This window comes from Oncorhynchus masou, chromosome 13 (genome assembly GCF_036934945.1).
Source record: "Oncorhynchus masou masou isolate Uvic2021 chromosome 13, UVic_Omas_1.1, whole genome shotgun sequence".
Lineage (NCBI taxonomy): Eukaryota > Metazoa > Chordata > Actinopteri > Salmoniformes > Salmonidae > Oncorhynchus > Oncorhynchus masou.
In genome coordinates, this window is record NC_088224.1 from 11149952 (window position 1) to 11270457 (window position 120506).

Sequence of the window (120506 nt, forward strand, 5' to 3'; positions counted from 1 at the left end):
GACTTTTTTACTCAAATACCACATTTACATACGTTTTCAGACTCTTTACTCAGTACTTTTTTGAATAACTTTTTTGCAGCGATTACAGCCTTGAGTCGTCTTCTTGGGTATGACACTACAAGCTTGGCACACGTGTATTTGGGGAGTTTCTCCCATTCTTCTCTGCAGATCCTCTCAAGCTCTATCCGGTTGGATGGTGAGCGTCGCTGGGCTTCTATTTTCAGGTCTCTCCAGAGATGTTCGATCGGGTTCAAGTCCAGGCTCTGGTTGAGCCACTCAAGGACATTCAGAAATGTCCCGAAGCCACTCCTGCGTTGTCTTAGCAGTGTGCTTAGGATCGTTGTCCTGGTGGAAGGTGAACCTTCCCCCAGTCTGAGGTCCTGAGCGCTCTGGAGAATGTTTTAATCAAGGATCTCTCTGTACTTTGCTCCGTTCATCTTTCCCTCAATCCTGACTAATCTCCCAGTCCCTGCCACTGAAAAACATCCGCACAGCATGATGCTGCCACCACCATGCTTCACCGTAGGGATGGTGCCAGGTTTCCTCCAGACGTGATGTTTGGCATTCAGGCCAAAGAGTTGAATCTTGGTTTCATCAGACCAGAGAATCTTGTTTCTCATGGTCTGAGAGTCCTTTTGGTGACTTTTGGCAAACTCCAAGCAGGCTGTCATGTGCCTTTTACTGAAGAGTGGTCTCCGTCTGGCCCCTCTATCATAAAGGCCTGATTGGTGGAGTGCTGCAGAGACGGTTGTCCTTCTGGAAGGACACCTTCCTGACCAAGGCCCTTCTCCCCCAATTGCTCAGTTTGGCTGGGCAGCCAGCTCTAGGAAGAGTCTTGGTTGTTCCAAACTTCTTCTATTTAAGAATGATGGAGGACCGTTAATGCTGCAGACATTTTTTATTTTTTATACCCTTCCCTAGATCAATTAATTGATGTGTAGATCACAATCCTGTCTCGGAGCTCTACGGACAATTCCTTTGACCTCATGGCTTGGTTTTTGCTCGGACATGCACTGTCATATGTGGGACCTTATATAGATAAAGTCGGTGCCTTTTCAAATCATGTCCAATCAATTGAATTTACCACAGGTGAACTCCAATCAAGTTATAGAAACATCTCAAGGATGATCAATGGGAACAGAATGCACCTGAGCTCAATTTCGAGTCTCATAGCAGGGTCTGAATACTTATGTAAATAAGTTATTTCTGTTTTATATTTTTAATACATTTGCAAAAATTTCAAAAAACCTGTTTTCAGTTTGTCATTATCGGGTATTTTGTGTAGATTGATGAGGAACATTTAAAAAAAAAAAATAGAATAAGGGTGTAATGTAACAAAATGTGGAAAGGGGGAAGGGGTCTGAATAGTTTACAAATGCCCTGTATGTGCAGATATGTGCACCACGTCATCGCTTTCTCTCTCTGCCCTGCTGTGGGTGCATCATGTGCATCTTGCTAGCTGTCACTCATATGGCAATGGGTTGAAGCTCATTGGTTGAACTTAAATTGCTAGGGGGCTGGTCCAAGTGTGGGAAAAGTTTGGGAAAATGGCACAGCACATCTTCCATAAGCAGGAGGTTTTAAAAGTTCCGGAGCATGTCTTCAACTGTTCTCTATGTACTTTTCTAAGGTACAAATGGAGAGTATGGGCTTTTCCATAGCGCCTTACAGTTTCCATAATGCCAAGGCTTTAGCAAGTAACTTATTTTGTGATAGAAATCCAAAACAATGGGTGTAAATATAGAGCCTGTTATGGAGTTTGAGGAAAATTACATTCCAGACTAAATAAAGATTCAATCAGCCTTCTGGGACAGTTTGCCTTTGTCCTCTGCTACAAAGCCTTTGTGTTGGTCTGCCTGAACCTTCACTGGATTCCAGGGAGTGGGCACTGGATTCCAGGGAGTGGGCACTGGATTCCAGGGAGTGGGCACTGGATTCCAGGGAGTGGGCACTGGATTCCAGGGAGCACTGGATTCCAGGGAGTGGGCACTGGATTCCAGGGAGTGGGCACTGGATTCCAGGGAGTGGGCACTGGATACCAGGGAGTGGGCACTGGATTCCAGGGAGTGGGCACTGGATTCCAGGGAGTGGGCACTGGATTCCAGGGAGTGGGCACTGGATTCCAGGGAGTGGGCACTGGATTCCAGGGAGTGGGCACTGGATTCCAGGGAGTGGGCACTGGATACCACCCTGGCCTGGCATCACATTGGCACCGCCACCCTGGCATGACCCTTGTAAAAATGATCCAATCTGTTCACACCGGGGGTTAAGTAAGGAAAGTATTCATGTGTAATGTACGCAGTAATCCAAAGGCTGTTCTCATTGGAAGACAACACACCTCAAAGAACCCTTACAAAGTGTTTATTTTGGCCCACCTTTACAAACAGTATTCTGACCCAATAGGGTTATTATTACAGTACATACTGGATTGGTCTAGAGTTGTAATATTACCGGTTACAATACAGCAAACAGAGGAAAGAAAGTGATAAAATAATACAAAGAAATATAATTGACTGTTTGATACTTTTTGATATAGCTGCAATAAAATACAGCTGTTATTAAGACACTATTTAGCTCAGACTGTGTGTGCATCATTAATGCCATATTTCAGCAGAGCTCAGGTCAGCTGCATTAATATGTAAGCTCCTTTAGGATACGAATAGTTAATGTATTCCTACAAGTGCTCTAGCGACTCCTGTGGCGGGCCGGGCGCATTGCACGTTGACACAGTCCCCAGGTGTACGGTGTTTCCTCCGACACATTGGTGCGGCTCGCTTCTGCGTTGTGGGCACTGTGTCAAGAAGCAGTGCGGCTTGGTTAGGTTGTGTTTCGGAGGACGCACGGCTCTCGACCTTCGTCTCTCTCAAGTCCGTAAGGGAGTTGCAGCGTTGAGACAAAACTGTAACTACCACTTGGATACCAAGAAATTGGGAAGAAAAAGGGGTAAAAAATATTTTGGGTAAAAAATAAGTGTTTACATTATAAATATATTTCAATGTGCTTTTTATGTTTGAAAATCAGTCTAACAACATAGACATACATGCAACACTGAAAAAAATGTGTATTATATATTTTAAGATATATACAGTATAGGTCAAAAGTTTGGACACACCCTACTCATTCAAGGGTTTTTCTTTATTTGTACTATTTTCTACATTGTAGAATAATAGTGAAGACATCAAAACTATGAAATAACACATATGGAATCATGTAGAAACCAAAAAAGTGTTAAACAAATCAAAATATATTTTATATTTGAGATTCTTCAAAGTATCCACCCTTTGCCTTGATGACAACTTTACACACTCTTGTCATTCTCTCAACCAGCTTCATGAGGTAGTCACCTGGAATGCATTTCAATTAACATGTGTGCCTTGCTAAAAGTTGTGGAATTTCTATTCTTCTTAATGCGTTTCAGCCAATCAGTTGTGCTGTGACAAGGTATGGGTGATATACAGAAAATAGCTGTCTCGCCCTGACCTTAGAGATCCTTTTTATGTCTCTATTTTGGTTTGGTCAGGGCGTGAGTTGGGGTGGGCATTCTGTTTTGTGTTCTATGTTTTCTTTTTCTGTGTGTTTGGCCGGGTGTGGGTCTCAATCAGAGGCAGCTGTCTATCGTTGTCTCTGATTGAGAACCATACTTCGGTAGCCTTTTTCCACCTGTGTTTTGTGGGTAGTTATTTTCTGTTTTGTGTGTCTGCACCAGACAGAACTGTTTCTTTTGTGCCGCGTTGTTATGTTTTGTTCTAGTGTTCAGTTTGATTAAAAATCATCAACGCGTACCACGCTGCACCTTGGTCCTCTCCTTCAAACAGCCGTTACAATAGCCCTACTTGGCAAAAGACCAAGTCCATATTATCGCAAGAACAGCTCAAATAAGCAAAGAGAAACAACAGTCTATCATTACTTTCAGACGTGGTCATTCAAACTTGGAAAATGTCAAGATATTTGAAAGTTTCATGTGCAGTCGCAAAAACCATCAAGGGCTATGATGAAACTGGCTCTCATGAGGACCGCTACAGGAAAGGAAGACCCAGAGTTAACTCTGCTCTATAGGATAAGTTCATTAGAGTTACCTGCCTCATAAATTGTAGCCCAATAAATGCTTCACGGAGTTCAAGTAATAGACACATCTCAAAATCAACTGTTCAGAGGAGACTGCGTGAATCAGGCCTTCATGGTCGAATTGCTGCAAAGAAATCACTGCTAAAGGACACCATTAACAAGAAAAGACGTGATTGGGCCAAGAAACACGAGCAATGGATATTAGACTGGTGGAAACCTGTCCTTTGGTCTGATGAGTCCAAATTTGAGATTTTTGTTTCCAACCGCCGTGTCTTTGTGAGACGCAGAGTAGCTGACCGGATGATCTCTGCATGTGTGGTTCCCACAGTGAAGCATGTAGGAGGAGGTGAGATGGTGCTTTGCTGGTGACCCTGTGTGTGATTTATTTAGAATTCAAGGCACACTTAACCAGCATGGCTACCACAGCATTCTGCAGCGATAGCATCCTGCATTATACTACGTTCTTTTGTTCCATTGACTACGTTGGAAGAGGATTTATGCCATTCCTGTTTTTATTAAAGAACTCTGTTTTCTGTTAAAACCGCGTTTGGGTCTTCACTCAAGTTCATAACAGAAGAATCAGACCAGAATGGACCCAGCGGCTCCGGACCCTTTTCACTCCGCCGTCGAGATCCAGGGAGCGTGCTAGGCAGACACGAGGAGGAATTGTCTGCTGCTCAACATGCCGTTGAGACCCTGGCCGTCCAAGTCTCCGACCTCACAAGACAGGTTCACCAACTCCACCTCGATCCACCGCCCACTTCCAGGGTTTCCGAGTCTCCGGAGCCCAGGATCAACAACCCGCCGTGTTACTCTGGGAGCCCACTGAGTGCCGCTCATTCCTCACTCAGTGTGATGTGGTGTTCTCTCTCCAGCCCAGCACCTACTCCAGGAGCGCAGCCCGCATCGCCTACGTCATTTCTCTCCTTACCGGACGGGCGCGTGAGTGGGGCACGGCAGTCTGGGAGGCGAGGCTGAGTGTATTAACCAGTATCAGGACTTTAAGGAGGAGATGATACGGGTTTTTGACCGTTCTGTTTTTTGGCGAGGAGGCTTCCAGGGCCCTGTCTTCCCTATGTCAGGGGAATAGATCCATAACGGATTATTCTATTGAGTTTCGCACTCTCGCTGCCTCTAGTGACTGGAACGAGCCGGCTTTGCTCGCTCGTTTTCTGGAGGGTCTCCACGTCGAGGTTAAGGATGAGATCCTCTCCCGGGAGGTTCCTTCCAGTCTGGACTCCTTAATAGCTCTCGCTATTCGCATAGAGCGACGGATTGATCTTGTCGCGAGCTCGTGGAAGGAGCTCACGTTCTCCGTTGCTTCCCCTCTCCACATCACTGCCACCTGCCGCATCACTGCCACCCTCCTCCGCCGGCTCGGATGCTGAGCCTATGCAGCTGGGGGTATTCGCATCTCGGCCAAGGAGAGGAACGGAGAATCACCAATCGCCTCTGTCTCTACTGCGGCTCCGCTGGTCATTTTGTCACCTCATGTCCAGTAAAAGCCAGAGCTCATCAGTAAGAGGAGGGCTACTGGTAGCGCAACTTCTCAGGCCTCTCCTTCTGGATCACGCACTACCTTTCCGGTCCATCTCCGCTGGCCCGGTTCATCTGCTTCCTGCAGTGCCTTGATAGACTCTGGGGCGGAGGGCTGTTTTATGGACGAGACCTGGGCTCGGGAACATGACATTCCTCTCAGACAGTTAGGGAGCCCAGGGCCTTGTTCGCTTTAGATGGTAGTTCTCTCCCCAAGATTCAGCGTGAGACGCTGCCTTTAACCCTCACTGTCTCTGGTAATCATAGCGAAACCATTTCTTTTTTAATTTTTCGTTCACCTTTTACACCTGTTGTTTTGGGTCATCCCTGGCTAGTGCGCCATAACCCTTCTATTAATTGGTCTAGTAATACTATCCTATCCTGGAATGTTTCTTGTCATGTGACCTGTTTAATGTCTGCTATCCCTCCTGTTTCCTCTGTCTCTTCTTCACAGGAGGAGCCTGGCGATTTGACAGGGGTGCCGGAGGAGTATCACGATCTGCGCACGGTGTTCAGTCGTTCCAAGGCCACTTCTCTCCTCCACACCGGTCGTATGACTGTAGTATTGATCTCCTTCCGGGAACTACTCCCCCGGGGTAGATTATACTCTCTGTCGGCTCCCGAACGTAAGGCTCTCGAGGATTATTTGTCGGTTTCGCTCGACGCGGTACCATAGTCTCCTCCTCCTCCTCTCCCGCCGGAGCGGGGTTTTGTTCAGAAGAAGGACGGGTCCCTGCGCCCATGCGTGGATTATCGAGGCTGAATGACATAACAGTTAAGAATCGTTATCCGCTTCCTCTTATGTCTTCAGCCTTCGAGATCCTGCAGGGAGCCAGGTTTTCACCAAATTGGACCTTCGTAACGCCTACCATCTCGTGCGCATCAGGGAGGGGACGAGTGGAAGACGGCGTTTAACACTCCGTTAGGGCACTTTGAATACCGGGTTCTTCCTTTCGGCCTCGTTAACGCTCCAGCTGTCTTTCAGGCACTAGTTAACGACGTCCTGAGAGACATGCTGAACATTTTTGTTTTCGTTTACATGGACGATATCCTGATTTTTTCACCGTCTCTCTCGATTCATGTTCAGCACGTGCGGCGCGTCCTCCAGCGCCTTTTGGAGAACTGTCTTTATGTGAAGGCTGAGAAGTGCACTTTTCATGCCGCCTCTGTCCCTTTTCTCGGTTCCGTTATTTCCGCTGAGGGCATTAAGATGGATCCCGCTAAGGTCCAGGCTGTCATTGATTGGCCCGTTCCTAAGTCACGCGTCGAGCTGCAGCGCTTTCTGGGCTTCGCTAATTTCTACCGTCGTTTCATCCGTAATTTCGGTCAGGTGGCAGCTCCTCTCACAGCCCTTACTTCTGTTAAGACGTGCTTTAAGTGGTCAGTTTCCGCCCAGGGAGCTTTTGATCTTCTTAAGAATCGTTTTACATCCGCACCTATTCTTGTTACACCTGACATCTCTAGACAGTTTGTTGTTGAGGTTGACGCGTCAGAGGTGGGCGTGGGAGCCATTCTTTCTCAGCGCTCTCTCTCTGACGGCAAGGTCCATCCTTGCGCGTTTTCTCTCATCGCTTATCGCCGTCAGAACGTAACTATGATGTTGGTAATCGCGAACTGCTCGCCATCCGCTTAGCCCCTAGGCGAATGGCGACAGTGGTTGGAGAGGCGACCGTTCCTTTTGTCGTTTGGACTGACCATAGGAACCTTGAGTACATCCGTTCAGCCAAGCGACTTAATGCGCGTCAGGCTCGTTGGGCTCTGTTTTTCGCTCGTTTCGAGTTTGTTATTTCTTATCGTCCGGGCTCAAAAAACACCAAACCTGATGCTTTATCTCGTCTCTTCAGTTCTTCTGAGGTCTCCACCGACCCGATGGGATTCTCCCTGAGGGGCGTGTTGTCGGGTTGACTGTCTGGGGAATTGAGAGGCAGGTAAAGCAAGCACTCGCTCACACTCCGTCGCCGCGAGCTTGTCCTAGGAACCTTCTGTTCGTTCCCGTTCCTACTCGTCCGGCCGTTCTTCAGTGGGCCCACTCTGCCAAGTTAGCCGGCCACCCCGGCGTTCGGGGTACGCTTCGCTTCCATTCGCCAGCGTTTCTGGTGGCCCACTCGGGAACGTGACGCGCGTCGATTTGTCGCCGCTTGTTCGGTCTGCGCGCAGACTAAATCTGGGAACTCTCCTCCTCCTGCCGGCCGTCTCAGACCGCTTCCCATTCCCTCTCGACCGTGGTCTCACATCGCTTTAGATTTTATCACCGGACTGCCTTCATCAGCAGGGAAGACAGTTATTCTTACGGTTGTCGATAGATTCTCTAAGGCGGCTCATTTCATTCCTCTCGATAAGCTCCCTTCTGCTAAGGAGACGGCTCAGATCATTATCGAGAATGTTTTCCCGGTTCATGGCCTTCCGTCTGGCGTCGTTTCCGACAGAGGTCCGCAGTTCACGTCTCAATTTTGGAGGGAGTTTTGCCGTTTGATTGGGGCTTCCGTCAGTCTCTCGTCCGGCTTTCATCCCCAGTCTAACGGTCAAGCCGAACGGGCCAATCAGACTGTTGGTCGCATTTTACGCAGTCTTTCTTTTCGTAACCCTGCGTCTTGGTCAGAACAGCAACCCTGGGCAGAGTACGCCCACAACTCGCTTCCCTCGTCTGCTACCGGTCTATCCCCTTTTCAGTGTAGCCTCGGGTACCAGCCTCCGCTGTTCTCATCTCAGCTCGCCGAGTCCTGCGTCCCCTCCGCTCAGGTTTTGTCCAGCGTTGCGGCGCACCTGGAAGGGGTCAGGTCGGCACTTTGCCGTAATAGGGCGCAGACTGTGAGGGCCGCTAATAAGCGTAGGACCAAGAGTCCTAGATATTGTTGCGGTCAGAGAGTATGGCTCTCCACTCAGAACCTTCCCCTTAAGACAGCTTCTCGCAAGTTGGCCCCGCGGTTCATTGGTCCGTTCCGTATTTCCCAGGTCATTAATCCTGTCGCTGTCGACTTCTTCTCCCCGCTATCTTCGTCGCGTTCACCCGGTCTTCCATGTCTCCTGTGTTAAGCCCGTTCTTCGCGCCCCGCTCGTCCCTCCCCCCATCCTTGTCGAGGCGCACCCATCTACAGGGTTCGTAAGATTTTGGACATGCGCCCTCGGGGCCGTGGTCATCAGTACCTAGTGGATTGGGAGGGGTACGGTCCTGAGGAGAGGAGTTGGGTTCCCTCTCGGGACGTGCTGGACCGTTCGCTGATCGATGATTTCCTCCGTTGCCGCCAGGTTTCCTCCTCGAGTGCGCCAGGAGCGCTCGGTGAGTGGGGGTACTGTCATGTCTTGTTATGTCTGTTCCTGTCCTTTCTCTTCATTCTCTCTCTCTGCTGGTCTTTTTAGGTTACCTTCTCTGTCTCTCATCCCTCAGCTGTTCTACATTTCCCCCTAACTAGCTCATTCTCTCTTTCCCCACCTGTTCTCTCTTCCCCCTCTGATTAGGTCTCTATTTCTTTCTCTGTTCCTGCTACTTTCAGTGTCTGATTCTTGTTTGTGTTTTTTGATGCCAGAAGCAAGCTGTCGTCTCGTTTGCTTCCACCTTGTCCTGTCCTGTCGGAGTCTGCATGGCAGGTGCATCCTGCATTATACTACGTTCTTTTGTTCCATTAACTACGTTGGAAGAGGATTTATGCCATTCCTGTTTTTTATTAAAGAACTCTGTTTTCTGTTAAAACCGCGTTTGGGTCTTCACTCAAGTTCATAACACCATCCCATCTGATTTGAGCTTAGTGGATAATCATTTGTTTTTCAACAGGACAATGACCCAAAACACACCTCCAGGCTGTGTAATGGCTATTTGACCAAGAAGGAGAGTGATGGAGTGCTGCATCAGATGACCTGGCCTCCACAATCACTCGACCTCAACCAATTGAGATGGTTTAGGATGAGTTGGACCGGAGAGTGAAGGAAAAGCAGCCAACAAGTGCTCAGCATATGTGGGAACTTCAAGACTGTTGGAAAATGGCACCCCAAATGGCACCCTATTTCCTCCTGTACTCCCTGTTCACCCACGACTGCGTGGCCACGCACGCCTCCAACTCAATCATCAAGTTTGCGGACGACACAACAGTGGTAGGCTTGATTACCAACAACGACGAGACGGCCTACAGGGAGGAGGTGAGGGCCCTCGGAGTGTGGTGTCAGGAAAATAACCTCACACTCAACGTCAACAAAACAGAGGAGATGATTGTGGACTTCAGGAAACAGCAGAGGAACACCCCCTATCCACATCGATGGAACAGTAGTGGAGAGAGTAGCAAGTTTTAAGTTCTCGGCATACATCACAGACAAACTGAATTGGTCCACTCACACAGACAGCATCGTGAAGAAGGCGCAGCAGCGCCTCTTCAACCTCAGGAGGCTGAAGAAATTCGGCTTGTCACCAAAAGCACTCACAAACTTCTACAGAGGCACAATCGATAGCATCCTGGCGGGCTGTATCACCGCCTGGTACGGCAACAGCTCCGCCCTCAACCGTAAGGCTCTCCAGAGGATAGTGAGGTCTGCACAACGCATCATCGGGGGCAAACTACCTGCCCTCCAGGACACCTACACCACCCGATGTTACAGGAAGGCCATAAAGATCATCAAGGACATCTACCACCCGAGCCACTGCCTGTTCACCCCGCTATCATCCAGAAGGCGAGGTCAGTACAGGTGCATCAAAGCTGGGACTGAGAGACTGAAAAACAGCTTCTATCTCAAGGCCATCAGACTGTTAAACAGCCACCACTAACATTGAGTGGCTGCTGCCTACTGACACTGCCTCAACTCCAGCCACTTTAATATTGGGAATTGATGGGAAATGTTGTAAATATATCACTAGCCACTTTAAACAATGCTACCTTATATAATGTTACTTACCCTACATTATTCATCTCATATGCATACGTATATACTGTACTCTATATCATCGACTGCATCCTTATGTAATACATGTATCACTAGCCACTTTAACTATGCCACTTTGTTTACATACTCATCTCACATGTATATACTGTACTCGATACCATCTACTGTATCTTGCCTATGCTGCTCTGTATCATCACTCATTCATATATCCTTATGTACATATTCTTTATCCCCTTACACTGTGTATAAGACAGTAGTTTAGGAATTGTTAGTTAGATTACTTGTTGGTTATTACTGCATTGTCGGAACTAGAAGCACAAGCATTTCGCTACACTCGCATTAACATCTGCTAACCATGTGTATGTGACAAATAAAATGTGATTTGATTTGAAAAGCATTCCTCATGAAGCTGGTTGAGAGAATGCCAAGAGTGTGCAATGCTGTCATCAAGGAAAAGGGTGGCAACTTTGAAGAATCTCAAATATTAAATATTTTGATTTGTTTATTCCATCTCTGTGTTATTTCATAGTTTTGATGTCTTCACTATTATTCTACAATGTATAAAATAGTATAAAAATAAGGAAAAACCCTTGAATGAGTAGGTCGACAAAAGTTTGACTGGTACTGTATATATTTAGGGTGATGTAGTATTAAATATAGGTTGATGTTTAGAGGCTCTCTTAAATGTACGATAGGTGGTCATGTCACCGCTGTGTGTTACAAACGGGATATAGCTATAACTGTACATTTGTGATTGGTCAAGCACAGTTGAAGGACAGAGAAAGTGATTCTCATTGGTCTTCTTGGTCGTTGTTGCAGTCTCCACAAAGGATCTGGTCCCGGTCAGGAAGAAGCGGACCCAACCAGAGAGACAGAGCAGTGGGAGCACTTGAAGCAGGGCTGGTGCCACTGCCGATCCTGGAAAGAAATGTACTTCCCCTCGCCAAACCCTGGAGGAATAAAACACGTAGCATGTATAGTAGCATACGAGTCGTCCCAAATGGCACCCTATTTCCAATATAGTGCACTACTTTTGACCAGCGTCCTTTGGGCCCTGGTCAAAAGTAGTGCACTACAAAGGAATAGGATGCCATGTGGGATGTAGCCTATGTCTACCACCTGGATTGACAGGTGTGCAGTAAGAAATGATTTTCTGAACATTAAGGCATGTGGGTAATTCTATGGTTGGCTGTAATATCAGCATTGAACATCCACCAGTTCTCTGTGTTCAGTTGAAACACTGGCATTCTAAACAGCCACAGGCTCTACCAGTATATTTCCAGTATGTCTGTGCTCTGGCATGCAGGGCGTCTGGGCTGGGCTGGTACTTAGTGCCACAGTGTAAGTGCAGTATGTAGGAATAGGGTGCCATTTGAGTGTTTCAAATCAACCCATATTATCTAGTGAAATGGAAAGACATGACCTGTGATGGGCGAGTTACAGGAGGCACACTTCTGTGCGTAGAGGCTGCTGAAGCACTTGACGCAGTAGGGCGTGTCTCCCTGGGAGGTGAAGGGCTGGCCCGCCAGTGGGCTCTTACAGCCGTTACACACCAAACACTCCTTGTGCCACGTCTCATCTTTGTAGCTGACGCCTCCTGTCGCCAGCACCTATGCAGGATACATACCCATCAACCTTACTGACTTGATCTGACAAAGTGGTTTCACAAGAAACCGATCTACTACCGTGAGAACGTCAATAACAGTGACAGGAGAGGATAATGTTGATTCGAGGAGACCCTGGTTCACCTTTTGCAGAGGCTGCATCGCGGGGTGAACCTGCCCTCGTAGCAGGGTACACAGTAGTAGTCGTCTTTGTCGGGGATGAAGGACTGGCCACCGATGGGCTTCTCACAGCCATGGCACACAAAGCAGTCCTCGTGCCACGCAGAGCCCCCATACTCCAACTTCTTTGAGCCTGCCAGAGGGGAGAAGGAGAGAGAGGAGAGACTGAGACAGAGATTGAGACTGAGACAGAGACTGAGACGGACAGAGATTGAGACAGAGACTGAGACGGACAGAGATTGAGACAGAGACTGAGATTGAGACTGAGACAGAGACTGAGACGGACAGAGATTGAGACTGAGACAGAGATTGAGACAGATATTGAGACAGAGACTGAGACAGAGACAGAGACTGAGATTGAGACAGATATTGAGAGAGATAGAGACAGATATTGAGACAGAGACAGAGACAGAGACTGAGACTGAGATTGAGATTGAGATTGAGACTGAGATCGAGACAGAGACATTTATTGAGACTGAGACAGAGACAGACAGATTGAGACTGAGATTGAGACTGAGATTGAGGCTGAGATTGAGACTGAGATTGAGACAGAGACATTTATTGAGACAGAGACAGACTGAGATTGAGACAGACATAGATTGAGACTGAGATTGAGAGATAGATTGAGACTGAGATTGAGACAGATTGAGACTGAGACAGACAGATTGAGACTGAGACAGAGATTGAGACAGAGATTGAGACATAGATTGAGACTGAGACAGAGACAGACTGAGACAGAGACAGACTGAGATTGAGATAGACATAGATTGAGACTGAGATTGAGACAGACAGAGACTGAGACAGAGATTGAGACAGACAGAAATTGAGACTGAGATTGAGACACAGACAGAGACAGACTAAGACAGAGACAGACTGAGATTGAGACAGACATAGATTGAGACTGCGATTGAGACAGACAGAGACTGAGACAGACAGACAGAGACTGAGACAGAGATTGAGACACAGACAGAGACAGACTAAAACAGAGACAGACTAAGACAGAGACAGACTGAGATTGAGACAGACATAGATTGAGACTGAGATTGAGACAGACAGAGATTGAGACTGAGATTGAGACTGAGACAGACAGACAGACTGAGACTGAGACAGAGATTGAGACAGACAGAGATTGAGACTGAGATTGAGACATAGATTGAGACACAGACAGGTTTGGTATAATTCACTCTGTCTGCAAGAGTCATCACCTGTGAAGTCATGGCAACTACCGGTTTGTGTGCCATGTCAGCCAATTGAGTTCTGGGTTAGAATGTCAAACCTCAGTATGCGTAATGTCCTAGTTCTGACACCTACTGCTACAGCTGGTTGTGATTGAGGACCTTACTACTGATAAATGTGTTTGTTTTTTATGACTGTGGTTTTCTTTCTGCTTGCATTTTGGATTTATATTATGACGTGTATATTTTGTATTTTTTTGTTGAAATTCAGGGCTCATATACTTTGTTCTAAATATGACTATCTGACAAAATCAAGGTTAAATAAAGGTAATATTTGCTGTAACACCACCCAGTCTAACCTGCTGTAACACCATCCAGTCTGACTTGCTATAACACCATCCAGTCTGACTTGCTATAACACCATCCAGTCTGACTTGCTATAACACCATCCAGTCTAACCTGCTGTAACACCATCCAGTCTGACTTGCTATAACACCATCCAGTCTGACTTGCTATAACACCACCCAGTCTAACCTGCTGTAACACCATCCAGTCTGACTTGCTATAACACCATCCAGTCTGACTTGCTGTAACACCACCCAGTCTAACCTGCTGTAACACCATCCAGTCTGACTTGCTATAACACCATCCAGTCTGACCTGCTATAACACCATACAGTCTGACCTGCTAAAACACCATCCAGTCTGACTTGCTGTAACACCACCCAGTCTAACCTGCTGTAACACCATCCAGTCTGACTTGCTATAACACCATCCAGTCTGACTTGCTATAACACCATCCAGTCTGACTTGCTGTAACACCACCCAGTCTAACCTGCTGTAACACCATCCAGTCTGACTTGCTATAACACCATCCAGTCTGACCTGCTGTAACACCATCCAGTCTGACCTGCTATAACACCATCCAGTCTGACTTGCTGTAACACCATCCAGTCTGACTTGCTATAACACCATCCAGTCTGACCTGCTATAACACCATCCAGTCTGACCTGCTATAACACCATCCAGTCTGACCTGCCGTAACACCATCCAGTCTGACTTGCCGTAACACCATCCAGTCTGACTTGCTATAACACCATCCAGTCTGACTTGCTATAACACCATACAGTCTGACCTGCTATAACACCATCCAGTCTGACCTGCTATAACACCATCCAGTCTGACTTGCTATAACACCATCCAGTCTGACCTGCTATAACACCATCCAGTCTGACCTGCTGTAACACCATCCAGTCTGACCTGCTGTAACACCATCCAGTCTAACCTGCTATAACACCATCCAGTCTGACCTGCTGTAACACCATCCAGTCTGACCTGCTATAACACCATCCAGTCTGGCCTGCTATAACACCATCCAGTCTGACCTGCTATAACACCATCCAGTCTGGCCTGCTATAACACCATCCAGTCTGACCTGCTATAACACCATCCAGTCTGGCCTGCTATAACACCATCCAGTCGACCTGCTATAACACCATCCAGTCTGACCTGCTATAACACCATCCAGTCTGACTTGCTATAACACCATCCAGTCTGACTTGCTATAACACCATCCAGTCTGACCTGCTATAACACCATCCAGTCTGACCTGCTATAACACCATCCAGACTGACCTGCTATAACACCATCCAGTCTGACCTGCTATAACACCATCCAGTCTGACCTGCTATAACACCATCCAGTCTGACTTGCTATAGCACCATCCAGTCTGACCTGTATATAACACCATCCAGTCTGACCTGCTATAACACCATCCAGTCTGACCTGCTATAACACCATCCAGTCTGACCTGCTATAACACCATCCAGTCTGACCTGCTGTAACACTATCCAGTCTGACCTGCTGTAACACCATCCAGTCTGACCTGCTATAACACCATCCAGTCTGACCTGCTATAACACCATCCAGTCTGACCTGCTATAACACCATCCAGTCTGACCTGCTATAACACCATCCAGTCTGACCTGCTATAACACCATCCAGTCTGACCTGCTATAACACCATCCAGTCTGACCTGCTATAACACCATCCAGTCTGACCTGCTATAACACCATCCAGTCTGACCTGCTATAACACCATCCAGTCTGACCTGCTATAACACCATCCAGTCTGACCTGCTATAACACCATCCAGTCTGACCTGCTATAACACCATCCAGTCTGACCTGCTATAACACCATCCAGTCTGACCTGCTATAACACCATCCAGTCTAACCTGCTGTAACACCATCCAGTCTGACCTGCTATAACACCATCCAGTCTGACCTGCTATAACACCATCCAGTCTGACCTGCTATAACACCATCCAGTCTGACCTGCTATAACACCATCCAGTCTGACCTGCTATAACACCATCCAGTCTGACCTGCTATAACACCATCCAGTCTGACCTGCTATAACACCATCCAGTCTGACCTGCTATAACACCATCCAGTCTGACCTGCTATAACACCATCCAGTCTGACCTGCTATAACACCATCCAGTCTGACCTGCTATAACACCATCCAGTCTGACCTGCTATAACACCATCCAGTCTAACCTGCTGTAACACCATCCAGTCTGACCTGCTATAACACCATCCAGTCTGACCTGCTATAACACCATCCAGTCTGACCTGCTATAACACCATCCAGTCTGACCTGCTATAACACCATCCAGTCTAACCTGCTGTAACACCATCCAGTCTGACCTGCTATAACACCATCCAGTCTGACCTGCTATAACACCATCCAGTCTGACCTGCTATAACACCATCCAGTCTGACCTGCTATAACACCATCCAAACATCCAGTGATATTATTTATACTTTATTCAAACTTCTGACTTTAAGTGTCCCCCACAAATAAACACTTCCTCCAAGTAGGTAATAAAAGTAGCCAAAATAAATAGCGAGCCATGCCTATGAAAATGAACATCACATCTCTTAATTATTGCCTTTTGTTTTACGAGCTTTGGGAACTGAAATGTGCGCGTGGGGAGGTCGGCCAGTGCAAATCGCAATTGGCTGCTTTTTTAAGGGGGGCGAGGAGGCAGTGTAGTGTTCAACTGCGGTAGACCATAGAAACAAGCCAAAACGACTACTCAGTGCTCAGTTGTACAGAAACGGTGGAGAAATAACCCCCAACCTGCCCTGTCCAGATTGAATCCCGTGTCATTTCCAGCCCTGCCCTGTCCAGCCCCTGCTGTTGGTGTAACACTGCCATGCCGTCACAAAGACCGTTGGGCCAGAAGTCAACAGAGAGGTACTTTCGGTCAAATGAGGAGACAATCACAATCACATCTAAGCTGTGTCACACCCAGCTCAACCACAAAAATACATTAGACTGCGTCCCAAATGGCACCCTATTCCCTACGTAGGGCACCACTTCAGACCAGGCCCATACGGCTATGCCTTCTGCGACTGCTTGTGAAAACTCTATGTCTTTACTTGCGTGACATTGACTGAGAGAGAGAGCTGCTTCGTCAAAAGTCATGACAGTGGTTAAACGCCTGTCAGTGATAGGTGTGAGAACAGTAGTTGAGTAATTGAGGCCAAAGCAGGCAATTTTTTATGCCACGGCAACTATGATGGATAGGTAACCAGGTCAGCGCAGTATAGCTCGGCTCAGCTCAGTAGGACGAAAGGGTGTTGTCTTGTATCCCCGCACGTTTTTGGGAGTTTCGATGTTTCTGCTACTCAAGGGAAGCAGTAGCAGGTGTGGGTACCTGGCATGACGGTCTTGTCGCAGGCCACACACTTGGACGAGAACTCATTGTGGTAGCAGTCGTTGCACAGCAGCGCCTCCTCCTGGCTGGTGAAGGGCTCGTCCGCCAGCGAGCGGTCACAGCGGTCACAACGGAAACAGTGTTCGTGGTAGTGCCTGTCCTCGTAGAACAGCTCCTGGAGAGGGAAAGGGAGAAAGGTCAGTACTGGTATTAACTGATGGGAAACTCAGCAGTAACATTTTGGCAGTTAAATGCAACAACACAACACATTATTTATAAAAAGCAAACTATTAATTTGTTTTCTTTAACACTATAAACAAATACTATAATTTGTTTACAAGCATGATAGCTGTACTTTGAGTTTATGGTTGATGCAGCTTGTTGGCCATTAGCCAATAAGCATTTCTCAATGAGTTCTAAGCATGTGAATGCATCCAACTGGTATTTGTGACTTTACAACTGGTAATTAACACCTTCCTACTTGATCATGAACACAGCATTATAATCCGTAAAATTGGGATTGAAAGACCATTCACACCAATTGTGGCTGATGGGCAGAGATATCGGAGGTTGGGCTCATTCTAATAGTTGGAATGAAATGATTTGAAAGGTATCAAACACATGGTAACCATTTTCATGTGGTCCATACCTTTCCAGATCTGTTAACAAGGAGCTAGATTAGATCTGATAACCAGGAGCTAGATTAGATCTGTTAACCAGGAGCTAGATTAGATCTGTTAACAAGGAGCTAGATTAGATCTGTTAACAAGGAGCTAGATTAGATCTGTTAACAAGGAGCTAGATTAGATCTGTTAACCAGGAGCTAGATTAGATCTGTTAACAAGGAGCTAGATTAGATCTGTTAACCAGGAGCTAGATCAGATCTGTTAACAAGGAGCTAGATTAGATCTGTTAACCAGGAGCTAGATTAGATCTGTTAACCAGGAGCTAGATCAGATCTGTTAACAAGGAGCTAGATTAGATCTGTTAACCAGGAGCTAGATTAGATCTGTTAACAAGGAGCTAGATTAGATCTGTTAACCAGGAGCTAGATCAGATCTGTTAACCAGGAGCTAGATCAGATCTGTTAACAAGGAGCTAGATTAACAAGAAACTAGATTAGATCTGATAACCAGGAGCTAGATTAGATCTGTTAACCAGGAGCTAGATTAGATCTGTTAACAAGGAGCTAGATTAGATCTGTTAACAAGGAGCTAGATTAGATCTGTTAACAAGGAGCTAGATTAGATCTGTTAACAAGGAGCTAGATTAGATCTGTTAACCAGGAGCTAGATCAGATCTGTTAACAAGGAGCTAGATTAGATCTGTTAACCAGGAGCTAGATTAGATCTGTTAACCAGGAGCTAGATCAGATCTGTTAACAAGGAGCTAGATTAGATCTGTTAACCAGGAGCTAGATTAGATCTGTTAACAAGGAGCTAGATTAGATCTGTTAACCAGGAGCTAGATCAGATCTGTTAACCAGGAGCTAGATCAGATCTGTTAACAAGGAGCTAGATTAACAAGAAACTAGATTAGATCTGATAACCAGGAGCTAGATTAGATCTGTTAACCAGGAGCTAGATTAGATCTGTTAACAAGGAGCTAGATTAGATCTGTTAACAAGGAGCTAGATTAGATCTGTTAACCAGGAGCTAGATCAGATCTGTTAACAAGGAGCTAGATTAGATCTGTTAACCAGGAGCTAGATCAGATCTGTTAACAAGGAGCTAGATTAGATCTGTTAACCAGGAGCTAGATTAGATCTGTTAACCAGGAGCTAGATCAGATCTGTTAACAAGGAGCTAGATTAGATCTGTTAACCAGGAGCTAGATCAGATCTGTTAACAAGGAGCTAGATTAGATCTGTTAACCAGGAGCTAGATCAGATCTGTTAACCAGGAGCTAGATCAGATCTGTTAACAAGGAGCTAGATTAGATCTGTTAACAAGGAGCTAGATTAGATCTGTTAACCAGGAGCTAGATCAGATCTGTTAACCAGGAGCTAGATCAGATCTGTTAACAAGGATTTGCTAGATTAGATCTGTTAACAAGGAGCTAGATTAGATCTGTTAACAAGGAGCTAGATTAGATCTGTTAACCAGGAGCTAGATCAGATCTGTTAACCAGGAGCTAGATTAGATCTGTTAACAAGGAGCTAGATTAGATCTGTTAACAAGGAGCTAGATCAGATCTGTTAACCAGGAGCTAGATTAGATCTGTTAACAAGGAGCTAGATTAGATCTGTTAACAAGGAGCTAGATTAGATCTGTTAACAAGGAGCTAGATTAGATCTGTTAACCAGGAGCTAGATTAGATCTGTTAACAAGGAGCTAGATTAGATCTGTTAACAAGGAGCTAGATCAGATCTGTTAACAAGGAGCTAGATTAACAAGAAGCTAGTTTAGATCTGATAACAAGGAGGTTTTAAGTAAATATTGAAACACCACCACTTTTGTTCCAGGTCAACCGTAGTGCAAGCGAACACTGTTAACACACATTGCATGATTAATGTCTCACATTATGTTCTGGGTGAAAACTATATATATAATCTATTAAATCTGACACACGCGTAGGTTTTACAGAACCACTACAGGGAATGGGACTGAGAAGGATGAGTGCTGTGAGTTGTGTGTGGAGGAGGATGAGGGCCAAAGCTAACAGAACCTTGATTTACTGCGAGCCCCTCCAAAGGGAGTCTATAACTCAGGGGTCACCCGTGCCCGTGGCGCCTAAGGGTGTTCCCTCCAGCCTTATGTTTTCATTTGACTCTAACTAAAAGGCCTTAATGTCTGGCTGGAGGAACTCAAAGGGGATTTGCAGACGTCTGGGTATTCGACAAAGAGCAGGAAAGTTATGTTTCCAAAACTCCATCTGCTCTTTGGAATCTTTAGAATCTTTGGAATCTTTATAATCTTTGGAATCTTTATAATCTTTAGAATCCACAAAAGATAACCACGAGGACAAGGACAAACACACACACACAAGTGAAAACCTCAGAAGAGACCGCACATACAGAAGTGTAGACAGACAACAGAAAACACCCACTAGCCACAAGTATACACACACACACACACACCCCCACACACACCCTTGTATATGCTTACCCGTGCGTTGTGTGCAATGAGCTCCTTGCATTCCTGACATGTGTTGGCATACAGGCGGTCATAGCAGGGGATGCAGTGGGAAACGTCCTCCACCTGAATGTATTTGCGTCCGTACAGGGACTCCTTGCACTCACCACAGTCAAAACGGTCACTCATGTTGTCTTATTTCTGATTCACCTCCTGAAGTCAAACATCACAACCACAGTGAAGGGTGTTAGCTGAGAGAAGGAGGAGAGGAGGACAGCGCTGTGAGCATGTGAGGGCGGAGGGAGTAAAGGAGAGGGGGCGATAGAGAGAGCAAGGGAGAGAGAGAGAGGGACAGAGGGGAAAGAGAGAGGGACGGAGGAGTGACATGTTGACCAGACCGAACATGCATGTTGATTTTGTCCCCCCACACCAGACGCGATCAGAACAAGTAGGTTGAAATATCAAAACAAACTATGAACCAATTATATTAATTTGAGGACAGGTCGATAAGCAAACATTTATGGCAATTTAGCTAGCTAGCTGAAATGCACAATATCCTATACTCCGGAAATGAATCCACAGGTAAATGGTAAACTGAGTTTTAGGAGATGGGAGTTAGAGAGAGAAAGAGAGAGAGAGAAAGAGGGCAAAGAAAGAGAAAGAGGGCAAATAGAGAAGTGAGAAGGAGAGAAAGAGGGAGAAAGATAGAGAGAGAGAGAGAGGAGAGAAAGAGAGAGAGAGAGAGAGAGAGAGGAAGGGCCAGGGCAGGAGAAAAGAGAGAGAGAGAGAGAGAGAGAGAGCGAGGGAGAAAAAGAAGGAGAGAGAGAGAGAGAGGAAGAGAGAGAGAGGGGAGAGAGAGAAAGAAGGAGAGGGAGGGGCCAGGAGAGAGAGAGAGAGAGAGAGAGAGAGAGAGAGGGGCCAGGAGAGAGAGAGAGAGAAGAGAGAGAGGGAGAGAGAGGCAAGGAGAGAAAGAGAGTGAGAAGGAGAGAGAAGGAAGGAGCGAGAGGCAAGGAGAAAGGAGAGAGGGGCCAGGAGAAGAGAGAGAGAGAGAGAGAGGGGCCAGGAGAGAGAGAGAGAGAGAGAGAGAGAGAGAGAGGGAAGGAGAGAGGCAAGGAGAGAAAGAGAGAGAGAGGGAAGGAGAGAGAGGAAGGAGCAGAGGCAAGGGAAAAGAGAGAGAGAGAAAGGGGAGAAAGAGAGAGGAGAGAAGGAAGGAGAGAGGAGAGAGAGAGAGAGACAGGAGAGAAGGAAGGAGAGAGAGAAAGAAGGAGAGAGGGGCCAGGAGAGAGAAGAGAGAGAGGAGAGGGCCAGGAGAGAGAGGGAAAATTAGAGAGGAGGAGAGAGGGGGGAGGAGAGAGAGAGAAAGAGAGGGAGAGCGAGAGAGGGAAGGAGGAGGGAAGGAAGGAGAGAGAGGAGAGCCAGCAGATACAGGGGAAAGAAAGAAGGAGAGAGCCAGCAGATACAGGGAAAATTATTGAGAATGAGTTAGAGAGGGGAGAGCGAGAGAGGGAAGGAGAGAGGAGAGAGATACAGGGGAAATGAGAATGAGTTAGAGAGGAGGAGAGAGAGAATAGAGAGAGAGAGAGAAAGAGAAATAGAGAGAGAGAGAAAGAGAGAGAGAAAGAGAGAGACAGCAGATACAGGGGAAATGAAGGCCTATTAACTTTTATTGCTCTCTGATTAGAGATGAAGATAGAGAATAGGTTTTAATGGGATTGAACTCTCACACACAATCTAGTAATGTTTGTTTTGTTATCAATAAGAAACCCATTTGGATCTGTGATTAACAGGAACCCTGAGAACATGAAAACAAATGATGCGGAGAGAGAGAGAGAGGGAGGGATATGCGTCAACAGCAACCTTGGGAAAATCCTCTGCATTTTCATTAACAGCATGACTCGTACATTTCCTCAGTGAAAACAATGTACTGAGCAAATGTCAAATTGGCTTTTTGCCAAATTACCGTACGACAGACCACGTATTCACCATGCCACTCTAAATGACAAACATACAAACCAAAACAAAGGCAAAATGGCACAAAGGCCTGCTATACAAATTGACGGAAAGTGGTGTTGGGGGAATAACATAACACATTATAAAATCCATGTACACAAACAACAAGTGTGTGGTTAAAATTGGCGAAAAACACACACATTTCTTTCCACAGGACCATGGGATGAGACAGGGAAGCAGCTTAAGCCCCACGCTCTTCAACATATATATATATAAACGAATTGGCGCGGGCACCAGAACAGTCTGCAGTATCCGGCCTCACCCTACTAGAATCCTCACCCTACTAGAATCCTCACCCTACTAGAATCCTCACCCTACTAGAATCCTCACCCTACTAGAATCCTCATCCTACTAGAATCCTCACCCTACTAGAACCCTCACCCTACTAGAATCCTCACCCTACTAGAATCCTCACCCTACTAGAATCCTCACCCTACTAGAATCCTCATCCTACTAGAATCCTCACCCTACTAGAATCCTCACCCTACTAGAATCCTCACCCTACTAGAATCCTCACCCTACTAGAATCCTCAACCTACTAGAATCCTCACCCTACTAGAATCCTCAACCTACTAGAATCTGATGTCAAATGTCTACTGTTTTCTGATGATCTGGTGCGTCTGTCACCAACCAAGGAGAGAATACAGCAGCACCTAGATATTCTGCACAGATTCTGTCAGACCTGAGTCCTGACAGACCTGGTCCCTGACAGACCTGAGTCCTGACAGATCTGGTCCCTGACAGACCTGGTCCCTGACAGACCTGGTCCCTGACAGACCTGGGCCCTGACAGACCTGGGCCCTGACAGTAAGTCTCAGTCAGACAAAAACAATTGTGTTCCAAAAAAGGTCCAGTTGCCAGGACCACAAATACAAATTCCATCTAGACACAATTGGCGTGGGCACTAGAGCACACAAAAAAACTATACATACCTCGGCCTAAACATCAGCACCACAGGTAACTTCCACTAAGCTTTGAACGATCTGAGAGACAAGGCAAGAAGGGCCTTTATGCCATCCAAAGAAACATAGAATTTGACATACCAACGAGGATCTGGCTAAATGGAATTATTTCACTATGGCCTATTTGTTGCCTACTCTTCTACATTTCCACTGTACACCGATTTCTTTATTGTGTTATTTGACTGTACGTTTGTTTATGTGTAATTCTGTTCTTGTCACACTTTTTGTCGCTTTATCTTGGCCAGGTCGCAGTTGTAAATGAGAACTTGTTCTCAACTGGCCTACCTGCTTAAATAAAGGTGAAATATATATATATATATTTTAATACTTGAATCAGTTATAGAACCCATTGCACTTTATGGTTGTGAGGTTTGGGGTCCGCTCACCATCCAAGTTTTTTTATTTTATGGGACAAACATCAAATTAAGACTCTGCATGCAGAGGTTTGCTAAAATATCCTCAGTGTACAACGTAAAACACCAAAATAATGCATGCAGAGCAGAATTAGCCGATACCCGCTAATGATCAAAATACAGAAAAGAGCCGTTAAATTATATAACCACCAAAAATAAAGTAAGTTCTATACCTTCCTTAACAAAGTCATCAGCTATAGAGAAATAAAAAGACCCCCAAAAGCAAGCAGGTCCAGGGGCTCTGTTCACAAACACAAACACACCCTACAGAGCCCCAGGACAGCAGCACAATTAGACACAATTAGACCCAACCAAACAAAAAGATAATTACTTGACACATTGGAAAGAATTAACAAAAAATAGAGAAAACTAGAATGCTATTTGATCCACAGAGAGTACACAGTGGCAGAATGGCAGGACTTCCACAGAAGTCGGTCCCTCTCCTTGTTCGGGCGACGTTCGGCGGTCGACGTCACCGGCCTTCTAGCCACCGCTGATCGACTTTTCATTTTCCATTTGTTTTGTCTTTGTCTTACACACCTGGTTTCACTCACCCAATTACCTGTTTAGTATTTAACCCTATGTTCCCCATGTTTGGTTGTGAGTGAATGTTTGTTGTATTTGTGGTCTGTATTGTGGGCTTGGATTTATCTTGTATTTTGATGACTTTGAGTAAAGTTACCTTTATTCACTCATCTCTGCTCTCCTGTGCCTGACTCCTCTGCACCAGCTGCACATAGACCCTTACACAGAATACCTGACCACTGTGACTGACCCAAACTTAAGGAAAGCTTTGACTATGTACAGACTCAGTGAGCATAGCCTTGCTATTGAGAAAGGCCGCCGAAGGCAGACCTGGCTCTCAAGAGAAGACAGGCTATGTGCTCACTGCCCACAAAATGAGGTGGAAACTGAAACGGAGAAGAGGTTGGATCTGTAGCTTTTCCTATGGAACAGGAAGTGCAGATAGGGTCCATTAGGATCCATATTGGCAACATTAGAAATGTCACCATATTCCCTTTAAAGTAGTTCACCGCAGGAATTACACGACTGCCAGAAGGTCTCAAGAGTTTAGGTATCACCGGCTCAAGGAAACAATGTCAGGAACATGGCATTGACAGAGACTAAAGGCAGACACAAATGTTTCTCTTGGAAGCCGTTTCGTTTATAATATTTTCCCTCTTTTCGGGGCAAAGAATACCCTTGAACTGCTTTCAGAATGTCAAAATAGTGTTGAGCGAGGAGGAGGAGGAGGAGGAGGAGGACGAGGAGGACGAGGAGGCGGAGGAGGAGGAGGAGGCGGAGGACGAGGAGGAGGAGGAGGAGGAGGAGGAGGAGGAGGAGGGAGGAGGAGGAGGACGGAGGAGGAGGGAGGAGGAGGAGAGGGAGGCGAAGGAGGAGGAGGAGGCGGGAGGAGGAGGAGGAGGCGGAGGAGGAGGAGGAGGCGGAGGAGGAGGCGGAGGAGGAGGGTTGTGGGGGTCCAGCGATGTGCAGCTGAGAAACAGACGGTGGGGGTGAAGTGACGGCCCTGGGGTGAAGGGTTCAGCAGCCCCTGCCGATCAGACAGCACTGACGTCACAGCCTTACAGGCTCCATGTCAAAGTGGCGACTGGACCCAGGAACAGGCTGCGTTCCAAATGGAAACCCTATTTCCTATAGTGCCGCCCATTTTGAACCAGGGCCCATAGGACTGTGGTCACAAAGTAGTGCACTATGTAGGGAATAGGGTGTAATTTGAGATGCAGAACCTGGTGCTCCTAATGAAGCCGACTTCTTTTCTCGGATATGCATTCGCACACAGGGGGGTGTCTCGATATGGAACTGAGTGTGTGTGTGTGTGTGTGGGGGGGGGGGGGTCAACCATTGCCCATGAAAGGAATCCCATCCAACAGTTGATGTGTTGTTTTCCAGGTACTGATGTAAATGTACTGGACGCCACAAGCTATTTGCATCTGGTCCATGAAGTAGTCATCTCAGCAGTGAGAGGGATTTATGTGCCCTTCAAATGAAAAGTCACAGACTTTATTTAACATTCTGAGCCCCTGTTAAAACACCATGACAAGCAAACAAGAAAGAAGAGCTGGTGAAAGAACAACTCCTGTTTTATCCACCTTATTTGTCTATTTTGTTTATTATCAAGCAACTGAAACTTGGTTGAGTAGCCCTTTACAAAAATGTCATAGCAGCAGAGCATTTTGGAAAATAGGAAAATTCAGTCATATCATTTCCCATGAGCAAGACTGCATCAGCCTGAAGAGGGTTGAGGCTTCGCAAGTTCAAAGACAAAATGGACGGAGCACGAAACAGACACAACTCCGTCACACTTTCATGTCTGTTTCATGTCTGTTTATTGTCAGAGCAGTGGAAATCAGCTTGACTTCCCAGCTCATGTCTCTCAGGTTTATATTCTGGTCCATACATCCCATGACATCTGTAAATACATCCTTTGTACTCCAGCTGTTGTGTCACCGAGCACAGACATTATGACATTCCTTTCTACGAAAGTCATACCAAAAAAAAAAGAAAAGAAAAAGAATATGTCCGAAATACAAAACCACGGCCTTTCTGTTGGATGATCTAACTCTATTGAGTCTACCCTCCCACAGACAATAGCTTTGTTTAATTCAGTTTCAGCTCATTTAAACAATGTCCAGACTCTTCTGGTATAGTAATAACTACTGTACTCCAAAGAGTGTCCTGTAGGGGAGATGACTGACCCTGAATGAGCCACGTCGGTAGTTCATCATAATTATGACTGGCGGTTGAAATACACATAGACATGACCTGGGTATAGAAACAGTCTAGAGAGGAACGCCCTCAAAGATATATGGAGAATAATAAAAGGAATTGACTGAACAACACACACACACACACACACACACACACACACACACACACTAAATATGTTGGCTGGCATCATTGTTTCAGCCACAGATGGGTTGAACACATCCTTCTACACTGTGTCTTTCTTCCAACCAACCGTGTCTTTCTTCCAACCACATAAATGTATCTGTGTCTCCGCGTCAGCTCCCAGTGAGACGTTAAGTCAAACAAAGGCCATCAGTGGGAGACATGTTTTCTCTCCTAGCACACTGCTGTTATAACTCTGCATTTCACACTGGCCAGGAGGACACATGGGTATTATTCAGTGATATATTGGTTGCGCTGGCTGGTAAAAGATTAACGGAGTCATTGACTCTGAAGGCTTTGTACTGTGAGCCAGACAGCAAAACTCTCTCTCTTCGTCTTCCACATAGTCCAACGACAGACCAGGCCGCCTCTCCCCGTCTCACATGGCGTGACAGACCAGGCCGCCTCTCGCTGTCTCACACATGGCCCAGCAGCAGACCTCAGGCCGCCTCTCCCTGTCTCACACATGGCCCAGCGACAGACCAGGGCCGCCTCTCGCTGTCTCACACATGGCCTAGCGACAGACCAGGCCTATCTGAACTTGTTTTCTTTCTAATCTGACATTTTATTCGAGTGCAGAGCCAGTTGGAAGTGTGTGAGGCTTGAGTTAGTTCGGGAGGTTCTCTCTCTGCCATGAGTTTGTTCTGCGGGGTTCTCTCTGCCTTGAGTTAGTTCGGGAGGTTCTCTCTGCCATGAGTTAGTTCTGCGGGGGGCTCTCTCTGCCATGAGTTAGTTCTGCGGGGGCTCTCTGCCATGAGTTAGTTCAGCAGGTTCTCTCTGCCATGAGTTAGTTCTGCAGGGACATCTCTCTACCATGAGTTAGTTCTGCAGGGTTCTCTCTCTGCATGAGTTAGTTCTGCAGGGGCTCTCTCTGCCATGAGTTAGTTCTGCTGGGGGCTCTCACTGCCATGAGTTAGTTCTGCAGATTCTCTCTGCCATGAGTTAGTTCTGCAGGGGCTCTCTCTGCCTGTAGAGTTAGTTCGGCAGGTTCTCTCTCTGCCATGAGTTAGTTCTGCAGGGTTCTCTCTCTGGCCATGAGTTAGTTCTGCAGGGTTCTCTCTCTGCCATGAGTTAGTTCTGCAGGGGGCTCTCTCTGCCATGAGTTAGTTCTGCTGGGGGCTCTCTCTGCCTTGAGTTAGTTCTGCAGATTCTTTCTCTGCCATGAGTTAGTTCTGCAGGGGCTGTCTCTGCCATGAGTTAGTTCTGTAGGGGCCTCTCTCTGCCATGAGTTAGTTCAGGTTCTCTCTCTGCCATGAGTTAGTTCCGGCAGGTTCTCTCTCTGCCATGAGTTAGTTCTGCAGGGCTCTCTCTGCCATGAGTTAGTTCTGTGGGGGCTCTCTCTGCCATGAGTTAGTTCTGCAGGGGATCTCTCTACCATGAGTTAGTTCTGCAGGGGCTCTCTCTGCCATGAGTTAGTTCTGCTGGGGGCTCTCTCTGCCATGAGTTAGTTCTGCAGGGGTCTGTCTCTGCCATGAGTTAGTTCTGTGGGGGGCTCTCTCTGCCATGAGTTAGTTCTGCAGGGGGAGCTCTCTCTGCCATGAGTTAGTTTGGCAGGTTCTCTCTCTGCCATGAGTTAGTTCTGCGGGGGGCTGTCTCTGCCATGAGTTAGTTCTGTGGGGGGCTCTCTCTGCCATGAGTTAGTTTGGCAGGTTCTCTCTCTGCCATGAGTTAGTTCTGCGGGGGGCTCTCTCTGCCATGAGTTAGTTCTGCAGGGTTCTCTCTCTGCCATGAGTTAGTTCTGCAGATTCTCTCTCTGCCATGAGTTAGTTCTGCAGGGGCTCTCTCTGCCATGAGTTAGTTCTGCAGGGGCTCTCTCTGCCATGGAGTTAGTTCTGCAGGGGCTCTCTCTGCCATGAGTTAGTTCTGCAGGGGCTCTCTCTGCCATGGAGTTAGTTCTGCAGGGTTCTCTGCCATGAGTTAGTTCTGCGGGGCTCTCTCTGCCATGAGTTAGTTCTGCAGGGTTCTCTCTCTGCCATGAGTTAGTTCTGCAGGGGCTCTCTCTGCCATGAGTTAGTTCTGTGGGGGCTCTCTCTGCCTTGAGTTAGTTCTGCGGGGGCTATCTCTGCCATGAGTTAGTTCTGTGGGGGCTCTCTCTGCCATGAGTTAGTTCTGCAGGGGGATGACTCTCTCTGCCATGAGTTAGTTCAGCAGGTTCTGACTGCTCTGCCATCCCAGTTAAAGCTGCTCCCTCACTCTCCTTTATCCCAGAACAAAGAGATGACTGCTCCCTCTCCTTTATCCCAGTATAAAGAGGTGACTGCTCCCCTCTCCTTTATCCCAGTATAAAGAGATGACTGCTCCCTCTCCTTTTTATCCCAGAACAAAGAGATGACTGCTCCCTCCCTTTATCCCAGTATAAAGAGATGACTGCTCCCCCTCTCTCTTTATCCCAGTATAAAAGATGACTGGTATAAAGACTGCTCCTCTCTCTCCTTTATCCCAGAACAAAGAGATGACTGCTCCCCTCTCCTTTATCCCAGTATAAAGAGATGACTGCTCCCCTCTCCTTTATCCCAGTATAAAGAGATGACTGCTCCTCTCTCCTTTATCCCAGAACAAAGAGATGACTGCTCCCCTCTCCTTTATCCCAGTATAAAGAGGTGACTGCTCCTCTCTCCTTTATCCCGTATAAAAGAGGTGACTGCTCCTCTCTCTCCTTTATCCCAGTATAAAGAGGTGACTGCTCCTCTCTCTCCTTTATCCCAGAATAAAGAGATGACTGTCCTCTCTCTCCTTTATCCCAGTATAAAGAGGTGACTGCTCCTCTCTCCTTTATCCCAGTATAAAGAGGTGACTGTCTCTCTCTCCTTTACCCCAGTAACAAGGGAGATGACTGCTCCATCTCTCCTTTATCCCAGAACAAGGGTGACTGCTCCCCTCTCCCTTAAAGAGGTGACTGCTCCATCCCAGTATAAAGAGGTGACTGCTCCTCTCTCTCCTTTATCCCAGTATAAAGTGACTGGTGACTGCTCCTCTCTCTCCTTTATCCCAGTATAAAGAGGTGACTGCTCCCCTCTCTCCTTTATCCCAGATAAAGAGATGACTGCTCCCCCTCTCTCCTTTATCCCAGTACAAAGAGATGACTGCTCCCTCTCTCCTTTATCCCAGTATAAAGAGGTGACTGCTCCTCTCTCCTTTATCCCAGTATAAAGAGGTGACTGCTCCTCTCTCCTTTACCCCAGTATAAAGAGGTGACTGCTCCCATCTCCTTTATCCCAGTATAAAGAGGTATTCTCCCCTCTCTCCTTTATCCCAGTATAAAGAGATGACTCCCTCTCTCTCCTTTATCCCAGTATAAAGAGATGACTGCTCCTCTCTCTCCTTTATCCCAGTATAAAGAGATGACTGCACCCCCTCTCCTTTATCCCAATATAAAGAGGTGACTGCTCCCCTCTCTCCTTTATCCCAGTATAAATGGATCCCTCTCCTGAAACCCCATAACAAAGTGACTGCTCCTCTCTCTCCTTTATCCCAGTATAAAGGATGACTGCACCCCTCTCCTTTATCCCAGTATAAAGAGGTGACTGCTCCCTCTTTCCTTTATCCCAGTATAAGAGGTGACTGCTCCCCTCTCTCCTTTATCCCAGTATAAAAGATGACTCTCCTCTCTCTCCTTTATCCCAGTATAAAAAGTGACTGCTCCCCTCTTTCCTTTATCCCAGTATAAAGAGGTGGCTTTGCTCCTCTCTCTCCTTTATCCCAGTATAAAGAGATGACTGCTCCTCTCACTCCTTTATCCCAGTATAAAGAGATGACTGCTCCCTCTCTCCTTTATCCCAGTATAAAGAGATGACTACTCCTCTCACTCCTTTATCCCAGTATAAAGAGATGACTAACCCTCTCTCCTTTATCCCAGTATAAAGGAATGACTCTCCCTCTCTCCTTTATCCCAGTATAAAGAGATGACTGCTCCTCTCTCTCCTTTATCCCAGTATAAAGAGATGACTGCTCCCTCTCTCTCCTTTATCCCAGTATAAAGAGATGACTGCTCCCTCTCCTTTATCCCAGTATAAAGAGATGACTGCTCCCCTCTCCTTTATCCTTTATCCCCCTCTCTCCCCTTTATCAGTATAAAGAGATGACTGCTCCTCTCTCCTTTATCCCAGTATAAAGAGATGACTGCTTCTCTCTCTCCTTTATCCCAGTATAAAGATGACTGCTCCCCTCTCCTTTATCCCAGTATAAAGAGATGACTGCTCCCCTCTCTCCTTTATCCCAGGTATAAAGAGATGACTGCACCTCTCTCTCCTTTATCCCAGTACAAAGAGATGACTGCTCCTCTCTTTTATCCTGGTACCTACCCCCAATGTGAAGTGGCTGATTTCTGACGGATCACAAAGCGCTGTTTGCTGCCTGCGCGCAACAAACCAAAATGAACACTACTGGCATTCGCATTTGTTGTCTTTGTGGGGAAAGCTCTCATCAAATCGATATGCGATTTCTGTCTGTTTCAACATTCCCAAACGGGATGTTTTGAGACACTGAGTTCTTGAATGTCAACCAAGCCCAACATTCCTAGACCAACATCCTTCTGAGGTCACTTCAAGCAATGTGTTGAAAAAAGACTGCATTGCACTGGGAAACACACACTGGGCGATGATGATGAGGATGATGATGATGATGAGGATGATGAGGATGAGGATGATGAGGATGATGAGGATGATGAGGAGGATGATGATGATGATGATGATGGGGATAATGAGGAGGATGATGATGATGAGGATGATGATGATGGATGAGGAGGATGAGGATGATGAGGATGAGGATGTTGATGAGGATGAGGATGATGATGAGGAGGATGATGATGATGATGATGAGAATGATGATGAGGATGATGAGGATGATGAGGAGGATGATGATGATGATGATGAGGATGATGATGATGAGGATGATGAGGATGATGATGATGAGGATGATGAGGAGGATGAGGATGATGATGATGAGGATGATGATGAGGATGAGGAGGAGGATGATGATGAGGATGATGATGTTGATGAGGATGATGATGATGAGGATGATGATGAGGATGATGAGGATGATGATGATGAGGATGATGATGAGGATGATGATGAGGATGATGAGGATGATGAGGAGGATGATGATGATGATGGATGATGATGATGAGGATGATGAGGATGATGATGAGGATGATGAGGATGATGATGATGAGGATGATGAGGATGATGATGAGGATGATGAGGATGATGATGAGGATGAGGATGATGAGGATGATGATGATGAGGATGATGATGATGATGATGAGATGATGAGGATGATGATGATGAGGATGATGAGGATGATGATGAGGAGGATGAGGAGGATGATGATGAGGATGATGATGTTGATGAGGATGATGATGATGAGGATGATGATGAGGATGATGATGGTGATGAGGATGATGATGATGAGGATGATGAGGATGATGATGAGGATGATGATGAGGATGATGATGAGGATGATGAGGATGATGAGGATGATGATGAGGATGATGATGAGGAGGATGATGATGAGGATGATGATGTTGATGAGGATGATGATGATGAGGATGATGATGAGGATGATGAGGATGATGAGGATGAGGATGATGATGATGAGGATGATGATGAGGATGATGATGATGTTGATGAGGATGATGATGAGGATGATGAGGATGATGATGTTGATGATGATGATGAGGATGATGATGAGGATGATGAGGATGATGAGGATGAGGATGATGATGATGAGGATGATGATGAGGATGATGATGATGTTGATGAGGATGATGAGGATGATGATGAGGATGATGAGGATGATGATGTTGATGATGATGATGAGGATGATGATGATGATGAGGAGGATGAGGATGATGATGAGGATGATGAGGATGATGAGGATGATGATGAGGATGATGATGATGAGGAGGATGATGATGAGGATGATGAGGATGATGATGATGATGATGATGGCGTAGCAAATGAAGACAGGTGAAGACATCTTCATTCTTATCTGAATTTACTTACAAGCACGGACTGATTAATGTCTCCACCTGCTCGTAGGGTAGTAATCAAAATATCCCTTGCTGACATTAAAACAGAATCCCTGAGTCTGTAATCTTTCACCTGCCCATTGAGGAACATTAAAAGCTAAATGAATGAGAGGCTACGTGCTTGGCTGTGTTTAGCTCGGGCTTCCAGCTGACCGTTTTTACCCTGCAGAGAACAATGCAACTGCAACTGAAAACACTCCTAGAACCACGTCCCTCCGACACCACCTCTGGGGCATACCAAAACAAAGGGCAACAAATAGAGATATCACGGTGCCAAGGCCTTCTTTGCGCTGAAAGCCTGAGCATGATCTGGTGCTGAAGTCGGTCTAGTCAAGCTAACAAAAAAGAAAAATCGGAAGAAAAATCTATTGAAATTAGGAATATAGCATGTATAAATCTACTGTCTAAATCTATACTGTATAAATCTATACTGTATACATCTATACTCTATACATCTATACTGTATAAATCTACTGTCTAAATCTATACTGTATAAATATATACTGTATACATCTATACTTTATACATCTATACTGTATAAATCTATACTGTCTAAATCTATACTGTATAAATCTACACTATATAAATCTACTGTCTAAATCTATACTGTATAAATCTATACTGTATACATCTATACTTTATACACCTATACTGTATACATCTATACTGTATAAATCTATACTATATAAATCTACTGTCTAAATCTATACTGTATAAATCTATACTGTATACATCTATACTTTATACACCTATACTGTATACATCTATACTGTATAAATCTATACTATATAAATCTACTGTCTAAATATATACTATATAAAGCTACTGTCTAAATCTATACTGTATAAATATATACTATATAAATCTACTGTCTAAATCTATACTGTATAAATATATACGATATAAATCTACTGTCTAAATCTATACTGTATAAATCTACACTATATAAATCTACTGTCTAAATCTATACTGTATAAATCTATACTGTATACATCTATACTTTATAAACCTATACTGTATACATCTATACTGTATAAATCTATACTATATAAATCTACTGTCTAAATATATACTATATAAAGCTACTGTCTAAATCTATACTGTATAAATATATACTATATAAATCTACTGTCTAAATCTATACTGTATAAATATATACGATATAAATCTACTGTCTAAATCTATACTGTATAAATCTACACTATATAAATCTACTGTCTAAATCTATACTGTATAAATATATACTATATAAATCTACTGTCTAAATATATACTGTATAAATCTGCACTATATAAATCTACTGTCTAAATCTATACTGTATAAATCTATACTGTATACATCTATACTTTATACACCTATACTGTATACATCTATACTGTCTAAATCTATACTGTATAAATCTATACTGTATACATCTATACTTTATACACCTATACTGTATACCTCTATACTGTATAAATCTATACTATATAAATCTACTGTCTAAATCTATACTGTATAAATCTACACTATATAAATCTACTGTCTAAATCTATACTGTATAAATCTATACTGTATACATCTATACTTTATACACCTATACTGTATAAATCTATACTGCATAAATCTATACTGTATAAATCTACTGTATAAATCTATACTGTATACATCTATACTGTATAAATCTATACTGTATAAATCTACTGTCTAAATCTATACTGTATAAATCTATACTGTATACATCTATACTTTATACATCTATACCGTATACATCTATACTGTATAAATCTATACTATATAAATCTACTGTCTAAATCTATACTGTATAAATCTACACTATATAAATCTACTGTCTAAATCTATACTGTATAAATCTATACTGTATACATCTATACTTTATACACCTATACTGTATAAATCTATACTGCATACATCTATACTGTATAAATCTACTGTATAAATCTATACTGTATACATCTATACTGTATAAATCTATACTGTATAAATCTACTGTCTAAATCTATACTGTATAAATCTATACTGTATACATCTATACTTTATACACCTATACTGTATAAATCTATACTGCATACATCTATACTGTATAAATCTACTGTATAAATCTATACTGTATACCTCTATACTGTATAAATCTATACTGTATACATCTATACTGTATAAATCTACTGTCTAAATCTATACTATATAAATCTACTGTCTAAATCTATACTGTATAAATCTATACTGTATACATCTATACTTTCTACCTATACTGTATACATCTATACTGTATAAATCTATACTGTATACATCTATACTGTATAAATCTACTGTATAAAGCTATACTGTATACATCTATACTGTATAAATCTACTGTATACATCTATACTGTGTACATCTATACCGTATAAATCAATACTTTATACATCTATACTGTATAAGTCTATACTTTATACATCTATACTGTATACATCTACTGTATACATCTATACTTTATACATCTATACTGTATAAATCAATACTTTATACATCTATACTGTATAAATCTTGTATATTCTTCATGTAGTCATAAATAGTCATGGAATCTCTGGAATCCTCTTCTCGAGAAATGTTACTTGTGGCAACAGGCTGTTTCATTTAGATTATTTTTTCTGTGGAAATTTGACCAAAGAAGAAATAAACAAAAGTTGTCTTGATCTGCACAATCAGCAGTCAGTCATATTCCAAAACAAATATGCTTGTAAAATGTAAACACATTTTCCAAACAGATAGCTGCTGGTAGCCAGTGGAGCATCCATCCATCCAACCCCAGACCCCGTGTGTTAATGTTCTCAACTGTGTTTATTTTCCCAGAGCCCTAGGCACCCCTATGGCCTGTTGCCTCTGTTTCATGGCTGATTGATTTGAGATTTTTTTTGTGTAACATCTCCATGTGTAAGCAGTTTAGGATTGTTGAGACAAATGTCTGTCAACACAACCCAGAAACTCAACAAGCTTTGAGGGAGGGAGTATGAGGAACTATAAGATGGAGTGGAGGACAAATCAATATATAAGAGAGAGACTGGGGAGAGAGAGACTGGGGAGAGAAACGAGAGTGAGAGAGAGAAACGGGGGAGAGAGAGAAAGAGAGACTGGGGAGAGAGAGAGAAAGAGAAACGGGGGAGAGAGAGAGAAACGGGGGAGAGAGAGAGAAAAGAAACTGGGGGAGAGAGAGAGAAAGAGAAACGGGGGAGAGAGAGAGAAACGGGGGAGAGAGAGAGAAAGAGAAACAGGGGAGAGAGAGAGAAAGAGAGACTGGGGAGAGAGAGAGAAAGAGAAACAGGGAGAGAGAGAAAACGGGGGAGAGAGAGAGAAAGAGAAACTGGGGAGAGAGAGAAAAGAGAACGGGGGAGAGAGAGAGAAACGGGGAGAGAGAGAAAAGAGAAACAGGGAGAGAAAGAGAGACTGGGGAGAGAGAGAGAAAGAGAAACAGGGAGAGAGAGAGAAAACGGGGGAGAGAGAGAGAAAGAGAAACTGGGGAGAGAGAGAGAAACAGGGGAGAGAGAAAGAGAAACAGGGAGAGAGAGAGAAACGGGGGAGAGAGAGAAAGAGAAATTGGGGAGAGAGAGAGAAAGAGAGACTGGGGGAGAGAGAGAAAGAGAAACAGGGGAGAGAGAGAGAAAACGGGGGAGAGAGAGAGAGAAAGAGAAATTGGGGAGAGAGAGAGAAAGAGAGACTGGGGAGAGAGAGAGAAAGAGAAACTGGGGAGAGTGAGAGAGAGAAACGGGGAGAGAGAGAGAAGAGAGACTGGGGAGAGAGAGAAAGAGAGACTGGGGAGAGAGAAGAAGAGACTGGGGAGAGAGAGAGAAAGAGAGACTGGGGAGAGAGAGAAAAGAGAAACTGGAGAGAGTGAGAGAGAGAAACGGGGAGAGAGAGAGAAAGAGAGACTGGGGAGAGAGAGAGAAGAGACTGGGGAGAGAGAAAGAGAGACTGGGGAGAGAGAGAAAAGAGAGACTGGGGAGAGAGAGAGAGAAACGGGGGAGAGAGAGAAAGAGAGACTGGGGAGAGAGAGAGAAAGAGAGACTGGGGAGAGAGAGAAAGAGAGACTGGGGAGAGAGAGAGAAAGAGGGATCTGGGGAGAGAGAGAGAAAGAGAAACTGGGGAGAGTGAGAGAGAGAGAAACGGGGGAGAGAGAGAAGAGAGACTGGGGAGAGAGAGAGAAAAGAGAGACTGGGGAGAGAAGAGAGAGACTGGGGAGAGAGAGAGAAAGAGAAACTGGGGAGAGAGAGAGAGAAACGGGGGAGAGAGAGAAAAGAGAGACTGGGGAGAGAGAGAGAAACTGGGGAGAGAGAAACTGGGGAGAGAGAGAGAAAGAGAAACTGGGGAGAGAGAGAGAAAGAGAAACTGGGGAGAGAGAGAGAAAGAGAAACTGGGGAGAGAGAGAGAAACTGGGGAGAGAGAGAGAAAGAGAAACAGGGGAGAGAGAGAGAAAGAGAGACTGGGGAGAGAGAGAGAAAGAGAAACTGGGGAGAGTGAGAGAGAGAAACGGGGGAGAGAGAGAGAAAGAGAGACTGGGGAGAGAGAGAGAAAGAGAAACTGGGGAGAGTGAGAGAGAGAAACGGGGGAGAGAGAGAGAAAGAGAGACTGGGGAGAGAGAGAAAGAGAGACTGGGGAGAGAGAGAGAAAGAGAAACTTGGGAGAGAGAGAGAAAGAGAAACTGGGGAGAGAGAGAGAAAGAGAAACTGGGGAGAGAGAGAGAGAGAAAGAGAGACTGGGGAGAGAGAGAAAAGAGAGACTGGGGAGAGAGAGAGAAAGAGAAACTGGGGAGAGAGAGAGAGAGAAAGAGAAACTGGGGAGAGAGAGAGAAAGAGACTGGGGAGAGAGAGAGAAACGGGGAGAGAGAGAGAAACGGGGGAGAGAGAGAGAAACGGGGAGAGAGAAAAAGAGAAACTGGGGAGAGAGAGAGAAAACGGGAGAGAGAGAGAGAAATGGGGAGAGAGAGAGAAACGGGGAGAGAGAGAGAAAGAGAAACTGGGGAGAGAGAGAGAAGAACGGGGGAGAGAGAGAAAGAGAGACTGGGGAGAGAGAGAAAAGAGAAACAGGGAGAGAGAGAAACGGGGGAGAGAGAGAGAAAGAGAAACTGGGGAGAGAGAGAGAAAGAGAGACTGGGGAGAGAGAGAGAAAACGGGAGAGAGAGAGAGAAACGGGAGAGAGAGAAAGAGAAACTGGGGAGAGAGAAGAGAGAAACTGGGGAGAGAGAGAGAAAGAGAGACTGGGGAGAGAGAGAGAAACGGGGGAGAGAGAGAAAGAGAGACTGGGGAGAGAGAGAGAAAGAGAAACGGGGGAGAGAGAGAGAGAAACGGGGGAGAGAGAGAGAGAAACGGGGGAGAGAGAGAGAAACTGGGGAGAGAGAGAAAGAGAAACTGGGGAGAGAGAGAGAAACGGGGGAGAGAGAGAGAAACGGGGGAGAGAGAGAGAAAGAGAAACTCGGGAGAGAGAGAGAAAGAGAGACTGGGGAGAGAGAGAGAAACGGGGGAGAGAGAGAGAAACGGGGGAGAGAGAGAGAAAGAGAAACTGGGGAGAGAGAGAGAAAGAGAAACGGGGGAGAGAGAGAGAGAAACGGGGGAGAGAGAGAGAGAAACTGGGGAGAGAGAGAGAAAGAGGGGAGAGACACATGATGCACAGTTTCACTCATGACACAGAAAGGACACCCCTGTCTGACTCCCGAGTCGTTCCGTGCCAACCAGCTGTTAGGGGCTTCATGTAGAACCCTCCACTGGAGGTCCCCATAGATGTTAGTCCTGTTTGTTGTGCCAGTACTTGCAGGGTTTTCCACCCTTCCTCCCCCACAGCCTCAGGTTGCCCAGCCTTAGTAAACCCACTGCTGCCATTAGTCGCTTCTGCAGTGACTGAAACGATCTCAAAGGGATGGCTGGATTGTGGAAGATAGGCTCCTCCCACACTCACAGCCCCTTCTCATTTGGGCCTTAATAGCTGCTAGGGCCTCAGCACCGCAGAGTAGAAATCAGAGAGACCTGCTGTACTCAGCCTCTCCAGCTTCATGAGGAACAGCTGCCGGTCCAACCCTAATCCGCCAGCTCTCCTGCAGGTTCCTTCCAGCCAACATCAGTATGGTACAGCAGTCTCGACAAGTCCAACATGTCCCTGACTAAGAACAAGTTGTCAGTGATTGAGCATCCCAGTACACAATATGTCTGGTCCTTGTGCACTATAGAGTCCAGACGGGACTTCAGTTAGCGAGGACCTTGGCAAATATCTTGTAGTCAGCACAGAGCAATGACACAGGCCTGCAGTTCTTAAGTTAGAGCCGCCGGACGGCAGCTCATTGGCAACTCTCTTACCCCGACGCACTCACGCAACACGCAAAATAGCATATGCATTATATTCTTGATAACATACCTTTTTAAATGCATCATGACCTTAGTTCAACTATCAAACTCCATGAGAACCCAAAATATAATCTTGTTTTTCTCCGATGTTTGTAAAGATAGTAAATGCAAACAAACACTGTATAGCCTCATAACATGGTTAAACTATACATTTTATATTATGAATAATAATGATAATAATAATGATGATGTCATCCCCACAGTGATACCGCCCAAACAGATCCACAGATGATGCAATATCTATTGCACTCCACACCGCCCTTTCCCACCTGGACAAGAGGAACACCTACGTGAGAATGCTATTCATTGACTACAGCTCAGCGTTCAACACCATAGTATCCTCAAAGCTCATCACTAAGCTAAGGATCCTGGGACTAAACAGCTCCCTCTGCAACTGGATCCTGGACTTCCTGACGGGCTGCGCCCAGGTGGTGAGGGTAGGTAGCAACACATCTGCCACGCTGATCCTCAACACTGGAGCCCCTCAGGGGTGCATGCTCCCCTCCTGTATATCCTGTTCACCCACGACTGCACGGCCAGGCACGACTCCAACACCGTCATTAAGTTTGCAGACGACACAACAGTGGTAGGCCTGATCACCTACAACGACGAGACAGCCTATAGGGAGGAGGTCAGAGAGGCCGGGTGGTGCCAGAATAACAACCTATCCCTCAACGTAACCAAGACTAAGGAGATGATTGTGGACTACTGGAAAAGGAGGACCGAGCACGCCCTCATTCTCATCGACGGGGCTGTAGTGGAGCAGGTTGAGAGCTTCAAGTTCCTTGGTGTCCACATCAACAACAAACTAGAATGGTCCAAACACCAAGATAGTCGTGAAAAGGGCACGACAAAGCCTATTCCCCCTCAGGAAACTAAAAAGATTTGGCATGGGTGGTCAGATCCTCAAAAGGTTCTACAGCTGCAAGATCGTGAGCATCCTGACAGGTTGCATCACTGCCTGGTTAGGCAATTGCTCGGCCTCCGACCGCAAAGCACTACAGAGGATAGTGCTTACGGCACAGTACATCACTGGGGCTGAGCTGCCTGTCATCCAGGACCTCTCCACCAGGCGGTGTCAGAGGAAGGCCCTAAAAATTGTCAAAGACCCCAGCCACCCCAGTCATAGACTGTTTCTACTACCGCATGGCAAGCGGTACCGGAGTGCCAAGTCTAGGACAAAAAGGCTTCTCAACAGTTTTTACCCCCAAGCCATAAGACTCCTGAACAGGTAATCAAATGGCTACCCGGACTATTTGCATTGTGTGCCCCCCCAACCTCTCTTTTACGCAGCTGCTACTCTCTGTTTATCATATATGCATAGTCACTTTAACTATACATTCATGTACATACTACCTCAATTGGCCCGACCAACCAGTGCTCCCGCACATTGGCTAACCGAGCTATCTGCATTGTGTCCCGCCACCCACCACCAGCCAACCCCTCTTTTACGCTACTGCTACTCTCTGTTTATCATATATGCAGTCACTTTAACCATATCTACATGTATATACTACCTCAATCAGCCTGACGAACCGGTGCCTGTATATAGCCTCTCTACTGTTATAGCCTCACTACTGTATATAGCCTCACTACTGTTATAGCCTCTCTACTGTTATAGCCTCTCTACTGTTATAGCCTCACTACTGTTATAGCCTCTCTACTGTTATAGCCTCACTACTGTTATAGCCTCTCTACTGTTATAGCCTCTCTACTGTATATAGCCTCACTACTGTATATAGCCTCACTACTGTATATAGCCTCACTACTGTATATATCCTCACTACTGTTATAGCCTCACTACTGTATACAGCCTCGCTACTGTTATAGCCTCTCTACTGTTATAGCCTCTCTACTGTATATAGCCTCACTACTGTATATAGCCTCACTACTGTATATAGCCTCACTACTGTATATATCCTCACTACTGTTATAGCCTCACTACTGTATACAGCCTCGCTACTGTTATAGCCTCTCTACTGTTATAGCCTCTCTACTGTATATAGCCTCTACTATATATTGTTCACCTAATACCTTTTTTGCACTGTTGGTTAGAACCTGTCAGTAAGCATTTCACTGTAAGGTCTACACCTGTTGTATTCAGCATTTCACTGTAAGGTCTACTACACCTGTTGTATTCAGCATTTCACTGTAAGGTCTACACCTGTTGTATTCAGCATTTCACTGTAAGGTCTACACCTGTTGTATTCAGCATTTCACTGTAAGGTCTACACCTGTTGTATTCAGCATTTCACTGTAAGGTCTACACCTGTTGTATTCAGCATTTCACTGTAAGGTCTACACCTGTTGTATTCAGCATTTCACTGTAAGGTCAACACCTGTTGTATTCGGCGCACATGACAAATAAACTTTGTTTTGATTTGATTTTCATAGTGTGTTGTACTGGTCTTACAAACTTTCCCAGATCGCAAAAAAAGCTTAAAGATGAATCTTTTTCCTTTTAGTCTCATTCAAGAACCTTGACAGTTCTCTCACCGTGCACTTTGACCCCTCTGCCTGACTGGCTGTCAGCTCAGGACCCATTGAGGAGGAGTCTGAAAAGAAAGTCTCCTCATCGTCCTCTTCCTCACCTTCCTCCTCATCTTCACCTCCCATCCTGACCACCTGCCCTTTCTCTCTAGTCGGGGCTTCCTCCCCAGCACCAGGAAAAGGTTCCTTAGTGCCGTCGAGCACACCAGCTGCTCCTCTCCCACCTTCTTTCTTCTCCACCTTTTTCCTCATCTGCTTGACACCCTCCTCCAACACCCCTAGTCGCTTACCCATCCCCACTATACTCTCCTCATCCACTAGCATTACCTGACTAGGCCCAGCCTCATCTACAACACCATCCATAGCATGACTAGACCCAGCCTCATCTACACCACTATCCATGACATGACTAGACCCAGCCTCATCTACACCACCATACATAACATGACTAGACCCAGCCTCATCTACACCACCATCCATAACATGACTAGACCCAGCCTCACCTACACCACCATCCATAACATGACTAGACCTAGCCTCATCTACACCACCATCCATAACATGACTAGACCCAGCCTCATCTACACCACCATCCATAACATGACTAGACCCAGCCTCATCTACACCACCATCCATAACATGACTAGACCCAGCCTCACCTACACCACCATCCATAACATGACTAGACCCAGCCTCATCTACACCACCATCCATATCCTGACTAGACCCAGCCTCATCTACACCACCATCCATAACATGACTAGACCCAGCTTCATCTACAGCACCATCTCTACCCTGACTAGACCCAGCCTCATCTACACCACCATCCATAACATGACTAGACCCAGCCTCATCTACACCACCATCTATAACCTGACTAGACCCAGCCTCATCTACACCACCATCTCTACCCTGACTAGACCCAGCCTCATCTACACCACCATCCATAACATGACTAGACCCAGCCTCATCTACACCACTAGCCAGGCAAGGAGTTGACACTATATAACTAGCCAGGCAAGGAGTTGACACTATATAACTAGCCAGGCAAGGAGTTGACACTATATAACTAGCCAGGCAAGGAGTTGACACTATATAACTAGCCAGGCAAGGAGTTGACACTATATAACTAGCCAGGCAAGGAGTTGACACTATATAACTAGCCAGGCAAGGAGTTGACACTATATAACTAGCCAGGCAAGGAGTTGACACGATATAACTAGCCAGGCAAGGAGTTGACACTATATAACTAGCCAGGCAAGGAGTTGACACTATATAACTAGCCAGGCAAGGAGTTGACACTATATAACTAGCCAGGCAAGGAGTTGACACTATATAACTAGCCAGGCAAGGAGTTGACACTATATAACTAGCCAGGCAAGGAGTTGACACTATATAACTAGCCAGGCAATGAGTTGACACTATATAACTAGCCAGGCAAGGAGTTGACACTATATAACTAGCCAGGCAAGGAGTTGACACTATATAACTAGCCAGGCAAGGAGTTGACACTATATAACTAGCCAGGCAAGGAGTTGACACTATATAACTAGCCAGGCAAGGAGTTGACACTATATAACTAGCCAGGCAAGGAGTTGACACTATATAACTAGCCAGGCAAGGAGTTGACACTATATAACTAGCCAGGCAAGGAGTTGACACTATATAACTAGCCAGGCAAGGAGGAAATGGAAACAGAAGTGACAGTATAATGATAGTGAATGATTCACAACCTGTCGGTCAATGGCCCCTGCTCATGGCCTGAGCCAGTATCAACCTTTATCCCAATTGGCACCCTATTCCTTATATAGTGCACTACTTCCCCATAGGGCTTCTGTCAAAAGTAGTGCACTATATGGGGAATAGAGTGCCATTTGAGATGTAAACACTCTTAGAAAAAAAAGGTGCTATCTAGAACCTAAAAGGGTTCTTTGGGTGTACCCATAGGAGAACCATTTGAAGAACCATTATTGGTTCCAGGGGGAAAAAAGGGTTCTACCTGGAACACAAAAGGGTTCTCCCTAGAACTAAAAAGGGTTCTACCTGGAACACAAAAGGGTTCTCCCTAGAACTAAAAAGGGTTCTACCTGGAACACAAAAGGGTTCTCCCTAGAACTAAAAAGGGTTCTACCTGGAACACAAAAGGGTTCTACCTGGAACACAAAAGGGTTCTCCCTGGAACTAAAAAGAGTTCTCCTATGGGGTCAGACATTTTTCTAAGAGGGTACCCTCTCAGGCAGTTTCTGGGAAAGACTCCATCTCTCGAAGTCCTGCCAACCGTCTGGCACAGCTTCAATGATTGTACACAAAACCAACCTTCCCCAATGAGAAGAATGTCAGGGGAGCGCCACTGTGGTCAGAATGGGGCAGAATCATGTGGCTGCAATGTTAGGATTCAAAAAAGCTAACAAAATGCATTTTCTACCATCACCCCTCTGTTCTAAAAATGGCAAATTCCTCTTTTTCCTACAAATAATGAGTGAGTTCTTTCTGTCTGCCGCCACCTTTCTGCTGGTTACTCACAGGGAAAGAATCCTCACAAAAAGACAACTGTTTAAATTATCAAACCAATATATGTACAGTTGGACCAAAGTGGATCGAATGAAGGCGAGGATATTGGTTAGGTAAGATGGATACATAGGCATCCTATACAGAACTGCTTTAACGGTGATGCTGATAAGGCCGGCAAATCACACAAAAGTAAAACAGTAGAAAACAAAAGCTATTGTATTCTTCCTATTAGACAATGACTCCCCTATACTAGTCAGGACACGGTCAATCAAGCTCTTAGTTTGAACGATCCAGTAAATTAGGGTTCCCCAACTGGTGGCCTGTGGATCGAATCAAGTTGATGATCTCTGTCCTACAATCTATCCAGTTTAGAGCCCTAGGAATATGTGCAACAGGACAAGGACTCCCCTATTGTCAGGTTGTGCGCTACTGGTGTAGAAGTCAGGTGCAGGAGAGCAGAGAGTTGTGCGCTACTGGTATACAAGTCAGGTGCAGGAGAGCAGAGAGTTGTGATCTACTGGTATAGAAGTCAGGTGCAGGAGAGCAGAGAGTTGTGATCTACTGGTATAGAAGTCAGGTGCAGGAGAGCAGAGAGTTGTGATCAGGCAGACACTTCATTTGGCAGAAGCAACAACAGACGGACGCAACTGTGTCAAACAAACCTCCAGCCAAATGGCAAAATAAAAAGCGCAACACCAGTCACAATGATGAAAATGTTTAACAATTAAACATACTTGGGGTTAAACACGGTACCCGGGTAAAAACCAGCCTGGCGCGTCACACAAAAAACGTAACAAAACAATTCCACACAAAGACATGGGGGGGGGGGGGGGCAGAGGGAATATATATGTAGTGTGATTAGGGAATGTACACCAGGTGTGCGGGGAAACAAGACAAAACAAATGGAACAATGAAAAGTGGATCGGTGATGGCTAGAAGACCGGTGACGCCGAACGCCGTCTGATCAAGGAGAGGAGCCGACTTCAGCGTAAGTCGTGACACCTATACTAGTCAGGACACTGTCTATACAGGAAATAAAGTTTAAAGAGAGATAAAGAGGACATTTAACCATTTGTTGGCTGAGAGAGAAAAAATAAATGGAGAGAGAGAGGTTTGTGACCTGTTGCCACAAGAAAAGGGCAACCAGTGAATAACTAACACTTGTAAATACAATCCATATTTATTTTCTCTTTTGTACTTGAACTATTTGCACATCGTTACAACACCGTATATAGACATAATGTGACACTTGAAATGTCTTTATTATTTTTTAACTTTGTGAGTGTAATGTTTACTGTTAATTTTCTATTGCTTATTTCACTTTTGTTTATTATCTATTCCACTTGCTTTGGCAAGTGAAATAGGTTTCCCATGCCAATAAAGCTCTTCGAATTGAATTGAGAGAGCATGACGACTAAATAGAGAGAGAGAGAGGGGGAGAGAGAGAGAGAGAGAGAGGAGAGAGATAGAGAAAGAGAGAGACAGAGAAAAAGAGAGAGAGAGAGGCTATGAGAGAAATAAGTCACGTGTTCTGCCTGTGTCTTGTGTAAAAGAACACCCAATAAAATGTTTCTCCTTAAAGAGCGCTGCATCTGCTTCGTTTTCAACCCGCATTCATATCACTGGTTTGGTATCACACCAACACTACTCTCTGCGGGGTCAACGGTGGGGACATTTTTCGTTTGTAAATGATACAGATTTTCAACCTAAATTCCGCTTCCACTTGACAACGGAGCTCAGGAGTCTTTTTCCTCCTTAGTTACTGACTCACAGTCAGACAGGTGTCTCGTTACAGCTGTGATAGATAGGCTATCTTTGTGTGTCCAGATTTCTTGACCTACAAAAAGCCACGCGAATATCTGTTATCTTGATAAAAACACACAGGTTACCTTTCCCAATTTATGAAAGTAGTTAACATATACCAAATATGTTATCTGATAAATATCAACGGATGAACAGTGAATCGATTCGCATGACTGACACTGCATTATCTAGGTGCTTTCTATGCCTGAAAGTTGACATTTAGTCTAGTAAAATTAAAACAAAATAAGGCAATTCACGTTTTAAATCGAATACTGATAATATCGAGTCCTATAAGTGTGTTATTATTCGTTATTAACACGTTCACAAATGTCAAATATCTTACCACCAGCTCTTTGCGTGTCAGGGAACTTTGCGAAATGTAGTCCCTTGGTTTCAGTCACCAATCTGTGGCTTGCAGTTGTTCTCCGCAGCTGAATTGACTCCAAATGATGGCCAGTCAAGATCACACTCCTCCGAAGAAGTTGCGCACCCTCTACTTCAACTACTATGAAAGGCATAATGAGCCTGCTACCTCCCCGTGCGCAGCAGCATCAATCAAAGCCGTAAAATCCCGCCCCAAAAATGTCCCTCCTCGCTCTACTGCTGAAGCATAGGTAACAGGAAACTCATCACTATGAGACAGTAAGTCATCATTATGAGACAGTAAGTCATTATTATGAGACAGTAAGTCATTATTGAGACAGTAAGTCATCATTATGAGACAGTAAGTCATCATTATGAGACAGTAAGTCATTATTGAGACAGTAAGTCATCATTATGAGACAGTAAGTCATCATTATGAGACAGTAAGTCATTATTATGAGACAGTAAGTCATCATTATGAGACAGTAAATCATCATTATGAGACAGTAAGTCATCATTATGAAACAGTAAGTCATCATTATGACACAGTAAATCATCATTATGAGACAGTAAGTCATCATTATGAAACAGTAAGTCATTATTATGAGATACAGATTGATTCTTGAAGAATGTAACTTGGAAATGCCTCATGAGCAACAGTCTTACCCCAAAAGTTAGATTGTTTGGGGGGTGGCGGTCAACGGGCTTCCATAAGTAAATGCAAATGGCACAGACAAACAAAACTTTACTGAGCTTTTCGTTAACTTGAAACGTGTTTCTTTAGCCAACATGTCAATGTTGTCACTGTAGAAGCTGCTTTTGACTTGAATGTGAAAAAGTCAAACACGAACAGAACTCCATAGGCTCCTGTATAGGCTACTTCTGGATCACAGACCACTCATGTCTTCGTCCCTGCTTTATGTTAGCCTGAGTGAATGAGTGCCAGTCTTTACTATCGTGTCAACTCCCAATTGACATGCCATGTTTTGCTTGACCATGACCAATGGAGTTGCCAAGAGCACAAACAGATCTGGGACCAGGCTGTATGTCGCACTAATATTGATTGATATGAAGCTGATTGGGTAAAAACTGAAGCAGTGAACTACCATAAGGCTTTACTTTCTATGATGTCGCTCTTGCTGGTGATTCTCTGATCCACCTCTACACAGACAACACCATTCTGTATACTTCCTTCTTTGGACACTGTGTTAACTGACCTCCAGACGAGCTTCAATGCCATACAACTCTCCTTCCGTGGCCTCCAACTGCTCTTAAACGCAAATAAAACTAAATGTATGCTTTTCAACCGATCATTGCCCGCACCTGCTCGCCCGTCCAGCATCACTACTCTGGACAGCTCTGACTTAGAATACATGGATAACTACAAATACCTAGGTGTCTGGCTAGACTGTAAACTCTCCTTCCAGACTCACATTAAGCATCTCCAATCAAAAATGAAATCTAGAATCGGCTTCCTATTTTGCAACAAAGCTTCCTTCACTCATGCTGCCAAACATACCCTCGTAAAACTGACCATCCTACCGATCCTTGACTTCGGTGATGTCATCTATAAAATAGCCTCCAACACTCTACTCAGCAAACTGGATGTAGTCTATCACAGTGCCATCCGTTTTGCCACCAAAGCCCCATACACTACTCACCACTGCGACCTTTACGCTCTCGTTGGCTGGCCCTCACTTCATACTCGTCGCCAAACCCACTGGCTACAGGTTATCTACAAGTCTCTGCTAGGTAAAGTCCCACCCTATCTCAGCTCGCTGGTCACCATAGCAGCACCCACTCGTAGCACACACTCCAGCAGGAATATCTCACTGGTAACCCCCAAAGCCAATTCCTCCTTTGGTCAACTTTCCTTCCAGTTCTCTGCTGCCACTGACTGGAACTAACTGCAAAAATCACTGAAGCTGGAGATTCCCATCTCCCTCACTAGCTTTAAGACCAGCTGTCAGAGCAGCTCACAGATCACTGTACCTGTTCATAGCCCATCTGTATACAGCCCATCTATCTACCTCATCCCCATACTGTATTGATTTATTTTGCTCCTTTTGCACCACAGTATCTCTACTTGCACATCCATCTGTTGCACATCTACGATTCCATGGCCTATTTATTGCCTTAACTCCCTTATTTGACCTAATTTGCACTCACTTTATATAGACTTTGTTTTTTCTTTTTTTCTACTGTATTATTGACTATGTTTTTTTCATTCCATGTTTTACTCTATGTTGTTGTATGTGTCGAACTGCTATGCTTTATCTTGGCCAGGTCGCAGTCGCAAATGAGAACTTGTTCTCGACAAGCTTACCTGGTTAAATAAAGGTGAAAACTTTGTGTTGTCATTCATTCAGACTCAATTTAGGGTTCCTTACCGATTTACTCACCAGATTACATTCTCTGCGGTCACAAGAAACTGCTGGTCCCTGAAAAACTCTAGCAAGCAAGATATCACCGTGGAACGGTCGTTAAGACACAAACATCTTACAGACAGTAGGCAAAAAAACTTTTGCCAATGTCATTTACAAAATAGCCTCCAACACTCTACTCAACAATTTGGATGCAGTCCATCATAGTGCCATCTGTTTTGTCACCAAAGCCCCATATACTACCCACCACTGCGACCTGTATGATCTCGTTGGCTGGCCCTCGATTCATACTTGTCGTCAAACCCACTGGCTCCAGGTCATCTACAAGTCTCAGCTAGTTAAAGCCCCGCCTTATCTCAGCTAACTGGTCACCATAGCAGCACCCACCCGTAGCACGCGCTCCAGCAGGTATAGCTTCACTGGTCACCCCCAAAGCCAATTTTTCCTTTGGCTGGCCTCCTCTCCTTCCAGTTCTCTGCAGCCAATGACTGAAACGAACTGCAAAAATCTCTAAGCTGGAGACTCTTACACCCCCCCCCCCCCCGTTCAATAAGTTGTGGCTCCATCCTGCCACTACTCATTAGTCATGACAAAATGTATGAGCACATGTGGAGTATTAACAAGGCTTTGTGTCACATACATATTTCAACCTAGTTATCTTGATAGTTTACCCTGTACTGTTAAAAAGCTTGTGGATATGCCTCAGGGGGGTTCTATAATGCTTCAATTATTTTAATAATGGGGGGGGGGGGGGGTGGGTCACATTATGCAATGGAATAATGAAACATCCTCTATGGTTGATATCAACCACCTGACCTAATCATTCCCAACATCAGAAGATCTACCTGAGGGACAACAACGCATGGCTCATTCATTTTGAACATCTTAAACGTAATCTTTTTAAAATCTAATATTTAACCAGACAAGACAGTTAAGAACACATTCTTATTTACAATGACGGCCTACACCCCACCCTATTGGACTTCCAATCACAGCCGGTTGTGATACAGCCTGGATTTGAACCAGGGTGTCTGTAGTGACGCCTCAAGCACTGAGATGCAGTACCTTAGACTGCTGCGCCACTCGGGAATCCCATATGTAACAGTATAACTTTTGTCTGTCCCCTCGCCCATACCCGAGCTTGAACCAGGGACCCTCTGCACACAAAGACAACAGTCACCCACGAAGCATCGTTACCCATCGCTCCACAAAAACCGCAGCCCTTGTAGAGCAAGGGGAACCACTACTTCAAGGTCTCAGGGCGAGTGACGTCACCGATTGAAACGCTATTAGCGTGTACCACCGCTAACTAGCTAGCCACTTCACATCGGTTACACATACATATACAGTTGAAGTCGGAAGTTTACATACACTTAGGTTGGAGTCATTAAAACTAGTTTTTAAACCACTCCACAAATGTCTTTAAAAAAAACTATAGTTTTGGAAAGTCGGTTAGGACATCTAATTTGTGCATGAATGTCACGAATCTCGCCGAGGATGGTGCCTCTTCCTGTTGGGGCGGGGCTCGGCGGTCGTCGTCGCCGGCCTATTAGCTGCCATCGATTCCCTTTCCATTTGCTTGGGTTTAATTGGGTACACCTGTTTTGTTTTGTGAAGCACACGGGTGGCAGCATCATGTTGTGGGGGTGCTTTGCCATAGCCACAGTAAAACGAGTCCTATAGCGACATAACCTGAAAGGCCGCTCAGCAAGGAAGGAGCCACTGCTCCAAAACTGCCATAAAAAAGCCAGACTATATGGTTTGCAACTGCACATGGGGACTTTTTGGAGAAATGTCCTCTGGTCTGATGAAACAAAATTAAATCTGTTTGGCCATAATGACCATGTTTGGAGGAAAAAGGGGGAGGCTTGCAAGCCAAATTGACATAATTTGAGTCAATTGGAGGTGTACCTGTGAAGTACAGGGGGTGGCAGCATCATGTTGTGGGGGTGCTTTGCTGCAGGAGGGACTGGTGCACTTCACAAAATACATGGCATCATGAGGAAAGAATATTACGTGGATATATTGAAGCAACATCTCAAGACATCAGTCAGGAAGTTAAAGCTTGGTTGCAAATGGGTCTTCCAAATGGAAAATGACCCCAAGCATACTTCCAAATTTGTAGTAAAATGGCTTAAGGACAACAAAGTCAAGGTATTGGAGTGGCCATCACAAAGCCCTGACCTCAATCCCATTGAAAATGTGTGGGCAGAACTGAAAAAGAGTGTGTGAGCAAGGAGGCCAACAAACTTGACTCAGTTACACCAGCTCTGTCAGGAGGAATGGGCCAAAATTCACCCAACTTATTGTGGGAAGCTTGTGGAAGGCTACCCGAAATGTTTGACCCAAGTTAAACAATTTAAAGGCAATGCTACCAAATACTAATTGAGTGTATGTAATCTTCTGACCCACTGGGAATGTGATGAAAGAAATAAAAGCTGAAATAAATCACTCTCTACTATTATTCTGACATTTCACATTCTTAAAATAAAGTGGTGATCCTAACTGACCTAACTGACAGGGAATTTTTACTAAGATTAAATGTCAGGAATTGTGAAAAACTGAGTTTAAATGTATTTGGCTAAGGTGTATGTAAACTTCCGACTTCAACTGTACATAGAGTAAGGTCACCAATGTTGAGACAAAGTCACTGGTAGAGTAACACTAGCTCGGTTTCCATCTGATTGGTGACAGATTTTCATGTGAATATTCTAAAATCTGCATTAAGAAAATATTGACATTTTCCCACCAGTGGTGTGTTCCCACCAAATTGACTTGCTGTAGATAACCATCTGTGAGTGATGACATAGTGCACACAAAATGTACCTTTTCACTTAAGTTTTCACATTCGGAATAATAATCTAAAGTTCCATTTGTTTCCATTGCATTTTCAACTCTATTAATAGTTTTGTCACAAAAACTGTTGTGTTAAAAAGCAAATGTGCCCACTTTGGTCTTGGCACGTGTTCTCTAGCCAAGATACTGTAATGACCTGACTAGATCATAAATGAACTATTGTCCAGACAGGTTTGAGGCTTGAGTTTGCGAATTGACGGTTTATTAAACCAACTTTACACAGGCTACTGTTTGGGCCGTAGCACACGCCAAAAAGATAACAGATAACCCACAAGCCAATCGTGACCTTCTCTTGGGAAGCCCAGACGTAAGAGAGAGAGAACAAAAAGCTGAACCTGGTCTTAACTTCCAATGCTCCACCCCCCCTCCACGCCACTCCGCCAACCACCAGGATGCCCGGCATCAGAACATTCCAGGCATTCCCGTGATTGGCAGATAGCAGGTTGATTGACATGTCGGACCCCGCGAACACCGGGTACTGGTCAGTACAACACAACCACCTCCTAGCCTAACACATAACACACAGCTGTCTGTGCGGGTCGCTACACAGCCCCCCCACCACAAAGTCCCTCGTCCCCGAGGGAACAAACAAAGTCTCTGAAGCGACCCGGAGGTCTCCTTTGCCTGCGTGTCCGTGATGGTCGCAGAGTGCCCCTCTGGGAATCAGGGGATGAAGGCATGGGGGATAAGGAAGCGGGAACGGGTAATACAGTCCGTGGCTCTGGGGAACCACGCGGTGACACAGGGGGGGAGACAGGGGGAGTGGGCTGTCTGGAGCCTTGTCTGCGGCACCTGAGGGTGGGTGCCTGGAGAATGTCATTGCCAGAGAAGGGAATTGTGGGGGTTCCTGGGGTTTGGGGAAAAGAGGCCCCTCTGTATGGGGCTAACCTGTCCCGGTGCAGTGCCACCTTTCTCCCCCTGGGAGGAAGCTGCACCCGGTACACAACCTCCCCTACCCTCTCCAGGACACTGCAGGGTCCCACCCAGTGACTGTCCAACTTGGGGCATCTGCCTTTTTTCCTTAGGGGGCTGTAGACCCAGACCAGCTCCCCAGCCACAAAGTGCCTTCCCCGGGTGTGCACGTCATAGTTCCTTTTCTGCCTCACACCTGCATTCACCAGCTGCTCCCTGGCGAAGGTGTGGGCTGTCTCCAGGCGGTCCTGGAGTCTCCGGGCATACTCCGGCCCCGGAGGAACATGAGGGCTATCCAGGGGCCGACCAAACGCCATCTCCGCAGGGGTGCGGATCTCTCTCCCCAGCATGAGGAGGGCAGGCGTGCAGGAGGTGGAGTCTTGGACAGCGGAGCGGCATGCCATGAGGACCATAGGCAGGTGCTTGTCCCAGTCCCGCTGGTGTTTGGAAAAGACAATGGCCAGCTGCTGTCCAAGCGTTTTGTTGAAGCGCTCCACAAGGCCATCACTTTGAGGATGGAGAGGAGTAGTGCGGGTCTTGTGCATACCCAGCCTCTCACACATGGTGGCGAACACACGGGACTCAAAGTTTCTGCCTTGGTCGCTGTGGATGGACTCTGCAGCTCCAAACCTGCTGAACATCCCCGCTGTCAGGGCGTCGACGATGGTCTCTGCCTCCTGGTCAGGCAGAGCATAGGCCTCGGGCCATTTTGTGAAATAGTCCATGGCCGTGAGCACCCAGCGGTTTCCACTGTCTGTGGTGGGGAACGGCCCAACTACATCCACTCCCACCCTCTCCATGGGAGCCCCCACTGGGAACTGTTGGAGCTGAGCATGAGAGCGGCCTGGGGGGCCCTTTCTCGCTGTGCAAAAGTCCTCCACATCCCTCTTGTGCTGCCCCCAGTAGAAGCCCTGACGGAGACGGCGCAGTGTTTTTGTGACCCCAAAGTGTCCAGTCCCCACCCCCCCATGAGTACTCTGGAGCACAGCCTCCCGCAATGATTTTGGGACCACCACCTGCCACCTCTCCTCTCCCATAGCTGACTCCTTCCATGCCCGCTGTAGCACGCCATCAGCCAGCCGCAGTCTCTCAAACTTCGACCACAACCCTTTGGTCGCGAGTGAGAGCACTGTCACCTCTTCCCATGGTGGCCTCACCTGCGCCTCTACCCACTGTAGCACTGGCTGTAGGTCTGTGTCCCGTCCCTGCTGCTGCCGCCATTCAGCCACGTCGACAGTCTGCAGCTCGCAGCAGACCGGCCCGCTCGCCCGACACACTGTGGCACAGACACCCTCCTCTGCCCGCAGCTCTCTCTCCCGTACCTCTCTCCGTTCACAGTGGCGGCAGCCGTCTGCAGTACAGGGCCGACGGGACATGGCGTCGGCGTTGGAGTGGCGTGCCCCTGCCCTGTGCACCACCGTGAAGTCATACGGCTGAAGCTCCTCCAACCAGCGTGCCACCTGCCCCTCTGGCTCTCTGAAAGACATGAGCCACTGGAGAGCAGAGTGGTCAGTCCTTACAGTAAAGGGCAGACCACCCAGGTAGTACTTGAAGTGTTTGACGGAAGCCACAACAGCCAAGAGCTCCCGCCGGGTGACACAGTAGCGGCGCTCATGTTTGTCAAATGTTTTGCTGAAGTACGCCACCACTCTCTCCCCTCTGGCCCCACCTGGGCCAGCACCCCACCCATGCCCACATTGCTCGCGTCTGTGTCCAGGATAAAGGGCAAGGTGAGGTCAGGGGGCGAGCACGGGGCCTCGATCAGTGCACGTTTGAGGGTGTTGAACGCCTCCTCACACTCCACTGTCCAAGTGAAAGCCTTGTCCTTCGGCAGCAGGCGGTTCAGTGGAGCAGCAACGCTTGAGAAGCCCCGTACAAACCTCCTGTAGTACGAGGCCAGGCCCAGGAAGCTCTTCAGCTGACGCTGGTCGGTGGGGGTGGGCCAGTCTCTGACAGCCCCTACCTTGTCCTCCATGGTGCTGATCCCCTCCTTCCCCACTCGGTGGCCCAAGAAGGACACCTCTCTCCTCATGAAGTGGCACTTCTCGGGGTGGAGCTTCAGACCTGCGGCAGCCACCCTCTCCAGCACACGCCGTAGCGCCCCCAGGGCTGACTGGAAGGAGCTGCCATGGGCCAGGATGTCATCGAGGTATACCAGACACTGCTGTCGGGGATGCCATCCAGCACACTGTCCATCAAACGCTCAAAAGTAGCTGGAGCGTTGCACAGGCCAAAGCACAGGACCTTGAACTGCCAGTGTCCTCTGTTAGTGGAGAACGCAGTTTTGGCTCTGGCCTCTGGGGAGAGGGGCACCTGCCAGTAGCCACTGCGGAGGTCTAGTGAGGAGAACCAGGAGGACCCCCTAACCAGGTCCAGCGACTCATCGATACGTGGTATGGGGTATGAGTCCTTCCTGGTTACCTCATTCAGCCGCCTGTAGTCCACACAGAACCTCAGCTTGCCCCCTTCTTCGGAACCATGACGACTGGCGCCGCCCAGGGGCTGTCTGAGGGCTCAATGAAGTCTGCCCGCTGCATCTCCAACACAGCCTTGTCTCAAGACCGCCTCCTGACAGTGTCATCTGGGGTAGCTGGGCTGGGGGTTGCGGCCCGGGCTCACAGAGGGCTGTGTCATGGAGGTAGCTGGAGGAATGTAACACACCGCCGTAGGTGACAGGGGGACTGGGGAAAAGTCACACACAGCTGTGGGGGAGGGGGCGCAGCCATGAGTCTCTGCTGCTTTAACTGTTGGAGTAAAGGGTTTGTTGGGTTGAGTGAATGTGACATTTGTGGGAGCCATGGTGACTTCCGTCCCTCCCTGGAAGCTCAGTGTGCCCCTATTTAGGTCTAACTGGCAGCCTGTGCTCCTAAGAAAGTCCAACCCCAGGATACAAGGGTCCTGCACAGCCGCCACCCACACAGGATGACGCACAGTCCTGCCCCCTACTGTCAGAGTCATTATTCCCTTCCCTTTCATGGGTGCCAGCTCACCTGTGACTGTGCGGAGCTGCACAGTTGTAGGCTCGCACTGAGTCCAACCTGGCACAATATCTGGCCTCACCAGGGTTACTGTGGACCCAGTGTCCACCAGGGCGGAGCAGGGCACCCCCTCCACAGTGACAGGGACATGACAAAAGTCCCCAACACAGGTCCGGCCCACCACAACAACAGGCTCCATCCGCTTGCCCTCGTCTGCTTCTGGGGGAAGTGGAGCCTTGCTTCCCCGTCTGTGCCGGTGGGCTCCTCCTGAAGATGATGGTGGTTGGGATAGAAAGCCAGGGGTCCGCACTACCCGGTCTATGCGGACCCCGAGCCGTTTCCCTGAGCTCTGGGGGACATGGGGCAATCTCGGCGCAGATGGCCTGGCTGGCCACAACCCCAGCAGACCCTGGGACCAGGGCTTGTGTTTCGTGCCGCCTGTAGCGACACAGCCCGAATGAGTTTTGTCATTTCGGCCACCCAAGCAGGCTTTTCCGGCTCCGGGCTGCTCTGCCCCCAGCTCGCACAGAGGGTGTGTCTCCCTGCACCCCCACCAAAGCCCCAGCTGAAGCCCCAGCCCACACCAGCTCCCTCTCCAAAGCCATCTCCAAGGCTGTCTGCAATGACTCAGGATGAGCCAGCTGGGTCTGTATGCGCAGCTCCGTAGGAGAGAGCGCCTGTATGAACTGGTCCCGTGCTAGCTCGCTCTGCACGGAGGGGGCATGTGAGCATATGCCCGCCGAGAGAGGCTCTCAATGTCATTAGCTAGCACCCGTAGAGGCTCTCCAGGCTGTCTGCGTCTATTACTCAGTTCGGAGCGCAGTAGCCCTGGGCTGTACACACTGTCCATAGCGCCTCCTCAGTGCTCCCACTAAAGCACCATAATCATGCCTGTCCTCGGGGCTAATCAATATCAAACAGGCCAGAGCTTCATCCGTGAGGCATAAAGCCAACTGCAGTGCCCTTTCTTCATCCGACCACCCCTAAAATGAGCTAACAGTTCAAACTGAGCATGAAAAGCTTCCCAATCCGCCTTACCGGAATACTTCGGGTCTTAACAGATACGGACGCAGCCGGGAACTGGGCGCCGCCATGTTTGTTTACATCCTGAGCCCCAGATTCCTCGTCACGCCGCGTCGACGTCGCCACTTCGGTCCGCCCACCAGAATCCGCGCGAAATACAGACGACGAAGCACTCATGCCCGCTTCAGCCGCCATCGCTCTAACGTCCTCCCTCAAGCGGCCTCTGCGCTCCGACGCCCTGGCGATCTCCCCAGACAGAACCCCCGACGTCCATTCACACGCACCTCCTTGGCCATAATCGTCCCCTACCTCCACCTTCACTTTCGGATTCCCTCGACGCATTTTCAATCCCCGTTCTCACCTACGGTAGCTAGCCACATAAGTCAGCTAGCTAGCTGGCTAACTTGTATTAACGTTTTTACTTCTGACACCAATGTAATGACCTGACTAGATCATAAATTAACTATTGTCCAGACAGAGGCTTGAGTTTGCGAATTGACGGTTTATTAAACCAACTTTACACAGGCTACTGTTTGGGCCGTAGCACACGCCAAAAAGATAACAGATAACCCACAAGCCAATCGTGACCTTCTCTTGGGAAGCCCAGACGTAAGAGAGAGAGAGAACAAAAAGCTGAACCTGGTCTTAACTTCCAATGCTCCACCCCCCCTCCACGCCACTCCGCCAACCACCAGGATGCCCGGCATCAGAACATTCCAGGCATTCCCGTGATTGGCAGATAGCAGGTTGATTGACATGTCGGACCCTGCGAACACCGACATGTCGGACCCTGGTCAGTACAACACAACCACCTCCTAGCCTAACACATAACACACAGCTGTCTGTGCGGGTCGCTACAATACAGTACAGGCAGGCTGTGGGGGTAGATTTACTTCAATATTATGATTATTATATCAATATTTGCGCATAAAGGCATTTCCACTGGCATAATTAATCTTACCGAAACAAAAAGATCCCACCATGTTCACTGAAAAAAATGATCTGTTGGCATTTGTAAAATTGTATCTAACTTCCTGTTTCCATCACTGTCTTCCATCACTGTCATCGCTGTCATTTTTATATGGTATGTCTTTACTCGCATAAAAACTGTGGATGGAAACTTAATTTTTATCTAGGTTTCCATCGAATGAATGACAGATTTTCATGCAAATATGATAAAATATGCAAAAAAAATACAAGTGAAATGGGTTTCCATTTCTATTTCAACTCTTCTGATGGTTTTGTCATAAAGAATGTTGCGTTATATAGCGAACGGTACCCACTCGGATATTGATTGGCATTTGCTCTCTAGTCAACAGCTCACAGATACAGCGCTGGTATAGCCTTGCAGGAGATTATTATGGACAAAAGAGCTAGATCATTTTTTATTTGTCAAACGGCAGCCAAGCATCGATCATCATGTCCCCAGAATAAAACCCTTGATATTTATTGGAAAGTAGCATGAAGCTCATCATCTTGCATTTCACCACCCTGTGAAGTTCATTGTAATTTATTTAATCTGTAGCCTAATAAACTGCACGTGTTCTCGAGTCGTAGTGGAAGGACCACACGACGTTATCGTGTGACTCACTTCAATATGATGGTTATTATTTGTGCACGATGGGCGTTTCCACCCCCAATTTCTCGCATCATTCATTTTACCGCCAAAAAAACATCCCGCCTTGTCTAGCGTACTTTTTTGCTGTCGACATTTGGAAAGTTTACCGAAAAAATTGCTGTATCCATCAGGACTGTCGTTAACACTTTATATTTCATCATACTCTGTTTTTCTGTGCTTCTTTTCCTTAGTAGATCAATAGTCATGTACAGTACTGCTCCCAGTGACACACCAACAGTGCCATTGTAACCGATGTGAAAAGGCTTGCTAGTTCGCGGTGGTGCACGCTAATAGCGTTTCAATCCGTGACGTCACTCGCTCTGAGACCTTGAAGTAGTTGATCTCCTTGCTCTGCAGGGGCCGTGGCTTTTGTGGAGCGGTAGGTAACGATGTGTGCAGAGGGTCCCTGGTTCGAGCCCAGGTAGGGGCAAGGAGAGGGACATACATTTTACACCATGACGAGCCAAAACAAACTTAATTTCTTCCATTTAGATAAGTTGCTTGTTGTTCCAACCACTGAGGAAATTTTGTTTCGATCAAGACAATACATTTACCATAGGATCCGAAATGGTAGGCTGGATGCTTAAAACGGTGACGTTTCAGTGATGAACGACAATATTCAAATGAAAAAAATATCTTTAATGCTTCACACAATTTCAGAAAAATATTGTGGGAGACATTCACATTTCCCTTGTAATTCAAACCCTTTAAATGCTTAATTTACTCAACAATAAAAAAATATATATACTAAAAAAATAAGGTATTTATAACCTTATGGCATCTGACAACATATTAGATATGATTCACTCCGTTTGCACTCAAAAGCAGAACAAAGCAATGCAAGCATAATCTCACAATGGTAGAACCAGCAGAATCAACCCAATGGGTTGTCAGATGATTGACAAACCATATAATCATAATGGTTGTCCTGAATGGCGCCCTATTCCCTATATCGGGTGGGCAATTCCAGTCCTCGATGTCCTGATTGGTGTCACAGTTTTTCAACCCAGCCTCAGACAACACACCTGACTAATAATCACCCAGTCATGATCTTCAGTTTAGAATGTAATGTGATTAATTCAGCTGTGTTTGTTAGGGATGGAGAAACAGAGGGACACCAATCAGGCCCTTGGGGACTGGAGTTGTCCACTCCTGCCCTATATAGTGAACTACATTTGACCAGGCCCTGGTCCGGTCAAACAAGTAACAAAGACAAACCCCTCTAAGCAGAGGAGAGTCACCTATTTTTAATGACATACAAATCTGAAACTGTAGGCTGTACAGCCTTCTCAATGTTTGCCATGGGAAGTGCAACATCTAACTGTCCTAATAGTCTCACTTGAGCATCAATGACACGATCAAAGCCCCCGTACCCCTGAAGATCATCTCATAGTCCACCTGACCAGGCAAATCCCAGATTTGGAAATTGACGAAAGAGCTACTGGAGATGTCAACATTGGCGACATCTTGTGGAATACAACCTGGATAGTGGAGCACTATAGACAAAGCACATTTATGCTTGATCCGAAAATGTGTTCGGAGGCTTCGTGTAGCGGGTGTGACGCAATTGCGAATCTGCTAGAGACACGCAATGGCCAAATCAAGCTCTGTATATCATGGCCTCTAACATTCTGTGGAGGGCACCGTATAGCTCCGCATTGACATGATTGGTTAACGGTAGGTGGGGGCGGTAAATCCTGTACAAACACACTTCCTTGACAACTTCCATCACCGTAGCTCTGCTAAACTTAAGTGCAAGAAGTAGGACAGCCCTCACGTCTGCATTGCAGTAAATGCTGTGCGGCCACTTCAGACATCAGATTAACGATAGAGCCTTTTAGTGTAGATGACTTGACTAGCGAGTTTATCAATTTGAGTCGTGGCCATGCATAAACATTATAGTTTGTATGACTAGGCGGCAACGATGCACAGGCTCATTGTATAACTAACCTGAACTAGGAACACAACAAACCCTTTGAATGTACGATTTACCACTTCTTTGACAAGTGTTGCTCGCAGTTTGAGCAAAAAAAAACATGAACTGATTCGATACATTTAACAAAGTGCTGCTCATAGTTTATATATGAAGGGCCTACGTATCAACTTTCGCTGTGATTGCTTTTGTTAATACGTTATGTGCGAATGAATTGAACATGGACAAATGCATCATAAAAAATATATATATATTGAGCCTATTTAATGCAAACCTTGCTGTTAATAGATGGCAAAGCAGCATAAGACTGAGTTAAACGTTTGGAAATGTCAAATTCACTTTCTCATTCATTGCCTAAAATCGTATATCAAGTGCAAGTGCGCTGTTTAGCACTAACCCTAATCACACTATTAACATTATGCCTAAAATTAAATTAAGACCTAAAAGCAAATTTTGGTTTTCATAAATGTTTCGATTTAGGACTTAAAAAAAAAAACTTTGTAGCTGTGACGAGCGTCAATTTGCCTGTTTCGTCTCATTTCCGCCATGAACTATATTTTCCCCGCTCCCTCAATCTCATTGGTGCTCCATGCAAACGCTGTTTCACTACATGGCCATAAGATGGCGCCAAATATATAGCTAGGGGGTTTTGCCTTTTACACAAGTAGCTCAGTTTCAGTTTCATTTATTGAATAGCAAATAGTGAAGTAACCGGCAGCGTATAGAAAGGTCCATCTTCATATTAGAACATCATCAATCATTGATATTTTATCCCATAATTCACAGTTCAGATAATTGTTTTGTTGTTGTTGTAGCAACCGCACCACCGTGGGAGAAATTGCTTTGTTTGCAGTCGGGCTCTGGGTCTTGTCGGCTGTTGCGTTGATTAGCTAGCTAGTTTACAAACCTTTAATCATCCTAACGCTACATATCTGTTCGCAATAATGGCCCATTACAGAGTAAGTATACGAAACTGTTCTTCAAACACGAGTGGTTTGAAGATATTTATTTCATGTCCTATGTTTTCATGTGTTACTTTGTAAACTAAGTTAGCGAACTGACTGCATTCATTGATTACTTTGTATCTAGGGTAGCTCTCCTTTATTGGAATCAGCTGTGTGGTTGTGTTAGTTAAACTATTTGTTTTCAAAGTTTATGGTCAATCAGGCATATTTGTATTCTGCTTACCTGCCTGGAAACTCATAAACTGAAGTAGTTATCTAGCTACAGCTTTAAATAGCCTATGCAAAAAAAATGTTTTGTTAGTCTTCTCATCATTGTTTGATTTCACAGGCTTCCGAGTCCAAGAGAGAACAATTTCGAAGGTATCTAGAAAAAGCTGGAGTTCTTGACAGTCTCACCAATGGTAGGCTTCTTTCAGAAATTGAAGAACATTACTGGCAAAGTTTCTTTTAATATGCATAAAGTTTCTCATGCGGTATACTTTGATTTTGTGATTTAAATGTTCATCATTTTGATTCCAAATTCGAACCACTTGCATAGTCTATAGCAGGGGTGTCAAAGGTGTCCAATATGGCCCGCACGTGATTTGAGTTACAAAAAAACTCAATACACTTTAATATTTTAGATTTACATTTTAGTCATTTAGCATAACATCTTATCCAGATCAATTTACAGGAGCAATTAGGGTTAAGTGCCTTGCTCCAGGGCACATCGCCAGATTTGTCACCTAGTCGGCTCAGGGATTCGAACCAGTGGCCATTTGGTTACTGGCCGAAATGCTCTTAAAGGGAAACTGCAAAAATGTTCACCGCCATAGGTACTCCAGCACCACCCCAACATCAACATATGTGAAAATGGTAGATAAGTGTTTATAATGACATCGTGTGTATCTGGTGATTTTTGGACCAATCATTAGTAGGCAATACTAATTGTCTACAAATTAGTTGATGTAATTGAAAAACCTATATTTCTCATTCATAATCTCCAGCACCACCTCAACATTAACATAAGTGAAAATGGTGTAATTCTATGTTTTGTAGTAAAAAAAAAAGACAATGAAGTAGACATTAAAAAGGTTTTCCCTTTAACCGCAAAGCTACCTATCGCCCAGGACAAAAATACACAAAAAACAAACAAATTGAAACGGTGTATACATTTTAATACACCTAAATTCATACCGTTTCTTGACTTTGTTCAGCTTGCTATAATCACCGAAATGAAAACTAGACAGTCGGGGAGCATCGAATACAAACATCGATGATTACTCTTTCTTTTTTTGTGTGCTATTTTTCACGTTGAGGATGTATAACATGTATTCAGTGAGGCCCTATGGGACCTTGTTGAAGAACGAATGCGGCCCCAAGGGCCAAACCTGTTTGACACCCCTGATCTATAACAAAACTTTTGACTCACATATCACAACCAATATCCATAACAATTGTATTACTGTTTGCAGTGTTGGTCGCCCTGTACGAGGAGCCAGATAAACCTAATAACGCTTTGGAGTATCCTTTTTGTCTTGGTTTGAATAATATTCCAATATGATGACAACCATGACCACCGTCTCAACTGATCCCGTTGGTGCAGATGTTGCTTGCTGATTCAGCTAGTCACTCATAGCGTTGGGCAGAGAGTACCTTGCCTGAAATCTAATGAATAGTGCCCCCCTGGTGCAAAAACGATCAAGTGTAGACTTTGTGTACGTTTACAGTAGCCTCGTCTAAAATTGTCGTTGTTCATGTGATGTCTTTTAAAGGCTCTTTTTCTTATTGTTCTATTAAGTCATTTACCGCCAGGTGATGTCACCAGGCAGGCCAAAACTCCACCCCCATCAAAACGGGCTGAAATCTCAGGTGGCCTTTTCAAACAGCTCTTTGACTAAAAGGGCATTATCATTATTCTCATTTCACAGCATTATGCCAACCTCATAGTGTGGAAATATATAAAACACAGGAAAAATCAAATTTTTGACTGCACTGGGCCTTTTTTTTTTAGAGAGTTTATGGTGTACAGTGGCTGGCCAGAGTGGTGGTGCTCTGGTGATATGGGTTCAAACCCTGATTTACACCACTTTCCATTCTATGCACTAGCAGCTCTCCTCTATCTCCCCATCTCAATCACTTCTTGTTCACGGTAGCTGTCATCAACAACAAGAGTTTTGACTAGCCTTCACCTAAACCCCAGCTTTCTAAAGCATCACCTTGGTGTGGCTGGTGCTGAGCCCGGAGACACGGAGGCCCTTCGTCTGGAGCTAACTGAGCTACAGCAGAAGTGGGATCTGCTCATGGAGGAAAACAAAGACCTCAGAAACAGGGTCAGAGAGAATTTAAAAAAAATCCTAAATTCAAGGCTTTGTTTCCTGGACCCAGATTAAGTTTAGATTCTCCATTGATCTTGTTTTGCTTTTTTTGCCCAGAACTAGGCTTAATCTGTATCCGGGGAAACCACTCCTAAATACCCCAAAAATATCTAATCCCGGTAAGTTGCAAATACCCGACTTTTCTCTACCTTGTTTTACAGCTTCTGCAGTATGAACCAGCACCCGAGGATGGAGCAGCAGAGTAGCGGAGTTGGTTGAATTGTTCTTTTTGTCCACTGTTTTGAGAGAAAAAAGGCACTTTTTTTGTTATTTCTTAGTAGTATAATGACACTATACCCAAGGATGGACATTTTTGTTAAGTAGTATTTTCTGTGTACAGGCACTTGTTCAATCTAAAGCGTCAACTGTTTCTCTCCAATTTCAAGTCAATAAATACTATTTTCAGCAAATATTCTTCATGCAACGTTATTGTGTTGATGTATCTCTAGATGGAATTCCCAACTGATCCTTGCCTATTCATTTAAATGCCACACACACAGGGTCACCGTGACAACAGGCCTACTACTTCTGGTCCAGTATGGGCTTAGCGTTCAAAGCCAATTTTCTTGCCTCTTGCTGTTTGGCTATATAATTTTATATCTCTGTAAATGAATTATTTTAAAATATCATCTCATTAGTAATTCAAGAATATTAGTACTTTATTTTATCAAGTAAAATGATTATACAATTGTGAATATACAAATCAATGTATGATGTAGTGTTTAGTAAAAAAAAACAAAGTACAGCTTCACATAAGCAATAGGCTTGTTCAAAATCAGTCCCATTCCCTCCCAATCAAAATGTACAATTTATCTTGTCAAATAATTAGTGGGCTTTGTGCCACAATATCAACGCTTTTTCAGGATGGAGGACATCTGCAGTATCCCGACCTGAAAAAAAAAAAAACAGAACAAGTTGAAAATATTATGTAACTGGTTTGGCCAAAGACTACATTGTTGTAGTAGTTCAATTATAGTTGAACTGAAATAAGCTGTTGCTTTGTTGTTCATTGGATGGTTTAAATAAAGTTGGCCAGTAGCCTATATCATGAGTAAAGAAACTGTCAATTGGGCTGATACTCAAATAGATTATGTCACTGGGAAAATGTCCTCTGATTAGATCGGTAGCTAGTGAACTCCAGCCACCAATTTAAATTGTAAAGTCAAATTCACTTGGTTATTGTGCTTTTTAAAAGTACAATACCTTAAATACAATATTGAGGAAATCATGCTTTGAAACTTTTTCCTTGTTAACACATTATTTCCAATGAATATCATTGATTAGTTTTGTGTTACGTAATTGCGAATTACAGCCTAAAGGATATAGATTTTCTGATTCTGCTTTCCATTGCTCTTGGTTCATTGCTGTAAGCCTTGCATTTAAATGCACGCAATGCAATGAAAGTCCTTCAAACTAAAACAGACCTGTCAACAATGTGTCTTTTTATCTAGATTTACTAAGTGTTTTCCATTGCAAAATTCTGCTTTGCTTTTTGTCTTCTGAAAATAACGGGTGCAAATTTGGTGCATAAAACCAGACTCTGACTAAATGCATTGTGGCCTGGGCCCAGAGCAGTTTATCTTAACGGTAATGCTGTGTACTCAACTTCACTGACAGAAAAACATCACAGTCTCAAGAACTGCAATTCTATGGAATAATATCATTTCTTAGGCTACACTTCAGGGCACCCTTAGCTAACACCGTAACAGTGTACCCTGAAGCATAGCCTGTTTTTTATTTATTTAACCTTTAATTAATTAGGCAAGTTAAGAAAAAAATATTATTTACAGTGACGGCCTACCCCAGCCAAACCTTCCTCTAACCCGGAGAACGCTGGGCCAATTGTGCGCCACCCTATGGGACTCCCAATCACGGCTTGTTGTGATACAGCGTGGAATTGAACCAGGGTCTGTAGTGACCGCTGCGCCACTCGGGAGCCCCAACATCGTAATAGTTTCTTGTGACATGATGAGATAAGGTAATAAACCTTAGATCTGCAGGTCGCCTGGAGCTCGCCTGCTGCTGCCGTTACTTGCCAGTGACATTCGGCTGTTGGGAGGGCTGTTGCCATAGCGGCTGTGCTGAGACACTGAGCTCAGTTCTATTGAGTCTTGGCTCTGGGGCCTGCTGAGTCTCTTGATGTCCGGCTTAGAGAAGGCCCTGGCTCGGCTGGCAGCAAAGCTACAGCGTGGCTTCATGCTTATGGTCCCAGGGAAGGAGTCCCCACTGTCTGAGCCATTCCCCTCCACTACAGTGGAACAGTTCCAGGGGGCACTGACCCTCCGTGGTTTTCTTGCAATGACCGAAAGGGTCGGGCATGAGGAGGCATCCATCAAGGGTAGCACGGGTAGGGTGGGGTACTCAGAGCCCCGTGACCCTGTGAAGTCCATGTGGTGGGTGAGAGGATCTACATGGTGGGGAAGAGGATGCACGACAAGATCCTCTGGCTCATCCTTCTTGTCCACAAGGGCAGAGCGTGTCGTCTCACGGTTGATGTTCTTTGAGTTGCTGTTGTGTTCAGGACTTGGCACTGCCTCCTTACTGGCTGTATCGTGACTGTCTGTACATGGCTTGACACCAGGGTCCACCTGAATAGGAACAAAGGCAGAGGAGGCATTGAGGAGGGAATGCGTCGGTCCGTTGCCCTGTTTCTCTATCAGGAGTGTGTACCCACTGGGTCCGCTGGGGACAACAGGCTTGCAGCCCACAGAGGTTGCCCCCATGTTAACTTGTTTGACGTCAGAGTTTCTTTTGGATTTGCTACGGTAGTAGTCATCCTTCAGGTGTGGGTGGTAGGCCAGGATGCCCTTCTTAAGCTTCCTGTAGCTCAGGTGCGTGATCTCCAACAGGCTGAGGAAGAGGGAGACGGCAGCGATGCCCTGCATGAACATCATGAAGACAGTCTTTTCCGTGGGCCTGGAGACAAAGCAGTCCACCACATTTGGGCACGGCTCCCTCTCGCACTTAAACAAAGTGTCCAGGTGATGGCCGTAGAGGAGGTACTGGCCCATCATGAAGCCCACCTCCACCACAGATCGGGTGACGATGTGGGCCACATAGGTCTGTAGCAGGGACCCTCTCAGCGGGGCCTTGTTGAGCTTCCCCAGGTCCAGCTGTCTCATCTCCCTCTCGATGCGCCTCCGTACCTCGATCAGCTCCACTCCCTCCAGCTCCCGACGCAATGCTGCCCTGTTAGTGTGGCGCGTCTTCTCCAGAGCTCGCAGCTGGTAGATGGCGTGACCCATGTAAACCAGAGAGGGTGAGGAGACGAAGATGACCTGCAGCACCCAGTAGCGGATGAGTGAGATGGGGAAGGCTCGGTCGTAGCACACGTTACGGCACCCTGGCTGTTCGGTGTTGCAGATGAAGTCGGTCTGCTCGTCGTTCCACACGTCCTCTGCAGCGACGCCAAGCACCAGCATCCGGAAGATGAACAGGATGGTCAGCCAGATCTTTCCCACCATGGTGGAGTGGATATGCACTTCCTCCAAGATCCCACCCAGGAAGTTCCAATCTCCCATCTTCACGCGGGTTTTGCTAATTAATGGGGAAAATGATGTTAAAAAGCAGAAAATGGAATGTCAAGATGAAGTGTAGGGTGAGGTCAATAATACATGGACAATCAATGTTTATTATAAAGCAGAATTGATGATGACGATGATATAAAAGGGGAAACCTTCTTACATCCCATTTTGGGATTTCTAAATTAAGGATATGTACCCATTGATCCTTGAAGAATATAACTTTTATAAATGCCTCATGAGCTTAGTTGTACCCTGTCAGAACCCAAAATAAAAAGCTTGTTTTGCTCCTAATGTTTTTAAACAAATTAAACGTAAACAAACACTATACAGCCTCAAAAAATGGTTAAAACTATAATGTTGATATCATGGATTGCCAGTCCTTGCATCCATAGTTCTGTATGAATTTGAGAGTGGTAAAAAAAATGTCCAGCCCCATCCCTCAGCTTTTTAATGAAACGGGTGGGGAAAACACTGTTATTGTTTCAACTGCTGATTTCTCTCTTTAATAATCATTATAATATCACTTGCTAATCAAGGACTAATGATAACCATTAGTCCTAATTGAATGATCATTAGGTAATACAACATCAAATGAAATAATAATTGACTAGTTACAGGAAAAAATTATCACCCCCCCAAATATGTAAATTAAATGAATCAGAATGCAGTGGTCTTTGTGAGTTTAAATCAGGAGACCTCTGGTGGGGAAAATAAGTTAAAACTCAATCTAAAATCACACAAGTAAACTTACCTTTCATTGGGGAAATAATATGCACATAAACAGACATTTTAGAACAAAATATTTAGACGTTTGATACAATCCTGTGCTCATTGTCAATCTCTTTATCTTCTTAGTAAACCATAGGATACCCAGCCCAGAACTCCACAGCTGATTTAAATGAAAACAAAGCAAAAAGCAGCCCGTTGGCCTGGGTTGGTGAGAACTTTATAGCCTGCCAAGAGAAATCAATTATACTATTCGTTGTCATTTACCTTGCAGCAGTATGAACGGACTGCCGGTGGTGGGGAGCCCTGCAGGTCATCGGGTAATAGGGGACCGCCAAAATATTCAATCGTTTGTCTATTTGTGGCTGCTCTCAGAGGACCTCAAACCCCTGTGACCCTCGGTGGCACTCTACCCTGTGATGCCTGTAGTGGAATATGATGTGGTCTGTCCGATACACAGACACTGAGCCAGAGCACTGGCTTACCCCCTTTTGGCCCCGGTGGCTCTGAGTGCATCTCTATGGGGAGCCAGCAGTTAAAGTAAAAATCTATTAGGTCAAATATATCTGAAGTGGATTGATATTCCTGCCAGTGGTTACTAAGTGGTGTCTACTGTGGGAATAAGTACAAAACGATTAGGATACTATTCATTCCCATTATTCATCAAGTCACTGTATTCTCATGTGTCAGAATTGTGTTGCAGAATTACTCAATTTGGAGAATGACAGTTGGATCAAACTCAAATCTCAATAAACTACTGTTGGTAACCATTTGAAGAATGTGTGAATTTCTTGATGTTTCATAGTGAGACGGACTGAATAGGAAAGCTCATTTTCTTTTATTTATCCATGGGCCATGATAAGTTATTCATCATTGATAACCACACCCTGTCAATCAATAAACTTTGGCCTTTTGGAATGAACCTTTGAATCCTACAACAGATGAAATAATACTCTGTATCAGTTATTAGTAACATATATTATATGCAATACATGTTTTCTTTATACATAACTGTAGATTGTTCCTTAGCACTGTTCCCAAACACAGTTTTAACGCCACAATACTGACCAATCAAATCACGTCTTTTCCCAATAGTTTGGCAAAAACATCAGAATTTGTCTGCTTGTGTAAAGAAAGTGACAGCCATGGTGATTTTAAATCTGCAGGTTACAATCCTGTTCAAAATACACGCTGGAATGGATTGTCTTGTCATCTAATTATCTTGGCTGTAAATAAACTTAACAAAATTGTCCATATTAGTCCAAATATAATTTATTTGACCTTGTTCTGATATGCAATGTCAGATTATTGCTAAATCTGTTCACAAGCAGCTGGCTGTTTGGCACTAGCAATGAAAGGGATATTCCAAGTCATTAAGCAGCTATATCGCTGAACTCAATAAACCCTGTTCAATAATTGCCTTTAGTTTTTCCTGTAGTTTTGTTAATACTGACCCTTCTGTCATCACTATTGGTCTCGATGCCCTCTGCCATGACCTTGAGCCCAATCAACCTACTATACTACACCTGTACTACTCCACGCCAACATTGGGATTTTAACTTTTATATAATGTTGTTTCCTCTCATTGTAAGAACTGATTGTATTCTAAAATGTGAGTGTAAAAACACAGCAAATGTTTATTATAAATGAGGCCTCTGGTTTGAAATACTTCTTGTTGCAATCTCACTGTCATTCCGTGTTCACTTCCTGATTCAAGGGATTCGGGGGCCTAGATTCAGTTGCTCTTCACATATACAAGTCAAAGTGAATGCATGCCATATTAAATTATATGAGAGTCTGGAGTGCTTCCACCATGGTACACTATACTTTTCGATCAGTGCTTTTTCTCCGTACTGGAGATCAATCGGTCATGTCCGATTTTATACATGGATGACTCCCTGTGAATCTAATTAAGTTGACCCCCCCCCCAGCTATTGCCTGTTTTTTATTCAATTTACACAAAATCAATAGCTATGGCTTGTTGGAAGGTTAGGGTTGCATCCCAAATGGCACCACATCCCTATATAGTGCGGTACTTTTGACCGATGGGCCCTAGTCATAAAAGGAATAGGATGCTATTTTGGACGAATCCTTGGTTTTGTTTACTGTGGCCTGTGCCCTAGGAGTACTAGTTGAACCAGCCAATCCAAGCCCTTTTTGAGTTTCAAAGTTGTGGAATATGTAGCGTCTAATTCATAATTCCTTAAGGCTTGCTCTATTTGTTACTAAAGTCAAATGACTATTTGTAGTTGCTGTCCACATGTCTGTCAGGATGTCAAGGGCTGTTTTAGCTTTCTCTACTATTGTCATTCTCATATAGCGTCATTGGAGTTGGCTAAAACAGAAACTGGTCAAACATCATTGTGATTTGATTGCGGGTGATGTGGAGGTAAACCCAGGCACCCTCATTTGTTGACTTCTGTGATCGAAAAAGCCTTGGTTTCATGCATGTCAACATCAGAAGCCTCCTCCCTAAGTTTGTTTTACTCACTGCCTTAGCACATACTGCTAACCCTGATGTCCTTGCCGTGTCTGAATCCTGGCTTAGGAAGGCCACCAAAAATTCAGAGATTTCCATACCTAACTATAAGATTTTCTGTCAAGATAGAACTGCCAAAAGGGGAGGAGATAGCCTGCAAAGTAATGTCATACTTTCCAGGTCCATACCCAAACAGTTCGAACTACTAATTTTAAAAATTACTCTCTCCAGAAATAAGTCTCTCACTGTTGCCATCTGCTACCGACCCCACTCAGCTCCCAGCTGTGCCCTGGACACCATTTGTGAATTGATCGCCCCCCATAGAGCTTCAGAGTTTGTTCTGTTAGGTGACCTAAACAGGGATATGCTTAACACCCCGGGAGTCCTTCAATCTAAGCTAGATGCCCTCAATCTCACAAAAATCATCAAGGAACCCACCAAGTACAACCCTAAATCTCTAAACAAGGGCACCCTCATAGACGTTATCCTGACCAACTGGCCCTCCAAATACACCTCCGCTGTCTTCAACCAGGATCTCAGCGATCACTGCCTCATTGCCTGTATCCGCTACAGGTCCGCAGTCAAACGACCACCCCTCATCACTGTCAAACGCTCCCTAATACACTGCTGCGAGCAGGCCTTTCTAAGCGACCTGGCCCGGGTATCCTGGAAGGATATTGACCTCATCCCGTCAGTTGAAGATGCCTGGTCATTCTTTAAAAGTAACTTCTTCACCATCTTAGATAAGCATGCTCTGTTCAAAAGAATGCAGAACTAAGAACAGATACAGCCCTTTGTTCACTCCAGACCTGACTGCCCTCGACCAGCACAAAAACATCCTGTGGCGGACTGCAATAGCATCGAATAGTCCCCGCGATATGCAACTGTTCAGGGAAGTCAGGAACCAATACACGCAATCAGTCAGGAAAGCAAAGGCCAGCTTCTTCAAGCAGAAATTTGCAAAAAGTTCTGGGACACTGTAAAGTCCATGGAGAACAAGAGCACCTCCTCCCAGCTGCCCACTGCACTGAGGCTAGGTAACACGGTCACCACCGATAAATCCATGGGGCGGCAGGGTAGCCTAGTGGGTAGAGCATTGGACTAGTAACTGAAAGGTTGCAAGTTCAAATCCCTGAGCTGACAAGGTACAAACTCTGTCGTTCTGCCCCTGAACAGGCAGTTAACCCACTGTTCCTAGGCCATCATTGAAAATAAGAATTTGTTCTTAACTGACTTGCCAGGTTAAATTAAGGTAAAAAAAAAAAATCCATGATAATTGAAAACTTCAAACAAGCATTTCTCAATGGCTGGCCATGTCTTCCTCCTGGCTACTCCAATCTCAGCCAACAGCTCCACCCCCCCGCAGCCACCCACCCAAACCTCCCCAGCTCCTCCCTTACCCAAATCCAGATAGCAGATGTTCTGAAAGAGCTGCAAAACCTGGAACCGTACAAATCAGCTGGGCTTGACAATCTGGACCCTCTATTTCTTAAACTATCCGCCAAGCTGCTGCAGTCATCCCCCTCTTCAAAGGGGGAGACACCCTGGACCCAAACTGTTACAGACCTATATCCATCCTGCCCTGCCTATCTAAGGTCTTCGAAAGCCAAGTCAACAAACAGATCACTGACCATCTGTGCAATCTGGTTTCCGAGCCGGTCACGGGTGCACCTCAGCCACGCTCAAGGTACTAAACTATATAACCGCCATCCATAAAAGACAGTACTGTGCAGCCGTCTTCATCGACCTGGCCAAGGCTTTCAACTCTGCCAATCATCATTCTTATCGGCAGACTCAGTAGCCTCGGTTTTTCTAATGACTGCCTTGCCTGGTTCACTAACTACTTTGCAGGCAGAGTTCAGTGTGTCACATCGGAGGCCATGTTGTCCGGTCCGGATTTAGATAAAGCAAAATGCTATGAGAACAGGTTGTTCTACCAGGTTTGTTGTTGGTTTAATTGTGAAGCCATAGAAAATGGAAGTCTCCCTCCCATACCAATTGTTCTTGAGTAGCTTCAGTAGTTTCGAGCAATCATAACTGTGTACTTCGACAGTACATTGAATATATTGGACCCTTTCGATACTAGAAATCTTTCAAGTATTTGTGATACTGTGTTTCATGGACTGATATTCTCCATAGTTATGAAAAATGTTTACAAAATGCTGTTCAAAAATGCTACATTAATCAGTGCACTATTTTCATTTGCTACAAATATAACACTTGTGCCGACTCAGTCGGCTTACTTAATGTCTTCTAATTTAACTCACAAGAATTACATTCAAAATGATTCTCTTCAAATCAAAGCTTTATTTCAACAATGTTATAAAATGATTCCCTTCAAATCAAGGCTTTATTCGACAATGTTATAATTGTGTACAGCAAAACTGAGCTCAAAAGATACATTATTACATGTAGGACAATTAAAACAAATTGTTTGGGTATTTTCTGATTAAAAGTTTATAGTAAGATCTTCTTGTAGAACTCAATCCAAAACCACACAATTAGAGAATCAAGTCTTCGGCTGTGTAAAGAAATGGTCATAACTCACGATGCATTTAAAATGGTACTTCCTAACGGTAGGCTTGCACCCTATGTATACAGCTTGTAAAGAAGTACATTAGCTCATGTTTGAATGATGAAAATCAGTTTTGTTTCAACCCAAAGCCATCCGTTAAAGACATACATTCACTGTATTCAGTAGTACTATGTAAAAGGACTAAATAACCAGTCAGTCCTAATCACAGGCTTTACAGAACACACCAGTATTATAGGATCCCCTGACTAATAACCCAAAACTAGTCATTTAATAGGGATATCAAGTAGTACATTAAGAGTTTATAAATCATATGCAGAACATTCAATAAAATTAATATACTAAAAAAATAGGAGTACAGGGGACCAGCTACAGATTCAAAACTTTGAGAAGGTCACGACAATGAGTGTGGTTCCCTTACAAACCTCTCAAGGGCCCAAGTATTATAGATAACAGAATCAAGTCCATACAGACTCCTTTAAAAAAAAAAAAAAAAAAAAAAAGGACTGCAGTTTCAACCGTGTGTATTTTGGACACAGTGATTTCAGAATAACTGCAGTTATACTTTACTCTGACCGCAATCTTTTTTTCTTGAATGGTGTTTTATTCCAAACCAAGAGAGGATAGTGCAATTTCCCCACATTTCATTCTCACATGAAACAAAGCCTCAACCATAGTCTATCCCTGTGAAAAGGATCTTAACCAGTCAACAAATGAGCCCTTCCATTCATGGTATTCTTGGGAGTAATAGTCTGCATATTTTATAAAGAGCTCAGTATAAGGACACATTCTTTGCTGGCATCTCCTCAATTGCAGCATAATTGGGTAGAATGTCTGAACAAGAACCCTGCAAATTCCAAACAGATTCTCATGGGTTGACATGATCAGTTTCTGGAAAGGGAAGATCAATTGAAATATGCAAGGGAATCAGCCATGTACAAAAATATGTTTCAAGAAAAGCAAAACTAGAATTGACCGTCTGTAGTACACTGAAGTACCCCCTGTATAACATCAAATACAATTTAGATAAAGCACAAAATGGCAAATAACTCATTTTTAAAAAAATTAAAGAACCACATTTTCATGTATGGTTGGTGAAAAGTGAGGATTCATGCTGCTGCAGCAGTGAGTTTGGGAGGTTAAATAGAAGTCACATCAGCCCAGCTTTCTACAGAAATGTATTAAAAAGGCAAGTCAACCATCCATCTCCCCAAAAAAAGAGCACACCCACACAAGTACAACTCAGATTATTGAGTGTTAAAAGTCAAAAGAAAATCATAGCATTGAAGTAGTGAAGAAAAACGTGGAGATAGGCGAGCAGCAGTCTAGACGTGAGAGCAGGTAACTTCCTTATTTAAGATAGTTCATGAGACATCTGAAAAATAAGAAAATTATGATTTAAAAACGGGCCCTGCAGAAACATGAGGATAAAAGTTAACGTGTTGTGATATCGTTGGAACTCACAGCTGGAGGGTCTGGCGCCATATTGTCTCATGATCTGGTCATGTGTGAACTTCACAAACGATTCATATTGTTCTGGGAAGGAACCAAAACATCAAATTATCTATGGAATTAAAACCAATTAAACTGAGCTGTCTGACCATGAGATATCAATCTGGGCCGGTATTCTTAAAGCCTTTAAGAGTAGGAGAGCCAATCTGGCATCAGGTCCCAACTCCCCCTTATGTAAACTGATTAATTATGGTCTAAAATGGTGAAAATGATCCTAAATCAGCACTCCTACTCAGATGCTTCATGAAGCCTGGCACATATCTGTAAAGAGGAAGTCACTCAGTATACCTGCCAGTTTAGTGTTGAGGATTTGCTCATACTCTTCACGGATGTTCTCGTCATGGTCCTTGAGAATCCGTTCACACAGAGAGCCAACTTGGTGCAGTGTGAAACAGGGCTGGTCCCTCTTCACAGAAGACCCTGGAGAAACCATAACATGACAGGGAATGGTCTGTGGCCTGACAAGTGCACATGCAAAATCTCAAATGGCACCCTATTCCCTCTATTGTGGACTACTTTTGACAGGGGCACTACATCAGGAATAGGGCGCCCTATGGATGGTTAAAAATAACCACCTTACAAGGTCAGGATGTTGAAACATCTAGAATAAAACACATGCAGAATTCTTAAGAATTTTACTCTGGTGGCTCTTATTCGCCACACCAAAAAACAAGACAGCAGTGTGTGTGTTATTCATCCCTACAGTGAGACACAGCACAATGTGAGTGTTATTCATGCTTACAATCATTTATTTGCCATCAGATGCTAACAGCATCTCCTTCAGCTTGGTGGGAGTGCATGAAAACACACCTGGTTGGGCGCTTGGTGCCATGAAGCCAGGGCTTTGGCCTGGGCCATCACTTAGACTCTGGGACTGGCTCTGGTTGAAGGCCCCCTCAAGCTTCCGCCTCCTCTGATAGCGGCTGTATTCTTGCCTAAGATTCTGGACAATCTGCTCTGTGGAGAGGAGAAACAGAAAACGTAATCTTAACATGATTGGCGTATCCTGGAATGAGTGTTTCCTCATGCATTAACCCAGGCCTCCCACATGTCTCTCGGTTGCGTGATAAAACATGGTCATGCATGCATCTAATCAATCCATCATTTTCAATTTGGCAGGTAGATGGATGTATAAATGACTTCTTAGCAGTGGTGTAAAGTACTTAAGTAAAAATACTCAATTTCGACTTGTGGTATCTGTACTTTACTATTTATATTTGACAACTTTTACTTCACTACATTCCTAAAGAAAATTATGTACTTCTTACCCGACACCCAAAAGTACTTGTCACATTTTGAATGCAGGACAGGAAACTGGTCCAATTCATGCACTTATCATGACCAGGGCATCCCTACCACCTCTGATCTGGCGGACTCAATAAACACACGTTTAAAAAAAATATATTTTTTTTACAAAGTCTTGAGTGTTGGAGTGTGCCCCTGGCTATCCATAAATAAAAAATGGTGCCGTTTGCTTAATTTAAGGAATTTTAAATGATTTCTGCTACCAAGCTAAAACTAAAGCAGGAAGCACCAGTGACTCACTCAATACGGAAGTGGCCAGATGTGGATGCTACGCTGTAGTACCGTTTTGCTTGCACAGATTGGAATATGTTCCGGGATTCATCCAATGGCATTGAGGAGAACACCACCTCAGTCACTGGCTTCATCAATAAGTGCATTGACGACGTCGTCGTCCCTACAGTGACCGTATGTACAGTACCAGTCAAAAGTTGACACACCTACTAATTTCTGGGTTTTTCCTTTATTTGTAGTATTTTCTACATTGTCGAATAATAGTGAAGACAAAAAAAACTGGACCGTTCGCACTACCCTCTGTAGTGCCTTGAGGTTGGAGGCTGAGCAGTTGCCATACCAGGCAGTGATGCTACCAGTCAGGAGAGGTCAACCAACTATGATTTTTCGATACCGATAATTGGAGGACCAAAAAAGCCAATACCAATTTTTTTATTTGTAATAATGACAATTACAACAATACTGAATTAACACTTATTTTAACTTAATATAAAACATCAATAAAATCAATTTAGCCTCAAATAAATAATGAAACATGTTCAATTTGGTTTAAATAATGCAAAAACAAAGTGTTGGAGGAGAAAGTAATATGTGCCATGTAAAATATACCTTTTATATACCGTTGACTATTGATGTTCTTATAGGCACTATAGTATTGCCAGTGTAACAGTATAGCTTCCGTCCCCCTCATCGACCCTACCTGGGCTTGAACCAGGAACACATCGACAACAGCCACACTCGAAGCATCGTTACCCATCGCTCCACAAAAGCCACGGCCCTTGCAGCGCAAGGGGAATAACTACTCCAAATTTAAAAGCGAGTGACGTTGGAAACAGTATTAGCGCGCACCCAGCTAACTAGCTAGCCATTTCACATTGGTTACACCAGCCATTGGGCTGATAGGCTTGAAGTCATAAACAGTGCTGTGTTTGCGAAGAGCTGCTGGCAAAACGCACAAAAGTGCGAGCGAGCAATTTACCTTGGCTTCTACTGCATTCGCGTAACAGGCAGGCTCCTCGTGGAGTGCAATGGTTAGAGCGTTGGACTAGTTAACTGTGAGGACTAGTAAACTGAGTTAACTGAGGTTGCAAGATTGGAAACCCTGAGCTGACAAGGTGAAAATCTGTCATTCTGCCCCTGAACAAGGCAGTTAACCCACAGTTCCTAGGCAGTCATTGAAAATAAAAATGTGTTCTTAACTGACTTGCCTCGTTAAATAAAAGGTATAAAAAAATAAAATAGGAAATCGGCGCCCAAAAATACCGATTTCCGATTGTTATGAAAACTTGGGGAGGAGAAAAAAATAAAAATAATTTTGCCCTAATTAAATCGGCCATTCCGATTAATCGGTCGACCTCTTGTCAGGATGCTCTCGATGGTGCAGCTGTATAACCTTTTGAGGATCTGATCTTTTCAGTCTTGAGGGGGAAATAGGTTTTGTCGCGCCCTCTTCACGACTGTGAAGACCATGTTAGTTTGTTGGTGATGTGGACACCAAGGAACTTGAAGCTCTCAACCTACTCCACTACAGCCTCGTCGATGAGAATGGGAGTGTGCTCGGTCCAATTTTTCCTGTAGTCCACAGTCATCTCCTTTGTCTTCATTACGTTGAGAGAGAGTTGGTTATCCTGGCACCACACGGCCAGGTCTCTGACCTCCTCCCTATAGAATGTCATGTTGTTATTGGTGATCAGGCCTACCGCTGTTGTCATCTGCAAATTTAATGATGGTGTTGGAGATATGCCTGGCCGAGCAGTCATGAGTGAACAGGGAGTACAGGAGGGGACTGAGCACGCACCCCTGAGGGGCCTCTGTGTTGAGGATCAGCGTGGCAGATGTGTTATTACCTACACTTACTACCTGGAGGCGGCCCGTCAGGAAGTCCAGGATCCAGTTGCAGAGGGAGGTGTTTAGTCCCAGGGTCCTTAGCTTATTGATGAGTTTTGAGGGCACTATGGTGTTGAACGCTGGCTGACCTGTAGTCAACGCATAGAATTCTCACATAGGTGTTCCATTTGTCCTGGTGGGAAAGGGCAGTGAGGAGTGCAACAGAGATTGCATCATCTTTGGATCTGTTGGGGCGGTATGCAAATTGGAGTGGGTCTAGGCTTTCTGGGATGATGGTGTTGATGTGAGCCATGACCAGCTTTTCATGGCTACAGATGTGAGTGCTATGGGTCCATAGTCATTTAGGCAGGTTCCTTTGCTTTCTTGGGCACAGGGACTACGGTGGTCTGTTTTAAACATGTAGGTATTTGGCCTAGGACCCCAGATCCTCAAAAAGTTATACAGCCCACCAACGAGAGCATCCTGACAGGTTTTTTCCAACAATTGTTTACAGACAGATTATTTGACTTATAATTCACTGTGTCACAATTCCAGTGGGTCAGACGTGTACATACACTAAGTTGAATGTGACTTTAAACAGCTTGGAAAATTCCAGAATATAATGTCATGGCTTTAGAAGCTTCTGATAGGCTAATTGACATCATTTGAGTCAAATGGAGGTGTACCTGTGGATGTATTTCAAGGCCGATCTTCAAACTCAGTGCCTCTTTGCTTGACATCATGGGAAAATCAAAAGAATATCAGCCAAGACCTCAAATTTTTTTTTGTAGACCTCCATAAGTCTGGTTCATCCTGGGGAGCAATATCCAAATACCTGAAGGTACCATGTTCATCTGTACAAACAATAATTTGCAAGTATAAACACCATGGGACCACACAGTCATCATACCTCTCAGGAAGGAGACGCGTTCGGTCTCCTCGAGAGGACCGTACTTTGGTGCGAAAAATGCAGATCAATCCCAGAACAGCAGCAAAGGACCTTGTGAAGATGTTGGAGGAAACAGGTACAAAAGTATCTATAGCCACAGTAAAACGAGTCCTATAGCGACATAACCTGAAAGGCCGCTCAGCAAGGAAGGAGCCACTGCTCCAAAACTGCCATAAAAAGCCAGACTATATGGTTTGCAACTGCACATGGGGACTTTTTGGAGAAATGTCCTCTGGTCTGATGAAACAAAATTAAATCTGTTTGGCCATAATAACCATCATGTTTGGAGGAAAAAGGGGGAGGCTTGCAAGCCAAATTGACATCATTTGAGTCAATTGGAGGTGTACCTGTGAAGTACAGGGGGTGGCAGCATCATGTTGTGGGGGTGCTTTGCTGCAGGAGGGACTGGTGCACTTCACAGAATAGATGGCATCATGAGGCAAGAAAATTACGTGGATATATTGAAGCAACATCTCAAGACATCAGTCAGGAAGTTAAAGCTTGGTCGCAAATGGGTCTTCCAAATGGACAATGGCCCCAAGCATACTTCCAATGTTATGGCAAAATGGCTTAAGGACAACAAAGTCAAGGTATGTGGAGTGGCCATCACAAAGCCCTGACCTTAATCCCATAGAAAATGTGTGGGCAGAACTGAAAAAGTGTGTGAGAGCAAGGAGGCCTACAAACCTGACTCAGTTACACCAGCTCTGTAAGGAGGAATGGGACAAAATTCACCCAACTTATTGTGGGAAGCTTGTGGAAGGCTACCTGAAACGTTTGACCCAAGTTAAACAATTTAAAGGCAATGCTACCAGATACTCATTGAGAGCATGTAAACTTCTAACCCACTGGGAATGTGATGAAAGAAATAAAAGCTGAAATAAATCACTCTGATAAGTCTAACGTTTCAGTCTTAAAATAAAGTGGTGATCCTAACTGACCTAAAACAGGGAATTTTCACTAGGATTAAATGTCAGGAATTGTGAAAAATGTAAAATTGTTTCAATGTATTTAGCTAAGGTGTATGTAAACTTCTGACTTAAACTTTATCTACTAGGCAGTGTCAGTTAACAATTAATCAAAAGGCCACCCGGACAATTTGCATTGACATCCCCTTTGTTTTTACACGGCTGTTACTCCCCGTTTGTTATCCGTGCATAGATACTTTACCCCTACCTACATGTACAAATTACCTTGACTAACCTGTACCCCCGCACATAGACTCTTACCCGAACCTCGTTGTTATGTTACTTTTTTAAACTTCAGTTTAATTTAGGAAATATTTTCTTCATTATATTTCTTGAACTGCATTATTGGTTAAGGGCTTGTCGTAAGGTACACCTGTTGTTTATGGCGCATGTGACAAATATAATTTGATTCGATTTTTGATATGTAAAAACATTGAGACATATACTCAAGTAGAATTTTACCAGGTGACTTTCACTTGAGTCATGTTCTATTTTAGATATCGTTACCTTTTACTAAAGTATGACAATTGGGTACTTTTTTTCCACCCACCACTGTTTCCTACCTAGGTATTGTCATCGACTAGAAACGAATTGACAAAACTAGCTAGGATAAACATGTTACAATCAGGGCCGGGTTCATTCTGGCAAACTTGTGAGTTGAGACTAGTGGCTAACGTTTGCTAACTACATATTATAATTGTATTCCTTTTACATCATAATGATCTGGTATTGCTTCAGTGTAGGCCTATTAGCTACAGCCTTTAAAAATCAGGCTTAATTATTATTTAGAAAGCCTTTTTTACTACAATGTCCATCCAGCTCAATTCGGGCAATCGACTAACCTGGGGTGAGCCTGTGTTCTCCTCCACAAGTCGATTGGGGTGACATCGAACTGTTGTCACCTGTGGCAGACAGCAGGTTGCATCGCTTTGGAGACGGGGAGACCGGAGTCCCTGGCAGATTGCTGCACCTTCGCCGTTTTGGAGATTGAGGGCTGTGAAGGGCCTCCAACTCTACTGAACGCTTCAAAGTAGCTGTGCACGCCATGGTAGCTAACTTAGTCCAGAAAACAACTTCTTTTTGGGGGGGAGGGGTGTCGGTCAAAATGTAGGATAGCTGCTAATAGTAAATGAAGATTGGCTGTCCCGTCTTGCGCTTTCTTGTCTTCTAATTTATTTTTCTCGGTGTTTTGTTAAATCACTCGCTTGCTAAATAACAACGTTCAAATGGCGTCTTCTTCCATCTAACTTTCGTTTTAAGGCAGATGTCACACCTTTAATTGCCTTCACCGCCACTTACTGGACGGAGTTCAGACCGAAATATGAATTTTGCTTCATTTAAAAAAAGTTAATAACACAGCTAGCTAGCTGACCGATTTAAGTAATATCTTTACTTTATCAAATTAAACGTATTTTCTTTTAACAACCAAAATGATAAGTTCAACGTTAGCCAGCTAATAATAGGCGATATAGCTTGCATAATATAGCTGCCCGCTCCTAGTGTTCTACCAAAGCCACGTAGCTAATGCTAATTAGTAATTTAATAACATCTACATGAGCTATGCAGGCATTAGCTAATGTTTCCCAAAGATTATGGATACACTGACAAGATACATGTCTCTCCGCCCTGACAATGGGAGTCGTTGTCCACAAAGCAGTCTAGTAATATGCATGTCAATCTCTCATGGCTCAAAGTGGAGGAGAGATTGACTTCATTGTTACTTATTTTTGTAGGAAGTGTTGACAAGCTGAATGCATCGAACTGTCTGTTTAATAAACTACAAGACATACCACCAGACTTCACAAAGTCCAGAGTAGACTATGGGAGGCGCACAGTACTACATAGAGACATGACTACATGGAACTCTAATTCCACAGTACTACACAGAGCCATGACTACATGGAACTCTATTCCACAGTACTACACAGAGCCATGACTACATGGAACTCTATTCCACAGTACTACACAGAGCCATGACTACATGGAACTCTAATTCCACAGTACTACATAGAGCCATGACTACATGGAACTCTATTCCACAGTACTACACAGAGCCATGACTACATGGAACTCTAATTCCACAGTACTACATAGAGCCATGACTACATGGAACTCTATTCCACAGTACTATACAGAGCCATGACTACATGGAACTCTATTCCACAGTACGACACAGAGCCATGACTACATGGAACTCTAATTCCACATCAGGTAACTGATGCAGCAGTAGAATCATATATTTCTTTAATAGAAATACACCTTATGGAACAGCGGGTACTGTGATGCACACAAAGGCTAGTACACGCACTCTACATACACGTACATTGTAATATTGTTGTATGGTGGTATTATACGTTTTGTATTGTAGATATGTAGTGGTGTACTAATGTTATATGATGTACTGTTTTATATTTTTGTTTTAGGTGTAATGTGTAAACTGGATTGTTTTACGCCTTAATGTGTTTGGACCCCAGGAAAAGTAGCTGTGACAGGCAGCAGCTAATGGGGATCCCAATTAAATACAAATACAAAAACTTGTCAAATAAGACATAATTTTTTTGTTGACCAAATTCGACACTCTCATTGACCTCCATACAAAAACTCCTTGCTTGGTAGGCGAAACAAGGAAAAAACGCCACCTGCTGGAGAGAGACAGATTTTCCGCCGAGTTGGGCCTCTCTTTATCCTCGACGTTACCTCGTTAGTCTGGGTCTTCACTAGTTACTACAGCCACAAAATCATAGTCCATCGCTAAACCCCACGTATTTCTAAAATGTATCTTCTTAAAATCAGATTTGAACCTTAACCGAAACCTTAAACACACTACTAACCTTATGCCTAACCTCAAATTATGACCAAAAAATGTTCATGAATTTTTACCATAGCCAATTTTGCCATTATGGCTGTAGTAACTAGTGACAAATGACCATCGTTCTGGAAATTATTGGTCTGGGTCGCATAGTTAAAGTCAATAGACTGCACTAACGTTAGTTCATCATGAAATGATTGACTTGCTATTATTCACTTTAGCCGCTCATTGATTCACTTTCCAGGTACAAAGTAGTCTAGTGTTTGCGGAGGTTGACTGATGTTCAACACAGAAAAACACAAACACCATAACATCAGTACAGAACAGTAGAAGGAAGCAGGAGTCTTTATGAAGCAGCAGCCAGAGAGGTAGAAGGAAGCAGCAGCCAGAGCAGTAGAAGGAAGCAGCAGTCTTTATGAAGCAGCAGCCAGAGAGGTAGAAGGAAGCAGCAGCCAGAGCAGTAGAAGGAAGCAGCAGCCAGAGCAGTAGAAGGAAGCAGCAGTCTTTATGAAGCAGCAGCCAGAGAGGTAGAAGGAAGCAGCAGCCAGAGCAGTAGAAGGAAGCAGCAGCCAGAGCAGTAGAAGGAAGCAGCAGCCAGAGCAGTAGAAGGAAGCAGCAGTCTTTATGAAGCAGCAGCCAGAGAGGTAGAAGGAAGCAGCAGTCTTTATGAAGCAGCAGCCAGAGAGGTAGAAGGAAGCAGCAGTCTTTATGAAGCAGCAGCCAGAGAGGTAGAAGGAAGCAGCAGTCAGAGCAGCAGAAGGAAGCAGCAGTCAGAGCAGTAGAAGGAAGCAGCAGTCTTTATGAAGCAGCAGCCAGAGAGGTAGAAGGAAGCAGCAGCCAGAGCAGCAGAAGGAAGCAGCAGTCAGAGCAGTAGAAGGAAGCAGCAGCCAGAGCAGTAGAAGGAAGCAGCAGTCAGAGCAGTAGAAGGAAGCAGCAGCCAGAGCAGTAGAAGGAAGCAGCAGTCAGAGCAGCAGTCAGAGCAGTAGAATGAAGCAGCAGTCTTGTTGTATTAAGTCTGCAGTCCCTCTTGGTTGCCCTGCCTTATTGTTACTAACCTGGTCCCATATCCGTTTGTGCTCTTGCCTACTCCTTTGTTTGGCATTAGTTGACAAGGGAGCAGAAACAGACCGACACCCAGGCTATATTGTTACTGCTTGTTGTTCTATGAAGTAATGCACATACCAAGCTTTGGCACTTAATAGAGCATCTGACCTCAAAGTTGGAACTATTTTGCTGTCAATTGGTATTCTACCACAGCAATACTTAGTTTCAACTGTTTTTGTTGCTGTCTGTAGTGGAGTGTATTATGCAATATTTTCAACAATTTAATTGTTTTTTTGAGGACTGTCATTAATTTCTGTAGAAACAGTGCTTTCTGTGCTCCCCCTAAGCAATTGAGTGGAATATTTGATTGATATATTTCAATGTTTTGGTTACTTTGTGGTTGTTCCAACTGTTCAGCTCAGTTCAAAGTTTATGCTTCATAGCAAATTCAAATCCTAGTCTCTCATTTTATCCATCCAACTTATATTTATTTCGATTTTTTTTGAATAAGCTTGTGTGACCTTTATCAAGATGAAAATAAATTATTCCTCCCGAATCACATGTATGGTATTAGCATTCAAGGTATTTTGTGTATAGTGATATTACAGAATCAAATAGATTGCCGGGTACAGATATCCTCTGATTTAAGTCGCCGACTCAGTATAACTGATGATTAAACACCGTATTAATTCTAAAACATTCTCACATGCAGAAATGCAAACAAACAATGTCTGATAGAATGCCACCCAAACTAGATAGCTACCATTCATTTTTACACATTTATTACTCAAGATACAGTTGCATATACAGTGGAGTATAACTGATATTTAGAAGGAAGGAAGACTACACTTCTTGAGTTGCTGTCGAAGGAAACAAAGATTATAGAATAATACAAGCCACCATAGGAACCGTTGAGTATGAAGCACTAACACAGAGAGAAGGATCAAGGTCATGTTTTTATGTCAGAAAACAATACAAAATACAACAGGCTATGTAAAAACCATAGCAACTAAAGCAAACCTTCAGTTGACAGGATGACACTACTGAAATTATTCTAGAATTCCTGGAAGGCATGAAAATTACAGCTCTCAGAATGTATTAAATCAAAACAGGACTAACATGGGCCTGTATCGCTGAACAAATCTTTAAAAACAAAAACAAAAAAAGCATTAGAAAATGAACTGTCCCACCAGTGGCTAGCGGCTCTTATACAGGCCAGGTAACTTACACTACAAATCATCCCAACTGTGTGGAACGGTGTCCAACGTATCCGACAGACAGTCAAGGTAATGATTTTAGTGACAAGGGCCAGGATTCAATCTGATCAGCCCTTTTCAGCTATGCAACTTTAAAAAGCAATGTTCCCTCGTTTCCCCGAGATTGCATTCATAGTAAACGCTGCACAGGTTGGCTCAAACGCAAATTACCTTTAAAATGTCATGTGTGTTATCACACAAACCTACCACTGATGGGATGCAATCCTGGCCTTGATCTTGGCTTGTACAGTACTTATAGCCCTGGGTCTTATGAAAGACAACCCTTTTACATAAGTTATAATGACTAGAAACAGAGGGTGTAAACGACAGGACATTTCTGGGATTGATGGATTTAAAAAACAGAAGGATACCATGTTTGTCTTTCCTCAAAGAAAAAGAAAACAGGGAAAAAAAAACAAAGGAATATCATTTTTGCAAACAAACAAACAAACCAACCAACAACTGTTCCATGAACATTCAATTATCCAGCAAGAAAACTACTGTCAAAAAGATCCAACAAACATGTTTAGTGTCCCCCTGACTTGCGCCCAGTCCAGGACCTGGAGCGAGAGCGGGACCGCGAGAGGGAACGGGAACGCGAGCGGGACAGGGAACGCATACGGGACGACGCCTCGTCCCGAGGCTCATAGCCACCGGGGGCTTGGTGGAAGTCGCCATCTTGTGGGCTCAGGGACTTGGAGTGGGAACGAGACTTTCCTCTGGACTCCCTCTGGGCCCTGGATCTGGAGTGAGAAGGGGAGCGGGACTGGCTGTGAGGGGAGTGCCCAGGAGGGGGTCGTCTGTGGTCACGTGGGGGTGGCCTGTGCCTGCGTAAAGAACAAAACCATTGGATTATTAGAATCACGCTTCCACTGACCAAGACAGCAAAAGTGACAGAAGATCACAGCCAACTAATGATTGATAGATGAAGTGAAAGTGCCCAGAACATGGCTCCGTGTACCTCCCAAATAGGTCCATATTCCCTATATAATGCACTACTTTTGAATAAAGCCCAATAAATCCTGGTCAAAATAATGTGGGGCGGCAATGGTTAGAGCATTAGACTAGTAACCGGAAGGTTGCAAGTTCAAATCCCAGAGCTGACAAGGTACAAATCTGTCGTTCTGCCCCTAACCCACTGTTCCTAGGCCATCATTGAAAATAAGAATTTGTTCTTAACTGACTTGCCTAGTTAAATAAAGGCAAAATGTAAAAAATGTAAAATGTACTATATAGGGAATAGAGGTACCATTTGGGATGCAATCATTGTCAGTGGTTCAGCTGTGAAGGACCCACCTGTCGTTTTCCGGGCTCCTGCTTCTTCCTCTACCACCATACATCCTTCCACGGGAGCTGGGTAACAAAAGTATATTGTCAAGCAGAATGTAACTGACATTTTATAGAAGCTTCGCAGCTTGAAACCCCACCTCCAAATAGTGATTTGAAGCACGCTAGTTGGAAAACACTAGAAAGGGCCTTACTCTCGGGGACTCTCAGAGCGCCTGGGCCGGCGCTCGTAGGATGGGCTGCGCGACCTGCGTCTTTGGTAGCTACGGCTGCGAGAGCGCCTACGACGGCTGTCCCGATCATAATCACGATCATCATGCCGCGAAGAGCTGCGCGAAGACCCCCCCTCTTTCCCTTGCATCTGATTGGGCGCTGTGATGGAAAAAAATAAAGGGTGCTTAGGTAAAGAGAGAAAAACCCAACTAGCAGACATACAGCACCAAATGCTTTAGCTCTACTTGAAAGTATTACAGCTGTACCACGTCAGGTAGGAAATACATGTATTTGAACTTACAGCTGAAAATAGAAATCAGTAAATTGCTCGATATGGTACATAGTTACTTCAGCAAACAATAAATTGGGGTAACTGTCTTACTCTTTCGATCTCCCTGCGCGAACTGGATTTCAATCTGTCGGCCACACACCCACTTCCTGTCCAGGTTGTGAAGAGCATCTTCTGCGTCGCGCACATCTTCAAACTTGCTGAGCTGTTAAGGTTCTTACCTTCTGGTCTCATGTGGTTAAATTCTTTTCAGCACAACTGTTGTAATACAATGCATCTTCTGCCACTTAATCATAAGGGAAGCCATATTGGCTGACAGTATAAAGCTAAACGTAGGTTCTGGAACAATTGTCAAGTGCATGTTGGGTTCTTCTGAAGATTAAAGATGAGGCAAACATGTTTCAATAATGTGTCGCTAATTTTATGGCCGTTACCAAGTAACCAATACTGCTTTAGTTTCAAATGATATTGTTGAGTGCAAAATATATTGATAAGAGTACAATTATAATTTCTTAGTTCAATTAAGAATCAAATTTAGCATATTGGCTATGTATTGATTGCTTTTCCTGTAATATTTGGTTTATTCATTTTGTTTGGAGAGGATACAAAATAATTCAGGTTTGTTACCTTAAACACGCTCGACTTTGGCTTACATCTTGATCTTTAAGCTCTTTAACCGCCTCCCAGAAGAACTTGGTTTCCTGCTCGTCTTTGCCCTTTAAAATCTCTTCCCTTTGCCTCTTTCTTTTGATGACATATCCAAGCCTCGACTCCGTCCCCTTTTTTCCTTTGTCTCTTCAAGCTTTAAATTCTCTTTCTTTTTCAACCTTTCTCCCTCTCTCTGTTTCTTGCATCCTGGCGGTCTTTTGCTGCTTGTCTTTAGATCTACTCTACACCGGACTTTCCACAACAACTGGATACCTTTACATTTTCTGGGGCAACAGAGAAATGTAAGTTAGATATTAAAAAGTTCTTCAGCGTGTACATACAGATAACAGTCACAGCAAATCAATTATACAACCAAAACTCAATGCTTGAAGACACCGTCTGAGAAAGCATGTTAAGTTTTCACCACATTCAAAATTAAAACAAAAGAGAAACACATTTCATAACTCTCACTGTAGAAGGGAAAGGATATTGAATATATGCAAATCCTCTCGGTCGGCGTGAATAGAAGTCAAGTGGAATGTAGACATCTACTACAGGCCCATAGCGACCAAACTCACGCCGCAAATCCTCAGGCCTGAATACCGTAAATAGATAGAAATTTCACTTCAATGACCTGGAGGAAAAGTCTTAAGTTCCAGAATAATGTGGCACCACCATGGGAGCCACGGACAGACCGCTGAGACCGGTGGCTTCTGTTGGGCAATATGAAGATACCACTTCTTTGCATTAAAAACACAATTGAAACTTTTTTTGAAGTTCATGCACACTCTGAAATGTATCTTAGTTCCAAGAATTGTTCAAATCCCCTGTGTTAGTAGCCCAAATGCCGGCAGATTGCAATATTTAGTTGTTTCAGCGTACCGGCCAATGGGAATATTATGCAGCCAGCTATACACTCTTATCCCCCGTGAATTTTAGGATAAAATAAAGAATTCGGCCTTTACTAATATAGTCCATACATACGCATTGAATAACACATTCATAACATTTTTTTTATATTTTTTATTAACATACATAGTACCAGTCAAAAGTGTGGACACGCCTACTCATTCTCAGTCTCAAATCAGGCCTTCAACCATGAAGACCTGATTCACGCAGTCTCCTCTGAACTGTTGATGTTGAGATGTGTCTGTTAGTTGAACTCTGTGAAGCATTTATTTGGGCTGCAATTTCTGAGGCTGGAAAACTCTAATGAATGTATCCTCTGCAGCAGAGGTAACTCTGGGTCTTCCTTTCCTGTGGCGGGCCTCATGGGAGCCGGTTTCATCATAACGCTTGATGGGTTTTTTTGCGACTGCACTTGAAGAAACTTTCAAAGTTCTTCACATTTTCCGGACTGACTGACCTTCATGTCTTAAGAATGGGATTGTCTTATCTCTTTGCTTGTTAAAGCTGTTCTTGCCATAATATGGACCATCTTCTGTATACCAACCCTACCGTGACACAACACAACTGATTTGCTAAAACACATTAAGATAAGAAATTCCACAAATTAACTTTTAACAAGGCACTCCTGTTAATTGAAATGCATACCAGGTGACTGACTACCTCATGAAGCTGTTTGAAAGAATGCCAAGAGTGTGTATCATCAAGGCACCCCGCTCCTCCGCTCTCTCCACTGGCTTCCAGTTGAAGCTCGCATCCGCTACAAGACCATGGTGCTTGCCTACGGAGCTGTGAGGGGAACGGCACCGCAGTACCTCCAGGCTCTGATCAGGCCCTACACCCAAACAAGGGCACTGCGTTCATCCACCTCTGGCCTGCTCGCCTCCCTACCACTGAGGAAGTACAGTTCCCGCTCAGCCCAGTCAAAACTGTTCGCTGCTCTGGCCCCCCAATGGTGGAACAAACTCCCTCACGACGCCAGGACAGCGGAGTCAATCACCACCTTCCGGAGACACCTGAAACCCCACCTCTTCAAGGAATACCTAGGATAGGATAAGTAATCCTTCTCACCCCCCTTAAATGATTTAGATGCACTATTGTAAGTGGCTGTTCCACTGGATGTCAGAAGGTGAATTCACCAATTTGTAAGTCGCTCTGGATAAGAGCGTCTGCTAAATGACTTAAATGTAAATGTAAGAATCTCAAATCTAAAATATATTTTGATTTGTTTAACACTATTTTGGTTACTACATGATTCCATGTGTGTATTTTCATAATTTTGATGTCTTCACTATTATTCTACAATGTAGAAATAATAGTCACGAGTCCTGTGACATTTGTGGGAGTCATTGAGCAAAACATGACGTGTTCGTGAGAATCTCCCTTTTCCACGGTGGGGTCACAGTTAGTAGCCCAAACGTTACCAACAGAAGTTGACACAGATTGCACAGACTTCCGACCTGTGACAATTGTGGGGGCCGCAGAGCCAAACCGTGCAGACGTCTTCGCGAGAAGACCGATTTTCGGGATGTCTCATGGTCTGACAAACGTCACTGTAGCCTGGTTATCTACAACCGCAGATGGCCGCCTATTGATATGCAGTTCATGCAACAACAAAAAACATCTAACTTAAACTGACGGATATTGATGGATTGCTTTTTATTATGTTACTTAAAATTGACACACCAGTGCGGCAATAGACTTGCAGCAATCTCTCCCCCCGTTCTGATAGTTTCATGTATTGGATTTGTTTACAGAACGATATTCAGTTTTAATAAGATGAAACATTTACGATGTGAAATTTATCAAGTTTAAATTAGATGTGGGTTAAAAATCAATGTATTCTACTTTGCATTAAGACATGTAAGACAGATGTCTATTAAGTGATATGTAAGACAGATGTCTATTAAGTGATATGTTCAGAAACTTGTGCAATCTGAAAAGTGTAATTAATAGTAAATAAATTATACTTTTTTTTTTAAATGGATCTGCCACTAATAACCCCATTTCTCTCTCACTATGCCTGAGGAAACCCTGGCTCTGCATGTCACCAATCCACCTGGTTGACCTGCCCATCCCATGCTGCAGGCTAGCTGGCTTGCCCTGGACAGATCTCTGACTACCATGCTGCTTACCGCCACATCCCTTGACTGCCTAAAACATTAAAGACCACCTGTCCTTACAGTCTTGAAGTGTCTGCACCCTGTATTCATTATGGGCTTTAGGCTGGATATCTGTAAAACACTGACAATTCCTGATGTAAAAAGGGCTCTACAAAATAAATGTGATTGATTGAAGTGTGCCACATTCCATTTCCTGATACATAAATCAGTTAAGATTGACACACCATATTTGTTAATCAAATAAATTATTTCAATATGTAAACAGACAATAAGCTGGACTGTGCATTATTCGAGGAGACAGTATACTGGTCTTGGTGAGGAAATTTTTATAGTGTGATGACAGGTGACTGGGTGATATGGTACATGATATTATATTAAAGGATTTCTGGGAACAACTTATTTTGAAACTATCTTACCAGCTGTGGAAAAACAGACTGCTGCAACATGATTGGTCGAACGCGATACGCAACATCCGGGACTAGCATTAGCCACAGTAGCATGGTAGTGGAAAATGGCGTTTCATTAATTAAAGTAGGTTATATATTTATAGCCTTGTCGACATTAAAACGATTATCGACGACTTTTTTTGCCTGAATTGAGAATTTTTAAAGTATAAACCCGTCCACAGGGGAGATGAGTGTATAGTTGGCTGCATATAACGTTGCATTCCCCTTTGGACAGTAAGGTTAAACCTCAGTATCGCCATCTGCCTGCCTTTGGGCTACTGTGTTACTATGTGTAGGCCTGTGTATGTAGTTTTGTTCTTGCAAATAAAATACCTGGCTGTTAACTAGATATGGGGAATATGTCATCGTAACAGTCATATGTTTAAGCCATTTATATTAGAATTCCATAAAGCAAAAGCGGAGTTTATTTTCCCACCGAAGTGTGCACCGGAAGCTACAGCAAGCTAACGACGTTAGCTCATTAGGCAGGACAACTAACTACTTCGAAGTATTGCCAGATTGATATAGATACAAACGTATGTTTCAATCTGCTCTAATGATAGTAGCTTTCTTTTGATTTTTATGGACTAGGATTTGAGTCTAGCCACCTCTGGTCTAGCTACCCTGGTAAGGTCAAGTCAGGCCGAAGCGCGTGGCTAGCCGACTAGCATTGGGCTAATGTTAGCTAGCTCGGGGCGTCGAAGTATTTAGTTGACTCGACTAGGGGGATTTGTTCCAAATGTGTACTCACCTGGATTCATCGGAAATGTTTCTGATGAAAAGCGATGTATTTGGAGGTCTCAAATATCTGGCCATGTTCAAAATATTCAGCAAGAACGCAGCTTTACAGCAAATATTTCTGCTATGTTTTGGCTTTATGCGCAGACAGAGATTGTGGCGCAGCTACGTGGAAGAATGAATGCGCAGGCGCGTGTTCTACTTCGCGCAATTGTAAGCAAGTGAAAGCGCAAACAAAATCAGCAACATCTGCTGTTTCTCTTTTAAATTGTGTATAACCAGGGAGTCAGATGAGCCCTGCATGAACACGTAAATAAACACATTATAGGTGCCGTTATCACAGCGTGCTGAGGAAGCAGCAACATCCCTACTGTAGCTACTGAGTAGGTGGTTTTGTTAAAGAGTAACATAAAATAATCTCGGCGGGTTTTGTTGCCAGTCCCAATTTGGTATGCTACCTGTAAACTGCCTGAAATGATTACAATTTTTTTAGGTAAAATAATAATAAAATTATAGAATTTTGTATCATTCATGCCTGCATTTTGAGGCGTTGGGCCAGTAACCGAAAGGTTGCTGGAACAAATCCCAGAGTTGAGAAGATGAAAAAGTAATTTTCTGCCCCTGAACAAACACTGTTCCCTGGTAGGTCGTCAATGTAAATATAAATGTGTTCTTAACCGACTTGCCTAGTTAAATAAAAAACTCCATGCTTGCATAATAAAAATAAATAAAGTGTTGTCCTGAGCACTCTGGAGCAAGTTTTCATCAAGGATCTCTCTGTACTTTGCTCCGTTCATCTTTCCCTCCATCCTGTCTCCCAGTCCCTGCCGCTGAAAAACATCCCCACAGCATGACGCTTCCACCACCATGCTTCACCGTAGGGATGGTGCCTGGTTTCCTCCAGATGTGATGCTTGGCATATCTCTCTGATTTGGTCCTGCCGTACATACCTACAAGTACGCTACGGTCACAAGACGCAGGCCTCCTAATTGTCCCTATAATTTCTAAGCAAACAGCTGGAGGCAGGGCTTTCTCCTATAGAGCTCCATTTTTATGTAATGGTCTGCCTACCCATGTGAGAGATGCAGACTCGGTCTCAACATTTAAGTCTTTATTGAAAACTCATCTCTTCAGTAGGTCCTATAGTTGACTGTAGTCTGGCCCAGGGGTGTGAATGTGAATGGAAAGGCACTGGAGAAAAGAACCTCCCTTGCTGTCTCTGCCTGGCCGGTTCCCTTCTCTCCACTGGGATTCTCTTCCTCTAACCCTATTACAGAGGCTGAGTCACTGGCTTACTGGTGCTCTTCCATGCCGTCCCTAGGAGGGGTGCGTCACTTGAGTGGATGGAGTCACTGACTTGATCTTCCTGTCCGGGTTGGCGTCCCCCTCGGGTTCGTGCCGTGGGAGAGATCTTCGTAGGCAATACTTGGCTTTGTCTCAGGGTAGTAGGTTGGTGGTTTGAAGATATCCCTCTAGTGGTGTGAGGGTTGTGCTTTGGCAAAGTGGGTGGGGTTATATCCTTCCTGGTTGGCCCTGTCTGGGGGTATCATCGGACGGGGCCACAGTGTCTCCCGACCCCCCCCTGTCTCAGCCTCCAGTATTTATGCTACAATAGTTTATGCCGGGGGCTAGGGTCAGTCTGTTATATCTGGAGTATTTCTCCTGTCTTATCCAGTGTCCTGTGTGAATTTAAGTATGCTCCCTCTAACTCTCTCTTTCTCTCTTCTCTCAGAGGACCTAAGCCCTTGGACCATGCCTCAGGACTACCTGGGCTGATGACGCCTTGCTGTCCTCGCATTTGCAGCTAGGCAGTTGCAGCTTTGCAGCTAGGCTCTGCACAGGTCCGACAGTCTTATAGGTTAACTTCATTCCATGCAACCACTTTCAGATCTTGGCTCACTATAATCATATTTCAAAAAGGACTTTAGTAGCAAGTTAAAGTAGCAACTGAAGAAGATGCTGACATCAAAATGTGTAGACTTCCTGCTATGTAAAATATGTTCACACTTCGAGGGACGCTTGATCACGCAGTGCTTTGGACCTCTGTGTGAGAACCAAGAAGTCTAGGGAAATGTATAGAAGGTAAAGAAGTTTTTTTTTTATTAAAAAAGCACACGTGCACACACACTAAAAGAAAAGTGAGATGGCTCGATCTTTATCAAAGAGTGTGAGAACAACACATCTTGTGAAATTACTCAACAGGAACTAACAACAGCAGCATTGTGTTAGATGTTATAGATTAGGTCTTCAGCTCTGTTAGGGTCACTCACTCTCTTCAATATAGCTTTTTGAATAAAAACAGTTATAGCTTCACATATGTTTGTATACGACCTGAACCTATTTTTCCTCAACCCTCTAGAAAGAATAACGTGATCAACGTGATTCCATAGTCAACAGACTGTAAACTAGGCCTTCAAGTTGGTCATATTTAGTCATTTCCTCCATGTAGTCATCATATAGTACTTTATACTTTTATGAATCTACTTATACTCTCTATAAGTCCTTGGGTATGTGCATAGGCTACCCATATGCATATCTGTACATATACATGGATGTGAATGTGGGCCTGAGTGCATGCAACATAACTCATTGTGGCCTCAATGTCCACCCTGTAAGATACTTATCTTGATAAACAGAAACACTTCGAAAGTTCAGATCTTTATCAGGAACTTAGGCTCGTCCTCCTTTACGCAGTAAGACCCATTCTCAACACTTTGTTCGACTGCACTGCCAGTGAGCTTGCATTCACATTCTAACTGATGCCCATCACATTGGCAAGAGATATGTTTGCAGGACTACTCCTCTTTGTATCCAGTCTGTTGGCTGTAGATGCAATGAGTTGCGATGAGAAGAACGTTTGTGCTTTAGAGGGATCGTCAGTGAACATGAGCTGCAATTTCTCAAATGATGATGACAATTTGTTGTCAGATATTAGCAATTTATTCTGGTTTAACAATGACAACAAGAAGAAATGGAAGGACAAGACCATTCCCGAGGACTTAACAGATGACAAAGCGTATTCCGGACGTTTTAAGTGGCTGTTTGATGTTTCAGGAAGGTTTATAAAACACAACGCCTCCTTCTCTATCACAAAAACTCTCCAAGTCAAAGATCTAAGAAAGAGTGACACCGCTGTCTATCGCGTTATGGTTCCGTCAGAGAACTCCGGATGGAAATTCATAAAAACTGGAATCACTGTTACTGTCACAGCTCTTAAGGTGACAAAGTATACAACCACTGTGAACAACGGACAGAAAGTAACACTGACCTGTAGCACCACCTGTACTCTGAGTGAAAATCTCAACCCCAACTACATCTGGTACAAGAACGGACAACAGCTTACCAACCCAAAGACCTTGAATGTCAACCTGTACCTAGACCCAGTCAGCAGTCAGGATTCAGGCAGTTACATCTGTGCTGTAAAAGACAGTGAGAAGCTCCACTCCCCTGCACTCTGTCTCCTTGGTAACTGCTGGGATGTGACACACCAACACAAGACCATCTGCGCCTTCGCCGGGAGTAACGTTGAACTCCGTTGCAATTACACATATCCCAGAAATCAAACCATCACAGAGACAATCTGGTCAAAATCTGGTGTCAAATACTTGGACAATGATCGCATAGAGTACCGTGGTAAGGAGAACGATTGCACCCTGCGAATCACAGACCTGAGAGAGAGTGACTCTGGTTATTACAAATTCACATTAAAAATGCAAGGGGTTCCAAAGTACAGTGATCCATTTGGGGTCAATCTGTCTGTCACAAACTTACAGGTAGAAGTTACTCCTCCTGTTGCAAATGAGGGAGATCTCGTCATTATCTCCTGCATGACCTCCTGTCCAAACTTCAGTGACTTACTTTTGTACAAGAACAACGCCTCTGCCACTGGCAAGTCCAAGACTATGATCCTTGATGCCGTCAGCAGTAAGGATGCAGGCAGATACTTCTGTGTTGTAAGAGGCTTTGAGGATTTTCCATCCCTTGCTGCTACACTGGTTGTGAGATATGGCCCTAAGAACACTTCAGTGTCTGTTAGCGGTGAAATAGACGAGGGCAGTCGAGTGACTCTGACCTGCAGCAGTGATGCAAACCCACCAGTGAAGTCTTACACTTGGTACATGAGGAATGGGACTGGAGTGAGCGTCTTACAGACAGGAGCAGGAAGAGACAAGTACATCATCCCCAATGTTAGTCTGGGAGACAAGACCCAGTACTACTGTAGGGCTGAGAACAAGATGGGAGCTCAGAACTCTACTGCCTTAGACCTCAACACAGGTGTGTTTTTTCCAGTGTCTGTTTTGGCTTCTGTACTGGGGGTGGTTGGGGTTGTCCTGGCTGCTAAAGCTTCAGTTCTCATCTACTGTAAACTGAAGAGGAGACACACAGCAGGAAGTGGTGTCAGAGGAGGAAGGGGTGTCAGACCATGTAGGTGTGTCAGAGGAGAAAGTGGTGTCAGAAGAGGAAGGGGTGTCAGAGAAGAAAGTGGTGTCAGAGGAGGTTGTGATGTCAGAAGAGGAAGTGGTGTCAGAGGAGGTTGTGATGTCAGAGGAGGAAGTGGTGTCAGAGGAGGTTGTGATGTCAGAGGAGGAAGTGGTGTCAGAGGAGGAAGGGGTGTCAGAGAAGGAAGGGGTGTCAGAGAAGAAAGTGGTGTCAGAGGAGGAAGTGGTGTCAGAGCAGACACACAAACCATCTATTATGCCAATAACGATTCCTCAAACTCAGATGTGAGTGAGACGACCAGCGCCTGTATCTATGAAACCATTGATGATATGCACCTCGACCCTGATGAATATAATGACATACAGGATGACGACTACACAAGTCTTCAGAGAGATGCTTGCCCATCCTTGTATGACACCATCCCCAAGAAAACGTCACCACAGGTCCTGGAATGAAGGGTTATCTACAACACCAAACCAAAGCGAGGCCTTACAACTTTTTTATGCCATTGGCTTTGTTACAACATCCCCCTGCAGAGGGCATTGTGGGACTCATTTCCAGCCTTCTTGTTGTTGTTGTTTATGTCTGGCTAGCAACAAGTAGTTTAGCTCCCTCTCACATGACTAATAAAATCACCTCCAGCTCCGTGGCTTCAGCCAATCAGACTTTCCCCATGCACTGATCATGTGTAAGGGAATTTTAATGTTTGTGCTTCTCATATAACTAATTTCTGTATTCATGCAAGTGGCTGACTGTACAAATCCTCACTTATCTATCTGTTAGAGCATGGGATTGAGGGGGGGGGTGTAGGGTTCTGTTAGAGCATGGAATTGAGGGTGGTGGTGGGGGATGGGGGTAGAGAGTTGGTTGTTGGATTTTTCCATTTGCCTGTAAAATACTGAAAAGCCAAATAAAAAAACGTGATTACAAAAAGCATTAAATAGTGGTGATTCATATTTAATACATCTTCTTTGTGGACCCCATAGTAAAGTAAAAACACTTCACACTTTAACTAATGAATAACCAATGTGCTGTGACATTCATTCATTCTGCGAGAGGCTGTAAACACATAGGACAGTTGTGACTGTCCTGTTCCTAGAATGCATTGGTCTCTGACAAATTCCAGAATTCAATCAATGTATATAATTTCCTGTGTTTGTAGTGTTCCATAATCGATGCATTCTAGGTTATCTACATCAATTACAATCAAAGATGTGATGGCGGTTCTCTTTTATTGATTCACAGGCAAGTGGATAGATTCTAGAACTGCCTTCCTGAAGACAGAACTCATGTACAGTGCATTCACACCCTGTACCATGTACGCTGGGATTCGGGAAGCAAATACAGGGAGTGAATTTAATAATAAATTAAACTAAACAAGAAACACGAGTAGCATACAGACATTAAACACAGAAACAGAATCAATAACGCCTGGGGAGTGACAGATATAGGGGAGGTCATCAGGAAGGTGATGGAGTCCAGGTGAGTCTCACGCAGGTGTGCGTAACGATGGTGGCAGGTGTGTGCAATGATGAATAAACTGGCGACGACGAGCGCTGGAGAGGGGGATTAGACGTGACAGTACTCCCTCCCTGACACGCGGCTCCAGCCGCAGGACCCCAACCAGAGGGCCGTTCCCGAGGACCAGGAGTGGGCCGATCACTTCTGCTGAGGAGCGGAAACCTGTCGATCCGGCAGAGGAGCGGGAACCTGTCGAGCCAACTGAGGCATGGGAACCTGTAGAGCCTGCTGAGGCATGGGAACCTGTAGAGCCAACTGAGGCATGGGAACCTGTAGAGCCAACTGAGGCATGGGAACCTGTAGAGCCAACTGAGGCATGGGAACCTGTAGAGCCAGCTGAGGCATGGGAACCTGTAGAGCCAGCTGAGGCATGGGAACCTGTAGAGTCAGCTGAGGCATGGGAACCTGTAGAGTCAGCTGAGGCATCCCCGCTTGCTTCGGGAGCCGCCCTTGGACCCCTACGTCAACAGTAAAAAAAAAAGCATAAAATAAATATCTGTTGCGTCCCTTTGGTGAGGCATTATTCTGCAACATGTACGCTGAGTTGGGAAGCAAGTACATGGAGTGAATTTTATAATAAAATGGAACAAAACAAGAAACACGAGTAGCAAACAGACATTAAACACAGAAACAGAATCAATTACGCCTGGGGAATGAACCAAAGGAAGTGTCAGATATAGGGGAGGTAATCAGGAAGGTGATGGGATTCGCAAAAAGATTGCCGGGTAAATATGTTTCTATTCTCTATTTGAATTAAAGAAGCTACTGTATGTTGTGGGTGGGAGGATTCCGTCCTAGTTGCTCTGTGTGTGTGTGTGTGTGTGTGTGTGTGTGTGTGTGTGTGTGTGTGTGTGTGTGTGTGTGTGTGTGTGTGTGTGTGCGTGTGTACAGCGATGTGACTGTTGGCTGAGTCAGGAGATTCATGTTTGACATTCAGAACATGATGATGGCCTTGGACAATGAGGACCAGGCAACGACCCAAATTGCACCCTATTCCCTATATAGTGCTCTACTTTGGACCTGGACCCATGGGGCTCTGGTCAAAAGTAGTGCACTATGTAGGGAATAGGTTGCCATTTGGGACTCAAGCCCATAGTGTCAAAATGAACGGAGCAGACATTCCTCAGACAGCCCATTATGGAGCAGTCCAGCCACTCAACTAGCAATAGAGCAGGAGAAGCTTGTCAACTGCACAGTAGGCAATGTGGACCCTACCCCCCACCTCCTCCAACCCACACACTAACCATACAGCAGTGCTGACCTGGAGGTAGTGCAGCCGGTTGATACAGCAGTACTGACCTGGAGGTAATGCAGCCTGCTGATACAGCAGTACTGACCTGGAGGTAATGCAGCCTGCTGATACAGCAGTACTGACCTGGAGGTAATGCAGCCTGCTGATACAGCAGTACTGACCTGGAGGTAATGCAGCCTGCTGATACAGCAGTACTGACCTGGAGGTAATGCAGCCTGTTGATATAGTAGAATTACCCTGGAGGGATTGCTGCCTGCTGATTAATTTGTCTGGCTTTTAAAAGCAGCAAACTGCATTCCCTCATGAGCAACAGTGAGGAGACACCTTAAAGTGTTAGGTCTAGGGCTGTGTTAGAATGTACGCTATTTGGTATCAAATTCACATTAAATTCTAATTCATTTAAATGTGTGAATCCCCCATTAGGCATATAACAAGACTTGAAGCATGTTGATGACATTAACAGTTATTTGCTGAAAGACGGGCCATTATTTGGGCTCCTGAGTGGCACAGTGGTCTAAGGCACTGCAGCTCAGTGCTAAAGGTGTCACTACAGACCCTGGTTCAATTCCAGGCTGTATGACAACAGCTGTGATTGCAGGTTCCATAGGGCAGTGCACAATTGGCCCAGTGTCGTTAGGGTTTGTCCGGGGTAGGCAGTCATTGTAAATAAGAATTTGTGCTTAACTGACTTGCCTAGTTAAATAAAAATACATTTTAAAAACTGTCCAGACATTAGCCTGTAAGGGCTCTGCCTCCTCCACACACGTGTTATTCGGATACCATATGGAAATGCAGACAGGGCTGTCTGGTGATACCGACAGGGCGCGTGGTCATATCCAATAGCACAGCGCTCACCTGTGAAGTTGAGGAACTGTATGGTGAAACCGACAAAATGTTGCCAATTATGTAAACCTAGTGATCCCGAAAGGTAGACTTTCTCCGGACACTGCTGAGATTCGGGATCACTAGGTTGGCAACAATTTGTCGGTAACACCAGATGGTTAAGTTTCAACGGAAAATACATATACATATTTGACTCCTTTCGTTTATGTTATTATCATGTTTCACATTTGGTTGTGAACCGTAACAGCAATATCCAAAGTAGGGGCTCCAATGAGCCCATATGGTGTCTATTCACAGATAATTGTAGTGCTGTCCGAAGGACCGGATTATTTTGAAAAATACGGTTAAAACCAGTTTCTTGAAGGAGAAATAACAAGGACCCAAAACCTAAACCTCCGAGAAATAGTAAGAATATACGTTTCTGAGGTAAACGGAAACCCACGACTGAAGTTTTACCTGTGAAAATAACATTGTCTCAGTTTGCCAACACAAAGCAACATTGTTGATAATAGGTGAATTGTTCTCTCCTAACATTTTAGCTCTTGAACGCTGCAAAAGAATGAAGAAAATCATTAAAGAGAAAATGTATGACGAGACCGCACCCAGTCCGCTTGCGTCACGGCGAAGGTGATTTTATGGATGAACGAACCGTGAAGCCATTCATAATCAGATGTCGTTCAAGCATGTTCAGAATTCTTCAACACTGAACAGTAGAAGCGCGCACTCGCCCCCCTCTCAAGTGAAGGGCTTTATTGTCATGGGAAAGTAGGTAATAAACAAAAATGAAATAAACACAAATTTACAGTAAACATTACACTCACAAAAGTTCCAAAATAATAAAGACATTTCAAATGTCATTATGTATATACAGTGTTGTATGATGTGCAAATAGTTACAAAAGGTCAAATAAACATAAATATGGGTTGTGTTTACAATGGTGTTTGTTCTTCACTGGTTGTCCTTTTCTTGTGGTAACAGGTCACAAATCTTGCTGCTGTGATGGAACACTGTGGTATTTCACCCAGTAGATAAGGGAGTTTATCAAAAAAGTATATCAAAATAGTTTGTTTTCGAATTCTTTGTGGATCTGTGTAATCTGAGGGAAATATGCGTCTCTTATGTGGTCATACACTTGGCAGGAGGTTAGGAAGTGCAGCTCAGTTTCCACCTTATTTTGTGGGCAGTGTGCACATAGCCTGTCTTCTCTTGAGAGCCAGGTCTGTCTATGGCAGCCTTTCTCAATAGCAAGGCTATGCTCACTGAGTCTGTACATAGTAAAAGCTTTCCTTAAGTTTGGGTCAGTCACAGTGGTCAGGTATTCTGCCACTGTGTACTCTCTGTTTAGGATCAAGTAGCATTCTAGTTTGCTCTGTTTTTTCATTAATTCTTTCCAATGTGTGAAGTAATTATATTAGAGTTTTTTCATGATTTGATTGGGTCTAATTGGGTTGCTGTCTTGGGGCTATGTTTGTGGGGCGGGTAGCAGACAGCAAGAGTATGCAGATAGCAAGAGTATGCAGGAAAGGGCGGCAGGTAGCCTCGTGGTTAGAGCATTGGCCCAGTAACTGGAAGGTTGCTAGATTGAATCCCCGAGCTGACAAGGAAAAAAAAATCTGTCTTTCTACCCCTGAACAAGGCAGGGGCAGAACTGACTGTTCCTAGGCTGTCGTTGTAAATAAGAATTTGTTCTTAACTGACTTGTCTAGTTAAATAAAAATTGTGATTGTGAACAGAGCCCCAGGACCAGCTTGCATAGGGGACTCTTCTCCAGGATCATCTCTCTGAAGATGATGGCTTTGTAATGGAAGGTTTTGGGAATTGTTTCCTTTTAGATGGTTGTAGAATTTAACAGCTCTTTTCTGGATTTTGATAATCTCTCACTCATCCCCCATCTTGCCTCCCCCCCTCCTGTTACACACTGACCCCTGATGGTAGTACATCTGAATTATTTTACATCAAATTCCATTGTTGAAATGCCCAACAAAACATTTATAAAACACTTTATTGGTGAACTCATATAGTCATCTTCATTTCTGATGCATGTAATCTGTAAAGCTTTTTTTCTTCTCACTACCAACAGCAAACAGTTCAACCATTTTCATTTCAAATACATAGTCTTTCTTGTTAAAAAATTATTATAAACTTGGCACACTTGTAGACCTTTTTTTTTTTTTAATTGCAAAACAAAATATGCTTTGACAGGTATAACTGTCTTAGGTGTACCCCCCAAAATACAGGAGACAAGGCATGATATGGGCTCTATTTTGATGTTTTTCTTCCTATGCAAAGGCTTTTATCCAGATAAATACTGGAAACGGCATGAGCATTTAGGCTACGTTTACACAGGCAGCCCAATTCTGATCTTTTTCCACTAATTGGTATTTTGTAGTTACCGTAGTGTTTTTTTGCTGCAAAGGGTTGTGCTTTTAGTAGTTGGCCGTCCACCCCGTGAGGCAGTCAGTAGTTGGCCGTCCACCCCGTGAGGCAGTCAGTAGTTGGCCGTCCACCCAGTGAGGCAGTCAGCAGTTGGCCGTCCACCCCGTGAGGCAGTCAGCAGTTGGCCGTCCACCCCGTGAGGCAGTCAGCAGTTGGCCGTCCACCCCGTGAGGCAGTCAGCAGTTGGCCGTCCACCCCGTGAGGCAGTCAGCAGTTGGCCGTCCACCCCGTGAGGCAGTCAGCAGTTGGCCGTCCACCCCGTGAGGCAGTCAGCAGTTGGCCGTCCACCCCGTGAGGCAGTCAGCAGTTGGCCGTCCACCCCGTGAGGCAGTCAGCAGTTGGCCGTCCACCCCGTGAGGCAGTCAGCAGTTGGCCGTCCACCCCGTGAGGCAGTCAGCAGTTGGCCGTCCACCCCGTGAGGCAGTCAGCAGTTGGCCGTCCACCCCGTGAGGCAGTCAGTAGGAAGTTGAATGATATTACATCACTAAAACAAATCTTAAAAAGCAAACAAATCTTGACACTTGCATTTGTGAAAAAAAAATGGTATGTGATCCATTGGCAAATCATTAACATTATCTCACATCACAAGAGGAAACACCAAAGAACATGAAAAATACAATAATGGAACGTGGATAAATGAGAAACTAATATCCTTTAATACCATGACATAAGATGTCTGCATCTCACACAAAGGAGTGCCAAAGAGAAGGAGCTTCAAATCCCATTATCCTCCCGACTGGATGTTAGCCTGAAATCCAGACCTGTTTTGTGCCAACATACCACTCCTCGTACTCTGTATCATACCACACACACGACTACATTTGAGTTGAATGTTAGCACAAACAGACTGGTACACAGGCAAACTTCATGTACTTTAGTTCAAAAGATGTGCTTTATCAGGACATGAAAGGCTTATTCTCAACCTTATTGGGACCGGGGTCACCCAGACAGCGTGCTAGTCTCTCTGGTAGTTCAGCTCTCCCTGCTGCTGTCTGATACAGAACCCCTGGGTCCTCCGCCATCCGGTTACCTTGGATACCTCCTCTTCTAGGCTGACCGTGTCAGGTGTTCTTGGAGTCGAAGGCTGCTCAAAATGGACGGTAGGGACACTGTCGGGACTGAAAACCTGGATGTCTAAAATAAATGAGTAGAGTATTATAAATCAATAAGATACTACAAGACTATCTGACCATACTCTTGTTAATACATATTGCCATTTGTTTTCAATAACACAACATAATGGGGATATCGATTGACACATTTTTTAAAAACATTATAACGGTTTCAGCTTTATAGTGACGGACAGAAGCAACAAGGCAAACGGATGAAAACAGGGATGTACAATCTGAACTTGTCCACTAAGAAACTGTAGTTTTCATTTCACGTTGTGCTACAGTTTGCCCTAATGAATACGACCCAGGCGTTAAACCAGGATTTCCACAACTCAGTCCTGCGCCGCCACCGCCACCTTGCGTGCACATTTAAAAACGTTTTTCCCTAACACATCACAGCTGATTCCAATAATCAAAGCTTGATGATGAGTTGGTTATTTGAGTCAGCTGGGTAGTGCTAGGGCAAAAAAAAAAAAAACTTGCAACCAGGGAGGGCACCAGGACCGAGTTCAGGAAACCCTGTGTTAAGACTGACTCACTTGATTCAAACCGGAATCTCCGGACTCCAGGCCTAGGAGAAGGAGCACATCTGAGGAGACAGGGAACAGGGTGTATCTGCTGTAAGAGAAGGAGCACATCTGAGGAGACAGGGAACATCTGCTGTAAGAGAAGGAGCACACCTGAGGAGACAGGGAACAGGGTGTATCTGCTGTAAGAGAAGGAGCACATCTGAGGAGACAGGGAACAGGGTGTATCTGCTGTAAGAGAAGGAGCACATCTGAGGAGACAGGGAACATCTGCTGTAAGAGAAGGAGCACACCTGAGGAGACAGGGAACAGGGTGTATCTGCTGTAAGAGAAGGAGCACATCTGAGGAGACAGGGTGTATCTGCTGTAAGAGAAGGAGCACACCTGAGGAGACAGGGAACAGGGTGTATCTGCTGTAAGAGAAGGAGCACATCTGAGGAGACAGGGTGTATCTGCTGTAAGAGAAGGAGCACATCTGAGGAGACAGGGAACATCTGCTGTAAGAGAAGGAGCACATCTGAGGAGACAGGGTGTATCTGCTGTAAGAGAAGGAGCACACCTGAGGAGACAGGGAACAGGGTGTATCTGCTGTAAGAGAAGGAGCACATCTGAGGAGACAGGGAACATCTGCTGTAAGAGAAGGAGCACACCTGAGGAGACAGGGAACAGGGTGTATCTGCTATAAGAGAAGGAGCACACCTGAGGAGACAGAGAACAGGGTGTATCTGCTATAAGAGAAGGAGCACATCTGAGGAGACAGGGAACAGGGTGTATCTGCTATAAGAGAAGGAGCACACCTGAGGAGACAGAGAACAGGGTGTATCTGCTATAAGAGAAGGAGCACATCTGAGGAGACAGGGAACATCTGCTATAAGAGAAGGAGCACATCTGAGGAGACAGGGTGTATTTGCTGTAAGAGAAGGAGCACACCTGAGGAGACAGGGAACAGGGTGTATCTGCTGTAAGAGAAGGAGCACATCTGAGGAGACAGGGTGTATCTGCTATAAGAGAAGGAGCACATCTGAGGAGACAGGGAACAGGGTGTTTGCAGCTTGGAGATAAAACATAAAACATATCTAAGAAACTGTAAGAGTGCAGAGTATGCATCATGAACAGAGTATGCATCATGAACAGAGTGTGCATCATGAACATAGTGTGCATCATGAACAGAGTGTGCATCATGAACATAGTGTGCATCATGAACAGAGTGTGCATCATGAACAGAGTGTGCATCATGAACAGAGTGTGCATCATGAACAGAGTATGCATCATGAACAGAGTGTGCATCATGAACATAGTGTGCATCATGAACAGAGTGTGCATCATGAACATAGTGTGCATCATGAACAGTTTACTGGTTATCTCCACCGCTGGTGGTATTTCCTTCAGATATTCAACTTTAACTCAGTCGTGTAATTTAAAGTGTCCAACTCACTCTTTGCATGTTGTTCTGTAGATTGGACCTCAGGATCCTTCTGATCTCTTCCTCACGTTTCTTAGAAAGGCGTGGAGTCGCTCTGGGCCAGATGTTCCTGGGAAGACACAGATCAGAAAGGAACAACCAAAACGCCTTCACACCCAAGTCAGGAACTCAGACCACTGTTAACCTGGTCCCAGTTTAAGTCAGGAACTCAGACTAACCACTGTTAACCTGGTCCCAGTTTAAGTCAGGAACTCAGACCACTGTTAACCTGGTCCCAGTTTAAGTCAGGAACTCAGACCACTGTTAACCTGGTCCCAGTTTAAGTCAGGAACTCAGACTAACCACTGTTAACCTGGTCCCAGTTTAAGTCAGGAACTCAGACCACTGTTAACCTGGTCCCAGTTTAAGTCAGAAACTCAGACTACTGTTAACCTGGTCCCAGATCGGTTTACACCGTCTTGCCAACTCCTGGTCATTGTCATGCAGCAGAACTCTGGTGGAGAGGAAGTGGACAGTAATGGGCCCTTAACTGCAAGGATGATAAGTACTAAGGACGGGTTGCAGAGGAACAAAATTAAATATATTCTTCTTCTTAAACAAACAAAAAAAGAAAACAAAAAAAAGCAACGTTAAACAGAAACAGGAGCCAATAAGAGAGACCATGGAGACCATGGAAGGGAGGGCAGAGGGCAGCTGCCCACTCTCCACCAGCATGATAGCCTGCTTCAGATCCATCTTGCGGTAGAAGGCGATCAACTCGGGTTCCATGAAGTTCTCACCAGCTATCAGCCACCTCTTGACATAGATCTTGTTGAAGTGGTTCAGCCTGAAATGATAAGAGGAGAGGAATGGAGAGAGAGAAAGGACGGGGGAGAGAGAGCGGAAGGACGGGGGAGAGAGAGAGAGAGAGAGAGAGAGAGAGAGAGAGCGAAAGGACAGGGAAGAGAGAGGGGGAGAGAGAGAGAGCGAAAGGGCAGGGGAGAGAGAGGGGGAGAGAGAGAGAGAGAGAGAAAGGACAGGGGGAGAGAGAGGGGGAGAGAGAGAGAGAGAGCGAAAGGACAGGGGAGAGAGAGGGGGAGAGAGAGAGCGAAAGGGCAGGGGAGAGAGAGGGGGAGAGAGAGAGAGCAAAAGGGCAGGGGAGAGAGAGGGGGAGAGAGAGAGAGAGAGAGAGAGGACAGGGGAGAGAGAGAGAGCGAAAGGACAGGGGAGAGAGAGGGGGAGAGAGCGAAAGGACAGGGGAGAGAGAGAGAGCGAAAGGACGGGGGAGAGAGAGAGAGAGAGAGAGGGAGAAAGGACAGGGAAGAGAGAGGGGGAGAGAGAGGACAGGGAAGAGCGAAAGGGCAGGGAAGAGAGAGGGGGAGAGAGAGAGAAAGGACAGGGGAGAGAGAGGGGAGAGAGAGAGCGAAAGGACAGGGGAGAGAGAGAGAGCGAAAGGACAGGGGAGAGAGAGAGAGAGTGAAAGGACAGGGGAGAGAGAGGGGGAGAGAGAGAGAAAAAGGACGAGAGAGGACGAAAGGGGGAGAGAGGAGAGAGAGAGAGAGAGAGAGAAAGGACAGGGGAGAGAGAGGGGGAGAGCGAAAGGACAGGGGAGAGAGAGGGGGAGAGAGAGAGAGAGAGCGAAAGGACAAAGGGGGGAGAGAGAGGGGGAGAGAGAGAGCGAAAGGGCAGGGGAGAGAGGGGGGAGAGAGCGAAAGGAAAGGGGGAGAGAGAGAGCGAAAGGACAGGGGAGAGAGAGAGAGAGAGCGAAAGGACAGGGGAGAGAGAGAGAGAAAAGGACAGGGGAAAGGACAGGGGAGAGAGAGAGAGAGCGAAAGGACAGGGGAGAGAGAGAGAGCGAAAGGACAGGGGAGAGAGAGAGGGGACAGAGAGAGAGAGCGAAAGGACAGGGGAGAGAGAGAGGGGAAAGGACAGGGGAGAGAGAGAGGAGAGAGAGAGCGAAAGGACAGGGGAGAGAGGGGGGAGAGAGAGGAGCGGGAAAGGACAGGGGGGGAGAGAGGGGGAGAGAGAGAGGACAGGGGAGAGAGAGAGAGAGCGAAAGGACAGGGGAGAGAGAGGGGAGAGAGAGCGAAAGGGCAGGGGAGAGAGAGAGAGAGAGAGGAGCGAAAGGGCAGGGGAGAGAGAGAGAGAGAGAGAGAGAGAGAGAGAGCGAAAGGACAGGGAAGAGAGAGGGGGAGAGAGAGAGAGCGAAAGGGCAGGGGAGAGAGAGGGGGAGAGAGAGCGAAAGGGCAGGGGAGAGAGGGGGGAGAGAGAGAGAGCGAAAGGGCAGGGGAGAGAGAGGGGGAGAGAGAGCGAAAGGGCAGGGGAGAGAGAGGGGGAGAGAGAGAGAGCGAAAGGACAGGGAGAGAGGACAGGGGAGAGAGAGAGAGAGAGCGAAAGGGCAGGGGAGAGAGAGGGGAGAGAGAGCGAAAGGACGGGGGAGAGGGAGAGAGAGCGAAAGGACGGGGAAGAGAGAGAGAGAGAGAGAGAGAGAAAGGACAGGGGGAGAGGACGGGGAGAGAGAGAGAGAGAGAGAGAGAGAGCGAAAGGACGGGGAAGAGAGAGAGAGAGAGAGGACAGGGGAAGAGAGAGAGGGAGAGAGAGAGAGCGAAAGGGCAGGGGAGAGAGAGGGGGAGAGAGAGCGAAAGGACAGGGGAGAGAGAGGGGGAGAGAGAGAGAGCGAAAGGACAGGGGAGAGAGAGGAGAGAGAGAGCGAAAGGACAGGGGAGAGAGGGGGGGGAGAGAGAGAGAAAGGACAGGGGAGAAAGGACAGGGGAGAGAGAGGGGAGAGAGAGAGCGAAAGGACAGGGGAGAGAGAGGGGGAGAGAGAGAAAGCGAAAGGGCAGGGGGGAGAGAGAGGGGGAGAGAGAGAGCGAAAGGACAGGGGAGAGAGAGAGGGGGAGAGAGAGAGAGCGAAAGGACAGGGGAGAGAGAGAGGGGGAGAGAGCGAAAGGACAGGGGAGAGAGAGGGGGAGAGAGCGAAAGGACAGGGAGAGAGGAGGGGAGAGAGAGAAAGGAAAGGACAGGGGAGAGAGAGGGGAGAGAGAGAGAAAGGACAGGGGAGAGAGAGACAGGGGAGAGAGAGGGGGAGGGAGAGGGGAGAGAGAGAGAGCGAAAGGACAGGGGAGAGGGGGAGAGAAAGGACAGGGGAGAGAGAGGGGGAGAGAGAGAGAGCGAAAGGACAGGGGAGAGAGAGAGAGCGAAAGGACAGGGGAGAGAGAGGGGGAGAGAGAGAGCGAAAGGACAGGGGAGAGAGAGGGGGAGAGAGAGAGCGAAAGGACAGGGGAGAGAGAGGGGGAGAGAGAGAGAGCGAAAGGACAGGGGGGAGAGAGAGAGAGAGCGAAAGGAGAGAGAGAGAGAGAAAAAGGACAGGGAAGAGAGAGGGGAGAGAGAGAGAGAGCGAAAGGGCAGGGGAGAGAGAGGGGGAGAGAGAGAGAGGAAAGGACAGGGGGGAGAGAGAGAGGGGGAGAGAGAGAGAGCGAAAGGACAGGGGAGAGAGAGAGGGGAGAGAGAGAGCGAAAGGACAGGGGAAGGACAGGGGAGAGAGAGAAAGGACAGGGGAGAGAGGGGGAGAGAGCGAAAGGACAGGGGAGAGAGAGGGGGAGGGGAGAGAGAGAGAGCGAAAGGACAGGGGAGAGAGAGGGGGAGAGAGAGAGCGAAAGGACAGGGAAGAGAGGGGAGGGGAGAGAGAGAGAGCGAAAGGACGAAAGGACAGGGAAGAGAGAGGGGGAGAGAGAGAGAGCGAAAGGGCAGGGGAGAGAGAGGGGGAGAGAGAGAGAGCGAAAGGACGGGGGAGAGAGAGAGAGAGAGAGAGAGAAAGGACAGGGAAGAGAGAGGGGGAGAGAGAGAGAGCGAAAGGGCAGGGGAGAGAGAGGGGGAGAGAGAGCGAAAGGACAGGGGAGAGAGAGGGGGAGAGAGAGAGAGCGAAAGGACGGGGGAGAGAGAGAGAGCGAAAGGACAGGGAAGAGAGAGAGAGAGAGCGAAAGGACAGGAGAGAGAGAGAGAGAGAGAGGGAGAGAGCGAAAGAACAGGGGAGAGAGAGGGGGAGAGAGAGAGAGAGCGAAAGGACAGGGAGAGAGAGAGGGGGGAGAGAGAGAGAGCGAAAGGACAGGGGGAGAGAGAGGGAGAGAGAGCGAAAAGGACAGGGGAGAGAGAGAGGGAGGAGAGAGAGAGCGAAAGGACGGGGGAGAGAGAGGGGAGAGAGAGAGAGCGAAAGGACAGGGGAGAGAGAGGGGGAGAGAGAGAGAGCGAAAGGACAGGGGAGAGAGAGGGGGAGAGAGAGAGAGCGAAAGGACAGGGGAGAGAGAGGGGGAGAGAGAGAGAGCGAAAGGACGGGGGAGAGAGAGGGGAGAGAGAGAGAGCGAAAGGATGGGGGAGAGAGAGAGAGAGAGAGAGAGCGAAAGGACAGGGGAGAGAGAGGGGGAGAGAGAGAGAGCGAAAGGACAGGGGAGAGAGAGGGGGAGAGAGAGAGAGCGAAAGGGCAGGGGAGAGAGAGGGGGAGAGAGAGAGAGCGAAAGGACAGGGGAGAGAGAGGGGGAGAGAGCGAAAGGACAGGGGAGAGAGAGGGGGAGAGAGCGAAAGGACAGGGGAGAGAGAGGGGGAGAGAGCGAAAGGACAGGGGAGAGAGAGGGGGAGAGAGCGAAAGGACAGGGGAGAGAGGGGGAGAGAGAGAGAGCGAAAGGACAGGGGAGAGAGAGGGGGAGAGAGAGAGAGCGAAAGGACAGGGGAGAGAGAGGGGAGAGAGAGAGCGAAAGGACAGGGGAGAGAGAGGGGGAGAGAGAGAGCGAAAGGACAGGGGAGAGAGAGGGGGAGAGAGAGAGAGCGAAAGGACAGGGGAGAGAGAGAGCGAAAGGACAGGGGAGAGAGAGGGGGAGAGAGAGAGAGCGAAAGGACGGGGGAGAGAGAGAGAGAGAGCGAAAGGACAGGGAAGAGAGAGGGGGAGAGAGAGAGAGCGAAAGGGCAGGGGAGAGAGAGGGGAGAGAGAGAGAGCGAAAGGACAGGGGAGAGAGAGGGGGAGAGAGAGAGGAGAGAAAGGAGGGAGGGAGAGAGAGGGGACAGAGAGAGGGGGAGAGAGAGAGCGAAAGGACAGGGGAGAGAGAGGGGGAGAGAGAGAGCGAAAGGACAGGGGAGAGAGAGGGGGAGAGAGAGCGAAAGGACAGGGGAGAGAGAGGGGGAGAGAGAGAGCGAAAGGACAGGGGAGAGAGAGAGAGCGAAAGGACAGGGAAGAGAGAGGGGGAGAGAGAGAGCGAAAGGGCAGGGGAGAGAGAGGGGGAGAGAGAGCGAAAGGACGGGGGAGAGAGAGAGAGAGAGAGAGAGCGAAAGGACAGGGAAGAGAGAGGGGGAGAGAGAGAGAGCGAAAGGGCAGGGGAGAGAGAGGGGGAGAGAGAGCGAAAGGACAGGGGAGAGAGAGAGAGAGAGAGCGAAAGGACAGGGGAGAGAGAGAGAGAGAGAGCGAAAGGACAGGGGAGAGAGAGAGAGAGAGAGAAAAGGACAGGGGAAAGAGAGGGGGACAAAGGGGGGAGAGAGAGGGGAGAGAGAGAGCGAAAGGACAGGGGAGAGAGAGGGGGAGAGAGAGAGAGCGAAAGGACAGGGGAGAGAGAGAGAGCGAAAGGACAGGGGAGAGAGAGAGGGGGAGAGAGGGAGAGCAAAAGGACAGGGGAGAGAGAGAGGGGGAGAGAGAGAGAGCGAAAGGACAGGGGAGAGAGAGGGGGAGAGAGAGAGCGAAAGGACAGGGGAGAGAGGGGGAGAGAGAGAGCGAAAGGACAGGGGAGAGAGAGGGGGGATGGGGGAGAGAGAGAGAGCGATAGGACGGGGGAGAGAGAGGGGAGAGAGAGAGAGCGAAAGGATGGGGGAGAGAGAGAGAGCAAAATGATGGGGGAGAAAGAGTGAGAAAGTTGGTGATATGTGGACATTTAAATGGCAACACAAGTTTATCAATCTTCCAGTCTGTTTGGAATGGTGTCCATACTTCTCCTTCCAGTGATAATGTCTATAATGACCACAGACACCCTCAACGCCTGTAAGGAGATGGTCCAGGAACAAAGAGAAAATGAAGTGTGTTTCTGATTAAAAACACACTAAGAGTGTACACATACATATAAAATAATAATAATATTAAACTAAAAAAAAAACAGTATAATATTTAGTATCCCATATAATACTGCTCATCACCTCAGTGTGAATTTCCTGGTTGATGGAAGACTTGCTCTCCTTCCGCTTTACAGCCAGGAGCTCAACCAAAGGTCTGATTGTCATGCCCTGAAAACGGCAACATAAAAGTGCTAGTTACAGTAGTTGTAAAGCACATGAGGTAGGTGGCACCTTAATTGGGGAGGACGGGCTCATGGCAATGGCTGGAGTGGAATGGTATCAAACGCATAGTTTCTATGTGATTGATGTTATTGCATTTGCTCCGTTCCAGCTACTATTATGAGCAATCCTCCCCTCAGCAGCTGTTGTAACGTGATCCCAGTCTACATAAGCAGGTCAAAGTGGGCTGTTTCCTTCTCTCACAGATAGCCTTATACAGTAGCGTCTGTCGAAACTTAGCAGGGCTATCAAACTCATTCCAATCCAACCGTCTGCTGGTTTTGGTCAATACCTTTTGAATTTGTGTCCAATTAAGACCCAGACAACCAGGTGAGGGGAGTTCTTAACCAATCAGTGACCTTAATTCATCAATTGAGTACAAGGGAGGAGTGAAAACCCACAGACACTCGGTCCTCTGTGGAATGAGGTTGACACCTATGCTAGAGCATCACTCAGATTGGTCGCGTTCACCCTGGTGACACGTTGCATGCGTCAACCAATGGATGCGTACCACATCATTGTCTGCGCCATCAGGCACCTAATTGATGCATTTGTATTTATTATGGATCTCCATTAGTTCCTGCCAAGACAGCAGCTACTCTTTCTGGGGTTTATTATGGATCTCCATTAGTTCCTGCCAAGACAGCAGCTCCTCTTCCTGGGGTTTATTATGGATCTCCATTAGTTCCTGCCAAGACAGCAGCTCCTCTTCCTGGGGTTTATTATGGATCTCCATTAGTTCCTGCCAAGGCAGCAGCTACTCTTCCTGGGGTTTATTATGGCTCTCCATTAGTTCCTGCCAAGGCAGCAGCTCCTCTTCCTGGGGTTTATTATGGCTCTCCATTAGTTCCTGCCAAGACAGCAGCTCCTCTTCCTGGGGTTTATTATGGCTCTCCATTAGTTCCTGCCAAGACAGCAGCTCCTCTTCCTGGGGTTTATTATGGCTCTCCATTAGTTCCTGCCAAGGCAGCAGCTACTCTTCCTGGGGTTTATTATGGATCTCCATTAGTTCCTGCCAAGGCAGCAGCTACTCTTCCTGGGGTTTATTATGGACCTCCATTAGTTCCTGCCAAGACAGCAGCTACTCTTCCTGGGGTTTATTATGGCTCTCCATTAGTTCCTGCCAAGACAGCAGCTCCTCTTCCTGGGGTTTATTATGGCTCTCCATTAGTTCCTGCCAAGACAGCAGCTCCTCTTCCTGGGGTTTATTATGGCTCTCCATTAGTTCCTGCCAAGACAGCAGCTACTCTTCCTGGGGTTTATTATGGCTCTCCATTAGTTCCTGCCAAGACAGCAGCTCCTCTTCCTGGGGTTTATTATGGATCTCCATTAGTTCCTGCCAAGACAGCAGCTCCTCTTCCTGGGGTTTATTATGGATCTCCATTAGTTCCTGCCAAGACAGCAGCTCCTCTTCCTGGGGTTTATTATGGATCTCCATTAGTTCCTGCCAAGGCAGCAGCTCCTCTTCCTGGGGTTTATTATGGCTCTCCATTAGTTCCTGCCAAGACAGCAGCTCCTCTTCCTGGGGTTTATTATGGATCTCCATTAGTTCCTGCCAAGGCAGCAGCTACTCTTCCTGGGGTGAGGGTTATTCTTATTAACAATGATGGCCTACCAAAAGGCAAAATGCCTCCTGCGGGGACTGGGGACTAAAAATAAAAATACAGGATAAAAACACACACCACGACGAGAGACAAGACTACATAAGGAGAGACATAGGACAACAAAACAACATGGTAGCAACACAACATGGCAGCAGAACAAAACTAGGTACAAACATGGTTGGGCACAGACAGCACAAAGGGAAAGAAGGTAGAGACAACAAAACATCACGCAAAGCAGCCACAACTGTCAGTAAGTGTCCTGATTGAGTCTTTGAATGAAGAGATTGAGATACTGTAGTATGTTCATAACATTAGACTTCCTGTCTGAATGTGATGTATTGTATTGCAATAACGTCCCTATTGAACCTTCTTATCATCATCACCCCAGAGAAATGTGACGCTTGACAGTGTCATATCACTTAATATCGTGGGGGACATCCACAGTGGATCATTGTAACATCTGACAAAAGCAAAGGCACTCACCTAGTTTCATCAATAAGGCGAGGAGGATCCATAGCGCGACCTCAAAAGGCCTTCGTACGTGTTCATAATTTACGGCGAGCACAGGAAATACCTTTTTAATATTAGTTATATTAGTTAAATGTGAGCCTTCTGTTCCGTGTGATAGATTTTCAGGAACAGAGGCTTCGTTAGGCAATGCAATGCCCACGAACACAATCAGAACTACAGGGAGACCCCGGGGATATGCCAGGATAGGCCCACGAGAATACTGGCATTTTAAATATGTTGATTATTGATCCCGTTTACTACTCCTTCATCCGCTTCATCAACGCATCAAAGATGTAGGCACAAATTAAACTGTAACGGAAATGCTGCGGGGGCTGGAGCGCACTTTTATGCAGCGAGCGTAGCCTTCGGACATCTTGAATAGAATATCACGCGTAACTGTAAAGAAAACGCCGTTAACAAGCTCCCTGATGATTGAGATTTAACCAACCCAAAGTATGGGTCACTGCATACTTGGAGTGCGTCTCTGAAAGTGGGCTTTGCAAAATAAGTGGGTGGATCAGCAGCGATGGGTGTAAGGAACATCAGCGCTCCATTATTTGTTGGACTGGCTATAGGTAGGGTCAGCTTAATTTTTACAACTAGCGTAGAAGGTTAGGATAATGAGGTTAAGGTTAACATAATTCAAGTGTCAGGTCTGGAAAAGGGTTAGGCTAGGCTTTGCTAAAATTCTACAGGTCAACAATCAACTCTGTGCATCTCAATCAGCCACGCAAAACGGTCATGAGTGGCAACAAATCTGCACAATTTGTTTATTTGCTTTCCATACACCTACCTCTGTTGATCCTCCCACTTCTGTTGACACGCCCATTTTCAGACACACTCCATGGCCATGTTTGAGAGCATCAAAATGACTGCTGACTGACTGATCTACAAATCACCTTGTATCATAAATAATAAGTCATTATTATTTGTAGATCGGCCAGTCAGTAACGATTTACTCACGATATATTGCGGGTTTGATCATATCGAACAAGGCCTATGTGTGCCGTTAGTTAACCATTACTCGTTAACCACGTTGTTGATGATTCTATTGCTGTTTAAATGTTTGAGCATTTAAAGAGGAATAGCTGTTACATTTAAGGAGGAAACAATCAACTCCCATTTGTGCCTCATTTCCTGGTCTGGGTTTCCATAAAGCATCGTAGCACTGATCATCTTAATGGAAACTAAAATGGACAAAATAATATTTTAGTGCCATGAGGCTTTTGGGAAAGCCAGACCTGGAACAATATTGGTTAGGGTACTTTGTCTGAAGAGACCGACTCTGTGGATGCAACATCACCCAAACTATGTGTAACGATTGTGAATCGGCTAGCTTAGTTAGCGGTGCGCGCTAAATAGCGTTTCAATAGCGATGGGTAACGATGCTTCGTGGGTGACTGTTGTCGACGTGTGCAGAGGGTCCCTGGTTCGCGCCGGGTATGGGCGAGGGGACGGTTTAAAGTCATACTGTTACATATGTAGCTACCATACTGAACAAAAATATAAACACAACAGGCAAGCATTTCAATGATTTTACTGAGTTACAGTTCATATAAGGAAATCAGTCAATTCAAATAAATACATTTGGCCCTAATCTATGGATTTCCCACGGGTGGGCCTGGGAGGGCATAGGAGCCAGGCCCAGACAACCAGAATGTGTTTCCCCCCCTCAAAAGTGCTTTATTACAGACAGAAATACTCCTTTGCATTATCTACAGATCTCTGGCTGGATGTCTTGAACTTTCCAGACAAAATCATTGGCCATGTTGGAGAGTATCAAATCCATGATGCATTGTGGGTAAATGGGTACTGACTGACTGATCTACAAATTACAATGAGTAGTTATTTATGATGCAAGGTGATTTGTATATCAATCAGTCGGCATTTGCCTGCACTGGTCATTGTTTTGATTTCAGTCAGGGAGGAAGAGGCGAAGCGAGGGGATTTCTCCAGCCAAAATCCACAAATATAATACATTTTGTATGGAGGTCAATGAGAGATTTTGCTATGTCAAATTTGCTATGTGGGGCTTATGTGATCGAATAGAAGTTCCGCAATGGTTAGGTTGTTATGAATGCACTGATATAAGTGGACACACATGGCATTTCGGCAACTTTGTGCCTGTTGTTATAGAGATAGTGAGAGGGCTCATCATGGATATAACCCATTTTAGCATGGACATTGCCATTGAGGGCTTCCACCATTTTAAAGTACTCAACTGGGTGGGGATTCCTATGAGTTGGGAGCAATCAGCCAATGAAGAAGAAAATGGACTACTTTAAAATGAAGATAGCATGGACAGTGCCATTGAGGCTGTCACAAACGCTATAATACAGTATTTCCAACAGGGGGTGCACATTTTGGTTTTTGCCCTAATACTACACAGCTGATTCAAATGATCAAAGCTTAATAATTCATAGATTTTTTTGAGTTAGCTGTGTAGTGCTAGGGCAAAAACCAAAGTGTGCACCCCTTGGGGTCCCGAGGACCGAGTTTGGGAAAACCTGCTATAATGGCACAGATACAAAGGAAAGTCCTCCGTCTATCTCTATGTTCACCCGCGTATTTGCCCTCTCATTGGTTAGAATGGTCCAACCTGCTCTTGTCTCCTCTCACCTGCCTTCCATCTTTGAGGACATATACTTCCATTGTTAGCGCGGTCACTCAACCATCTTGTCAATATAATAGACAATCTTTGTTCCGGTGATTGACGTGAGCTTTCTTTCTCCTCTGACGTCTCCAATGCGTCTTGTGCTGATTAGTGGCAGAAGGTGAGATCTATTGGACATGGGAAGAACTCTAGTCCTCATGTCCTTTTTCTTGTTTTGATGGTGACATCTACCACTACGGAACAGATGGAAACCAAAGTAGTGAAGACTCTTTAAAGAGGAGAGCTGTTGGGAATGGGATGGGGACATGGCTGAATATGAATACACTTTTCTCGTGGTGCATGAAGGAAAGACAAATGACATTTTTGTGCAGTATGATGAACATGTGGTCTGTGGTATGACCTCCTTCAAAGAACTCAGAATTAATCCAAGAATCTACTTATTTGAATCTCTCAGTTCTAATTGGTAGTCAGATACCAATTGCCATAGTAACTGGGCGGCCATACCAATCAGACTACTGTACTATACCAACCACATTAAACTCTGGATGAACCCAGTGAAAGGCAAGGAGGAAGCACCAGGAAGCAGAGACATTGTGCCCATCGTCTGTGGGAAAGCACACTAATCTCTCTGTCCCAGTCCCACTCTCTGCTTTTTAAAAATGTATTTCTCCTTTATTTAACCAGATAGGCTAGTTAAGAACAAGTTCTCATTTACAACTGCAACCTGGCAAAGATAAAGCAAAGTAGTTCGACATAAACAACAACAGAGTTACACATGGAATAAACAAACATGCAGTCAATAACAATAGAAAAGTCTATATATAGTGTGTACAAATGAGGTAGGATAAGGGAGGTAAGGCAATAAATAGGTCATAGTGTTGAAAAATTACAATATAGCAATTAAACACGAGTGATAGATGTGCAGAAGATGAGTGTGCAAGTAGAGAAACTGGGGTGCAAAGGAGCAAAATAAATAAAATAAACAGTATGGGGGATGAGGTAATTGGATTGGCTATTTACAGATGGGCTATGTACAGGTGCAGTGATCTGTGAGCTGCTTTGACAGCTGGTGCTTAAAGTTAGTGAGGGAGATGTGAGTAGCATGTGAGTAGCATAGCATACAAATTAGATTTGAGTAACATAGCATACAAATTATTTTTCTGAACATATCATATGAAATGGATGATGGACATCCAAAAATGTAAACATACCATATGAAACGTAACATATCGTACCAATTTGGGCAACCCGGATTTACATTTACTATGTTACGTCTACCCCTGAGTCCAGGTTACCAGACTGGTCTCACAGACATAGTAAATGTAACTTCGGGTTGCCCAAATTAGTATGATATGTTACGTTTGGTATCGTTACATAAGACAGAAGGCTACTTAAGGCAAAAAAATAAAGTAGGGTTTTTGGTCATCGTGGATGGGTGGGCGTATAGCAACTTTGCAACTCTATACTACTTTTTTGCTACTTTCTACTACTTAGCATGTTAGCTAACCCTTCACTTAACCTAAACCCTTTAACCTAACTCCTAACCTTAACCTAAACCCATAACCCCCTAGCTTAGCTAATGTTTGCCACACAGCTAACTTTAGTGTTAGCCACCGAGCTAACGTTAACCACAACAAATTGGAATTTGTAACGTATCATACATTTAGAAAATTCGTAGCATATTGTACTAATTGCTTTCATAACATATTGTAACTATGGAGATTCGCAACGTATCATACGAATTCTAATTTGTAATATATCATATGAAATGGAAGATGGACATCCACAAATTAATACATACAATACGAAACGTAACATATCGTACTAATTGGAGTGTAACAGATTTACATCTACTATGTTACGTCTACTCCTGAGTCCAGGTTGGTCTGACTGAACACATTCTCTATGCTATCGCTTCACTTCCTCCCTGTCTGTCTTTCTGTCCTACCCCAACACAACGACAGAAAAGACAACAATCCATGAGGATTAAACTGTTTTAACTTGGCACAGGATTCTTTCTTAAACATGGTTGGTTCCCACAGAATCCCACTGCTGGCCCCAGTAGGTATTCTAACAGTCACAGACTCTGGCTGACTGACTGACTGAGCTTCTGGCAGATTCCAGGGAATGACGGGCCAATTGACGCAGATTTCCACAATAAAGATCATAAGTAAACACAAGCAGTCAGAAAGTGTGTAACCTGTAACCTTGTATTGGGGCACACTGTAGGACATGCAGCAAGCCCCATCACTGTGATGGGATCTCTCATTCATGAGGTGTCATAGCTTTAGAGTTAAACCATTTTTCTCCTTTAGGTTATTTTCTCATCAATCACCCCATACAGTCAGCGCAGCCATCCTACAGTGTGACAATATCAGTCCCTAACCTAATGTACCTTCTACATGGTTAACCATCGAATTAGAAAGATAGTTTGGAGTTGCGTAACTGCTTCTAAAAAGTTGAATGACAAAGGGTTATTACTCAAGTCTTGATAGGTGACATATCACTAACATAAAATATACACACATTTATTAAACAGGAACACATCAGTGACTATGATGAGTCCAATACATCCAATTATTTTCCTATGTGCTTCACGCTGCCAATAAAATAAATAATTGAACCTTCTTTGAGTTAACAGTGAGTTTTATTTAGTCTTTCAAAATTGTAACTAGTAGAAGGTACATATAAATGTCATTAAGAGTTAGTTTGATAGTGGCATACGTTGAGGAGACTACCAATTCTGTCAGAACCACAGAGCTACAGAAGGATCATGACATTCATGTTTAACTGATAAAGCCCTAAATGAAATTAAAAATGCTTACTGGGTTTCAGCAGTTGTGATGTCACTTCATGCAACGTTCAAAAGACATTCTAGAACGACTAGGCCTGACATGGCGAATGCTTTAGAATGTCGCAGATATATGCAGATATATGCAGATATATGCAGATATATGCAGATCCCCTCATATTTTCAAACAGGTGAGTTAATAAATACAGTCAGCATTTATTTCGGTATATTTAACTATATGGTATAACTACCGGTAATTCACATTTCCATTTTCCCTCCATCACAATACAAAGACATACATCTTTCAAACCTAGCAGTTCTTTAAAGACTGCATGGTTTTACTCTCAAAACAATACCATTCCTCTTTCAAAAAACACAGACAATCTCTCAAACAACAACAAACACACAGACCGCACAACCATGTTGCATAGCTGTGTGGGGTTAGTGTCTAGTGAAGGTGCCAACCGCTGCAATGTATGGTGATGGAGTGCAGCACAGCAGCTTGCTCTGGTCTTCTCTTCCTCCCTCCCTCCCTCTACTCTCTCTGGTCCAGTTAGGAGCAGGGTTGGGTAGGTTACCATGTTATTTTCTAAATGTAATCCGTTACAGTTACCAGTTACCTCTCCAAAATTATAATCCGTAATTTAACTTTTGGATTACCCAAACTCAGTAATGTAATCGGATTACATGCAGTTACATTTGGATTACTTTCCTCTTAGGAGACAGACGACGATGAAAAGGATCCATTAAACACATTCGGTGTGTCATCATAGTGGTCTGTGACATCATAGTGGTCTCTGACATCATAGTGGTCTCTGACATCATAGTGGTCTCTGACATCATAGTGGTCTCTGACCTGTGGTCAGTCTTGCTCAGGTGGAACAAACTTAAACTTGAGCCTTTATTCAGTGCTGAATGAAATGTCATTGAGAAAACAGAAAGGTGTCATAACACATTAAAAAGTAATCCTAGATGTAATGATCTATGTCGTTTTTCAAAAGTAGTCAGATTACATGTAATCAGTCACTGTCCAACCCTGGTTAGGTCTCGGACTGTTCAGGGAGCTCTCTCTTAGAGACGGACCCTATCCGCCATCTGCCGGGCGCTGTAGAAGGACACAGTGATGCCCACCGTTGCCATCGTCATGGCGATCTGGTTGATTAACCCGTTCTGCGGCTGCATCTGGACTTCACCTGACACCTGTCTCTGTGTGGAGAAACACACATTAACGCACACACCGATGTGCACACACACACAGTCAGACACCCAGTCAGACAGACAGATACGGTTTGGTCGGTGTGTGTCATTTGCCAATAAATATGGGCATAAACTGTACACAACCCAACATGGGCATCATCTGTACACAACCCAACATGAGAATCATCTGTACACAACCCAACATGGGCATCAACTGTACACAACCCAATATGGGAATCATCTGTACACAACCCAATATGGGAATCATCTGTACACAACCCAATATGGGAATCATCTGTACACAACCCAACATGGGAATCATCTGTACACAACCCAACATGGGAATCATCTGTACACAACCCAACATGGGCATCAACTGTACACAACCCAATATGGGAATCATCTGTACACAACCCAATATGGGAATCATCTGTACACAACCCAATATGGGAATCATCTGTACACAACCCAATATGGGCATCAACTGTACACAACCCAACATGGGAATCATCTGTACACAACCCAATATGGGAATCATCTGTACACAACCCAACATGGGCATCATCTGTACACAACCCAACATGGGAATCATCTGTACACAACCCAACATGGGCATCATCTGTACACAACCCAACATGGGAATCATCTGTACACAACCCAATATGGGAATCATCGGTACACAACCCAACATGGGAATCATCTGTACACAACCCAACATGAGCATCATCTGTACACAACCCAACATCATGTACACAACCCAATATGGGAATCATCTGTACACAACCCAACATGGGAATCATCTGTACACAACCCAACATGGGAATCATCTGTACACAACCCAACATGGGAATCATCTGTACACAACCCAACATGGGAATCATCTGTACACAACCCAACATGGGCATCATCTGTACACAACCCAACATGGGAATCATCTGTACACAACCCAATATGGGAATCATCTGTACACAACCCAACATGGGAATCATCTGTACACAACCCAACATGGGCATCATCTGTACACAACCC

General features: G+C 45.1%; 5 protein-coding genes, 1 long non-coding RNA gene and 1 pseudogene across 6 annotated transcripts; 2 read left to right on the forward strand and 5 right to left on the reverse strand.

The window, feature by feature from the left end:
* Nucleotides 1-11080: 11080 nt before the first annotated feature.
* Nucleotides 11081-46217, reverse strand: LOC135551744 (four and a half LIM domains protein 3-like; annotated as a pseudogene).
* A 14208-nt stretch (nt 46218-60425) lies between these two features.
* On the forward strand, nt 60426-63519 carry LOC135551743 (c-Myc-binding protein-like). Its single transcript, XM_064982948.1, has 5 exons — nt 60426-60746; nt 61081-61153; nt 62207-62255; nt 62935-63064; nt 63271-63519. The coding sequence occupies exons 1-5, from the start codon at nt 60732-60734 to the stop codon at nt 63313-63315; spliced, it is 312 nt and encodes a 103-aa protein (XP_064839020.1). The 5' UTR covers nt 60426-60731; the 3' UTR covers nt 63316-63519.
* Nucleotides 63520-65097: 1578 nt separating this feature from the next.
* LOC135551735 (gap junction alpha-9 protein-like) lies at nt 65098-67652 on the reverse strand. The gene is made up of 2 exons (XM_064982941.1): nt 67627-67652; nt 65098-66646 (listed from the first exon to the last, which is right to left on the reverse strand). The coding sequence occupies exon 2, from the start codon at nt 66628-66630 to the stop codon at nt 65098-65100; it is 1533 nt and encodes a 510-aa protein (XP_064839013.1). The 5' UTR covers nt 66631-66646; nt 67627-67652.
* A 4473-nt stretch (nt 67653-72125) lies between these two features.
* Nucleotides 72126-80411, reverse strand: LOC135551742 (akirin-1A-like). The gene is made up of 5 exons (XM_064982947.1): nt 80006-80411; nt 74694-74840; nt 74172-74303; nt 73836-73907; nt 72126-73746 (listed from the first exon to the last, which is right to left on the reverse strand). Exons 1-5 carry the CDS (start codon nt 80208-80210, stop codon nt 73736-73738), a joined length of 567 nt encoding a protein of 188 aa, XP_064839019.1. The 5' UTR covers nt 80211-80411; the 3' UTR covers nt 72126-73735.
* Nucleotides 80412-83959: 3548 nt separating this feature from the next.
* Nucleotides 83960-91123, reverse strand: LOC135551737 (serine/arginine-rich splicing factor 10-like). The gene is made up of 6 exons (XM_064982942.1): nt 90936-91123; nt 87200-87304; nt 86155-86258; nt 85754-85931; nt 85569-85625; nt 83960-85099 (listed from the first exon to the last, which is right to left on the reverse strand). Exons 1-6 carry the CDS (start codon nt 90998-91000, stop codon nt 84799-84801), a joined length of 810 nt encoding a protein of 269 aa, XP_064839014.1. The 5' UTR covers nt 91001-91123; the 3' UTR covers nt 83960-84798.
* A 2454-nt stretch (nt 91124-93577) lies between these two features.
* Nucleotides 93578-95817, forward strand: LOC135551642 (B-cell receptor CD22-like). The gene has a single exon (XM_064982824.1). The coding sequence runs from the start codon at nt 93682-93684 to the stop codon at nt 95815-95817; it is 2136 nt and encodes a 711-aa protein (XP_064838896.1). The 5' UTR covers nt 93578-93681.
* A 5176-nt stretch (nt 95818-100993) lies between these two features.
* LOC135551746 (uncharacterized) lies at nt 100994-110473 on the reverse strand. The gene is made up of 4 exons (XR_010457363.1): nt 110421-110473; nt 104489-105302; nt 103066-103115; nt 100994-102548 (listed from the first exon to the last, which is right to left on the reverse strand). It is a non-coding gene; the product is annotated as an uncharacterized LOC135551746 (long non-coding RNA).
* Nucleotides 110474-120506: the final 10033 nt, after the last annotated feature.

Bases quoted from the DNA above. Each gene is read 5' to 3' on its own strand.
- LOC135551743 (XM_064982948.1), top strand. The intron at 61,154-62,206 runs GTAGGCTTCTTT...TACTGTTTGCAG, and splicing joins TCTTGACAGTCTCACCAATG to TGTTGGTCGCCCTGTACGAG. The intron at 62,256-62,934 runs GTATCCTTTTTG...CCTAAACCCCAG, and splicing joins AAACCTAATAACGCTTTGGA to CTTTCTAAAGCATCACCTTG.
- LOC135551735 (XM_064982941.1), bottom strand. From the start codon at position 66,630: ATGGGAGATTGGAACTTCCTGGGTGGGATCTTGGAGGAAGTGCATATC.
- LOC135551742 (XM_064982947.1), bottom strand. From the start codon at position 80,210: ATGGCGTGCACAGCTACTTTGAAGCGTTCAGTAGAGTTGGAGGCCCTT. The intron at 74,841-80,005 runs GTTAGTCGATTG...TCCTCTCCACAG, and splicing joins AGAACACAGGCTCACCCCAG to AGCAGATTGTCCAGAATCTT. The intron at 73,908-74,171 runs GTATACTGAGTG...GTTCCTTCCCAG, and splicing joins CCTCAACACTAAACTGGCAG to AACAATATGAATCGTTTGTG.
- LOC135551737 (XM_064982942.1), bottom strand. From the start codon at position 91,000: ATGGCCAGATATTTGAGACCTCCAAATACATCGCTTTTCATCAGAAAC. The intron at 85,626-85,753 runs GTAAGGCCCTTT...TTTGTTACCCAG, and splicing joins CGCTCTGAGAGTCCCCGAGA to CTCCCGTGGAAGGATGTATG. The intron at 85,100-85,568 runs GTGGGTCCTTCA...TTCTTTACGCAG, and splicing joins AGGAGCCCGGAAAACGACAG to GCACAGGCCACCCCCACGTG.
- LOC135551642 (XM_064982824.1), top strand. From the start codon at position 93,682: ATGCCCATCACATTGGCAAGAGATATGTTTGCAGGACTACTCCTCTTT.